The sequence below is a fragment of the Hakea prostrata genome, chromosome 8 (assembly GCF_041222555.1).
Source record: "Hakea prostrata isolate BN-2017 chromosome 8, UWA_Hpros_2, whole genome shotgun sequence".
Classification (NCBI taxonomy): Eukaryota; Viridiplantae; Streptophyta; class Magnoliopsida; order Proteales; family Proteaceae; genus Hakea; species Hakea prostrata.
The window spans coordinates 281,723-425,901 of record NC_142607.1 but is presented as its reverse complement, the minus strand read 5'-3'; the positions used below and the strand labels follow the sequence as shown (position 1 = coordinate 425,901).

At 40.5% G+C, this 144,179-nt stretch overlaps 1 protein-coding gene across 2 annotated transcripts; it reads right to left on the bottom strand.

Annotated features, from left to right (window-relative positions):
- Positions 1-46,435: 46,435 nt before the first annotated feature.
- Positions 46,436-107,516, bottom strand: LOC149006151 (AP-1 complex subunit sigma-1-like). 2 transcript variants are annotated; one of them, XM_089165011.1, is made up of 7 exons: positions 107,242-107,516; positions 106,660-106,746; positions 61,991-62,082; positions 61,648-61,756; positions 61,027-61,062; positions 46,955-47,041; positions 46,436-46,881 (listed from the first exon to the last, which is right to left on the bottom strand). In XM_089165011.1, the coding sequence occupies exons 1-7, from the start codon at positions 107,242-107,244 to the stop codon at positions 46,810-46,812; spliced, it is 486 nt and encodes a 161-aa protein (XP_089021137.1). In that variant the 5' UTR covers positions 107,245-107,516; the 3' UTR covers positions 46,436-46,809. The 2 variants fall into 2 exon arrangements, with proteins under 2 accessions (XP_089021137.1, XP_089021138.1); XM_089165012.1 differs by lacking the exons at positions 46,436-46,881; positions 46,955-47,041 and adding an exon at positions 48,156-50,743.
- Positions 107,517-144,179: the final 36,663 nt, after the last annotated feature.

Genomic DNA, 144,179 nt, shown 5'->3' with positions numbered 1-144,179 from the left:
CAACCCAAACCAATCTTAGACGCATCAGTATAGACTGTCAGACCACCGAAATTATCGGGTATTGTCAAAACCGGGGCACTTGTCAATCTATCCTTCAATTCTTGAAAATTCTTCTCACATGCGTCAAACCAAACAAACTTCTCTTCTTTCCTAGTTAGTTTAGTCATAGTGTCACATCCTCCCCCTCCCTAATTGGCATACCAGTTGACCACCCAACGGTTCGATAATCAACCTCCCACTAACATCTATCTGACATATATCGTGTCTAAACCTAATCATGGATATCTTATTCGTCTTATTCGTTCTAATCGTGTGTGTCCCCTCTCCCGGTGTTTTCTTCTTCCTCTCGGTCTTTGTTCTCATCTTTGCTATCCCTTGTTGATCTTTCCCGCTTCCCTCTTTCTCTCGTCCTCCCTCGTCTTTTTTGTCTCCTCCCTTCTTGGGTTGCCTCTTCTCCTTGGCTTCTTCTCGGTCTGTTTCGCCGTTGTCTCCTTGTCGGGTTTCTCGGTTTCCATTACTTCGTTCCCTTGCTTGTTCGCTGTGTTATCTAACTCTATTTGCTGGTCTCTTTGGGCTGCTTTAGTCTGCCGTCTTCTTTGGGTCTCTTCACTCATCATCAGTTGGTTGGGTTTGGCTCCCTCGCATTCCTGGCTGGGGGTTGGTCCCACTCTCTCCTCCCTTGGTCTGTCCGGCGCATGTCGTGTTGCCTAGCCTGCGTCTTCTCTTGTTCATCACTCGGTCCGGATCGTCCATTCCTCGTCCCGCGATCCTTTCCGGTATCCTTCACCTAGAGTCCTCATGTCCCCGACTCGGACTCATCACCCTTTGGTTATCCCTATGGTCGGGGCTCTCCGTCCTCTCCGGGTTGGTTCCGGTCTTGGCGCCCTGGCCCGTCTATCCATATGCCCCTCCATTGGCCCCCCTGTGATCCCTGTCCTCTCCGGGTTGGTTCCGGTCTTGGCGCCCATGTCCCCTTGCTACCCGGGTTGTTCGGTCTCATACCCCTCCGATTGGTCCATACGGGACATCCTGCCACCTACTAGGCAGTCCTTTGTCATCCACGTTTGGGGTGTCCGAGGGCATCTCCGGACATCCCATTTTCCCCTGTGTCCGGCGGTTCGGACCCTCTCCTTTCCAACCATCTTGCTCCAGCATCTTCATAACATCACATATTGGTAACTTCTTTGGAGTCTTTACAATCCTTGTATATACGTGTGTTCTACTGAGTCTTTATTCGTTGCTCTTATCCGTCCCTGTTCTTATGTCTTTGTTTACGATTCATTGCTGTTGCTTTATGTTGTTGGTAACCATCCTTACCTTTTATAACTTGCGGAATCCTAGATCGTAGATCTTGACACTTGGGGTCCTAAACAGTGTTACACATATTAGGGATCCCTACGGATATCCCCCCGCCTCTGGTTGCTTACTCTTGGTCGATTGGTTGGTCTTCGCGTCCCTCTCCCAATGCTAGCCTACATCGGTTTTGTGATCCTTTGGTGGTTCGGGTACTCGGGGTCTACATTGGTGTATCCTAACTATGGGACCTCCCTAATCAATCAGTCTTCGATACATTAGGAACGTTCCTTTAGATCAATCATGGTTCTTGGTTCAAGATAGATCATAGCGACTAGGAGTGAATCATTGATTCGATGATATCATGGGGCATCTTAGATCTTCAAGATGATCTGCATTCTTGGCCCTCCGTGATGTCTATCATGATTCATGGGCATGGTATGGTGAGGCAACTAGATATTGATAGATCATGGATCATGTGCCCTTGACTACTAACATGATCATATGTAGATATGAGATCGATTTAATCGATGCGCGATCATGTTTGATCATGATTCCTTCGCTTGCAATGTCATGGTTGATCTTGCATTAGCCTTAATCCTTGGGATCTGAGAGCGTCCGAGTGTTTGCCAGAGTGGAACATCTCCTCTCTGTCTCAACTCGGGCGATGGAGGAGGAGGAGTGTGCTCCTTTGATGCGGGGAGTTTTGCGAGTCCGTCAGCACCGGATGCGGGAGTGCTTGCGGGTCTTTGGTTCATTCCAGGTTTGGAGGCAGAAAATACGGTAGACTCGAGATTGGACTTAAATAGAGCAAGCAAGACCTAATTACCAAAGACAAAACCCATTGGTCGAGTGGTTGGTCGGGTCCACGACCAATGAGTCGCCAATCGGTCAAACTCCTAAACAGGGAATTGAAGGCCCAGATCAAATCCAATCCTAAAGGGGTTTTGCACACATATCAAGTAACTTACCTAATAGGTAGAAATGCCTTCAAACCATGATAGAGAGCACTCCAAGTCCATCAACTAATCCGATCTTCATCAAGATTAAGTTTCCATAAATAGAACCTCATCATCAACTCTCATGGATTCAAAGCCGGACACCAAGTCCTCCACTGGGATGGCCCAAAGCTGACTTCTTACTTTACTTCGGGTCACTGGACCTACAAATAACAAGGTTTCCGGGTCAAGGTTAGGGCTGGGTTTCACACATAGGAGCAGCCAACTTAGAAAAGTTCTCAATAAATCTCCTATAATAACCAGCCAAACCTAAGAAACTTCTTATTTCAGACACCGTCTTTGGTCTTTCCCACTCGGCAACTATCTTAACCTTGTCAGGATCGACACGAATACCTTCGGCTGAAACAACATGACCAAGAAATACCACTCTTGGAAGCCAGAAATCACACTTACTAAACTTGGCATACAACTTCTTCTCTCTTAGTCTTTGCAAAGTAATACTAAGATGCTTCCGATGCTCTTCTTCGCTCTTTGAGTAAATCAAAATGTCATCGATAAAGACAACAACGAACTTATCTAACACATCATGAAATACTCGATTCATCAAGTCCATAAACACAGCAGAAGCATTAGTCAAATCGAAAGGCATAACTCTAAACTCAAAATGACCATATCTTGTCCTAAAAGCTGTCTTACAAATGTCACTAGCTTTTTCCTTCAACTGATGATATCCGGATCTCAAATCAATCTTCGAGAACACTGCTGCACCTCTTAACTAGTCGAAAAGATCATCAATCCGAGGCAGCGGATACCTATTCTTAATGGTCAATTTGTTCAACTCACGGTAATCAATGCACATACGCATACTACCATCCTTCTTCTTAACAAGCAAAACCGGGGCTCCCCAAGGCGATACACTAGGCTGTATATAACCTTTATCTGAGAGTTCATTCAGCTGGTCTTGTAGTTCTTTCAACTCGGTAGGCGCCATTCTATATGGAGCTTTAGATACCGGAGCGGCTCCTGGAATTAATTCAATCTAAAATTCCAACTCTCTATCCGGAGGTAATCCTGATAAATCATCCGGAAAGACATCCTTGAAATCACAAACAACTTCAACTTCTTCAAGCTTCTTTTTCACTTCCTTGACTTCACTTTCAGCTGCAGCACTTTCCACTAATGCACAGACTTGCATCAAAGCAGACAAAGTCTTCTTACTAGTTCTCCCTTTATCACCTTGAAATTCAAAGGCTGAATTTCTACTAATCTGAAATTGAATTTTCCTCGAAGAACAAACAATTACAGCCTTATGAGCTGTCAACCAATCAATTCCAAGAATCACATCAAAATCTTTCATGTCAAGAATCACTAAATTGGCTTTCAATTTCTTCTCACAAATCATAATGGGACAATCTTCTATCACTTTATCTAGTTTCACAACTAATCTAGTAGGAGTACTAATCATTAAACAACTAGACAAATTCTTAGGTATCAAGTCAGTCTTCCTAATGAATGCCGACGAAATGAACGAATGAGATGCACCCGTATCAAACAATACAAATGCAGGAATAGAAGCGATTAACAAAGTACCTATCACAACTTCATGACTTGCATCTTTTTCAGTACCAGATATACTAAACACTTTTCTAGGCACAGGGGCAGATACACTCTTTGTTACAGGAACATAGGGCTGATTAGGCTTCTTGGGACAAGTACGAGCAAAATGACCGGGCTGCTTACAAACAAAACAAACCAGCTGTCCAACTGAAGGTACTACTACTGGAGGCTTCGAACCCATAGGTCGAGGATTCACATTCACTGACTTAGCATTTGGAACATTCGCAATTGGTATGTTCCCACTGAATTGACGCTGCTGTCCAACTGGTGAAAAACTAGAATTTTGGCTCACACTTCTAGGCTGAAAACTAGGAGTAGGATACGGAGTAGGCCTAATGAATCTTCTTTCCAAACGGTCAACCAAACCATTATTCCTTGGCTGCCACGTCCTTTGCACACGTGCACTTTCTTTTTCAGTTTCTTCAATCTTCTTCGAAACTTGAACTACCTGAGCGTAGCTCTCAATCGGAATCACAGTCAAATAAGCCTTGATTGCAGGACGCAATCCCTTGAAAAACTTCTTTGCCTTGGCACGATCAGGTCTTACAGATTCAAGGGCAAAGTAAAATAATTCCTCAAACTTCTATCCTTAGTCTTAGCATATCCAAATAAGACTAAAAATCATCACTTTAATCATCATAAAGTCACCCAAGAATTATACATCAAAATCCCAAAATTTATCCAAATTTCCAAAATTTTACACCTTGGGTAAAGTGGCTGGGTCGAGTCTTCAATCCGACCCAAGCAGTCGACCCACGCAAATAGTGCGCGAAAAACACCTTAAAAAATCACAATTTTTTTTTCATTTCATTCTCACTTCAAAACACCAAGCTTCGTGGGAGAGCTCTAGGGCAAGGTTCTCTAAAGTCTTCAAGAGTCATTCTAGGCCATCTAACTTCAAGAACAAGTCTTCAACATTCTTGCAACATCATCTAAGGTAAAATCTCTCATTTCCTTACTTTTCAACTTCTAAACTGAGATGCATTCTTCCAAAAATCATGATTTACTTGTTAGGATTGCTGGGAAACATGTCTAGGAACATATAGGAATGTGTTCTAGGTGATCTTAATACAATGCCACGTCTTCACAATGCTTGCTATCGATCTCATGGTTTCTTGCTAACGATTTCTCAACCGAAAACCCTCTTTTGAAAATATTCTCTCATTTTCAAACCACAAAGTGTTTCGCCTTCAAATCAATTCCTACATTCTTGCAATGATATGAAGAACATGCGAATCTAAATCGGTTAAGCCAATTCCAAACTTCAAAAATCGCATTTTGACCTAATTTGAGACTTTTCCCCTTTTCTATACTTGCTGAATTTTGTCCTTTAGATAATCAAATTGATATGTTTTTCTCCAATAAAACATGCTAACACACTATTCTAAGTATCATGCACATGCTAGTATGCTCAAACTGAAATTTCGCCAAAATCGAAAATTTTTGAAAATTACGAAAATACCCTTCATGCTGAAATTTTGAAATTCTACTAATGCCAATTCTCTTCTTGTCTTCTTTACAACTATATTGACATCATGCCTCCTCGCGGACGACAGGGTGGGAGAAGAGGCAGAGCTAGAGGTCAAGTTCCACTTTTGGAGCCGAGAGACGAAGTTAACCGCAGAGATCTGTTCAGTACACCCCGAGCGGAGTACTTATATGAGGCCTTCTTCGAGCGTTGCCGCATTGAGTATGCAGATTACTCAGGCTACGACAGCTTACCACATTTTGGATCCGTCAGAGATTCGATACGATGGAGTGGACGCATCTTTTTACTGAGGATCTTCCAGTTTATCCGGATTTAGTGAAGTTGTTCTATAGCAACCTTACATCAGTCGAGGAGGGTCGGAGATGAGGTCCATTCGAGTTGATCTTAGAGAGTTAAGTTCGAGAGACACGGATTCGATTTTCTACTAGCACATTGGCCGAGATCTTCAGAGTACCACACTATCCTCATGAGTGTGTATGGATACCGGCAGGGGTAGAGATAGATGCTTTCTTACTACCACATGAGCTTCATGAGATTTGCATCACACTCTGGAGAGATGACAGATGCTATATGCCACGGACTAGTGCACAGATGATAGATTCGGCTAGAATCATCGGTCGCATTGTCGGCCGCAACATCATCCCAAAGGCGGGGCATCACGAGAGAGTATCAGTGATGGATGCTCTACTGATTTACCGCATATACCAGGGTTTCGAGATTGATCTTTCCTTCATCATCCAGAACGTCATGCTAGAGGTCGTGACGTCACCGGGCGTAAGGAACCTTTGCTTCGGTCGTCTACTCACACTTGTCTTCCGGCATTTCGGTGTGAGGCTGGAGGATACACCGATGCAGAGACGATTGCTTGGCTATGCCATCGAAACTAGGACTATTCGGCAAATGCAAATTACTCAGACCGAGAGGTCAGATGATGATGATGGTCTTGAGACAAATGAGGATGATGATGAGCCAGATGATGGTGATCAGGATGCAGGTCCAGATACAGATGACCAGGTAGGAGATGACATTGAGATGCGTGAGGCAAATCAGGGTCATCAAGATATTCCCACATCATCACACTTTGAGACCGGAGGCCCTTCACTAACAGTTCCAGAGACTGCGGAGCTGTGTGCACATATGCGCTCTATGACTTCCATGTTAGGGAGGATAGAGGCGAGACAGAGAGGATGGAGTCACAGTTGACTCAGGTTGTAGAGGATGTTAGAGCACTTAGAGAGAAGAGATAGTAGTCTTAGATAGATTGTACTAGGATTTCCTTTTATGTTTCTCAAATGTAACTTGTTGTAGAACTTTCCTAAAATTAATGAAGTTCACTTTTGTTTCACCATCTTATTGTACATTATGCATTTCTTTTGTTGTGTTAAGTGATGTTGTTAAATCAGAATTGTTGTGTATTACTCAGAGTATATTATGCTTCACTTTTAAGTTTCTAATTCAAGTGTTCTATTATTCACTTCTAAGAATACTTGAGTCACTTTTGGATTTATGACTCAGGAATGTTCTATCATTGTTTCTATGGTTAGGATTTCACTTGGAACTGTGGGCTCTGATACCACTCTATCACACCCACCCAGCCGGTACCCTATCTAGCATACCCGAGTGTGTGATCCACAGTCCACAAGATCCAGTAGTTAGAGAAATCAACCTCCCACATTCACAACAATATAATCAAGAACAAGACTAAATCAATGTTAACTATTATTCAAATGAATCAAGGTAAAGTAACGAGATATTCATCAGAGTGTGGAAAAGATACCAATAGATATATAAATCAAAAGTAGAGTGAGGTGGAATCTCACTCCACGAGTACAACGGAATGTAGTTCGATAATCAAATGGGATTACAACCATTTCTAAAGACAAGAAAGAAAGATATAATCTAACTAAACTAAAGTCTTTTCTACTTTATAAAGGATGTCCTCATAGACATAGACTTCATCGATGATGCTCAGACGCTCCCACTCCACAGTAGAGCTAATCCTGGTAACAAGTGTGACCACTCGAGGGATCCTCAAATTAATTTTCGTAGTCGCTAGCACTTTGCGTATGGTACGCTTCTTCATCTTGCGCTTCCTCATATTGCGCTTCATAGCCATCAAAACCTGTAGAATAGTCTAACAAAAGATGTTGTACAAAAAGGAGTGAGTTTCAAAGAAACTCAGCAAGGCAAGTTATTCCATAATAGCATAAATAACATAGTATCACAAACAAAGCATAAGATGATATGATATGAGGCAACAATGTATGTATGAGTCTAACTCTATATATGCTGTTCTCTATAGGCAGACATGCTTTAAGTCATAGCACCATACTTCTTTGGGTAGGTCAATCACTCCCCCTCAGCCATCTTGGCATCTTGGGTTTGCCAATGGTAGTTGGGTCTTGCATCCTTCCTGGACATTCCTTGGTTAGGGGTTAAGTCACCTCTCTCTCACATCACCGTTTGGTCTAAGTAGTGGCGCATGTCAGGGTAAAGCCTAGCCCAATGCAAGTCTTCTACTTGGTCATATCAACTCATATCCAGATACGTCCATTCCTCGCCCCCAGCGATCCTTTCTGGTATCCTGCACACTAGAGTCAGCATAGTCTCAGACTACGGATTCATCAACCCTATAGGTCATCCACATATAGTAAACGGGAAGCTCTCATGTCTTCTCACGGGTTGGTTACCGGTCTTGAAAACCCATGAGCCCAAGTCTATCCATATGCAACTCTACCCATAAATGGCCCCCACAATGTGATTTATGTCCCCTCACGGGTTGGTTACCGGTCTTGAGCGCCCATGAATCCCCATTGCTACCACGGGTCGTTCGGTCTCAATACCCTTCCGATTCAAGTCTGATATAACAGGGGTATAACCTAGCCAAACACTGCTAGACAAGTCCTAGGTATGACAACCAATAATCCGGGAAAGCGTCAAAGGGCAACATTGGAAATATCCCATACTACTCCCAATGAGGTCCAAGGACAGAAATGTCAAAAGGACATTCCCCAATCCCAAATCATACCTAAGCAATCACAATCATAATTCAGTCATATCATCCATAACAAATATCACATCATATGAAAGAGTATAATAAGACAAGATAAAATAGATAAGAAAACATACATGAGTAAGTATTCATACATAATCAAGTACATAAAGTAAATAAGGAAATAAGATTCTAATGTACTTGCAACATTCATATCATAATAGAAACTAACATAACAGTAGTAAATTTAAGTAGTTCCCAAATTAGAAACTAAATCTATGCAAATCTATGTTAATATGGTAATTAACAACTTTCCTTACCTTAAATAGATCCGAGAATATTCCGGACGGACAAGAGGATGAATCCAAAGTTAGCAAATAAACCCTAGAATAGCATCACACAATCATTAGGAAGTAGTCCTAAAAGAATAAGCATGAATCGAATCAAATCGGACGAAGAAAACAGATTCTGCTGTTGCGGGTTGATTGGCTGGGTAGCATTGGCTAGTCGACCCAGGCAGTCTGCCCAAGAGCAAATCCGAAAGTAAAAATAGAATCTTGATCCGAAACCTATGCTACACAAACTGGAATGCGACGAAACTTGGAGGGATTGTCTAACACAGTAGTCTAAGCCTAGAAAGCATAATTTAGACATCAAACCACCATTAAAACATTACTTCCTAATTTAGAACCATAGTTTCTATTTTGGTAAAAATCATAGTTTTCATTGGAAACATGCTATGAATGAAAGAGATGAACTAGAGATGATTAGATCTCATTCTAGTACAAGAACACAATAGATCAGAGGTATGAATAATCATAGAAAAGCATCTATAATGCTAGAATGAATCAAAATAGGAAATATTATCATAGTTTAAGAAGAAATCATAAGAATCATGTTAAGAATGAATGAGATGATCATAGTACAAGAGAATGAAAAGAGATTGTAAAGATATGACTACAAGGTTGCAGCATCTTCATCATAATCTCAGTTCAGAGATGAGAGTGATCATGGAAAGAATAAATCATTAACATAAAAGATAGATTACTAACCTTTAATTGAAGAACAAGAGAGAGAGTTTGCAAGATTGCAAGATTAGGTCTTCTTCTTCACTCTTGGAGGCTTGGAGATGGTTTCCCTTAGTTTTCTAAGTGTTATGGAGGCTAGGGATACTAAAATCATGAAGTCATGGGGTATATATAGCAAGATTCTTAAAACAGAAGATTCTGTTCGAGTTCAGCAACTCTGGGTCGATTGGCTGGGTAGCATTGGGCAGTCGACCCAACCACTCGACTCAGGCTGACAGCAAAGCCAAAAATAGGGATTTGAGGGTTTCCACTACTCGGAATCAAACGAAACTTTAAACACATATTCTATAACATACCTAGCATGAAAAAATGGCTTTTAATCATATCCCACCAAGCTCTAAGGTCATCAACTAATCTTCTCTTCATCAAGGTGCAGTCTCTTCTCTATATCCAACACTGACTTCAAGTATGGGGCATCATCTTCAATCTCCATAGGTTCGGAGTCGAACACTATATCATCTACCAATATGGCCAATAGTTGACTTTCACTTCTACTTCGGGTCTTCGGACCTACAATCAAAGAGTATCCGGGTTAAGGTTAGGGCCGGGTTTCACAGCTGAACCATTTGATGGCAGGTCCCTTGAGTGAAGCCGGGAACGTTCTGCAGAGCAATTCGTCCTCTCGACCAAGTACAGTCATTACTGACTTGAATTAGCTTATATGCTCCTTTGGATTTGTCTTTCCCTCGAATGGGGTGAATGTAGGCGTGATGAAATTCCGTGGAAGAGGCATGTTCATAATCTCATTCGAGAATGGCTCTCGGTCTACTACGTCCAGATCCTCGTCGTGATCCTGATCTTCCAACTTTTGCTTGACTGCTGCCACTCTCCTTTGGAGTTGATTTTGCCTTGCCCCATCCTTATCAGATTCAACGGGCTCCTCTCTCCGAGAATGCGTAGCTGCTTCCCCCCTTCACGAGTGTGTTCAGGTCACGGATACCCTCGAACGTGAAGGTTGAGGTTTGCTTTCTCCTTGATTCTCGATCTCTTCCCGACGACTCCTTTGGGGCAAGGATCCTATTTTAGATTGTACCGAAATACGATCCAAGGCGCTGATTATGGTCTCGTTGGGAGTCATTTGGCATTTGTCCCGATCTTGTTGAGCTTCCTTTGTTTCCTGAGTTTGCCTTCCTCTCAGGATACGCCTTGCTTGTCGGGAGTGTCGTACTGTCTGAAAGGCTTTCAACAACCTTCCCGCCTAAGTATTATGTCTTGGCCCTTGCTCGACTCCGATTTGGTGTACCAAGTTACGTAGCACTCCTTGCATCTCGAGCATGCCCTTTCTCAATTCGTCCACATTTGCCATAGTGGATTGGACATGGGGACCCTTTGACGTTCCTTCGTCGTTTGGGTCCTCCAGAACCAGGTTGTCCTGAAGAAGTTCTTCTTCTATTCGGGTTGAAGGATCAACCCCATCTTCTAAGATTGTTGGATCGTCCCCGGTATTTTCCTGCCGGGAACGTCCGTTTACTCGTCTTACCATGACTTCGGAACTTGTCTTTCCCATAGACGGCGCCAAACTGATGCGTATCAATTATCTTCTGGATCCGACTGAGCCTCCTCTCATATCCGGGACAATGAGTCATGCAAGAAAGGTTAGATGTGCGCCAGGTTGTATGCCGGGTAGCCGCCTCCGATGGCAAGGTCAGATGACGAATAGAGTGAGGTCTCGTGCAAAAGCTACACAAGATTAAACTCAGAGTGTATTGGATACCTACCGGAGAGGTGTGTCTCCTATCTTATATTGATCAACTTACCTTATATGTATATGGTAAGTCTATCCAACGGGGGCTGTCATATCTCCTAAGATCACGCCTTCTTGCTATTAGCCCCTTGTGATCATCGGTGGAGTTGATTTTCTTAAGAGAGAATGGTTGCCATATTAGTTGAGCGTTCATGGTGCTTTGGCCAACTCAGTCCGCTATATCCCGATAACTTGCGAAGTCCCATCCGGGTATAACTAGATGATAAAAGAGGCAAGTGCTAACCGGATATGGGAAAATGTTCGGGTCCTACCCGGTTAGGTATGAAACTTCCATATTAGTATTGAAGATATTATAGTAAATATACTTCCTTTTTATGAAAACCAAGGTAAGAAATATTGTTTCAATTCGGTAGTTCGTTGGGTGGCGAAACAAGCAAAACCCCGAAATGTCAGTGATATTTCCCTAACATTTCAGGGTATATCGGTCGGAATCAAGGTAGAAAAAATAGCCGAATTTCGCCGATGGAATATTATCCAAATTCACTTGAATATAATAGAATGCGAATATGGTATTACCACTATCGGATCCAGACTCAATCTTATTATACCCCTATAAGAGATAAGTCGTGTGTGATCTACTCCATATTTACCTAGACATATAGTCAATGGGTGATCTAAAACGTATTTTTATTTTGAACAAATTTATTGCGACTGTAAATCTGTGATACTATCTTCAACGTAAAAGAAAGTACTCTCTCTAGTGTTAGATCACGCCTGATGTGTAGAATCATATGAAATCAGTTGTACCGTTTCTTCCGGTGATTTGATTTTTATCCCCGGATAATTAAGAAAGTTGGAACAGGGGCGTAAGCAGTAATAGTAAAAAAAACATGATGAGATGTACTAAAACTGTACTTCGTTTGTGGCTCATCTGCACGACCTCTTGCTGATAGTACGTACTACTAACAATTATCAAGGATTCTCTGGAAAACTACTTATTTAATATCTTAATCCGACCCATCTTGAACATGGAGGTGTTCTGGGTTGAAGAAGATTGAAGAACAGGAGAACGTCTTATGAGTCGGTAGTGGACACAGAACTATTGCTTCTATCCCTCCCATGGTGCTGCCGCCACCAAATGGAACGCAAATCGATCGTTGCCATCAACAGGCTTGGACTATTTGGTGTCGTAGATCAACTGAGATGTGGGAGGATGGTTAGCTTAGTCTTGTGTCCAACACCGACGCAAAAGACTCTCTCTTTCCTACTCTCTCTATTCCTCCAATGGCGGTAGCATTTGTTACAAAATGTTAAACAAGGAGCCCAGATTCTGTCCACCTATCCACCCACACTCATATAAGTGCGAGACTCACATTGCAGTATGAGCGTGGCAGGCTGGGTGGAGAGGATCTCTCCTCTATGAACAAGGGATGGTTTGGGATCTCTCCACTATAAACAAGGCATGGTTTGTCAGTGTTTTCTCGTTTGTGTATGAAAATTTCTATTATTTGTTTGTTTTATTTTATTAAAGAGGAATGTCATGTGAAGTGGCACTGGGGGTTTTCTGGGGATGAGGATCATTTTCAACTCCTTGTCCATCCCAATTTCTTGTCCACAGATCCTCTCCACCGAACTGCCGATTCTTTCATCTACACCCCCTCCCTGCCCCTCACATCTTGGCATGCCCGTCTACCACACTCAGACTGAGTTGGGCCCTTTGTGAGGGTGAGGGCATGGAGGTACAATCCGCCTGGGAGAAGAGGATCTGGGTCCTAATTCCCTAATCTCACACAAGCAAGGCAAAATGATAGCATGTCTCTATGAGCCTAGAACAACTTTCTGTCAAGGAAGAACAATGTACTCTCTCTATGATTTTCAACCACATAATAGTGGTGGAGATTACCTGTAAGATTGTAAGTACTAATAAAAATAAAAGATGAAAACAGTGCCCCCAGTTCAAAAACTATCAAGGGAGCCGGGGTGAACAATCTGGACTGTTAACCCAATGGTTGTCAGGAAAAAATAAAGGAAGGTTGAGGGAGTTAGAGAGGATCAAATCGGTGTTGACGGGAGGAATCCATAAATTGAAAAATTAAATGCCATTACTAGGGTTATTATCACCTGCTCCACCTCACATGTCGACGCGGTGGAATGTGTAACCCACTTGACGCCATTTGGTTGTACGTGTCCATGTAATCCACAGCCTAACACTTTGTAACAATTTTCCCCCCTTTCTTTCCTTAACAGAAGTAATGCATTAAAATAAACCATCAGAGCTCGCCTGCCTGGAGGAATTAACAGTCTTATCTAGAAAGCAAGCAGGTGGGGTACATGCCACCACGTTCTATCAAAACCAAATCTTTTTGAGACTCTAGCTAGGTAGTCAGCCTGAAAATTAAACAACCTATTAACATACTGAAAATCTAGAAAAGCAAAACTGTAAGTTTTCTAATCTCATCAAGTCCATTGCATATCCAGTCAAGAGAATGTCCCTTTCCTTGTAAAGCTGGAACTAGAGCTCAGCAATATGTGGAAAGTATCGGTTTCTGCACCTGTAGAGACTTTGCTAACAACAATCCGTCTCTGGCTGCCTTTAACTCGATTGTTGCAGCTGATGCGCCTCTACAATGGTTCATCTGAGCTACAATAAAGCTTCCTGCTTGTTCCCATAAGACCACACCTCATCGCCCTTTGTTTCTATCCTTGTCCCATGCTCTGTCGACATAGATGTTGAAGGTGTCCTCCTCTCTTCATCAAATCTGGGAGCAGCAGTCGAGATCTGTGGGCTAGGCGAGTCATTGGCTTGGGAGCTAGGATCTGAAGTTGAAGTTCACATACCTGCATAGAAAAGTAGTTCATTATATCGCAAACTGAAGGTGTCAAACCTTTAAACAGAGTCATCGTCCTTGACTTGCATATACTCCAGCATAGAGTGATCCAAATGACCTCAACATCCTGCATATTAGGAGCATCCTTAAACTTTGAATGTATAAAGGGTACACCAATCAAAGATTGTAGTGTAGGTACATCAATGCGGAATGGAAATCTCCAACAATCTCTAATATGGATGCAGTGGAAAAGGGCAGGCACAATTGACTCCTTGCCTGAAGCACAAAGTAAACATAAGGGGGTGGGTCTGCCTTTCCTAAGAAATAAGGTATCTCCCACTGCAATTGCTTCATGAAGACCTTGCCAAATGAAGTGTTTTATCTTAGGCAAAGTTGGTATATGGCGCACATGTGTTTCCAGCAAGATGATGTTGGATGAAGTGAGGCTACATTACCATGAAAGTCAGAGATGGAGAGGCACAAGAAGTATGCTGACTTGATATTGAAGCTGCCTTGGTGTGATTTTCCCTATATCTATTTTAGGTTTCTTGGGACAAGATGGGGGTGGCAAGACTTGCTTCCATTTCCTAGCTTGTGAACAAAGTCTGAAGTAAAGGGAAGTTCCATTTGAATGCATGCCAATCTATGAGTTCACTAACCAGTGGTGGTCCATGTGATCTAGGTGAACTAGAGATGCCCTTGAAAGCTAATGAAGGTAACCATGTGTGAAATCCCCCAAAACCCTAACCCGAGAATCCTATTGTAGGTCTGAAAACCCGGAGCGCGGGTAGAAGGCAATTGTGAGCCATCCAGATTGAAACCATTGGATTAGTTTTTAAACCAATGGAAGTTCTATCAGAATTTGGAAGAAGATCTAATTCGGACGTTGACGAACTTGGAAGATGGATCAAGAAAACAGTGATGACATGCGTAGAAGGTTCCGAAAGATCAAGTAGGACTCTTCTATAGCATAGAAAAGGACCTAAGGTAGAGCAAGGGCATTCAGAGCCTTAACTTCACTCTTAGAACAAAAATACCGAGAGGGGGTTTCCTGCCCTGGTTGCTCCAAGTGACCCACCCAGTTTTGGAGAAAAAGGGCATTTTAGGAAAAAGTGGTTTTTGAAGCCTATTTAATGATTTTTCGTTCTAAAACGTGTCATTATATTCTAAAGCCACTAGAGAATGTTAGAGCTCCTCAAGAGAACCCTCCCCATGGTGAAGGAAAGTGCGAAGAGCATCCATCAAGGTTTCCAAACACCGATTTGCTTTTTTAAAGGTTAGTATTCATCTTCTTCATTCTAGTTCTCTTTTTTTGATTGATTCCTCCTATGGCCAAGACCTAGTTGAAGGCTTCTACTTGTAGTAACAACGTAATTCCTCTATCCTCTTTACTCTAGAGTGAATCCTCATTCACTCTGGCTCATCTGTGAATCTTGCGGTTAGATTTCGAAGAAAACCTAATATAGGATTTGTTAGGTTTTAATTTATTTTTTTTTTCCTTGATTGATCTCTAAACTATGATAGATCAAGTTCTAGTATGATTTTAAAATTTTCTAAGTATTTTCAGAGTAGTTTAGAATCCAAACAGGAAGCTTTCTGTCGATTTGAGCCAAATTTGTCTGTACATAAAAGGATGGTTGTGAAATCCAGCCCTAGCCTAACCTTGACCCTGACTCGGATTCCTTGATGTTTGTAGGTCCGAAGACCTGGAGTGGAGGAAGAAGACAGTTGTGGGCCCTCTCAGTAGAAGACATGGTGTTTGATTCCGAACCCATAGACATTGATGATGGTGCCCCTTACTTGGATGCACTGTCAGTGTTTGATAAGAAGCTGCACCTAGAAGAGGGGGAGATTAGTTGAATTACCTAATGCACTTTCGGACTTGATTCAAAGGTAGTTCTCTAACCTAGACTTGTTGATTGAGTTATAGGAGAAAACCCAAGTGAATTTGAGTTGATCTGGCCTTCCATTTCCTTGGTCTAAGTTATTGTCACTGCTTGGTCGACTGGGCCAATCGACCAGCCAGTCGACCAACCAGTCGACCAGCTGGTTATTAAATACGAAAATTGTGATTTTTGGATTATTTTATTGCCTACATAAGGGAACCTTGTAGTTAGAACCCTATTATATTCCTTTAGCCTCTTGAGAACGTAGAGAGAGCCTCCTAAGACCTCTCCTTGGTAGTGGTGAAGTATTCTATCAAAAATCATTGTCTCTCTTCTCAAATTTCTTCTACAAGTTATGTATTCTCTCATTCTCTCTCTAATCTACTCTCACCTCTTCTCTTTCTTGCTGTTGAGACCATGAAGATGGTGCTGCAACCTTGCAACCACCTCTTCATGTGTTTCCCCCTTTCATTTGGATGAACCCCTTTCACCCCATCAATGCTATGCTCTCTATATCGATTCTTATCATTGCATTATCATGATTCTCTTCATAGCAACATGATTTCATCTCCTAAACTGATTTCTATAGTATGCTAAGTCTGATTTCTTATTAGTATATGATTCTAATCTATTGCTTAGCATTCCCTTAATTGATTCCCTTATGTTCCTTGCATTTGCAATTGATTTCATTAAAGAACATGATGTTTAGCATATAGAAGCTAGGGTTTCAAATTGGGGATTCTTAATTAGACCATTGATTGATGTTAAATCTTTGCTAGATATTCTTCATTTATTGTTGCTAACATTCCTTTCAAATTTCGGAGTGATCCAAGCCCCGGAAGATAGGTTTCGGACCAAAAACCTCAATTCAGCCCTGACACTATTCACTTGGTCGACTAAGTCAGTCAACCAGCCAGTCGACCAACTGAACACATCATTGATGTATTTGCCCAATTTGATCCGTTTGACCTTCGATTTGCTTGATTCTTCTTCTGATATTGCACATATGATTGTCTAGGGTGCAAGTACTACACTTGGGACCATTCTAATTGATATTTGGATTATCTTCAATTCGATTTAAGATAAGGACGATTATTATCATAATTACACAGGTTATGTGAATCTTGCCTCTATATTGGAAACTTAGTAGATTCACCTTCCTTATTATATTCTTAACATCATATGACTATTGTATGTACTTCAAGACAGTAGTACCATGTTATATATATTCTTTTGATTATCATGATTGTTCATCCTTGTTAATTACATATGTGATTGATCATGTTACATTATATATCTTTTTATATGATGAAATATCATTTGTGTATGATATGATGGAATTGAGAATGTGACTGAATAAGTATGATTTAGAATTGGGGAATGTCCTTTCGACATTTATGTCCTGGGACATCAGAAGGAATAGTATGGGATGTTTCAGATGATGCCCATTGACGCTTTCCTGGATTATTGGATGCCATACATAGGACTTGTCTAGTGGTGTTGGCTAGGATGTCCTAGTTGTATTAGACCCGAATCGGAAGGGTATTGAGACCGAACGACCCGTGGTAGTAATTTGGATTTGTGGGCGCTCAAGACCTGTAACCAATCCATGAGAGGACATAGATCACATTGCGGATACTCGTTAGAGGCCATTTATTGGTAGGGTTGCAAATAGCTAGACTTGGGCTCACGGGCGCTCGAGAATGGTGAAATGATCCATGAGAGGACATGAGAGCTTCTCGTCTATTATTTGTGGATGACCAATAGGGTTGATGAGTCCGTATTCCGAGTTGGTTGTAGCCATAGGATATGTGACTCTAGTGTGAAGGATACCGGAAAGGATCACCCGGGGCGAAGAATGGAAGTATCTGGATCTGACTTGATACAACTGAGTAGATGACTTGCATTGGGCTAGGCTTTACCATGACATGCGCCAATACTTGTACCAAATGGTGATGTGAGAGAGCGGTGACTTAAACCCTAGCCATGGATTGTCCCGAGGGATGCAGGACCCATTGCCTACCGGATGCTTGGGGATCTTCCTTGGCTTCGAAGAGGAGGTTCTAAGGTCCTTCCCACGTTCTCCAGAGGCTTAGGAACATAATGGGGCTGATCATCACAAAATTCCAATAAATAGAGCTTCACAACCCTTAAAAAATAGAGTTTTACCAAACTGCCCCTGCCTGGGTAGCTTGCCCAAAAATAGGGATTTGTGGCTCCAAACCTCAAGATTTTCGATAGGGCTTCTCCCAACTCAACAAGCAACTTACCTAGCATAGAGGGACCTTCTAAAACATGTCCAACTAAGCCTCAAGTCCATCAACCAAGCTCTTCAACATCAAGATGTAGTTCAACTCCAAAACATATAAGGTTTCCAAAAGGGAACTCCGTCATCAATATCCATGGGTTTTGGGTCAAACACCATGTCTTCTACTAAGATGGCCAACAAAGACTTCTTCCTTCACTTCGGGACTTCGGATCTACACTAAGGGAGAGGTCTGGCTTGACTTCCTAGGACGTTCCAAGGATAACAACATTGTATTCAAGGTCCAACTTCAAGGTCAAACATCAAACAAGCCCTTCTTCACCCAAAACAAACAGGGTGTCCAGGTTAGGGTTTGGGCTGGATTTCACAGCATGCTTTCAACAATAATATAATAAATTATACAACTACAGCAAAGTACATGATCAATAAATAATGTAAGAAATAATTGATTCATCATATACATGTTATTGCATATAAACAAGAAAGTGTGTCCTTACTTGTAAATATGTAAAAGCTCAATAGAATGCAACCAAACCACAATTACAAGGCCTTTAATAGACTCAAAGAACACCTAAACATAGGGTTACAAGAATACACAAGAGTCATGAGTCAAATCAAAGCAAACACAAATCACACATAGCCACTGTGACCCAGCCGGTCGCTTGTGTGAAACCCAGCCCTAACCTTGACCCCAAAAAACCCTGTTGTTTGTAGGACCAACAACTCGAAGTAAAGCAAGAAGTTAGCTTTGGGCCATCCCAGTGGAGGACTTGGTGTCTGGCTTTGAATCCATGAGTGTTGATGACAATGTTCTATTTATGGAAACTGAATCTTGATGAAGATCGGATTAGTTGATGGACTTGGAGTGTTCTCTATCATGGTTTGAAGGCATTTCTACCTATTAGGTAAGTCATTTGGTGTGTATGCAAAACCCCTTTATGTTTGGTTTTGATTTGAGCCTTCAATTCCCTGTTTTGAACTTGCTGAACTAATTGGTCGACTCATTGGTCGACTGGACCAGTCGACCAATCCAATCGACCAATGGGTTCTGTCTTTGGTAATTAGGTCTTGCTTGCTCTATTTAAGTCCAATCTCGAGTCTACTTCGTATTTTCTGCCTCCAAACTCTTTGGAACGAACCAAAGACCTCTACAAGTCATCTCCCTTGCGCTTTTGGTGTTTATCTTGACGGATCTTTGTCAAAACTCGTGTTCTTATACAAAAAGGTAGTCAATCACTGTGTTTTCCTTACATGATACATGATCTATCAATCTCTAGTTGTTTCTCCTCTATCATACCATGCTTTTTTCAAGTATCATGACTGATACATCTATGGTAAGTTTTGTTTCCTTATTTAGATTCAGGTTCTTAGATCTATTTCTTGAAGATCTATGTATGCCTTCTATGATAGCTTTATCAAAATCAATGATTCATTCTCCTATTGTTCTTGTCTATGATTTGTATTTTTAATTCTTCAAGAACCATGATTAATCTAATTATGGTAACTTTTATTTCCTAATTTGTAACTCTAAAACTTTATTCGATTGATGTTTTGAAGTCCTCTTTATGTTAGGATACTACCAATGTAGTTTACCCCTTGTTTAGTAGCCTTTTGAACCACCAAATTCGATTCTTTATTCTTAAAACTCTGATTTTGTAGGCCACTGTCTCTGTTGGTCGACTGGGACAATAGACCAATCCAATCGACCAATGAGTACAGCAACTCCAGATTTGGTCTGTTTTGGATGTTTTGATATCTTTTCTTTTAGGGATCTTTCCTAATATGTTGTATACACTTGTCTAGGACCTTCTTCTCAAGTTTGTCAAGGTCTTACTTGAATTCTTAAGATTCCTTTGCAAGTTATAAAAGGTAAGGATGGTTACTTCCTTAACAACATAAATTGTATATCTTAGTTTCTATATTTGAATCTTGTTAGTTTATTTCCTTAATTAGATTCTTACAATGTTATACTACTGTTGTACTGTCTTGATATCAGTAGCATTACTTGTTTATATTAAATAGACTGATGTATGATTTACTTACCAGTTTTATACAAGTTGAATGTTAGTGTTGATTTCTTTCCATATATGAAGTTACCATATATGAGAGGTAATGGATTGATGCTTGTGTATGCTTAAGTATGGTTTGGAAAGGGGAGGTGTCCTCTTGACACTTCTGTCCTAGGACTACTACGGGAATATTATGGGATGTTTCCGGAGATGCCCTTTGGACACCTTCCTAAACTGTTGGATGACATATTTAGGACTGTCTAGTGGTGTTTGGTTAGGATGTCCCGTTATGTCAGACCCTAATCGGAGGGGTATTGAGACCGAACGACCCGTGGTAGCAATGGGGATTCATGGGCGCTCAAGACCGGTAACCAACCCGTGAGAGGACAGGAATCACATTGTGGGGGCCATTTATAGGTAGGATTGCATATGGATAGACTTGGGCTCACGGGCGCTTAAGACCGGTAACCAACCCGTGAGAGGACGTGAGAGCTTCCCGTTTACCATATGTGGATGACCTATAGGGTTGATGAGTCCGTAGTCAGGGACTATGAGGACTCTAGTGTGAAGGATACCGGAAAGGATCGCCAGGGGCGAGGAATGGACGTATCTGGATCTGACTTGATGTAATTGAGTAGGAGACTTGCATTTGGCTAGGCTTGACCCTGACATGCGCCAGTATTTAGACCAATGGTGATGTGAGAGAGCGGTGACTTAACCCCCAGCCATGGAATGTCCCGAGGGATGCCGGACCCACTACCAAAAGGCGTTGTGTGATGAGACCTTCCCAAAGAAGTATGGTGCTATGACTTAAAGCATGTCTGTCAATAGAGACCAGCATACATAGAGTTAGATTCATACATTCATTGTTTGTCTCATACCATATTGCATTTATATTTGTTTTGAAACCTGCCATTTATGTTATTACGGTTTAATTGCCTTACTGAGTTTCTTTGAAACTCATTCCTTTTGTACAATGTTTTGTTAGATTACTCTACAGGTTCTGAGTATCATGACTGCTCGTATGAAGAAGTGCAAGGAGAAGAGGCATATCTCCAGGAAGGTGATTGCGATTACGACAATTACACTGAAGATTCCGCGGGTGGTTATGCTCCGTACGATGCTTAGTCCGACCATAAAGTGGAAGCGCCCTTGTGCCATTTTTGAGATTTATACTTATAGAGACGTTGTCTATAAGATTGAGAACAATTTAGTTACCTATTGTACCTGCTATTGGGATTAGATTTTATCTTGTTCCTTTTCTTTTAGAACTACTATTCCGCTAGTTGTAGAGTGGGATTCCGCCTCACTTTACTTATTGATTTAGACATTCTGGTTGTCTTTCGTACTCTAATCATATACATGGTGTATTCTTTCCTTATTTGGATCTTTGGTTTATCTGTTGCACATCGATTATTATTGTTCATGATTATGTTATTGTTTATGTGGGAGGTTGATTACTTGATACCTGATCTTCGGGGCTATGGATCACACTCTCCGGTATGCCAGTTAGGGTACCGGCTGGGAGGATGTGACAGCTTGGGTCAAGCGACCGCATTAAGCAACCGCCCCAGTTACAAACAGTTTTCCAACCCCGAAACTAAAACTTTTGATCATCCAATTTCAATCCGGTTTTTGGATGATCTTATCCGAATTTCAAACTTAACAATTCTATAACAAAGGAGCAAAACAGAAACCTAAAATTAGCAAAGATCAAACACCCAAATCATCTCCCTTGATTAGATCCATCCTTTATTTGAATGCAAGGATTCATTTTTAGACAAGATCCTCTCAAGCACATTGATTAGGGTAAACGGCCAATCATAATTAGGTTACCCCAACATGAAGGAGATGGATCTACACCAATCAAAGTTGAAAGAAGAGAATTGAGTGAAGGGGATTCACTTACCTCAACCAGATTTGCAAATAGACTGAGGGAAACAGATCCAGATCCCGAACCACGCTTTCCTCACCTTTCAGCACGTGTCTTCTGCCTCCTAACTGTCCACAGCAGCAATCCCGAATATAATAATGAGTTAAAAACACGGGATTTTCTATTTATAGATGACAGGGGGCAAATTAGGGCAAATTCCTGCAAGCAAACCATGGCGATCGCTTGGGGCAGTTGATTGGGCCAGTCAACTGCCTTAAGCAACCGCCCCCTAGTACTTTGTAGTACTTGAGTGCTTTTGTCACATCCACCCAGCCAGTATCCTATCCGACATACCCGGGAATGTGATCCGCAGCCCGAGGATCAAGGATCGAGCGGCCATGCCTCCCACATACACGATAACATAATCACGAACAATATAATCAATGTTTTAAGCAAGAAATAATCAAATCAAAAGGATAAGAAAAGATAATCAATTAGAGTGCGAAAAATTATCAGGTATCAAGTACATATAAAGGAAATTTTCAAAAGACAGGGAGAGTGATCAACAGTCACTTTCTCTCAAAAGCAGTGAAAAAATGGTTGATCAATTCAGTTACAAATCCCAACATCAAAGAGTAAATCCAAAGGAGTTATTACAACATATCCAGGTTCCAAAATGACATAAAGGGGCCTAAGCTAGGGTCTCCTCCGTCTTGTATAAAGTGTCCTCATATGTGTACACAAAGGAGACCAAGCACGACCTCTCCCAAAACAAGGTCAGACTAACTCTAGTACGGAGGGTAATCACCCTCGGCACCTTCACCATAATCTTCGTAATAGCCAGGAACTTCATCGTAGTATGAGGGATCCTGCGCCGCCTCATAGTAGGAGCCATCAATGTCTTTGGTACCTGCAGATATGTCTAACAAAAACAATTGCAAAAGGGAAATGAGTTCAAAGAACTTAGCAAGGCGAGTCGTTCCACAATACACAAATCATACGATACAAGTCATGATATGATGCAAGATGATATGAGACAATAATGAAATATGATTCTGACTCTGAGTATGCTAGTCTCTAAGGTAGACATGCTTTAAGCCATAGCACCATACTTCTTTAGGTCATTTGTCGCTCCCCCTTAATCATACTTGATATCTTGGGTCTGCCGGGGTAATTGGGTAAAGTCCTCATCAGAAACCATGGTTGGGGATTAAGTCACCACTCTCTCACATCACCATTGGTATAAGTATTGGCGCATGTCATGGCAAAGCCTAGCCCAATGCAAGTCATCTACTCAGTCGTATCAAGTAAGATCCAGATACTTCCCCTATGGCACCAACCAATTCAGTTATGTATCCTTCACACTAGAGTCAGCGTATCCTATGGCTACAACCAACTCAGACTACGGACTCATCAACCCTATTGGTCATCCACAAATGGTAAACGGGAAGCTCTCACGTCCTCTCACAGATTGGTTACCGGTCTTGAGCGCCCGTGAGTCCAAGTCTATCCATTTGCAACCCTACCAATAAATGGCCCCTTCCGGGTATCCGCAGTATAATTTATGTCCTCTCACGGAGTGGTTACCGGTCTTGAGCACCCATCAACCATACTCTACCACGGGTCATTTGGTCTCAATACCCTTCCGATTCGGGTCTGATACAACAAGGATAGTCCTAGCCATACATCTAGACAATCCTATGTATGTCATCCAATAACCCGGGAAAGTGTCGATGGACAACTTCGGAGAACATCCCATACTATTCTCTCTGATATCCAAGGACAGAAGTGTCGATAGGACACTTCCCAATCCCAAGTCATATCATATCATACATGATCAATAATTCACCATATAAACAAAGGCATAATATAACATGATTAATCATATACGTAATCATAAAGAATAATTAAGCAAGATATTCCGAATGACATGTAACATGCTATTACTGATATAAAATGCATACAATAGTCATACATGGCTAAGGAGTACACATATGAAGTATATCTACTAAGTTTCCAAAGTAGAAGTAGATTTGCAAAATCAACGTACTTGAGGTAAAGACCGTCCTTACCTTAATCGAATCGGAAATAAAACCAAGAATTACCAAGAATAGCCCAAAAGTCAGTGTTTGTACCCTAGACAACATATAATCAACATTAGAGAAGAAAGCAATCAAATCGGAGGTCAAACGAAGCAATTCGGCCAAAGACAGAGTTGCTGTCATATCTTGGTCGACAGGCTGGTCGACTGTCAGTCGACCAAGCAGTCGACCAAAGCAAACAGTAACGGGCAGAATTGAGGATTTGGCCCCAAACTGATCTTCCGGTGCTCCGATTGACATGAAACTTGGAGGGCATGATTATGGCAATATGGGGACACTACACACCAAAAATTATCACAATCCAACGGTCCAATTGTGAATACCCAAATTGAAACCCTATGTTCTATATGTTAAACATCAAGGATTGAATTGGGATTGATTGCAATAGCAAGAATTGATGGACAATCAATTAAGGGGATGAAAAGAACTAAATTAGAATCATGAATCAATAGTAATTCAAACCTAGCATACATCTACACTTCAATTTGAATTAAAGAATAGGTTGAAATGAAGGAAATCATGGGATTGTAATGTAGGTGAACATAATCATAGCAAGAATGAATTGAGATTGATGAAAATGAAAGGGGAAGCTCATGGCCAAGTGTTTGCAAGGTTGCAGCACTTCAGCCATGGTCCAAAGATTATAAATTAATAATAGATTAAGTAGATTAGACGAAGAATAAGAGAATTCATACCTTGAAGTGATGATTGAGATGGAAAACCAATGATTGGAGTCAATGATCTTCACAAACACCAAGAGATGGCCTAGGGAATGTCACTCCTCGTTCTCTGGAGTGCCAATGATCAGGGTAGACCTTCATTCACGAGTTCCAGAAAGGTAGGGTCAAAATGGTAAGTATTTTTGTGATTTTTCGAATTTCATAACTGCTGGTCGACTGGCTAGTCGACTGGTCAGTCGACCAAGGCTGACAGCAACCTTAGAACATGGATTTGAAAGGCTAGACTGATCCGAATTGAGTTGGGTTTTCTCCTACAAGTCAATCAACAAGTCTAGTTTCAAGAAATACCTTCGGATTGAGCACAGGGGTTCAATAGGTGCTTCAACTAATTCAATCTTCTTTGATGCGCAGATTTTCACTAAACACTAACAATGTGCTCAAGTAAGGGGCATCACTAACAATGTCCATAGGCTCTGGATCAAGCATTGAATCTTCAACTATGAGGGCCCACAAGTCTCTTCTACCTCCGCTTTGGGTCTTCGGACCTACAACAGTACAAAATCCGGGCCGGGTCAGGGTTAGGATAAGGCCGGATTTTACAGCTTTGCTTAAGAGGTTGACTCCCAACCTCAACCTAACCCTAAACAACACATGGGGGAGGTCTTACCTTCAATCCAGACACCTTCAAACATCTCTTGACCCCATCTGGAAATCCACTTTCCCAGCAAAGCAGGTTCTTCATCAAGAGAATCCAAATCCATGGATTCAAGGTATGGATCAAGGACTTCAATCCGGATACTCCACAACTTAATCCGACTTGATCTTCGGGTTATCGGACCTCCCATACGAATCCGGGTTAGAATTACGGGGATTGTTACACTGATGGATTTCTTGGCATTTTCTTTCAACATTCTTGGGTGGATGTCTCAACTGAAATCTGCAATATGGTAAAAGATTTATTCTCTAAAACTCATTTACATTTTGAAGTGAACCATACTTTTCTAGCCCTGATACCAAAAGTTGATGTCCCAACTTCTGTGGGTGATTATCGTCGTATCAGTCTATGCAACATGACATACAAAATCATCTCAAAAATCTTGGTGAATAGATTGAAACAAATCATGTGGCAACTCATCTCTTTTCAATAGAATGGCTTTGTCAAAGGTCGACACATTCAAGATAATATTCTAATAGCCCATGAATTGATGCACAAAATTCACTCACATAGGAAATGGAAAAAAGGACTCATGGCAGTCAAGTTGGACATGAGCAAAGCCTATGATCACTTAGAATGGAGTTTCATTGAGTCAACCCTTGGTAGCTATGGGTTTCCGCCACAATGGATTGCTTGGATTATGCACTGCATTACTTCTACCCAACTATCAGTGCTAGTTAATGGGTCACCTGAGCCGCCCTTCATCCACTCACAAGAACGCATCTCACACCTAGCTTTTGCTGATGACTTGATCTTATTTGGTCAGGCAACTAACACAGAAGCAAGCACATTCCAATGCATTATTACAGAATATTGCTCTCATTTTGGGCAACAACTAAACATCCAAAAAACCCAGGCCCACTATAGTTCAAGCACGTCATCGGGGATGAAGCGTACTCTCTCAACTCATTTCCATATCACACCCACCACAGAACTTGACATTTAGCTCGGGATTCCCCTAATCCCTTGTAAGCTCAAAAAGAAGCATTGTGACACCCTCATCAATTGAGTAAATATTCGGCTTCAACACTGGAGGGCCAAATTCCTATCCTATGCAGGAAAAAAGGTACTCATTCAATCCACTCTTGCTGCCTTACCTACTCACTTCATGTCTTGCTTCCAATTACCAGTCTCGATCACAAACTTCCACAAGATTCCTTTTGGTCCAATGGAAATAATAGGCATTTCCACACAATGTCCTGAGACTTAATATGTAGCTCTACTAGAGCAGGCGGTCTCAACCTCAAAAAAACTGCCACCTTTAACCTCGCTCTTCTAGCTTGGAAGGCATGGGAACTCCTCAATCCAATGGACTCCTTATGGGGTCGCTTGATGAAACATAAGTATTTCAGGCATTGTGCCTTTTTAGAAGCTTCGGCATCCCCAGCGGCTTCGTGGGGCTGGAAGTCTTTGATTAAAGCAAGGAATCTTTTATGTCATGGCCTCTTCCTCCAATTAGGTGATGGACATCTAGCAAGCCCTTGAAACCTCAATTGGGTCCCTAACCACCCTCAGGACTTGGGATGTTATCTAGCAACTTCCTTGCCTCTCAAAGTGTCTGAATTTATTAACTCTGAGACAACATCATGGATCAGGGAAAAGGTGCTTGATTGGTGGCCTCCTGATGTGGTGACAAAGATCCTCAGTATTCCCCTTCCATTGATCCCAACAGTTGATCAGCTCTTTTGGAAGCTTCATTCGACTGGTATTTCACAGTTAGTTCAGCATATCGACTAGCATCAACTCCCCCTAATACCTCTACCCCACCATCAACTTTCAATTGGCTAAAGTTGTGGCCTCTCCCCCTCCCACATCGAATCCTCTTTTTCTTATGGAAGGCCATCCATGACAAACTACCCACAGCAGATCTTCTGATATCGTGAGGTTGCCAAGTACCTTCCCAGTGCCCACCTGTGGTCTCCACAATGCTTTCCCACAACATATGTTCATATCTTGTCCTTTTACCATGCACTTATGGCATACCCTACATCTTCATCAGGGAGACCCATCACAACCCTTCAATCCTCAACTTTAGGCCCTTGTCTCCAACACTAACCCATCATGTCCAAACAAAAAACAAGTCATTCACAATCTCATAGCATATTGGACTCTCTGACGTTACTACAACTTTGCCACTTACTCGCCTCAAACACCACAGTTACATGATGCACAATAGAGGCTCTGACAAGCCCTCATCGAATTCTCCCCATCCTTCTCTCAAAAACCACAGCGAGAAGTACAACGGCTCATATGATGAGAACCCCCGATGCCAAGTCAAATCAAACTCAATGTGGACAGATCCTCTTTCTCATAACCAATTCGATCAGGAATTGGCGGGATAGCACAGGACCATAACCAACAAGTGGTCTTTGCGTTTGGCCAAGGAACAGGCTGTCAAGACTCTCTCATCTCAAAAGCACAAGCCATTCGGCATGGACTCTACCTTGCACGGGATTTTCAACTCTCGAATGTCCATGTGGAGAGCGATAATCAGTCGCTCGTGCTCACTATACTCAATCCAACATCCCAACATAGCTGGAAAATCCACCACTTAATCATTGACATCATCAAGTTAGCTGAATTGCTCACTTCATGGACCTTCGCTCATGTTCCCCAAGAGGCAAATTTTGCCGCGGACGAGCTTGCAAAATCTGCAACATTACTCAAGACTGGTTTGTGTATTGACATTCCCCCCCCCCCCTTTCTTAACTTGAATCCAACTCTTTGATTCCCTTACGTGTAGGTTTCCTCGAGGCTTTCTTCTCACTCAATAAAGTACTTATTATTACAACAAAAAAAAAAAAAAAGTAATGAGGAGATTAGGGATTTGAGATGATATTGATCCGAACAAAAGCCATCATAACTAACAAGCTTATAGGGCAAATGGGGGCACTAGCAGTGGGTGTGCTTCAATGGTTTTTTTTTTTTAATCAAATAATGCTTCAAAGGGTAAATCGTCAGGAAGATGAATCTCTCCCTTTTTGGTCAAGAAGATGGTCCCAGTGTCAAGTTGAGCGTTCTTCTTAATCAATTGAATTCAATTATGTTGACCAAAGAAAAGAGGAAATTTTGAACTCAGTCATGGTTTCTCTTTAGTTTTGTTTGACCAGTGACAAATCTTCCCTTGGATCTCCTAATACCCTCCATGTGGTAACAAATTATGATCTTACTGCCTAATGTTAATTATGTATTCACTGTTCAACACCCATTTTATTAAAGGGTTGGTGATACAGAGGAAATATGATCGAACCTGGTTCATACTCGGTTTGATCCCCGACCCCGGTCGAGACGGAGGGAATAGACTCGCTTCCGAGCGAGCCGGGTCCAGAAGATAGCTTGCTGAAGAAGAAAACTAAATCAGCTACAAGCACGCCCTAATCCGACTTATGGATTAGGTGATTTACCTTAATGACGGCAGGCATAACTTGGCGGCTGTCACTTATCATCATTAAAGGGATAATCATCAAATAACCTTGAGGTTATCTCAGGAGTCCTCTACTAGTTCAAACTAGTAGAAGTCTATCGCTCAATAGATCTAACTGTTAAGATCCAACGACTACCCGAAGAAGGCTCGAGTGCATCCAACGAAGGAGATTCGAAGGTACACTCTATATAAACCTTACTTGCCTACGAGGTAAGGAGGACTCAAATCCACATACACACTGGTAGACGTAAAATATCAAAGGCTTACGATCTAGATCACTTTCCCCGTTTTCCTTAGCTCTGTGCTTCTAGCAGAGCCGTTTGTGATTAAGTTCATCAACTGACTTAGCCTTCAGAGGTGGACTCCCGACCCTAGCGGTCGGGCCACATCTGACGCTTTCGTTTTGCAGGTCATCACAAAGAGATCTAAGGGCTGAGCAGATTTTGGACGCATCATTTGGCGCCGTCTGTGGGAATCACTTGAAAAGCCATGGTGACTAGATCGGCAGCAGCCGCTGCACAACATGATACTGGTATTCAAATTCCTGGAGAGAATAACCCGGATATTCCCCAGAGAAGTCTACCACCTCTTGAGGTAGATGGTGGTCAAGGAGGACATGATCCTCCAGAGACATTCCAAGATCAACTGAATCAGGTAAAGATTCAACTCTTGGAGGTGAGTCAATCACTCCGTGTGCTAACCAGATGAGTGGTATTACCACAAGAACCTGATCATCGCTATTTAGGAAGGCGTGTACTGCCACGTGATCAAAGATTGACTGAAGATCGAAATATCGGTCAAAACTTTCGTGAAGGTGACCGAGGGCCTAGGAGAATTGACGATCAACCTAGGCGGGACGATCGGTTCGACAGACCACAGGAAAGTACGACCGATTCAAATACAAGGTTGGATACAGGAGTGAGAACTCACTCATCGTGTAACATCCAGCCCAAACCTAGCCCGGACACCCTATTTATTTTGGGATAAAGAAGACTAGTTCAATGTTAGACCTTAAAAGTTGGACTTTAATTTCAATATTATTATCTTTGAAAACCTTAGGAAGCCATGTCAGACCTTTCCCTTAGGGTAGACCTATACTGTCTGGCCTTATCCTAATCTTGACCCGGCCCGGGATCTGTTATGTTTATAGGTCCAAAGACCCAAAGTGGGGGAAATGAGACTTGTGGACCCTTTTGGTTGATGATTTGGTGTTGGAACCCAAGCCCGTGGACATTGACGATGATGCCCCTCACTTGAGAGCATTGTCAGTGTTAGTTTTGAATCTGCGCACCGAAGAGGGGTGAATTAGTTGAAATATCAAATGAACTCCTGTGCTCAATACGAATATATTTTCTGAAATTAGACTTCTTGATGGACTTGTAGGAGAAAACCCCACTCAATTTGACCCCATATAGCCCCCCAAATCCCTGTCCGAAGTTGCTGAACTGTGTCTGGCAAATCCTGCTTGCGCATCGAAGAAGGTGAGCTTAGTTGGTGGACCTAATTACCTCACATGCTTGATCCAAAGGTATTTCTGGAAACCATACTTCTTTATTGACTTGTAGGAGAAAACCTCACTCAATTTGACCTTGTATAGCCCTCCGAATCCCTGTTCGAAGTTGTTGAACTATTTCTGGATTTTCTACTGAAACCTGTTACCTGTTTTGGTCGATGCCATCAACCAAGGACCATCGACCAAAGTTGCCCAGAATCGAGAAAAAGATGCTTTTTGGATATTCCTTCATCTATTTAAGTGAAACCTCGAACCTAGAATGATATTTTACTCATTTCAACACCTGAGAACATGGGAAGGTTCCTCTTATGCTCCTCTTTGGCTTGGGTGATGATCTTCTACAAAAATCATTGTCTCTCTTCTCTAATCTCTTCTCCAAGGTATGTAATCTCTCACTCTCTCTCTAATCTACTTCTACCTCATCTTGTTCTTGCTACTGAGTTTGTGAAGAAGGTGCTGCAACCTTGCAACCACCTCTTCTACAAGCTCTTTTGCTTTGATTAAACCTCTCTTCACCCTTTCCATGCTATGATTCTCATACATGATGTTCTTGCTTTATTATTTTGATTTTTCTCTTCTTTACAACATGAATTCATCTCTTATTCTGATTTTCTCTTTCAATTAGGTCTGATTATATGTTAGTATGTATCTCTAATCTACTGCCCATCATTCCCTTAATTGAATTCCTAAGTTCTTTTGCAATTGCAATCGATTTCATTGATGAACATGATTCTTGCAAGTTTGAACCTAAGGCTTCAAATTGGGGGTTTTCAATTTGACCATTGGATCATGTTGATTCTTGCTACATAGTCTCCTGCTATTGTTCCTAACCTATTCCCCAACTAATTCTCTAGCTTCCCTTTCAATTCCATCAATTTCTCATGAATGCTAGGATTCTTGTCTTTAGAACATAGGACCTCAATTTGGGGGTTTTCATTTGGACCATTGGATTGTGATAATACTTGCTAGGTAGTGTTCTTACATTGTTATTAATCATCCCTCCAAGTTTCGGATCGATCCGAACCCCGGAAGACCCATTTCGGACCAAAATCCCCAAAATCCACTATTCTGTCCCGAAGACAATTTTGGTCAATCCTTTTGGTCGAGACCATCGACCAAGACCATCGACCAATGTTGTTGCTGACAGCAACCTTGGCTAGTTTTGATCCAATTGACATCCAATCTTCCCAATTCCTTCTCTAACTTATTATTGATGTTTGTTTAGGGCCTTAACAATTATTTTGGACTATTTCTTGGTACTCTCAATTCATCATCAATTCAACCCAAGGTAAGGATGGTTATCTCCATAAACATATAAGTCATCAAATATTGAATTGTGTTTTATTTAAAGAATGAAATCTCTTGATTTTCTTTCAATCATTATGAGACTGTTACATATGTGTTAGAACAGTAGCATTTAAATCTTTACACTCTTGTTGTGTTACTTTATCATTTTGATTTGCTTATGTTTATAATGATTCGTTTCAATATCATGATTTAATTACTATTATGGATATGCATTGGATGCATGAGAAATGATGAGATTGGATATGTGATTGCTTACGTATGACTTGGGATTGGGGGTTGTCCTACTGACACTTCTGTCCTTGGGCACCGGAGGGAATAGTATGGGATGTTCTCCGAAGGTGCCTATTGACTCTTTCCCGGGTTATTGGATGACATACATAGGACTGTCTAGTTGGGTGGCTAGGTTTATCCTTGTCGTGTCAGACCCGAATCGGAAGGGCATTGAAACCGAACAACCCATGGTAGTGTATGGTTGGATGGGCGCTCTAGGCCGGTAACCAATCCGGTAGGGGACATAAACCATGCTACGGATACCTGAAAGGGGCCATTTATTGGTAGAGTTGCATATGGATAGACTTGGGATCACGGGCGCTCAAGACCATTAACCAATCCGTGAGAGGACGTGAGAGCTTCCCGTTTACTATATGTGGATGACCAATAGGGTTGATGAGTCCGAAATCCGGGATTTCGCTGACTCTAGTGTGAAGGATACCGGAAAGGATCGCCGGGGGCGAGGAATGGACGTATCTGAATCTGACTTGACCGACTGGGTAGATGACTTGCATTGGGCTAGGCTTTACTGTGACATGCGCCAGTACTTGACCAAATGGTGATGTGATAGAGCGGTGACCGATCCTCTTACCACGGCTTTTTTTTTATGACTTTACCGATCTTCCCCGGGCATTCCCAAGATATGGAAATGGGAGAGTGACTGACGACCCAGAGAAGTACGGTGCTATGACTTAAAGCATGTCTACCTTAGAGACCAGCATTCATAGAGTTAGAACCATACTTGCATCATGTGTTCCATATCATATTGCATCATGTTATGGCTTGTATCATATGGTTTATATTTTATGGAATGACTACCTTGCTGAGTTCTTTCGAACTCACTCCTTTTTGCAACATATTTTGTTAGACTTTTCTACAGGTACTACCACTGTTGACTGTGGCAGTCAACCCTCTAGAGGCCGAGTTGAAGACTTGTATCATACTGGTGGCGATGAACCAGTTGATAAAGACGAGTAGACCGAGATCAGGACTTGTTTGTAGCAGTTCAGTTTTCTATTTGTGTATTAGGGATGGGATGTCGCCTCATTCCCTTTTTAACCTTTTTATTTGAATTGTCGGGACTATAGCTTAGTTGTTTCACTTGTTATTTGGTGAATCGGTTGTAACCTTTACTTTTAGTCGTTTCGGCTTTCGTTAATATCATAGGACGGGTTTCCTCCCTCCTTTTCACACTTGATTGTTTATTCTAATGAAATCCTTTCCGCACTCTGATGTTATTTGTGAATCCTTCTGAGGTACTTTCTCGACTTTTATTATTAAATTATTTGGAAACAAGGAATTGTTCTTGCTTTTGATTATATTATTGTGCTAAGTGACTATGATCGTTCCTAAACTTGATCGGCGGGACTGTAATTCACTCCCAGAGTAATCCAGATAGGGTATCCCCTTGGTGGATTTAGGGCGGGATGTGACACATCGACTGTTAGACGAACCATTCGTGATGATCAAGCAGTTCGCGATGAGCGGAATGTTCGTGACGGACGGGCCGTTCGTGATGATCGGATAGCTCGTGAAGATCGTGTTGTTCGAGGTCGTGATCGTAATGCAAAAGATCACTCGACTCATATTGGTCAGGAATTGGCCAATATCAATCAAAAACTAGGGCAGTTGGCTAGGGGATGGATAACCGAGGATATTTATTAAGTTATTCGGAAGACCCCCTTTGCCAAGCCAATTGCGGGATATCAGTTTCCCCACAACTTCCATTTGCCTACCTTTTCTACATTCAATGGCTCCGGAGATCCTACGGCCCACATTGGCTATTATCAACAGACCATGGCAGTTGCAGGTAATTCAGATGAAATTCTCTACAGGGTTTTTGGTTCATCTTTAACCAGAGCAGCACAAAAGTGGTTTTCGAACCTCCCATCTGGAAGGATCGTAAACTTTGATGAGTTGGCGCGCAAATTCATAGGGCGATTCCAGAGTGGAATCCAGGTCAAGAAAATGGAAGAAACCTTGTTTACCATCAGACAAGGAAAGAGCGAATCGATCTGAGAGTATCTGAAAAGATTCAACAGAGTAACGATGGAGATAGAGAATTTGGATGAGCAAGCAGCTAAAACTGCTCTATTCACTGGAGTCACTAACCGAAGACTCCTGGAGTTATTACTACAGGATATGCCTGCAACTTATGCTGAGTTGGTACAGAGATGCCAAAAGCAGGCTGAAGTCATGGAGATCTTAGATGCGTGCCAAGGAGACAACAAAGCCTCCACTAAGGAACAGAAGGCTCCTAAGAAAAAGCAGAAGCCAAAGAAGAATGTTCGCGATCAGGTTGGAAAACCTCAGGCCTGGCGGCAGAGATCTCCCGGTAAAAGTGAGTGTACTCCATTGAATGCTCCTCGGGCGGATATTCTAAATATCATCAAAAGGTGAAATATTTTGAAGTGGCCACCCAAAATTCCTTTGAAGCATGGAGAGCAGCAGAATCGAGAAAAATATTGCCGATTCCACAAGGATTATGGTCATTATACTAATGATTGTCATCATCTAAAAGCAGACATTGAGAGATTAATATCTCAGGGACATTTGTCCAATTTTGTTAGCAGAAGAAGGGAGGAGCCACGTGAGCCACGCGAGGCTGCCCCTAAAAGGGATCGTTCAGTTAGTTCAGAATGATCGAAGGAGGCTTCGAAGTCTAAGAAAGGCAAGGAGGTGATTGATGCTACTCGATCACCGATCCTTACAATTTTCGGAGGTCCAGAACCCGAATCACTACGGAGGTTAAAGACAAAATCTAAATTTGTCGGAACCGGAGAGACGCAGAAGCGGAAGAGGCCAAATGGTGAAGATTCTATCACCTTTGGCGAGGAGGATGAAAGAGGCGTTTGTCTACCTCATGATGATGCTATAGTCATCAAGGTAGAGATTGCGCGCCGAGAAGTGCATAGAGTTTTAGTTGATACAGGGTCTGCAGCTGACCTAATTTCTTATGAAGTGTATCAAAAGCTAAGGGTGGATGAGGACTTGATGGAGCCATCATCTACGCATTTGTATGGCTTTGCAGGATCATCTGCAGTAACGGAAGGATCTGTCCAGTTGGACTTATCTATTGGAAGTTTTCCCAAGGAGGCGACCGTCCGAATCAATTTTTTGGTGGTTCGGGAACTTCCAGCTTATAATGTTATCCTCAGACGACCATCTTTGTCCAAGATAGGTTCTATTGTTTCGATGAAACACCTAAAGATAAAATTCCCGACTGACATGGGAATTGGTCAAGTTTCCTCTGACCAGAGGATCTCTCGGCAATGTTACGTTGCCTATTTAAAAGACAAGGAAAGCCTGAGGAAGGTGACTGTCCTACCTATAGAAGTTCGAGATGATTGGGAAGAAGCAGAAATGCAAAGGCCCGAGCTAGTGGAAAAGCTGGAGCAAATCCAACTGTGTACCGAGGATGAGAAAAAGATTACTTATATCGGATCTGAGCAGCTGGAGGAATTCAAGGAGTTAAAGTTTTTTCTTCAACAAAATAGTGACGTATTCGCATGGTCTGCCAAAGACATGCCAGGAATTGATCGAGCCGTCGCAGAGCATAAGCTCTGGATAGACCCCAAGGTTAAACCAGTTATCCAAAAAAGGAGAAATTTCTCCATTGAAAAATATGAGGCCGTTCGGGGCGAAGTTGAAAAACTGAAGAATTCTGGTTTCATAGAACCAATTGAATGTCCAACTTGGTTAGCCAACGTGGTAATGGTCAAGAAGGCAAATGGGAAGTGGAGGATGTGTACAGACTACACAAACCTCAACAAGGCTTGCCCTAAAGATTGCTATCCGTTGCCTCGGATTGATCTCTTGATAGATGCAACTGCAGGTTATGAAACTCTAAGTTTCATGGATGCCTACTCAGGGTATAATAAGATCCTTATGAATAAGGAAGATGAGAAGTTCACGGCTTTCATGACTGATCGTGAAAGCTACTATTACAAAGTCATGCCATTTGGCTTGAAAAATGCAGGAGCTACATATCAGAGGGCCGTCAACAAGATTTTCAAGGATTTAATCAGGAAGAATGTTGAAGCTTATGTTGACGACATGCTAGTAAAGAGCTTTACAAGAGCAAATCATATTGCAGATTTAACTGAGGTATTTTCAGTACTACGAAAGTATCAAATGAAGCTGAATCCAGAAAAGTGCGCCTTTGGAGTTTCTTCAGGCAAATTTTTGGGCTTCATGGTGTCACAGAGGGGTATTGAGGCTAATCCTGCCAAAATACAAGCTCTAATTGACATGAAAGCTCCCAAAACTGTTCGGATGTGCAGTGTTTAACAGGGAGAATTGCCGCTTTGAATCGTTTCATCTCCAAGTCTGGAGAGAAATGTTTACCATTCTTCAAGGCACTCAAAGATTTGAGGGGCAGCAAGGAAGCAAAGTGGACTGAAGAGTGCCAGAAAGCTTTCGAGGAGTTAAAAGAGGCACTGGGACAACCACCACTTTTGTCCCAACCAGAGAAAGGGAAAATCTTACAGCTATATTTAGCGGCGTCCCTTTCAGCGGTCAGTGCAGTACTTGTTTGTGAGAAAGATAAGAAACAATGGCCAATTTACTATGTGAGTCACGTATTACTTGATGCGGAGACACGATATTTGCAGATTGAGAAGCAGGCTTTGGCTCTCATGATAGCCGCCAGGAAGCTAAGGCCATACTTTCAAGCTCATCCAATAGAGATATTTACGACTTTCCCTCTTAGTAAAGTTCTTAATAAACCTGATTTGTCTGGAAGGATGGTAGCCTGGTCGGTCGAACTCAGTGAGTTCCAAGTGAGCTTTAAGCCCAGAACGGCAATCAAAGCTCAAGCGTTAGCTGATTTTGTAGTAGAAACTACTGCACCAGTGGAGACCACTATTGAAGATCCCATTATACCAACCATTTGGGAAGTATATGTGGATGGCTCGAGTAATAAGGATGTAGCAGGAGCTGGAATTCTATTGAAAAGTCCAGCATGATTTATCATTCGATATGCTTTGAGATTTGCATTTGAAGCTAGTAATAACGAAGCAGAATATGAAGCCCTGATAGCTGGACTTCGGTTATCAAAAGCATTGTCCATTGCAGATGTTACTATTTATAGTGACTCTTAACTTATAGTCAACCAAGTCCAGGGGGAGTATGGTATTAAAGAACCTCGCTTGCAGAAATATCAAGAGATTGTGCAGGCATTTCAAAAGCAATTTCGGAATTTGAAGATATCTCAGATTCCGAGGACTGAAAATACAGTGGCAGATGAGCTATCCTGATTAGCCAATGCCAAAGAAAAAAATCTAGACCCTTCGGTCTACATTGAAAAGATAACATTTCCAAGTTATCATAAGAAAGAAATTTCCTATATTGAAGCAGAGCGTTGCTGGATGGATCCGATAGTCGAATATCTGAGAGATGACAAATTACCTGAGGATCTGAAAGAGGCAAGATTGATCAAGATACGATCAGCAAGATTTGTCATTTAGAATGGAAGACTATACAAAAGATCTTATTCTGGACCCCTTCTGAGATGTTTAGGTCCCGAAGGAGCGAACTCAGCTTTGGCTGAAGTTCATGAGGGAATTTGTGGAGCTCACATGGGTGGACGAGCCCTGGCACACAAAATTCTAAGACTTGGTTTATATTGGCCTAAGATCCAGGAGGCTGCTATGGAGTATGTTCGTCGATGTAGCAATTGTCAAATTCATGCTACAGTATCGAAGCGCCTAGCAGAAACCATGACTTCAATTATAGATCCCATCCCCTTTGCGATGTGGGGAATTGATATCATGGGCAAGTTCACCAAGGCATCAGGCGGACGGGAATATCTGATAGTAGCAATTGATTACTTCACAAAATGGGTTGAAGCCATTGCCCTAGCAAAAATTACTGAGAAAAAAGTGGAGAAATTTGTGCTTGAGTCAATCATATATTGCTTTGGGATTCCAAAGATTATCGTCACTAACCATGGCACTCAGTTCGACTGTCCACAATTTGAGCAATTTTGTGGAACTTACATGATTGAGCATCATATGTCCTCAGTGGCATACCCTCAGAGCAATGGACAGGTAGAAGTTACTAACCGAACGCTGCTTGAAGGGATAAAGAGAAGACTTGAAGCTGACAAGGCCTTATGGGTCAAAGAACTTCATAATGTACTTTGGGCTTATCGAACTACTGTTCAATCACCCACAAGAGAAACTCCATTCAGGTTAGCATATGCGTCCGAAGCGTTACGGGACAGAGAGTTCGAGGAAAAAGCGAATGAGCAAGGACTGCTTGATAGTCTTGATTTGTTGGACGAAGTTTGGGCAAAGGCAATAGCACAAACTCAACATTATCAAAGAAGGATAGCGTCACATTATAATACCCGAGTAAAGAATCGTCGATACTTAGCAGGAGATTTGGTGTTGAGAAACACCTTAGCTTCAGACCCACGCCACCAAAGAAAATTGGACCCTTCCTGGGAAGGACCTTATATGGTTGTAAAACCAGTCGGTTCAGGAGCTTACAGGCTGAAGAACATCAACACCCAGAAAGAGTTGGATCATTTGTGGAATTCCAGGCATCTCAAAATTTTTTATCCTTGATGATGATTTCAATTTTGTTCGTGATGTAAACATTTTCAACTCAATCAATGCAATTAATTGATTTTCAACAAATTATCTTTTGATTGGGGGGCATCATACACCACATTCAAGAACAAGATCCGACTATAAGGCATCGGATGAAAATCCGTGTAGGTCCTTCAACACTTATGGAATTTTTTCGGAATTTCTTAAGTCAAGGCATCGGATGAAAATCCGAGTGAGTTCCTTCCGCAAGGCGTCAGTTTGAAACCCGTGTAAGTTCCTTCAACACTTATTAAATTTTTGAAATATCCTTAAGTAAAGGCATCAGTTTAAAACCCGAGTGAGTTCCTTCTACAAGGCATCGGTTTAAAACCAGAGTGAGTTCCTTCTCAGACTTATTGTATTTCTTCGGAAATCCTTAAGTAAAGGCATCAGTTTAAAACCCGAGTGAGTTCCTTCTACAAGGCATCGGTTTAAAACCCGAGTGAGTTCCTTCAAAGACTTATTGAATTTCTCCGGAAATCTTTAAGTAAAGGCATTGTTCTAAACAACTAAGACCTAGTGCAATAGTGATTCAAGTGACTAGCAAAGTTCAGGATGAAGTTAATTTCTTATTTCTTCAAAAGACCGAAAGAGGCCAATCTTTACATCAAACATGAGATTACAAGAGTTGGATACAATCTTCGGTTAGAAAAGAAAGTCATCATCGGTGATCATTAAGAAGTCATACAAGATCAACACAGCTTTGCTAGAATAAACACATGAGTCAAGCAGCGGTATGGATTCAAGAAAAAGAAGAGGAGAAATGAGGATTACAAAAAGCATTTCAGTATGTATAAAATCCTCTGCAATTTCATACTCTTTGTCCAGCTTGTCCAGAAGAAGTATGGTCCTCGACCAAACTTGCATTCAAGGCGAGCTCTTCATAATTGAATCCTTCCAGGGGAGAATAAACAGGAGAATCTTCCAGGTAATGCATAATATCCGGATCATAAGGCGGAGGATCAGTCTTATTTTTGGTCCAGTCAGGAAAAGGAAGACCCAGGTTGGTAAACACTTCAGGATGGCAAACAGCACTGTAGGGAGTCGTATCAAAATGAGGATCTTTCCTTAGTATCGATTCCCATACTTCGTTCTCACCATCCCAGTACGCCTGCAAGTTATAAGCATTCAGCATATCAACAAAGGGCTTCTTGTGTAAATACTTGAAGACGCAGGCTCTGCGAACGTCAGCTGGAAGGGATTTGGGCAAAGGAATGACAGCTTGCCTTTGAGGTAACGCTTCAGATCCTTTGGCTCCTGACTTTCCAACTTCTCGCTCCAGTTGCCGGATCTTCTCCCTGGCATCATCCTTGTCTGACCGAAGACGCTCGATCACCGAATTCTTTTCTCCTGCAACCTCCCAAGCTAGCTTCCTAAGGCGAACAATTTCAGCATCTTTGGCTTTGGAGTCTTCTCAAAGCCTGGAAACCTCATTCCTCAGTCTACTGAGCCTAGAGGCTGCTTCCACTTGGTTGTGGAAGTTACCTGTAAGACTCCTGCAAAAAACTTCCGAGTTAAATAGGAGCAGAAGAGTAACCTTCAGAATCAAAAGATAATGAAGAAAGACTTACATCACCATTGACTTCATAAAGTCCTCGTCTGGAAGTTTGGAAAGAACTGCGCTCTCAGAAGTCATTCGAGCAGCAGTACATCATTCCAACCCTTTGTCAAACTCGTTTGACACTAATTCAGGCGAAGGATGAGAAGGATGAGCTACATCAAGAGAAGGATGAGTTGCATCACTTGCCAACCGATGACGCTTCCTAGTGGCAAAATCCTCCGGCTCCAAAGAAGGAGAGGCAGAGGATGCCAAACAAGCTCTAGAGTTGGAAATAGAAGCAGCACCTTCTGGGACCGCACCTTCATCAGACGCCAACATAGTTGCCTCAGATGGCCGAAGGGTCTCCTTCGGGGATGCATGAACGGTCTCTACAGCAGGGGCATCAACAACGGAGTGATCAAGATCTTCCTGGGAAGAACGAGCGATCACTTCAGGCAGAAGAGGCGTATGGGTGGCATCAGTAGAAACTGTGGGAATCTGACTTGAAGATTCACCAACAGCAGTCGCCTTACACTTAGAGGATTCACCAGATGAAGCCACCTCGCTGGCCCCAACCACCGCCGACACTGGAATGATTTTCTTACAGGATTTCGCCCTAATAAAGTTCGGATCGATTCTGGGAGCCACTGTGTACACAGAAAAAGCCGTATCAGTACAAAAAACAACACAAGAAACGAAGGAAAACCCTAGTTCTCTATCAGATATGAACTACTCAGAATACCCATTAAATAAACCCCAAGTATTACTACTGTGAAGTTTACTCAGGGGGAAGGAGAGGAGATTGGTGATAGCAAAAAGCTCACTTGTTCAGAGGCTGATAGAGTTATTGGTGGAGTCCCCCTCCTTCTCCTCCGCGCCCCCCGGCCCCCCCCCCCCCCCCCCCCCCCCGGGGGGGGCCCCCCGCCGCCCCCCCCCCCCCCCCCCCCCCCGGGGGGGCCCCCCCCCCCGGGCCCCCCTTTTTTTACGAGGAATACGGAAGCAGAGCAGGAGGACGGAATGTCGCTTTTGCAAATCTAACTTATAGATAGCAGAATAGATGGAGAGTACCCTCGAAGGCTTTAAATAGCCTCAAGTATTAAGACGACGGTTGAGAGCCAAAGGCAACCAATGGCCCAGATCAAAAAAATGCTTCGAAATCCTCAACAAGCAAGATCAATGGTCAAAAGGAGGCCACGTGGAAATAGGCACCTGATACGAGAATACCTCCAACCGTCGCACTACCATTTAGATAATGGATGTATTACCAATTCATTGAAAACAGTGAATGGTATACCAAGGCAAGAAAACGTTTGGACTTCACAGGTAGTAGAAGGGAAACGTGTGGACTTTGCAATAAATGAAGGAGTAAGGAAAAATAAAGGCTAAGGCATCTTTCCAAAACATCTCTTCATGATATCTTTACAAGATTATCATTCGTCGAGGAATGCGAAGTTAAGTGATAAGTTTTATCATTTATATTTTGATATTCAAGACAAGCTTTCGATAGGAGACGAGGAAATATTAAGGCAAACATGGAAGAAGTATCTATTCATTAACAAGGAGGATCAATCTTTACAAAAAAAAAATTAGGGTAACTCCCTAAGCCTCTTCCTCATTGTTGCCTGAGGAGTCCTGCACGGGAGAGCCTTTCTCAGGATCCTGAGAAGAGCCTTCCTCAGGATTGTCGTTGTCAGAGTCCTCTTCAGCAGCAGCCTGTGACTCAGCCTGTGACTTTTCCTCTTGGAGTGGCGGTTCATCAGCAAGATATTCCTAGTATTTTGGGTCAGCTGGAAAAGGATCATCCTCTTCCCGAGCCCAGTCAGGGAGATCCATGTTTAACTTCCCGAAGACCTCTCTGTGACACACCTCACGAAAGGGAGTTGTATCGAAGAAAGGGATGGATTCAAGAATTTTTTCCCAGACGTCATTTTGCCCCAAGCAGTAAGCTTGGATGTTGAAGGCACCCAGCAGTTTGGAGAAAGGTACGTTGTTCAGGTACTTCCGAACACAATCCTTTCGAAGCTCTGGCTTGATATGCTCGGGCATGCTAGGAATCGCCAGCTTCAAGTATTCTTCGTTCTCTGTGCACTTAAACTCAAGTCTGTCACCAAACAATGTGGCACCTGCTTTCTGCTTCTTAGCCTTGCGCTCGGCAGCAACAGCGCGAGCCGTTGAAGAGTCGAGGGCCTTCTTTAGGGAGTTAATCTCCTCATCATGCTTTCTCTGCAGCTCCTTAGCAGCTGCCGACAGCCGGTCTATCTCAGAATTGGCCTTAGCCAAATTCTCTTCACAGGTCTGCAATAAGGAGCCGTTGTGGCCAACCAGGCTCAATGCTTCCATGTGCTGATAAAAACTCAACACGGCATTCTTGGGGAAGAGGAGATTATTAGAAGAAGTCATAAGAAATTATAAAAAAAATGAACAATCAGGAAGACCGGTACCTTGTGGACTGCCTAACAAGGGCATCATCGTTCAGGGCTTCAAAATCCCGACGATTGGAGGGGCAAAGACTGAGGGAGCTCCATTCTGCAGCTTTCTTAGGGTCTTGTGTCACCCTATCAGTCTGCTTTAAGGTCCACTGAGGTGTGAAGACCTCCTCACAATCTTCGGAATTTTTGGATCTTTTTATGGGAGGAAGCATCAACTATATCGTGCTTCCTTTTGGTTCGAGGGAAGGAGGAGACATTTGACCTCTTCACCATCGGTTTTTTCCCTTTACCCAAAGCGTCAACCACGGGCCTAATGTTCCTGATACCCTTGTAAGAAGGGTCAGGAGAGGGAACAGAAGCTTCTTGATCAGCAGTTAAGGCTCTGGGTGACTGTTGCTCAGCTGTCACAACGGCCCTAGCGGCCTTTGCCCGCAGGTTCTCAGGGTTCATTCTTGGAGGCACTACAAAGAAGAACAAGAATCAGAATTATGAAAAGACATATCACTTTAGTAAATTTTGAAGGATGATGGTTAGAAGGTCACAATGAGCCAAGCCCCAATATTGAAGGATGGAGTTATACTCCACCTCAAGTCCATGTATCTCCTGATACCATGGAATTGATTTGATCTTCCTGACAGCCGCCTCGTCTTCTTTTGATAAGGGAAGGCCTCGGTTACTTTCAGAATAGGAAGTACATTGTTTCCAGACAGTCGGAAAGTTGAGATCTGACTGAGACGCTCGATAGAAAAAGTATCGTTTGCGCCATCCTTTGTGATTGGAAGGGCAAGTTCCTTTATCAAGTTCAGCCTTATTGCGTTTGGAGAGAAAAACCCAACCGGGAGAATGGGAGATAGAAAGAAGATGAAAGTGCACAAAAAGAGAAAGATTTGGCGTAACGCCAAGTTCAAAACACAAACTCAAGAAGCCGACGATGAGATGCCAGCTATTGGGAAGAAGCATTCCAGGGCAAATGTCCCAGTGATTCAGAATGGCTGAAAACAAAGGATTGAAAAAAGGAAAGCAAACCTCGCTTTCCAGTGCATCTATGTACAGGGAAAACTCGCCTGGAAGGGTCGAATCAACCCTCTCATCAGAATGGGGAGCCCTAATATGATAAGAAGGAGGAAAATCAAAACCCTGGATTGCCAAAAGGAGGGTTTCCTCCCTGTAAGCGGAGGGAATAGAGCCAGGTCCGCCATTAGACCTGGAAGTTTGTTTTGGCTGCCTAGAAGACTCGGCAGTCACCCTAGGAGTCTTGGAAGATCCAAACTCAGGAAGGGCAGAGGAAGTTTCGGCTTTTCTCCCTAAACTTTTTTGGGAAACTTCAACAAATTCGCGCCAGAGGACAGTTAGGGTTTTGTTATCACTATCCGACTGCTCAAAAGGAAGGGAGGCAAAAGCTTCGTTACCACTACTATTACGACCACTGGGTACCAGGGAAGAAGAAACCCTATTATCCTCCATTACTAGTTTCAGTAAGGTACAAAAAAAAAGACTGGAGACAGGAAGTTTAAACTTTGCAAAAGGATCAGTAAACTTACTGATTCAGTGAAGCAAAGGCTTGAGAGTGAGAAGGCGCGAAGCAGACGACGAAGGTTCAAATTCCAGACAAGAAGAATGAAACCTACGAAGACAACGAACCGCTTTTAAGCACCCGCACGAGTGTTTGGGGATCTGAACGATCGAGATTGATTCAGCATCAACGGTCGAGATTAGAGGACGTTTTGAAAGTTTGAACTCACGAATCCAAAACAGGCGTTCGGAAACCGTCGCTTGGGTTACGTGAGCCACGATAAATCGACTGCAAAGAGACGCGTGGCATTGCCCTCATAACGCTCGAGGAAAAGTGACCTCCGCATTAAATGTGATATGACATTTAGTGGGATACGCAGAGACTATTGCCTGACGAAGAACCCAGTTAAAAACCAAGCCCTCGGGATCGACCGAACGCTTGGTCTGGGGGGCTCGTGATACGGAGGAAATATGATCGAACCTGATTCATACTCGGTTTGATCCCCAACCCCGGTCAAGACGGAGGGAATCGACTCGCTTCCAAGCGAGCCGGGTCCAGAAGATAGCTTGCTGAGGAAGAAAACTAAATCAGCTACAGGCACGCCCTAATCCGACTTATGGATTAGGTGATTTACCCTAATGACGGCAGGCATAACTTGGCGGCTGTCACTTATCATCATTAAAGGGATAATCATCAAATAACCTTGAGGTTATCTCAGGAGTCCTCTACTAGTTCAAACTAGTAGAAGTCTATCGCTCAACGGATCTAACTGTTAAGATCCAACAACTACCCGAAGAAGGCTCGAGTGCATCCAACGAAGGAGATTCGAAGGTACACTCTATATAAACCTTACTTGCCTACGAGGTAAGGAGGACTCAGATCCACATACACACTGGTAGACGTAAAATATCAGAGGCTTACGATCTAGATCAATTTCCCCGTTTTTCCTTAGCTCTGTGCTTCTAGCAGAGCCGTTTGTGATTAAGTTCATCAACTGACTTAGCCTTCAGAGGTGGACTCCCGACCCCAGCGGTCGAGCCACATCTGACGTTTTCGTTTTGCAGGTCATCACAAAGAGATCTAAGGGCTGAGCAGATTTTGGACACATCAGTTTGTATGACTAATCTCAACTATTCGATAAAGAAACTACACATGCATTTGGTACCGTTTCCATTTTGAAAGATTAGCTCGTGTAAAATCGTTTTTATTTATTTGTGTTGAAAGATTGTTCTTTGTTTAGAATTAACATTTGGTAAACCTATTACGAAAATGAAAAGTTTTCAGCACTATCCCCTAAGACACATCTTAATATTAATATCACCCTCTGCTCCCATAATATTGATCAGACCCCTACCATCAATGCACCATTGGTAACTAGTGAAATCACCCAATTATATATTTTTTTCAAAGACAAAAATACTCCTTATCAAAAGATCATTATTTTTCCTTTAACCATAGGGGTGTAAACGGACTAGATAGTGGTAATACCATATCTGCATCCTATTATATTCGGACGAGTTTAGATAATATCCTATCAATTTTCGGACGGATTCAGTCGGATGGACGATAATCAAATGGTTATTTTCTTAAGTAGATTCTTCTAAATGGGCATGAATACAAATTGAATACAAGTTCTCAACTACTTGTTTACATCTTTATCATTTCATTTATGAGGGCTAAGTTTGAAATTTAAGAATTTAACAACTTTGATAGCTAATTTAGTAGAAAATCTGGAAACACATATCACTGGTAAAAAAATTCTAAAATAAGAAAAATAAATCTAAATAAGTAACTTAATCGGATAAATTTATCGGACGGATAAGAATCGTTAAGAAAGGGGTATACCATATCCGCATCCTATAAGTAATTGGACGGATTCAAATGCCCCTAAACGGATGCGGATACAAATTTAGAAGTAAATTTCGGTTATCTATTTACAACCCTACTTAACCATAACCACCAAATTGGACCCACTCACTCAAATTGTTTTTCATCAAGGACATTGTCTGACTCTTTAAAAAATTATAAACGTGCAACATCCCTAGTAACTAGCAAGGGGCTAAGAGTATGGAATTTAATTATCTAATGGATAATTTTCGGGGTGACATAAAAAACTCGGAGGGTAGAGTTGAAAATTGTGAAAATATTTATCAATTGCACCAACATTAATAGAGTTTTCGAGTAAGGACATAAGATGACAGAGCAATATAAAGAAAGTTTGCGAACAAGAAAATCCAGGTGGGGGTAGTGCCAAGAGACTTTTGCCATCAAAACCATTGTACCAAGTTTTTGTTCCGTTGACCCAAAAAGTCCTTCATATTTTACAAACCCATTCCTCAGACTACTTTTCTCACTATACATTCTTTAAGGATAAAAGAATGAATCGACTTAACAAACACATACCACAAATTCTTCTGTTCTTAATAACCCGAAAAAAAAAAACTATTCTTTGAGACCAACTCACCTGATAGATTGATTTTCAAGATTGGGCCAGCTTCTATTTGATAATTGCAAAGAAAAATCATATAAGTGAGTTAATAGGGGAGAAATACATGTTCCAACACTTCCTACTGTTCAAAAAAATTACTTGGCTGTCTTTCAATAAATGAGAAAAAATAGAACCATGTTTCCAAGTGCAAAATTAAATAAATAATTAGATAGATTGTCAATTATAGATAAGAAGAATGCCTCTTGCACTTGAGAAAAGCGATACTCTATTTGGTCACTTGTGCAATGATGTTGCTTATTGAACTGGCCTGTTCTTTGGCAATCTCCACAATAGAATCCTGTGCAAATCATTAACCAATTAGCCTAAAAAAGAACCGGACTTCTTTACAACCAGAGATTCATGGATCATACCTGTGCATCTATAAGCCTCGCAATTGTTCTCTTGCTTGATTCTTGAAGTTCACCGGCAATCAAAATTTCATCCAGTATGAAGTAGGCCTGTCAAGTTTCAATTTAGGCAAGGACAAAAGAATGAATATATAATCTCTATATCCTGAATGCCACTGCAGAAGTCGTCTGAAGTGTTATTAGCGTATGGTTCAGTCACAGTTATCAAGCCATCACCTTGGCGTCTAGGCAGAAAATTTTGAAAGTAAGAAATGTGACTTACCTTGTCACACTTCATTCCTAAGACAATCAACTATTTTTAACGTAAGCATCTAAGAGGCTTCCCACTTATTGGAATAGGTGTGGAGTTCCTCTCTAGTCAACCTGCATGTGCCCCCATCATCCCACACACATAATGCACCCAAGACAATCCACTATTTCTTATGTAAGCATCTAAGAGGCTTCCCACTTATTACTTTCTGTCTTTTATTATTTTTTGGTCATCATCAAACTAGTTAGAGACCAGGGGTGTAGAGGCCCATGGATTGTTGGGGGGGGGGGGGGGGGGGGAGGGGGAATGTGTGAAGGGGCGGAAGTTTGAAAGAAAGACCTCCATGGACTCACTAACTCTACATAGGAGACTACCACCAATGTACCAGAAGCACATCCAGTCTCAGCTCTAATTAACTAATTAGGTATCATTTAACATAGCTGCAACAACTAGATTTGTTCAATTTGGTCAAAGAATGTCTAAGATTGAAGACACCCCAGTGTTTTAAGTCAAGATCAAGCCTAGATCCTTACTATGGCTAAACTAATAAGGCTTCAAACTCCATTACCATTCAAGTCTAACCATCTAGAAGTTGCCCCATCTAATCTAGGAACCTAACTCACCCCCTTTCTCCTAATCACCTTTAATTTTTATTTTTAACCCCACTTCCCATATTCAATCTATTCTTTCTCTTCAAAATCAAAAACTCCCATATCTCCCAAACTATCTTTCAAGATTTGACCAAACAGCCATAAGACTGCCACCCCCACCTTCGATCCAACATGTAACCAAAACAGACCAACCATTTGTTGGTTTCCAAGAAATTACCAATACCAGTTGGGCCAGAGATGAACCCGGTTCAACATATTTGGATGAGGTTGAGAAGATAAATTTGAATAAATCAAAAGTACTTCAGCGCTCACCCAGAAAAAAACAAGTTTTCATCTAGGCAGGAGAAACAATTGTAGCAGTTGTCAGCGGTTTCTTGTTTGAATTTAAATTCCTATTCCTTCAAATTTTGGGGAGAATATCCTAAAGTCAGTTGAAGACAGTTATGAGGGAATAGTTATCGAAGAATGTAAGAACAATGGAACATCAATGAAATCATAATTCAACACTCTTTTTGAAGTTTTTATCCATTTCTTTTTAGTTTTTTTTTCCGTGCCTCATCCCTTTGGATGATGGAGACTTGTAGTTTCAATGCCTCTTTGGCCCGCGTTTCAAGGAGCACCTATGCCATATTTTGGCCCATGTTTTGAAGATAATTATCTTCACTATCAAGTTGCAGGCCCAGCAATTCATGATGGTTGCAACCATGAAAACTGCGGCAGATTCGGTCAGCCTACCATGCAGATTCGATCAGTAAAGACTTCAAAAGAATGGTGAATAAATTAGAGTAGATGGGTTCAAGTCTGCCCTCAAAGGACTCCATAAGTTTTTGTTGCTTTTTACCAAAAAACATAATTATTTTAGTTTAGAATGGGTTCAAGTCTGCCCTCAAAAGACTCTACAAGTTTTCAGTTGCCTTCTCCCAAAAGGCAGTAAGTCCTCGCACTGGGGCATGGGGTGAATCCAACATTCACCCTGAAGTTGGATGCACATGTTGTGCTTCCTTTGAGTCCTTGAAACTCTAGCACGCTCACGCACTTCAACTTACATCAGGCAAAAAATGGACCCATATCTTTATGGGGAACACCATTCCCGAGTTATCAATTCTTGATTGGAAACCTTATTTTGAAACCCCAAAATCAAGAAAGTTCATAGCTCTAATTTATCCGTCCACATGCATAATAAACTTCAGAGGATATTACCTATCTAATAAGCCCTGCACTTGCATTAGATACAACAAAGATTATTTTTCATCCTCATTTCTAGTTGTCTCTAATTTGAAATCTATTGATATAATCTCTTCCTTCCATTTTATTATTTTCCTAGTATGGTTTGATTAATTTCTCTATTATAATTCTTCCATATGTGGTACCTTTCTTTTATTGTTCATAGTTACCCTAGTAGAATGAGATGTATCCTCTCTATTTATTTGACAATTCTCATGTATGAAAATTAAATTATGCAACTATTTTTCCTATTAAGGTTTCCCTTTATTATTGTATCAGCCTAATAAACGATTCTGCACCTTAGCCATGACTTCTTGTTCATCATCTTCCTTAATTAATGCTACAACACTATGGCTGCCCCCTTGTTGCGCCATATTTCTCTTCAGATTGGTTTCACAAACTTCTCTCTTTGTTAGAAAATGGTAATTTCCCATCCTTGGCAGCATTGCACCTTAGCCATGACTTCTTGTTCATTATCTTCCTTAGTTAATGCTACAACACGATGGCTGCCCCCCTTGTTGCCCCATATTTCTCTTCAGATTGGTTTCACAAACTTCTCTTTGTTAGAACATGGTAATTTCCCATCCTTGGCAAATGCTGCAAGTAAAACATCTTCCCTATGGGTTATTTATTCTAGAACAAAATACATATAGGCCCCCTAGGTTGCAACCAATTTCATCTACTACCCCTAAAAAATAAATTAAAAATGCCCCCTTACTGTTCAGAATTGAAGTTAAATGACGATGTCATCACTAGACAAATATATGAAATCGGTTTTACCTTTCTTTATTCAAGTATTTTTTTTAAGTTCCAATTTTACCCTCATCAATTAGGGTTTTGAATACCAAGTGTAGTTTTGGAAAGATTGGCTTGGGCGTCAGCTTCATTGGAAATATCACATTGGATGCAATGGACAGGGTTGTTGGCATTCCAGGAGGGGTGATTCCAAAGAGCAATGCTGTAGACCTTCCAAGGACCACCTAGGGTGGGTGGAAAGGGGAAGTACCTAGGCAAGGCTGATGCGCACGGTTGCAGTGACGCTGATGACCTAACCCATATGCTTTTGTACTTGCCTTTTGCAGTATGAAACTCATCTGTCTTCTATTCGAATAACAAATTTGATTCAGATCAGTAAGCAAACAAAGAAACAAACAGGCTTGCACGACGAATGAAATCAAGTAGGAACAAATTCTGACAACAATTTCCAAGAAAACAAGAGAAAACTAATTCCCCAAAAAAGAAGAAGAAATAAATTACCTTGCTAGACCCAACTGATCTCGTTCCCCACCAACTCATCTCTCACTATTAGAGACTACCAGTTTAGATACGAAAAAGGATGGATTTTGGTCAGTAGCTCTTCTCCTTCTGCACCTCTTTAAGTTGTTCACTCCTCCTTTCTTCTACATTGGGTCTTTCCTTTATGTCTTTTGAATCTTTGGAGCATTTATTGTTTCTGCTCCATTTGGGTTGGCTGTAAGTAGAGCATTTATGGAAAAACAGAAATGGAGTATGCTCTCTGGTATTCTAGAGTGACAGACAGACACAGGCAAGTTAAAAAAGTTGAGATTCCCATCATTTTTTGCGTCAGCGCTGTACTTGGCCATAGCAATGTCATGGTCACCACTTCCTTCCCTCATTACCCTGGCCTTGAAACTGCAAGGTCAGAGAAGCATGTGGTGGCAGATGGTGAGGCCGGTGTTGTTGAAGCTGAGGAACAAGAGTCAAGAGAGGAGAGAGAATAAAATAAGGGATTAAGAATGGTAAAATCGATAAAGAGGGTAAAATTGGAACTTTAAAAATACTTTGATTAAGAAGGGTAAAATCGATATTTCATATATTTGTCTAGTGATGACATCATCATCTAACTTCAATTCTTAACAGTGAGGGGTACTTGTAATTGATTTTTTTTTCTAGGGTAGTAGATGTAGTTGATTGCAAACCCAGGGGTTTTGATATAATTTGCTCTTGATTCTACTGTCAGTCTTCATATGGTTTTTTATCTGTCCTTATTTCATGTGGTTCTCTTGAAACCTAATCTATTTGTCTTCCTAATGGTGGTTTTCTCCTATTACTCATATTGGAAATTGCAGCTCCTCACCCACTTTACCTGTCACGCATGTACAGGTTCTTTCTTTTCGGTTTAATTTGCTATTTGTAATACAACTTACTCAACAAATTCATTGTTTCCTAATTTTCTATCCACATCATAGTGTGATATAGGACCTATGCATGAAGGAGAGGATTGGGTTGGGTCATGCATTCAATTGTCTTTATTATTTGGTGTTGGAACTCCCTATTGTTGTTGATGCTTCTCCCGCATAAACCTTTGGCATCCTCATTTAGGCCAACCCTCTTTAAAAACTTCTACTTGGATTGAACATATGTGACTTGAATATTTATTTTCATAAAAATTGTATTTGTTCTATTTGTCCTTTAGCTAACCAAACTCAATGTCCTTTCACTTCTAGTACAATGTCTACCACTTCTTGCTTTGAATTGATACACTGTTACATATGGGAGCGTACTTTATAACCTCAATATATGGTGTGAAATATATTTTAACTACAGTGGATAATTTTTCATGTTGCACCTAGGTGTTTTTGTTAAATCATAAATCTGATACTTGGTCCCATCTAAGGGAATGTTTTGTTATCATAAAAAAACAATATACACCAAATTAAACAACTCCAAATTAACAATGCATGTGAGTTTTTAAATTACTCTTTTGATAACCATTTTATTGCCCATGTCATTATTCATCAATATAGTTGTGTTGGTACACCCAAACAAAATGGAGTTGTTGAATACAAACACCGCCACCTTCTCAACGTGGCCCTTGCTCTATTCTTTTAAGCAAGCATACTTCATAAGTTTTGGAGCCCCTATACTTTGACAGCCATTTACCCAATTAACCATTTACATACCCTGCTGCTACATGGAAAGTCACCGCTTCAAGTCCTCTTTCATGAAATCCCCTCATACTCTCTCATCTTCAGCCTTTTTTATGGCCATAACCATTCATCCACTAGTCATCTACATGATCTTAGAGCATCTCTAGGTGTTTTCATTTGGTATCCATACGCACAGAAAGGGTGTACGATTTATGATTTACAAATACATAAGGTTTAAACCAGTCATGATGTCACACTTGTTGAAGATTTTTTTTCCATTTTTTAAATTGCCATCCCCATCATTGCATTTTTATCTATCGTAGCTCCAGATATTGTTAGTTTCCCCATCTCGTTAGACCCGCCTTTATTAAACCACATCCCCTCCCAACTAGTTAGGAACCTTCTTCTTCATCCAACCTCCCATCCACTACCATCTCACAGCCGCCTCGGGTTCATCGACCACCACCCTATCTTAAAGATTATCATTGTTAAGCCATGGATGCCCAGGGTTCCCTCTCCATACTCAATTACTCTCACCCTCTCTCTCTCTCTCTCTCTCTCTCTCTCTCTCTCTCTCTCTCTCTCTCTCTCTCTCTCTCTCTCTCTCTCTCTCTCTCTCTCTTGTTAACTGTATTTTTTATCATACCATTACCATAGCTTATCCTCACCCTCTCTCTCTCTCTTGTTAACTGTATTTTTTATCATACCATTACCATAGCTTATCCTCACCCCATTTCAGGTATCCCAAACTAGGAAAGTAATAAAATGGAAGGATTTATATGGAAAGATTTCAATTTAAGGACAACTAGACATAAGGATGAAAAATCATCTTTATCATAACTAATACTCCCCCTCAAGTTGAGTGAGTATAAAAACCGCCAACTTGCCTATATGATTGAGAAACAAATGCTTTCCAAGTGCCTTGGTGAAGATATCAATAACTTGGGTAGCACTAATGATGGAGGTGGGTTGATTAAGACCACATTGAACCTAATCGCGACCACATGACAATGCTCTCTATGTGCTTAGTGCACTCATAAAAGATTGGGTTTGTAGCAATATCCAAAGTAGCTTGAGTGTCACAAAAAGGTATTGAGTGAGGTACCATTACACCAAGATCACCGAGCAACATGACTAGCCACATACATGATAACCCCTAGGATCCTAACCTAAAACCTTACTTATAGGCCCAAGAACACGAGGATCCAATAGGAAGAAGTTGTGGGCCATCCGAGTAGAGACTGTTGGTTAGCATATGAACCCATGGATTTGGATGGTGAAGATTGTGGCCCTGCTATTTTGTTGGTAACCAAAGGAGATCTGGCACAAACCCAAATGGTTTGGGTAAGTGGATTTCCAGCTCATGTGTGATGAGGCTGGGTGAACTCAAGTTCAGGTAAAAGCCTTTAGATTCATCCCCAAGCTTGTGCATGCATCTGGGTCAAACCAAACTGATACGCCACCTAACAACTGAAAATTACTAGGGGTGGTTGGTCAGGGCAATCGATTGACCAACCTACCGCCCCCTAGGTTGTTGGTCGGACTGAATAGGCAATTTTGGGATTACTCATCTGACACCTCTATTTAAGGCCTCTGAACCTTGACTCTGTTAATATTTTATTCATAATTAGCTGTAAGACTTGGTAAGTCAGAAGACACGTGTTAAAGCAAGGTAAGGCGATTCTCATGGCAAAAATCTACATATCTCTAGGGTTTGTTTGCTTTTGTTGTTTGGGAGTTTAGAATGGTGATTCAGAGACAAAGTCCATACCTAATATCAACTTAAAACTTATTGAGGATCATGGATCGAAGGAGTGAAATTGGTATCTGGGTACTGTCAAGCACACCAGGTAGTCACTTAGAATGGTCAACAGCCTACTGGTGGGTCTGATCGACCGCCCCCTTTGTTGTCTTGGCTATGAGTGTCTGGATTGGATAGTTGACTCTAAATCCTAATCTTATATGTATTAACATGTTTCCAGGGCTTACTGTGATTTGGTAGCGATCTTGGTTGGGTGATTTTAGGATCTTTAAAGAGTTTGGAACACTACTTAAGTGAGGGGAACAATCCACTTATGCTTGGATGCTCTTAATGTTATTTCGATGTTATATTCAATAGGCTCGCAATCTACTGTTATGCTTTGATTATACTGTTTAGAGCATTTAACATGAAGGGTGCATCATGGGGATTAAATACATATTGTTGTTATTTAATTACTTTATTATTATGATAAGATGGAATGTATGTTTGGCTTGGGGAACTCATATGCATCATATGCTTCCCATCATACATCAGGGGTTGTGGTTTAGGCCATTAACCTTGGTGCCTCTGGTATTGCATGTAGTGCTATACTTGCATTTTATTGATGTCCATATGCATGGTTAAGAATCTCACATGCATGCTACTACCGGTTCGGCGTGGGTATTGAAGCCAAGTGACCTATGACAGTAATAGGGGGTTGGTGAGCGTCCAATAGTAGTAACCATCCCGTGAGGAGGACCTGTTCTACTAGCATATCATTTATGGTAGGGTTGCGTATGTTGAGAGAGGGTTCGTGGGCATCCAACAGTCGATTGGGATTCCGTGAGGAGGATTAGTATTCCTCGGTGGATAAGGGTACTAGACCAAAAGGGCACTAGGCATAAAGAAGGCATCTAAACCACATGTAGCATGATACTTGGAAGACTTTGCATTACTCTAGGAATATCCTTATACACTTGCCAACACTCACACTAATGGTAATGGTGAGAAAGTGTGGCCTTATACCCCATAACATGGTTATGATGTGGACCTATTCCCTATACCTCAGTCATAACACCCAGAAGTCGTTTGGAGGCCGTGAGGGATTTGTGTGAGACTTCCCAGAGGAGGCTAGTGTACTACTTAATGTGAGTTGCCATTGTATATGGATAGCGTCCTAGCTACATACTTAGGTCACCATTGCATTCTACATTATAATACCTCGTATATGTGGATTTGTTTAGCCTCATATGGTTCCTTGGAACTCACTCCCGTTGGGAATATGTTTTCTTTAGATTTGTATCCAGGATTTGATGGTACACTTACCTAGGAGTACTATACCTCAGCAGAAGCATACAAGACAGCTACAGTTGATGACTACAAGGCATATGATAGCATGTGTGTCTGCTTAGAGTGTGCCTATGGTGTTATGCAGTAGACATAGGGCCTATCTCGTTCGGTTTTAGGACATAAAGACTGAACTTAGTATAGCTGATTACTACTTGAATTATTATTGGGAACAGTTGTAATTTCTTTTACACAATTGGACATGTTGGCGCTCTTACTTCCTTTTTATTTCATTTGACACTTGGTTATTCCTTTCCACCTTTATTAAATTATACTTGGCACTTACTTCTCGCTCTTGATTATGATATTGTGTTTGGTATTTATGTATGTGACACATAACCTGATCTTGTGACTGTGGATAACATCCATCCGTCAAATGGGGTGTGAAAGAGGCAGTATTAGAACTAAGGTTAGGTCACCTCAATCTAACTACTATGCACAATGTTTAAGCAATCTCATGTCACAAATCCAAAAGTGACCCACAATATTAGAAGTGAATATTGGGTACAACAGTCCAAATAGAATGAAGAGAATAATGAAACATAATGAACCCTGAGTTAGCATAATACACTATAAACAAAGTATAATAAATATAATAATAATGAATAGCAAAGATAAAAAGCATAAAAGACAATAAAGAAAGTAGAACAACCATAATTGTGGTTTCATAAATTTAACTATGTTCATACAAATAAGTTGGAGCGTGCTAAACATATGCTTTACAAAAGTCACAAACAGCTAAACTGCAACTTAAAGTAAAAGCTACAAGATTCACAAGTTGCTATAGTCAACAAGCCTAAGTAGAGGCATATAACTAAGCCTGCTTCTGCGGTGGTGGTGGTAGTTGCCTCTGGTGATGAAGAACATTGACACACTCCGCCAGCTACTCACTCATCTCCATCTGTCGACGCTCCATCCGACCGACATAAGCTAGCAGTACACCTAGCAGAGAGCCATTTTAGTGTGAAGGTGCAGGTGAGGCCAATGATTGTTGGAATGCCACTAAGCCAGTTTTGGCAACTCTTCATCCAATCATGACTTGGAACATTTTCAAGGAAGCATTCTATAAGAACTATTTTCCAAAATCGAAGAAGAACACGAAGGAAGTTGAATCGCACTATGTTAGAGATCCATAACTATGCTAGAATATCAACAAAAGTTTGAGGAACTATTCTTCTTCACTCGAGTCGATGAAAGCAAATCTAGAGAAGGCGAAGAAGTTCTTGAAAGGGTTTTGGCCACTATTTGTGCATGCCTAGATGCCAAATAGTGGAGAGCCATGCATAGGTTGTTCACACGTTTAAGAAGATTGAGGAAGTTGAATGCAAAAATTATCAAGCAAAGTGAGCTGCAACCAATCGGGCTATTCTATGCAGATCAAGGGAATAAGAGGTTGAGTAGACCTACTCCTTACCCCACTCCCACTAGCAACCTAGAGATGTGGACTATGGAGCAAGGAATGGAGCAACATGTCCAACTAGCAATACCCAGACGATAGGACCAACATATGTGAATCCTCACCCTGCATTTGTTAATCAGAGGCCTTTAGTTCCAGGACAACAACAACTCAAAAAGATATTGTTTGTTATACTTGTGGACAAATTGGCCATGTTTCTCACCTCTGTCCTCAGAAGCCGAATCAACAGACAGCATCAACAGCAAAGCTAGCACAGGCTCCTACCACATGGATGGTGTACAGTGTCATTGGGAATAAGCCAGATCCTAATCATAATATTGTTACAGGTTCGGTTCCAATACTATGCATTTGTGTTATTAGGTACTAGTGCATCTCATTCACTCATAGCATCTTTATTTGTGAGGCACATCATGGTATCACCTAGGAGGTTAGAATCGGGTCTTCTTATTAGCACTCCTACCAAATCAATAGTTAAGCTACTCTTTACCAAATCGGATGTGTTGTAATCTTGACCAGTATCCATCACCGGTAGAGAACTGAATGTGCGTTTGGTGAGGTTGGACATGGAAGACTTTAATGTCATACTTGGTATCGATTGGTTAACCAAGCATCAAACGGTTATTCCGTGTTCTGAAAGAAAGGTGCAATTCCACCCTAAGGTTGCCCCTTCTTTCGAATTCAAGGGAATCAAGGGAAGCTTAATGGGAAGACTATAACTGCGGGCTTGCGGCTTTGAGTTCCAAAGCTTTAGTTGGTGATGTTGGACTAATTGCCTCCTAGGCAGATGTATCAAGTGATGAGAAGCCGATCGACAACATTAAGGAGGTCAAAGAGTTTGTTAATGTGTTTCGGGAAGACTTGTAAGGTTTACCTCCTGAGAGGAAGTTAGAGTTCACCATTGACTTGATTCCAGGAGCAACTCCCATGTCAAAAGCTTCGTATAGAATGACACTGACAGAACTGAAGGAACTACAAACCAAGTTGAAATAATTGCTTGATTAAGGGATTTATACAGCCTAGTGTATCACCTTGAGGTGCCCTAGTCTTGTCTGTGAATAAAAAAGACGGTAGCATGTGGGAATGCATAGACTACAGTGAGCTGAACAAGTTAACCATCAAGAAAAACTATCCTCTTCCTCGAATAGGTGATTTGTTCAATCAACTAAAGGGTGCAATAGTGTTTTCCAAGATTGATTTGAGGTTTGGTATCACCAGTTGAGAGTGAAGACCAGCAATACTTGCAAGATTGCATTTAGGACCAGATATGAGCATTTCTAATTTAGAGTGATGTCGTTCAGTCTTACCAATGCGCCTGCAGCCTTTATGGATCTAATGAACTGGGTATTTCAAGATGTGCTGGATAAGTTTGTCACCATGTTCATTGATGACATTATGTGAGTGAGGTTCAAGTTGAACAGAGTGAACTGGGATCAAGGAAGGTCTTTAGTTTTATTCTAAGTGTAGTGTATGAGGATTAGGAGAAAATGTGTTCTTCCTGTAGGCGACTCGGTCACTTGGCAGCCCAGTTTACCTTCAAAAAATCTTGACCTTCTGTGGTGGTGGAGGGGCTGCCGGTGATGGGGAAGAAGACCGTTGACGGAGCTCTAGTGGAGCAAGATGCATTGGCTGGCGTGGATAGGGAGGAGTCCACTTCAAATAGAACTCTAACAAATTCAACTGAAAATTTGGTGGAAACCCCTATTTTTTTTCTCAGTCCTTTAATGCTCGAAAGTCGTCAGTTGTATCTGGGTCCCATGAGGAAGAGACAGATGATGAAGTGGATTCTAAAGTTCTAAATTTTGAAAATTCAGAAAATTTTGAAAAGGATAGAGTGGTAGCCATGTTGCCAATACAGGAGGCCCACACAAAGCAATTTGCACAGGAGGGGGATTCTCAAAATTTGGTTTCTAATGAGAACTTGGAATCTACCACTAATCAAATTGAGGGGGCCCACGAGGAAGAGATGGATAATGAAGTGGTTTGCGAAGTTTTAAATTTTGAAAATGATAAAGTGGTGGGCATTTTGCCAACAGAAGGAGCCTACACAAAGCAATTTGCATAGGAAGGGGATTCTCAAATTTTGGCTTCTAGGAAGAACTAGGAGTCTACCACTAATTTAATTAAGGGGCCCCACATGGAGGGTGAGTTGGCCATTGATAAAGTGTCTTATGATTAGGGTTGATCCAACAATTCGGTTAGGTGTTGCAGTGAGGCCAAGACGTTCTGGTAAGAATTATGGGATTAACCATTGAGGCAAAAGGAGATAACCTCGTTCAGTGTTTGCCAGCCTAGATAAAAGAAGGGAGATCTCAAAGAGTAGACAAAGGGAGATTAAGTTTGAAGAAATTGCAAGAATTGATCAATTCTTGGTGCAAAAGGAGTTAGCCTCATTATAAAGGAAGGGAGATCTCAAAGACTAGGCGATGGGAGACAACTTTTTGAAGAAATTGCAAGAATGATCAATTCTTGTTGGAGAAAGAAAATAGTGGAATGGACAATCAAAGTTATACTATTGGCTCTTCTGATAGGGAAATTCTCTATTATTATTATTATTATTATTATTATTATTATTATTATTATTATTATGAAGATGTTCTTTTAGAATATCAGGGGTGAGAGGAAGAAGGTAGGGATCAATGCTCTGCAAATGTAATTTTTTCTTTTTTCTTTTTTCTTTTCTTTAATACAATTGACCTTTAAGCCGCCCCCCCCCCCCCAAATAAAAAATTAAAAAATAAAATAAAATAATAAAATAATAAAAAACCTCCTTTTTCCTCTCTTCTGGTTTTTGACCCAATCTTGGCACAACTAATTGAATAATTTTCCTCTGAGTTTGTCAAACTAGACATAGCAGTTCGACCGATTGAACAATAAGTACTTCTACAAGAAGGCTCAAGGAAGTGAAGAAGAATCTGAGGTTCACTATTATTGGTTAGATTCGTGATGGAATAATGGTGAAGGCTTATGACTACAAGGAATGTTCATGAAAGCTTGGCAACCTAAATTTGTGAAGTTTGAAGAATTGCATTTGGCAGAGGGAGCTACAGATCAGTTCATAATCAAATTCTCTTGTGCAAGAGATATGAACATTGTTCTTTTTTTCCCAACCATGGATATACAAAAACTGCATTACCTTCATGCAGCAGTGGAATCAATCAATCCCTACACACCTAGCTCTATTCCCAGTTGGTATTATATGGGCACAGTTAAGTATCCTGCAATGGATGTATTATCAGAAAGACATCATTCAAGAAATCTTTTCCAAAGCTGGTGCTGTCATTGAAGTGGAATGTCCCTTCAGGAACAATAACTGCAAACTGTGCACCTGCTGCGAGAATAGTTCCTCCCCTTACTCAGGACATTGTTACTAATGTCAAAGTAGAAGTTGGTCCACATAAATCTGCAATTGTCTCTGTTGGGTATGAACATCTTTCTACCATCATCTGTTCAACTTGCATTCATATTGGCCACAAGAACATTGACTGTCCACATAAGCCAATCACTGGCCTTATGAGGCCTACAACTACCAATGTAGAACCAGCTAATCTGGATCTTCTTTTACCTAAATCTGGCCTTCTGAGGATTAGAGGCAGTCTGCTTGTCGAACTTGAAATGATCTATAAGGATCTGTTCCTTGGAAATGTTATGTCTGATCCATCTAATCCTCAATCTGCCCCCAATCCGCCAACAAATGCGTCATACATCAGGTCGAGACAGCTTGAAATGCTGAAAAGCTTTGTCATAACCAAAGTTTATGGTATTGAGCTGCCTCGCATTCAAGCTAACCAACCTGCTCATCCCATGGAAGTGACTAGAAGCTTCTTGTGAGAGGAACAGGAAGACCAAGTGGTTCCTTGTTTTAACAAAATGGAACATGCAGCTCAGCCACATCACTCCTCTGTTATGGCCACCAACTTAGACCTCTCCACTCCCAATCCGAGTGTCATTTATTTCAAGAAACCCCACTCTATGCCCTGTAACATCAATGCAAATCAGCCTTATCACTCACAGGGGCATTCATCATTCAATACTTTAAACCCTCATGGTCAGTTCCTTTTTAGTCAGCAAGGAGGATTTGTAGGAGGTTCAAATATTCGACAGCAGCAATTAGTTCATTTTCCTAAAGAAACCAGATCTTCGAAAGGAAAAGAGGTCATGCATGAGATTTTTTCCCCCCCTCAAAGGCATATTTTGAATTTGAATTTGAATTCATCAAGATTTCTACATCAAGAAAACTCAAGACAGGAAAAGGATAAGGATAAGAATTGTTTCGAATTTCAAATATAGAAGCAGGTTTTGCTCACTGTTGTACTTCTGAATCAGACAAAATACAATATGAAGAAGTCAATCTTCAAGGGCTGCTTCTACCTCTGCCTGCAACAGCTGAATCTGAAAATAACTTTTCTGAAACCCTGCTACTTCTTCAAGTCACATTTGGTACTGAGATCTGCTAAGTACCAAAGACTTGTTCTACTACTTGCTAGAAGACCCAAAGCCTAATTGAAATTGTGTCTCTTTTGTGGATTTTGGTCAAGAAGTACCCCGTATTATAGGTTATCCTTATAAACATTGGTAAGTGTATAATGGAACATACCTTGTGAAAATTAAAGATCAAGTCCAACTCGCAGACCTAACAAGGTTGCATAACAAAAATATATATATAAATTAGTAATAATCTAATTAAAACATCAAGTAATAGAGATTCACAGAAAATTTTATATATATCTTCTGCATTAGCAAACTATTATATTAACACCCTTGGAATTTATTCTATTATATTTACATCTCCTATGATTCAAATTATATATTAAACATATCCCTACTTTCAGGGTGACGGGGTTAATTAATTGCTCCGCATCTATTGTATTTTCAAAACTGCCCGCCCTTTCCCTCAATCCCGTGTTGACATTGAAGGAAAAATGGAAGAGTCCAAAAAAAAAAAAAGGGAAATAAGAGAGGAGAGTGAAGAGCAACCACAACTGCTTTTAAATTTATTTTTTTTCAAATTTCTTTTCTCACTTATAAGAAGATTCAGCAAGGGAAAATGTCTATTTTTGTTAGAATAAGGATGTTAGGCATAGGAGACATCTGTAATTTAATAAATTTCAGTGGTGTAAGCTTAATAGTTTGCAAACCTAGGAGGTGCATATGTGATTTGTTCCATTATTATTACAGCAAACATCTTTAAATGAAGGTTCCTATTAAATTCACTTACATTGCCAAAATAGCGATCCAGTATTTCCACAAAGTGGTGAATTATTTGAAGAACCTCCAATTCATTGTCGTCCTCATCAATACACATACAGAAATAGAGGCTTGCATATCTGCACATAATTGTAAACAACTATATCAGCCATCATTGCCTAAGGAATCCACAAAAGAAAGTCTCTCCAAGAGGAATTGAATTGAACAAATGCCCCTGTACCACAAATTTAGGAGGGTACCCACCTCTGAATACTGCTAAGATAGACCTCCACTAATGTATGATAAAGAGACATTGAGATAGATAACAATCACAAGCAGCGAAAATAAAGATGACATCTTGAGGTTGATTTTACCTTTTATACACAACTTTGAATCCTCTCCACTCAACAAAGTTACAAAGCTTGGGGCCACGTGTGAGAATCTCTCCACTAAGCTCTCGGATTACCTTTGCATAATGGTGAACCAGATTCAATAACATCATAAATGCACCAGTTTTATATGCTCAGAAATGTTTAGAAACCTGTTAGACAAACCATATTTCTCTTGAACCTTTGCATTCCCTGAAACACTAAATCAGCACTAAATCAAGAATTTAGATTTAAGCCATGTTACCAATTGAAGCCTCACCAAACTTGAAGGATCATTTCCTTACAGTATTATCTACATTCCCTTCAACAGCATATCTTGGTTCTCCATTTGTAGAACCTTCAACCATATCCCTAAAATTCACCCAAGTGGTAAATTTTCCTTAATAGCTTGGGTTGATACCTGTTCACACAAATTTTGGCTAGGATGCGCTGGTGAGCCAGGGTCTGCAACCGACCCAAGGGAATATGACAATCAAGCTATATAGATTCTCTCTGCCGCCCCATATCGAGGACTTTTATGCCTATTGGGAGAAGGCAACTTGACATCCCTCACGGAACACCAATCTGGTTATGATTATAAGATCGGAGCGTAAGAGAGCTAGCACAGCTATGCTGTGAGCCTTGGGCATGGGTCCCACAGTTCAACCTGCAGACATAGAGTAGGATGAGCCAGATCATGCAGGCAAGCGGGAAGAAGACCGGAGAAGAAACATACACCACAATGGAATGGGGAGATGGATAGTTCAATTTCAGGAACTACAGATGTGAGAGGCATTGTCAGGTAAATCTCACCTTTGTATGGTGGTATTGACCTCTCGTACATACTCAGACCTATCATAAGAACCTTGATTTCAGCCTGTCTTTCCCAGTGGGCAATTACCAGGTTACCAGTCGATAGTTTTGGTCTATACTAACAACCGCCACCTATGTCCGGTCGATATTAATTAATGCGGGGTAGAATGGTAAATGGCTCCTAAAACCCTAAAGAAATATATCACGAGGATTAGAGGTTTTATTTCGTGAAAACAGTAAGAGGCTTGAGAGAGAGGAAGAGAGGGAGAAGAAGCTAGGAGAGGTGGCTTGGGTGCTAAACTTGGGGATTCAACGTGAGGAAATGGTAAGGAAGCATAGGGATAAGGTATATCTCACTGTCCAACCTTTTCACGTTGATTTCTTTGAATTTGGCGATTGAATGGATTCATGGGTGAAGCTATTTGTGTGGAATCGTGGGGAAAACAAAGGGGTTTTCTTCATAAATGGTTTCTTTATGTTTTAAGGCCTTAGTTTAGACTACTACAATAATTGGTATAATAGTTTAGTTGGGATGAAGGGGAATTGGGATTTGAAATCCAATCTTTGGGTAAAATGGAACCCAATCTAAGGTATAGAATACGGGATTAATTGACTAACTAATTAGGGTAGAAAATGGGTCTTTGAGTGAGGAACACTCATTGGGAGCCCACTAGAAATGAGGAAGAAGAAGCCCAAAATTTCGGGGTGGTCTTCTTCCCATAAGCATGCCAATCGATACAGCCAGTCGATGCTGTAATGACTCACTGGCACCTCTTGTACTGACCGGGTGTCTTACAGTGGGCCAGTTAAGTTTTGGTTTCGGGAATTTTTGAAGGGTTTCACACCTCCTATGTTACTAACATGTATATGTTAATCAAGGTAATTGGTTGGCATTGAGGCATAGCTTTCCATGATTGAAACACTAGTTGGATCGAAATGGACCTAACGACAAGGTGAGGAGGAATTGGAAGCTAGCCTTAGGATGTCATTTCTAGAATTGAACATGCTATGATTGATAAGTATGTTGTGATATGAATTTGTAAACATGTATGACATATAGCATGCATCAATAACTTAACATGTGGATCCCACACCTAACACACACCATATTTATATGCAAATGTTACTTATCTTTAAGCTTATCATGAATGTACATGAATCACAAGTGAATGGGAAATGCATCTTTATAATATGACAAGGGGTGGTGGCCACAGCCATTGCCTTCAAGCACACATGCATCTTACATGCTCATGCATACATCTACATGATCATATAGTTGCACTGGGTTAGGACTTATCTTGGCATGCAACCACCCTAACAATAGGGGCATTGAGTTTGGCCACCCGTGGTATGGAGTAGTGGTACCAAATACCAATCGGCACCTAGAAAATGGAATGGGAGCCATAAGGGGACACTGGGTACCCTAGTGTATCATTCATGTCACCACTGAGATAGCAAGGCTTGAGGTGGCGGAATAGGGTTGTTGGGGTGTACATCCAACATGGTAGGGCTTGAGGATGTACTCCTAGGATTGTGAGGGGAGCCACGCCAAGACAGCTGGTTGCTTGAGGGCCTATCCCAATCCACAAAGTGCACCCAAAGTAGAGACCATGCATATGGCTAGGTAAGTCCCCGACTTGTGCCAGTCAGTGCCAATAGTCATGATGAGTGAATGGTGAGGATGACAAGGGATTGCAAGCCTGGTGTGGACCTACTATCCTTTGACCTTAGTCGTGGCACAGAGTGTGGCCATACCCTTTAGCCCTTGTTAGGTACTTTCAATTGGTGAGACCATCCCTAAGGATTGGTTATTCATTAAAGTGTGTTACTTAGTTTAGAGACCTACATTATATATATGATGATTGGATGGCATGTAGGACAGCATTTCATGCATATGATTGTGCTAGTTTCCTCCTCACGAGTTCGGTGAAACTCACCCCTTGAGGATATCTTCTTTTAGGCGGAGCCACAAATTTTGAACAATGTCAGCTAGGAAACGGGGAGTAGATAGGGAGTTGAGTTTATTGATTTTGATCTCAGTAACGGAGACAGACAATTGTAATAAAATAAGTACCATAAGGATAAAAGAACTAATGTATCTTTTCTTTACCAACTTTATTATTTGTTACTTGTAAACTTTGTGTGGATGGTGTGGAAAATGCTACTTATGGAACTGCATTGGCAGATCAAAGAGGGGGCCTGTGCAGGAGTCCTATACCATTGAGCTAATCTGGATAGCCCTTGGGTCAGGATGTTAACAACTAAACTCATGGGGTTCCTTCAATGGCGAACCTATACCAGCCTACTACCATGACTGACGAAGAAGATCTACTCCTACCAATTAAAAAGATATAAGATAAAAGTGTAACATTGTCATGTTGATTGACAGTCGTACAGATGCACACCAGGAATTTATAAAGGAAAAGCATAACTACCTCCTCATAACTGACTAAAACTAACTTTAGAATAAACTCCCAAGAGTTTGAAGGAATAGAAAATTTGAATCAGAAGAGCATCTGCCTTTTAACTTCTGCAACTGCTTTGCCCCTTCTAGGTTTCAGCCTGCTAGATGAAACTGATTTAGTCTTGGGCTCAGCATTGATCTAAACCTTCACTCCATTTATTTAATCATTTATTTGACCCGATTCATTTTGAAACCCGATCTGCACTGGTTGGGTATATCTAGGAACCAACATTGCTTGATTGATAACACTAAGTGACTTGAAAACAAATGGTCATGCGATTATCCCCAAACAAATCCTGCTATAATCACTATTGACCAACCGAAACTACAAAGCAACCACTCTGATCACAACTAGCTCTCGCCAGCCAGTGTCGTTTTCAGTATGCATCCTTTTCCATTCCTTCATGTCCCATAGAAACATTGGTTGGTATTTGCAGATTTGGTGGCCGAAAATACCCAACCTTTGATCCTAAAGGCTCGCCTTGTGAAAACTAGGGAACCTTTACATGCATGTCATGTTACCACCACTACACGCATGTCATCTTACCACTAATACACTAACTCTTGCTGACTCCTTAGCAGTCTTAGGCACTCGCTACCTCCAACCTTCAAAATATATCCACCTCTCCTCTCCATGAAGATGAAAGTGCCTTGGCCACTAAATATCTCCCAAAGCATTATGGGATCAAGAAGCCTTCCAATCCTTTTAAGCCACAATGCTTATTGCTTCAAACCGATGGATTAGTCGGATTTGCAATAGTACCTAAGGACCTCATATATCAAACTAGGCATTCACCAGGCACTTATGTTATCCTCCTCTGTCTCCCTTGAGCTTTTGGTCCGGCTCTACCAATACCTTCCACTTTAGATTCGGATGCTTACTACCCACCCTTATGCACGTAGGCGCCCTTGCTAAGCCTTCGTCTAAATGGGGAGGAGATCAACAGAGCTTCCTTCTGCTCTGACGATGACTGCAATCTCAATTTCTCCAAGCAATCGAGCTATACCTTTTATTTTAACTAGTACAGGAAGAGTTTTGGCCAAGTTTCTCGATATGAGTTTATTGCCTTCTTATTGGTTTGGATTTGTGGGTCACTAAGGGCCAACAAGGTCACCAAGGCTTGTCTAAGACTTGCCAACAGCCTAGTTGACGGTGGCAATTTGATATGGCTTCCTTCTTCCTCTTAGCTCTATACAGAGGATGCAATAAAGTGGTCAAATATGGTTTTCACCCATTTGGTTACCCTTTCTAGCTCCTGCAACTCTGGCTCTAGGCTCATTTCCTATAATTCTATCCTATATGATCCTCCATCCCTTGTGTGGTCTTTGGTTTCCTACATACCAAGGATTACGAGCCACTACTATCCCCCAATTCTATCTATAGGACCATGCATTGTGTCTTGCATTTTGCCATACTGGACGAGGCTTTTACTCTTTATAGGCATGACCAAATTCCCACTTGGTTGAGTCAAGCCATAACTCACCCCTAGGGACACTATGATGTATGGGCGTTCTATTTAATGTGTCGAGACTCTATGAGCAGGGAATTCCTTCATCGCATTTATCCAAGAAAAAAACACTACCGATGTTTCATTCTTAGGAGGATTGGCCTCAGAAAAAAGGACGGACATGATGCTCTAAACATGACCAAAAACCAAACGTGAAGGCTGTGAGTGAGAACAAAGGCTTCTCTGCACAACACCATATTAGGAACATAGTGAAAGGAAATAAAGAAAGGCCAAACTTTTAAGATCCTCCCAGCTGGCTTTCTAACTTGAAAATTCTTTTGGGGGTAACCATAATGAGTAAGGACTAGCAGGATGCCTTAAACATCATCCTTAATGCATGCATAGTCTCTATTCAAGAAGGACTCCAAAGTCCTGAGACTCCAAATGCTATAGAAGCTACAAAACTCTTATTTGCTTCATCACAGACCCCAAGGGACTTACGCTCACGTCTGTTTTTTAAGCAAGGAGCCCTAACCACCCTCCTTTGAAGGACCAAGAAGGCTTCTTGCCCAGACCAAAGAGGATAAGTACATACTCTAGGATGTAACAACTAGGTAGCTTGAAGCAAAAAACAAGCTTTAGAACATGGCCATACAAGACACACTAGCATTAAAGAAGATCATGACTCTCAAAGCCCAGATTGTGAATTGGAACTCGCCAGAACAAACTAAAGGTCAAAAGCCCAGGCCATCCAAGAGGAGGCTCAAGGTTTAAAGAAGATCTGCGAAGAATTAGACTCCAAAATACCCCTAGATCGCCTATTGATGCCTCTGACCAACTAGCAGGCTAGCAGCACTCAACACAAGGATCGTTAATGCATTACCCACCTGCGTCCTTTCACCAACTTTCTAGAGCCCAAGTAGTCATTGTTGCAGGTCACTTGGTTGGAGGTCAACAAAGGCGCATCTTTTGTAAACTGAGACAACCTCTACTGAGTGTTTGCTTCTTTATTAGTTTGATAACTACTAGACTAGACATCCCATACGCTAGGAACAAAGGCCTTAAGAAGCTTTCCACTAATCAGCCTTAAGTGAACCGACCATCTAAATTTTGAAGCCTATAAGTACCCCCTTTTCTGACTTGGGAAATCATAAAAGGACCCTCCAAATTGGGTGTTCATTTGCTAGCTTTGGATCTTTAATCCCTACAGAGAGTACTAACTTGAGGACCAAGTCCCCTTCCTCAAACATTCAGGCCTCACCATTTAATTATAAACCTGGGCAACTTTGTGCTTTTGGCTTGCATGTTATTGAAGGCACACAACCTAAATTCATCCAAAGTTATCCAATTCGGTCACCATAGCACATGAATACTCACCAAAAGTCTAGCTATGCTGTTGTGCAACCCTTAAAGACCTCACAGTCAACTCCATAAGTAGAACTACATCATGTCCAAACACTAAGAAGTACAGTGTGGTGAGATTGTTTATAGGTTTGGTATGCCCATAACACTTAGGATAATAAATCCCCCCCATCTCTAGGGTTATCATCTATTACTTTGGCCAAGATATTCCTAATTACTTTGTTACTGGCCTCGACTTGACCATTCCCTTGAGCTTTGTCTGGCAATTCTGGGGATATATTCGACCCCAAATGTCTGCAAATTCAGCCAGGATATCCTTTGCCAGTTCATGGACCTTAATTAAAGAGACACTCGCATTTGTATTCCCCTGCCAACTGTCGGATATCTAACTATGAGTCTCCCTCAATTCTCACTACCTTAGGGCCAAATCTAAATGAAAGCTTCATTCTAGTGATCAAGGCTTTGTACTCAACCTGGTTATTGGAACATGGGAAGCACAGCTTAAAAGACAACTGGGTGCAGAACCCTTGAGGTGAAACCATAACAATTCTCACTCCTGCTAACCGATTGGTCTTCGACCTATAGAAAATAAGCCTCCATGGGACCAAGGATTTGAGCATCACATCCTCACTCCCTTCTACAACAAGCAAAGGGTGATCAGCTAGAAAATCAGCCAATGCTTACCCCTTTACTGCCCTCTGAGGCACATATGCTAAATAAAACTCAATTAAGGCCAAGTTCCATGCCAATTTAGCCTTTGATAATAGGCTTAGTCAACCTGTGTCTAATTACATTTGTTTGACATATAACTTGAGTGGTGGTTGGCAGCATATAGTTTTGTAGTTTTAAAGAATAATGATATAGAGCAAGACACATCTTTTTGATAGGAAGATATCTCCTCTCTGTATCTGTTAGCGTCCAACTCAGATAATACAAGGCTTGTTCCAAGCCTGACTTATTGTTTTGAGCCAAAAAGTTGCTGGTGGAATCCATTATGGCCAAAATGTACAACTTCAGTGGTATTCCTTTTCTCCGCAGCATCATAACTGGTGGGTGGGTCAGGTATATCTTAGTTGCATCAAAAGCCAATTGATGCTCCTTAGTCAACTGGAATCATCTCCCTCTTTTATCTTCAGCAAAGGAGAGAAAACCCCAATTTGTCCAGCCAAAATGAAAATGAATTGCCGCAAGAAGTTCACCTGACCCAAAAATCTCTTCAACTTCTTTCTTGTTCTAAGGGGCCTTAGCTTGCTGGATGGCTTTGGCCTTGTTCCAATCCACCTCAATTCCCTTTTGGTACACTAGGTACCCATGAAAATTCCCCACTAATACTCCAAAAGCACATTTCAGGGGGTTCACTTTTAGCCCATGTACCCTATTTCTTGCAAATGCTTGCTCCAAATGAGCTAGATGCTAGTCATCTGACTCGGACTTGATAACCACATCAATCAATGTACACACTAAGGAAGTCCTAATCATATTATGGAAGATCAAGTTCATGGCCCTTTGATATGTCGCCCCTGCATTCTTAAGACCAAAGGGCATTACAACCCATTTGTAAGTCCCTATCGCTCCTAGGCAACAAAGATCTATCTAGGCACATCATCCACAGCTATAAAGATTTGGTTATAGCCTGGATGCCCATCCATGAAAGATGACATATGATGCTTTGTTGTTGCATCGACCAACATATCTGCTATGGGCATTAGGTATTCATCCTTAGGGGTTGCCTAATTTAAACCCCTAAAGTCAATAACACCCTTAGAATTCGATGCTTCTTCAGTACTAGGATGACGTTAGATAGCCACTCTGAATATCGTGAAGTCCGAATAAAACGAGCATTCAACAAACACTTAATGTCATCCTTGACCTTCAAAACTATATTAGTGGACATGTGCCATGGCAATTGCTTGTAGGGTCAAAACCCCTCCTGAATGGGCAAGCGGTGTTCCATTATGGCCCTACTTAGGCCAGTTATCTCAGAATAGTCCTAAGCAAAGCAATCTTTATTTCGTTCAAGAACAGATACAAGCTTAGATCTAAATACACCATTCAAGAGACTATTGATGTGCACAGGGCTCTGCTATTCTTGAATTCCTAGGTTTACCTTGACCAAAGGGTCTTAAACCTCATTTATATCCTTCATCTGGATTTCAGCCTGAATTTCCTCCACTACATCCTTTGTTTGGTCTATAATTATAATGCAGACTCTTGTGACTCTTCGTTGGACACATCCATATTAATAGGTTTAGTTGAAGTATGGCTAGGTTTTCAGCCAGTACAGTTGCTTCAGTTGTCATAGTTGTAGGCCGTCCAAGAAAGTCTAGGTCTCCAAACCAAATTGGCCCCACATCTCTATCATACAGACAATCATCTATACGTCTTGCATGACCAAGAAAGGACATGAACTGCCTTAACTTCTTCAATTGCTCCATCATCCTTCCAATAATCAATATTTGGCGAAGGGGGTTGGGACACACTTGTTAGCATGGATCTAACCTCTCCCCAATAAAGCGTAGTATGTGTTGTTGGCATTCATTACAAGGAACATTGTCATATTCATTCGGCCTTCAACGCTTACGTCAATAGGAAGAGCTCTCCTTGGGGTGGACGAACTTCTCAAGAAGTTTGTAACCTCCACATTATAAGCACCAAATCTCCAGTGTTTTTGCCTAACTTTGGCAACATACAAGCTAGTACGATGTTAACTATTGTACCATTGTCAAACAAGACTCTTGCAACAGGCTTCCCATTAAATCAGCCTTTATGTATAAAGGTCGTAGGTGCCTGGTCATCTCCTTAGAAGGAACAAGGAAGGCTAAAGCCACTTAATTAACTATGGCAATAGACAACACTTCCTTACCCTTCAATTGTTCCTTTGGAGGTGAATGTCCCAAAATAATAGGTTCTTAAAACTCTTCATCCTCATCACTTATCTCTATTTTCAATAAAATTGAGACTGGAAGGCCCCCCAGGGGGTAAACATACACCATATTAACTACAAGGGCTTCCTTTGGCCCAAGCACTTCCTACTAGAATTCATAAAAACCGCTACCATACTCAATGTTGGACAACCCAACACCTTGGAACCTTCTGATGACACTAAACCCTCCTTCTTATCAAAATTTAGGACCATATGTTAAACTCTAGATTCCCTATCCCTAAATGCCTCATATAAATGCTCGTGCATTGTATTGCGTTTTGTTGCTAAAATTAGGCTGTAACTATTGTTTCTTTGAACCATCATAGCTTCCATGATGGTCTGTCCTAGTCTTGGGACCTTGCTTAGGCTGACCACTACTAAACTTAGACTGAGAAACCTTAAGTTCCTTTCTAAGAACCAACATCTGTCCTCCTGTCTTATGGAGATCCTGAATAGTTATTCTGGAGGAGTTCTTGCTACCTCTACATAGGTCAACGGCATGCGCCTATCACTATCCTCTATGGACTGAGACAATTATGCCCATCTTTCAGCCTAAAGATAAGCCATCCTCTTCTTATTGCACAACCTATGCTTCTTGGGTTTGGACGTCTTCTCACTGTCATAGGGGAACTTGTTATGACACAGATGGTGCCAATCTTCATCATGCCCTTCCTTAGGCCTAACCATGCATCTCCTTCAGTCTCCTTCTTAAGTCTCAATTTGTTCAACATCAAATGTTGGGGGCTTCTCCCTATGAGCATGAAACTCCATTCTTCACTTACAAGCTTACGAGAAATAGGATTCTCTTCAATGAGTGCCACTTTTGTCTTAGATTCATCCGCTTTTTGGGATAGGGACTTCTATTCTTTATTGCCCCTAACGCGGTTTGTCAAACCCTATTTGTCTTTCAGTCTTTGTTGCTCATAAACCTTAGACAACAGTAGAGGAAGTTCCTTGTTTAACAAATGCTCACAACTTGAACAAAATCCCCAATGGGATCTTCAGTTTGCGGAGAACCTCCTTCTACAAATTTCACAAGTTTTGCCCGACTCCCAACCATCTATTATAAGACTAGAATCCCAAAAGTCTTCTCTTCGGGTTCCCTTCAGGTCTCTATACTCATGCTACTTCTTCTTTGTTCGTCCTGCTAGGTTGGACACCATCACCCTCATCTGAGTCTGGGGTCTCATGCTTCACTTAAAACAGGCAGCCACCATATTAACTGCAGGAATGGATCTTCATCCACCAGCATAACTCCTTTCCCTTTGTCAGGGAACTTTAACTTGCCATCCTTGATTTGTCAACTTTAACTCCTTTCCCCTCGCTCAACTTGATTTGTCCTTCTTTTAACAGGTGATCAAAGACCGACTCTGTTTTCGATGTATCGAGAGAAAACTTCTAGTATGGGACTTGTTTGCATCAGCGTCCTTCCCTTTTATGGCAAGGGGATAAGTATTTGCAAGTGAAGGGTGCTTCATTCACAATGCTTGCTAGACTAACTTCAGAATCATAACAATCAACATAATACAAAGGATTTTGAGTCTGGGTACCTAACAAGCCATTCGGTCTCTGACTACGATAATAAGTACCCGTGGAAGAAGCCTTTCTCTGCTCCTCCCTTATTAGGTACTTATAACTCTTGGCCTAGGGCAATAACTACCCCAAGTCAGTAAATAGTTGGCATGCAAACAATTTACCAAGGTCCAGAGTCAAAACCCATCCAAAGTGATTGCCACGAACTCACTTTCAGGCAACGCCAAGGTGCATCTACACCTCAAAGCTTTGAAGCAGGAGATGAACCTCTCTACGGGATCATCAGGCACTTGTGGAGGTGTGGTAAGTTACTTATGTGAACCATTGGTTCAGCCAGATAGAACTGTGAATGGAACTTGTCCTCCATATCCTGCCAATTAAAAACAGAGTTGGTCGGATGCTTACAATACCATGTAAAGGCTGCTCCAGTTGAGGAGAGGAAACAACTGTAACTTCATTATGTCATCACCACCAGTGAGGCCACATTGCACCAAAAAGCATGCAACATATTCTACTGTAGACATATTGTCCTTCCCCAGAAAATTTGGTAAACTCAAGGACATTAAAGTTTCGTCCTAGGTAAATCAGATCATAATATTCTAGGTATGGTATCTTAGTAGACCAGCAGCCTCATCATTGGTCAATATGTAGGGCTTATCTGGTCCCTTATTAACCTAATTACACCCTTTTGGTCAGTAGGTCCAGCAAACTTCCTCTGTTGAAGCTGTAAGTCTAGTCAGTCTCCTTACCCCTCCACTAGGAATCCTCCTTATACAAAAGGATCCCCATTGGGTGGCAATGGGCCTCTATCAAGAACTTTTGGTGGGGTTTGCCATCAGTTTTGAAAGGGATTAAAATGGAGGATATTGTTATAACGGCCTCCTACACTCTGCAAATTAGGAAACTGAGTTACCCATAGAGGGATGGCATTTTCCCTTATTGCCACACCTGGTGGATAAGATGTGTATGATACTTATTGTGGTAGCCTTGAAGATTGCCACACTGGGTAATCAAACGCAAATGGATACTTCGGCCTAGGTAAACTTCCTATGCCTGAAGCCTCCCGGTTGTTTGATGCCTACCATTGTCTTTGCTTGACAGGATTGAGTTAGGGACTCCTCTATCATTGGAGTCTAGTCTCAAACATTTGTAGTGCCCATTGGCTATTACCTCATGATTCTGCTAAACCTTGGCAATATGTTTTGAACATTTCTTCTATAGAAATGCCATTTGCTATGGGGGCTTAACGATTCATCTCATCATTACTCACCCTGTCTATTATGTCTTTAAGAGGAGAAGAATTATGTTGTTCTTCTTCAATGCTTACCATACACTGAGTGACCATTATGGCCGATGTCCCACCAGGTGTGCCAAGAAGATGTTTACACAAATTTTGGGTAGGAGGTGCTGGCGTGCCAAGGTCTACAACTGACCTAAAGGAATCTAACAATTGGGCTATATGGATTCTCTCTACCTCGTCATATCCAGCCCTTTGATGCCTCTAGGAGAAGGCAACTAAACTTGTGGGGTTACTTCAATGGCGAACCTGTACCATCCTACTACTATGATTAAGAAAGAAGAAGAACTACTCCTACTAATAAAAAATAAATAAATAAATAAAAGTATAATGCTGTCATGTTGATTGAATATCGTACAAATGCATTACACCATGTATTTGTAGAGGAAAAACGTAACTACCTCTTCATAACTGAGTAAAACTAACTTCAGAATAAACTCCAAAGAGTTTGGAGGAATAGAAATCTGAATTCAAATGAGAATTTCCATCTAGCTTCTACAACTACTTCGTCCCTTCTACATTTTGGTCTACCTAAACAAATTTAATCATTTTTTTGACTTAGTTCGTTTCTAAACCCAGTCTGAGCTGGTTGGGGTACTTTTCGGAACCATCAATACCTGTTGATTCCCAAAAAATGACCAGCCATTGTGAATCGGGTTCAAAGATAACCCGGGTCAATTAAATAAATGGAACAAGGAATTAGACCAATGTAAGCCAGAACAAACCAATTTCATCTAAGTTGTTCAAAATCTAGAAAGGACAAAAAGCAATTGCTGAAGTTAAAAGGGGGTTACTCTTCTTGTATTCAAATTCCTTTTCTTCAAACTATTGACAATTTATCCAAAAGTTAGTTTTAGTTATGGGAAGATAGTTACATTTTCCTCTATAAATACTTGGTGTGATGGATTTGTAAGGCACACTCAAAAATCAAAATGACAACATTACACTAATCTTTTATCTTTTATCTTTTATTGTAGGATAACAGTAGTGTAGATGGTACAGGTTTGCTATTGAAGGAACCCCACGAGTTTTGTTGCTTCCTCCTAAAAAGCATCTAAGTCCTCGATACACCGAGGCAAAGAGAACTCATATAGCCTAATCGTTAGATTTCTCCTAGGTCAGTTGCAGACCTTGGCACATCAGGGCATCCTAGTCAAAATTTATGCAAACATCATTTTGGCACACTCAGTGGGACATCAGCCAAATGGTCACAAGACTTATGGCAAGGATTGAAGAATAAAAAAATTCTTCTCCTCTTAAAGGTGTATCAGAAATGGTGAGCAACAATGAGATAATTTGTGAAGCTTCCATTGCAAAGAACCAGGTACCACGGCTTGGTAGAATCATGACATGACAGCCAGTGAGCACTGCAAATGTCTGAGACCAAACTCAAATGCATAGAGAAGACCCTACCTAAGTCTCACCAAGTAGAGATAGTGGTAACATCAAATAGACTTAAGATTTTAGGTGCAGGGAATCTATCTAGGCCAGAGTATCGGGGTGCGTATGATCATGGTTGGAGACTTTGCGAGATCTCGCCAAGATCTCGCGAGATATCTCGTTTTTTTTTATAGGCGAGACAAGATGGAGGGCGAGAGCAGTGAGTTGGGATATCCTGCTCGAGATCTCCCCATATTTCGCCATATCTCGTCATATCTCGCCCTGAATCTCGCTGAAACTCTCAAATTTTGCCTTTTTTGTGGATATCGGCTGGATTTTCACTCGCAACTACTCTTAGCATATCTACAACATCGAAGGAAGATCAATCATTCTCTTATTCTCTTATGAACTTATGATTTAATGACTTAAATAGAACTTCTAATGGTTGTATAATTTTATTATTCTATTCTTGAAAATTGAGATTTTGATACTCATATGGATGGAATTTAAATAACATTTAGGTTATTTGATGCATTTGATACACTTGCTCTTCATTTATATGCCTTAAAGGTTCTATATTACATGTTGTATAACCTTGCATTCCCTAATCCTACAACATTTCCGTTTCACACTATGGGTAGACTTAGAAATCACACATAAGGTTGTTTTCTGTTAAATCCAAGGGCACCAATGTATTCAAGGCCTTAAACAGGCTATATACCAAGTTTCAACCCAATTGGGACCCTAAAACCCACCAAGATGGGTCACCGAGTTGACGCCAAAAAAATTTATATCTCGACCGAGATCTCACCGAGATGGTCGAGATCTCTCTTTTTCAAGGTGGCGAGATCTCGCTCGAGAGCGAGATCTTCTACCATGCGTATGATAACCCGATGTCATAGTCTCAAGGCCGCTACAATAGGTAAATCATCCACATTATCCACCATAAGTGGCAACACGGGAAAATGCCATCCCCTTAGGGGCATGGTGGGAGATCTCGCGAGATATCTCGCCTTCTTAGAGAGGCGAGACGAGATCTCTGATGAGATCTGCGAGATTGCAGATCTCGCTCAAGATCTCGCCCATCTCGCGAGATCTTGCCAATATCTCGGCGAGATCTCGCTAATGGTAGGATTTTCCACACTTTAAGGGCTTTTTAAAGCCCCTGTCTCGCTCGAGAGAGGCATATCTCGCCTCTCTCGAGCCTCTCTCTCTCCTCTATCTCGCTGGAAGCTCATATTTGGCCGGAAAACTTCATTTTTGGCCGGAATTTGGCCGGAATTTGTTGGGGATTCAACATAGCAACATCATCAACTCATCTACAACAACAAATTGAAGCATATTTGTAGTGATTCAAGCATATTTCAAGGGATCTTCAAGAAATGTAAGATTTTCCCCCAAATTTGATTTTTTTCAAATACAAGGTTCTACAATAATTGTATGAGTGTGATATAAATATATGTTGATGTTCAAGCTTAGATCTACACTTTCATGGAAAAAAATTTTAATTTTCTGTTATTATTTTTTTTTTTTTGAATTTTCGTATTTAAAAAATATATTATCTAAAAAATTAAAATTAAAGATTATAAATAAATACTTATGATATGAATGTGATTATTATTTATGTTAAACTACATTTAGAGGGCTACAATCTCATGTATTAATATTTTGATTATCATGCTTGCTGTATTTTTTTTTTTATTTAAATAATTAAATAAAATAATTATGAAAAATAATATTTTATTAAAAAATTATCTGTTTTTTTTTTTAAATGATGCTTATATTATGCAGTTTATTTTAAAAATACAAACATGTCTTATTGAGCATTGTATATATGTTATCTTAGAACAAAGTGTGTGTTTTGTTGTTTTATAAATTATTTTTACATAAAATAATTATAAAAAATAATATGTTATTAAAAATTTATCTGTTTTTTTTTTTTTAAATGATGCTCATATTATGCAGTTATTTTAAAAATACTAACATGTTTGTTTGAGCAGTGTATATATGTTATCTTAGAACAAAGTGTGTGTTTTGTTGTTTTATAAATTGTTTTTACATGTTTTTATGTATCTAAAAATTATTCTAATGATTATTTGAGAATATTCATGATTCATGTATGTATTTCAGACTTTCAGTGCTGGACATTTGAATCTTAAATGGCAACTAATGGGAGTGGCGGCACTGGTAGTGGGACTCAGGACATTGCTTAGCAACATGGGGATCCACTGACTGCTGACAAGAAGAAATCCCGATGCAAGTATTGCCTCAAGACTTTGAATTCTGGTGGTTCAACCAGATTAAAGCAACATTTGGCTGGTGGTTATAAAGATGTTGCCAAGTGTCCCAGGGTTCCTTATGAAGTCCAAAAAGCAATTGCAACAACTTTAAGGGGAGGGAAACAAAAAAAGGAAGAGATGGCACAAAAGCAAAGGGAATTTGAGGATACAGTGCTATCTAGACCTACTCTTGATGTTGATGAGGAGTCAAGCAATGATGAAGAGAGGAGGAGGGTTATGGGTGTTGAGTCACGAGCCGAATGGAGACAGATGAAGGCTGCAATGGAAGCTAGCAGACAGTCCTTACATGCTGATAGTGTGAGGCAATATGAACAAACAAGGGGAGCAGGTGGTTCGGGGTCAGGGGCATCCATGCCACCTAGACATAGTTTTCAGGGAACTGAGACTGAGAGGACCGAAAGGAGGAGGAGGAAGACTACACATTATGATTCCACATTTGACTAAGACCCCTCCCTCTTCAACCAACAAGATATCTATCAAAGAAGCATTCCTTATATGTTTGCTGGAGGTAGAGAAGGCAGTAGGGAGGAGGAAGCTAGGTTATCAATCAGCAAATTCATGCCCTATAACAACATTGCACCCAATGTAGCCAAAACACCATACTATCAGGGGATGATCAATGCAGTTGCTAGGGCAGGTGTAGGGGTTAAAGGCCCAACAGCTTGGGAAGTAATGCAAAATATTTACCCAAGGTAAAGCAGGAGGTGGATGAATACATTGAATCATTAAAAGAAAAATGGAGTACATATGGTGTTACTGTGATGGTTGATGGATGGACCGGTCCTACTAGACAGTCCATCATTAATTTCATGGTGAGCTGCAATGGAAAGACATCCTTCCTCAAGTCAGTGGATGCCTCAGATAAGATCAAAGATGCTGACTACCTTTACAAGCTTCTTAGGGAGGTGGTCCTCGAGGTAGGGCCAAAGAATGTTGTCCAAATTGTCACAGATAATGGTGCAAACTTCAAAAAAGCTGGTGAAATGTTGATGAGGAAGAAGAGCAGCAGGATCCACCTCTTTTGGACACCATGTGCTGCTCATTCGATTGATCTTATGTTGAAGGACTTGGGGAAAAGAAAGTCAATCAGTACTGTGGTTGAGAGGGCTAGAAGGGTAAGTAATTTTATTTATAACCATGGTTATGTGCTGAAGATGATGAGGAACCACTGTAAGGGTGATCTAGTCAGACCTGGATTGACTAGATTCGCCACCAACTATGTAGCTCTGAAAAGCTTCCGAAGAAAGTGGTGGGTCTTCGGCACATGTTTGCAAGTGAGGAGTGGTTTGGTTGGCGTGGATCTAGCCATCCTGATGCAGTACTAGCCCAACAAACCATTGCTGATGATTCCTTTTGGAGGCAGCTGAATAGGACATGGGCATTATATAGCCTATTGTGTTTGTTTTAAGGATGGTGGGTTCGGAGAAGAAGCCCAGAATGCCCCACATATATGCTGCCCTCCAGCAAAATGAAAGAGTTGGTTAGAGCTGCTGCCCCTAGCACCTTCAAATCCTACGAGAGGATCATCGATAATAGATGGGAGATGCACTTGATGCATCCTTTGCACTTGGCTAGTGAGTCACTTTTAAGTCTTTAAGTTTTTGTTGTATACTTTAATTTAAATTCTTTATTTGTTATAATAACTTATAATTTATAAACAAGTAAGTTAGTAAACAACCAAATCACTAAGTCACTAACCAAATTTTGTATTTCTACAATGCAAGCTTACTACCTCAACCCAAAGTACCATTACAAGAATGATCTAGGGCTTGATGTAAAGTTGATGACTGCGGTGCAAGCGGTGGTGGAGAAGCTTGTGTCAAATCCCGTCATACAAGGGACAATTAATAGAGAGGTGAGAACTTATTCAATTGTTTCTTCAACTTCTTGCATTAGTGCATTAAGCATATACATAATACAATAATTGAAGAATTGGTGTACAGATCAGGGAGTTCAGGGATGCCTCTGGGAGTTTTGGAAAGCCTTCTGCAGTTGCAACTAGGAAAAAAACTGATCCTGGTAAATAGTTCACTACTCTATGTCTATAAGTCTATAAGTCTATAACTCTATAACTCTATAAATGATAACTGATAAGTTATATAAATATAAAGATTTGCTTGCCTAATGCATTCTTATTTTTGGTTATGCAACTGACTGGTGGTTTCTATATGGAACTAGTGCACCAAATCTCAGGGACATAGCAATTAAAGTACTCTCACAGACTTGCTCATCCTCTGGTTGCGAGAGGAACTGGAGCACCTTCTCGCTCATCCATAGTAAGGTACGGAACAGATTGGGGAGTAAGAGGCTCGAGAACTTGGTGTATGTGCATTACAACATGAGATTGAGAGTAGGGCACATACAAAATAATATAGATGACGACAATCGTGAACCGATTGAGTTGACTGATATATTCCACGAGCCCCCTGCAGAAGATGAGGAAGATGATGTCATATATCAATGGGTTAGGGATCGAGGTGGCCCAGTGCTGGATGGGCCAGAAGGGCAGCCTGATCCTACCATTGCTGCTGCTATGGGCCCAGATGCTGTGGCTGAGCACCTATCTTCTGATGAGGGTCAGGCTGCTGTAGCGGCATCAGAAGGATCAGCTGTACCATTTGTGGAGCCACCTGGTCGACTTCAAACAACTGAGGTGACAACTAGTAGTGGGGATTCAGATGATGATGCCGATGATACCAGACGGCCAAGTGGCCCAAATCAGACATCGAGTTCGAGTCATGGAGGCAGTCAGGCTGGTCGTGTTTCTGGTGGAAGTCAGCGTCAACAAAGGGAGTCACCTGACTCACCTCCACCAGGTCCGAGTCATCCGACACATGTGAGCCACAGTTCCCCTATCTCTTGGACTTATAGTAGGAGTAGGAAGAGCAGATCAAAGCAAGGGCAGGGGCAACCGAATGATGATGCGAGCATGCATGATCTTGAATTGAACATGGGAAGCATGAGCCTAGATCGAGTGATTCACAACAGCAGAGCTGCATCGTGGTACCAATACGGGGATCACAAGACCGGGTCGATTACGGTGGGTATTCTTCTTATGGAGGTCATACTATTCCTCAAGACCCTTCACCTGGAGAGTATGCATATGGGAGTGAAGGTGGGTTGTTAAATGAGTGGTTTAGAAACCCGTACCCAAATACTCAACAATTATAAGAACAACAACAACAACAATGGCTCTTTCACCCACCCACGATTGACAGTTATCCCAGACTGCTATTCCTCCAGTATTCTGACATGCAAACATATAATGATCATATAAACCGATATGTGACATACTTCAGTGATCAATTGACTTGGGAGTCATATGTGGTCACCGTTCAGAATCAATTGATGCGGAATGTTGAGTGATACTCTTAGTCTTGTAACTTGTAAGTTGTAAGTTGTAATCTTCTTAATTCTTATGGAGTTATGGTTGTAAAATTTTGAAGACATTTAAGTGTTTAACAATTTATTACTTTGAATCTTTGATAGTTTGAACTTTGAACTTTGATCACTTGTTGACTTGAATACTTGATGTGTAATGTTATTTGTATAATTGTATTTGATACTTGATGGTTGATAAATGATAACTCATTAACTTGAAGTCTTGAATTACTTGATATCTTTACATAATTACATTACATGTTGTCTCTAACTCTCTAAGACTCTAACTCTATATCTATAATCTCTATTCTCTAAGACTCTAACTTTGCATTTCAAATTTTCACAGAATTTCGGTTTTACACATAGGGTCGACGTAGGAGACATAGTTAGGGTTATTTTCTCACAAATCTAAGGCCATCAATGTGTTCAAAAGGCCTTAAATAGGCTAAATACCAAGTTTCAGCCCAACCAGAGCCCTAAAACTCACCGAGATGGGCTACCAAGACTACCGCCAATTTTTTGGCATATCTCGACCGAGATCTCGCCATCTCGGTCGAGATCTCGGTATTTCTGAGTGGCGAGATCTCGCTCTCGAGCGAGATCTCCCACCATGCTTAGGGGTAGGTCAATTTCCTAACTTGCAAAGACCTAGGGGAAAGTGCCATCCCCTTAGGGGCCGTCATAATGCCTTGCCTCCATTCAATCCCTTTCAAAACTGGATGCAGATCCCATCAAAAGATCCTAATCAAGGCCCACAACTGCCCAATGGGGATCCTTTAGCACATAAAGGAGTCCTAGTTGAGGGGCAAGGAGACCGACCAGACTTTTGGCCTCAACAAGGGCAGTTTGCTCGGTCTATTGATAAAGGAGGAGTAATCAAATTAATAAAAAACCAGATAAACCCTGCATATCGACCAATGATGAGGCCTATCTATAGGACAAACTTCAAAGTCCTTGAGTTTACTAAATTTCTAGGGAAGACAATATGTCCTTGGTGGAACATATTGCACATTTCTTGCTACAATGTAGCCTCGCTAGCGGAGATGGGCATAATGAAGTTGTAGTTGTACCCTAATTCCCTAACTGTAACAACCTTTACATGGCACTGCAACCTTCTAACCAACTCTCTATTCAATTGGTAGAACATGGAAAACAAATTCCATGCACTATTATATGTGGTCGAACCACCGATTCACATAAGTAACTTGATACATCTCCAAGAACCTAATAAGCTTGTAGAGATGTTCATCTCATGCATTAAAGCCTTGAGATGTAGTTGCACCTTGGTATTGCCCAAAAGTGAGTTTGTGGCAATTGCTTTGGACTGATTGATTCTAGACCTCAAAAAATAGTTTGCATGCTAGCAATTTACTGACTTGGGGCAGTTATTGTCCCAAGCCATGAGTTATAAGTACTTGCTAAGAGAAGAGGATCAGAGGAAAGCTTCTTTCATGGGTACTTATTACCACAGCCAGAAACTGAATGACTTGTTAGGGTCTTAGACTCAATTCTTTGTATTATACTGATTGCCATGACTATGAATTAATCAGGCCAGCATTGTGAGAAAAGCTCCCTTCACTTTCAAATACTCGTCACCCCCTATGGAAAAGGGGGAGCATGTTGATGCAAACAAACCCATAAACCAAAAGTTTTCCTTTGACACTTCCAAAACAGAGATGATCTTTGGATCGTCTATTGAAAGAAGGGCAAATCAAACTGAGCAAGGGGCACAAGATCCCTCCGGCTTTAGAGTTAAAGGGAAAACGCTATTGTATTTGGCATAATTCATATACACACACGCACCACTAATCAGTGTTCTATGTTGCTATGCCTTGTAGAAAGCAGTCAAGGATGGCAATTTGACGTTCCCTAACAAACAAAATGAAGTTATGCTGGTAGATGATCCTTTCCCTATTATAAATGTAGTGAGTGCCATTTTAAGAGAAGCAACATGATTATACAATCGGAGGGAACTCAGAAGAAAGAAGTCCTAGGAGGCTAGTCTCATAACGGATGGACACGAGTTAGCCAAAACTTGTGAAATTTGTGAAAGGAGGTTGTCTACAAATTGAAGATCCCATTGGGGAGTCTATTAGAGTTGTGAGCATGTGTTAAACAAGGAGCTTCCTTTTCTTTTGACTAAGGTTTGTGCATAATAGAGACAAATAGGGTTCAGCAAATCCTGTTAGAGGCAATAAAGATTAAAACTCTTCAGACCGAAAGCAAATCAGTCATGAATCCATGGCTAAGGAGTCACTCTCTAAAGAGAGACTTTTGCCTCATAAACTTGTGAGTGAAAGGACGGAGGTTCCCTCTCTTAGAGAAGAGCCCCTAGTATTTGATGGTAAGCGAAACAGGACCCAAGAAGGAAATTGAAAGAGGTGTATGGTGAGTCCCAAGGAAGTACATGATGAAGACTGGCACCATTTGCGTCATGACAGGTTGCCTTATGATGGTGAGAAGTTCTTAAAGCCATGAAGCGTAGGTTGCGCAAGAAGAGAAGATTGGCTTATCTTCAAGCCAAACAAGGGGCAGAACCATCTCAGTTCACAATGGATAGTCATAGGCGCAAGCCCCTAATCTATGCAAATGTAGTAACGACACCCCCAAGAATAACTATTCAGGATCTCTAAAAGACACTAAATGGTTAAGAGAGTAAAGGCTCGAAGAATCCCTAATTCGTCAATGATGGATTTCCAAAAGCCATTGTGAATTCGATCAACCTGCTCATTCCAAAGGTCATTGGTTAAGGGCCAGAAACAGTTCAAAGGCCATTTAGCCTTGTAATACTCTGGGTGATTCTAGGATGTAAGGAGTTCCTCTTTGTGAAGAAGGAGATTTGACATGGTATGGGTTGACAATAAAAAAACCTAAGGGAACCGTAGGTTTAGTTGAGGCGAGTACCTCAATAGTTACGTATAACACATGTAGCTTTTCTCTTGTTGAGGAAAGATAGACTTCTAAGCCTGGGTAATGGTGATTCTTAGCTATAGTTTGCACGTAGAAGTTGCAAATTGTCATGTGGAGGTTGTAGGGGATGAAGTTATAAGAAGAAGGTGAGGCGATAAACAAAAGGGAGTAAAAAGTGAAACTGCAAAGTCGAATGTGACTAGGGGGTATTTATTGTAGTGAAGCACGTAACCTAATCATGGAGGACCTGCATCTCCCTAGAGGGTTTATTTAAATTTTAAACAAAGATAATTTATAGAATTGAAGAGGTTTTTTGAACAGCTAGTGTTACCAATCAAACAGTCATAAGGGATAGTGTTAGTTCTCGAAAAAACCAACCATTGATAATGAACCAGGGTAAATCAGTACCTGGTTCTCTCACAATCAAACGGGAATTCGTCATGATGTAAGAGAGGCCATTCTCCATCATTAACCTCTTTTGGCTTCACCATACACCATTTTTGTTGTCCATTAGGCTAATGTTTATCACCTCACCCAACCTCTACCATTAAAACCTTTTCCCTTAGTGCAAGGAACTCCCTATACTCAAGTACAAACTTGTGTGGAAGGAGTATCTCATTAGGTAATGCTTCCTTCGCCTTAGATTCATAAACTAGTCAGTTCCTGGTCTAGGGGTTTATCTTTACCTTATCCCTTACTAGGTCTCCTGACCCTCGCTTATCTTTCAACTTCGGTTCTGCATAAATCCTTGTTAAGAACAAGAAAGTTCTTAGTCTAGTAAGTATTCATAACTTGCACATACTCCCCATCTGAATCTACAACTTGTTGAGAACCTTCTTTCACAGATATCACAAGTCCTCGCTAATCATGACCATCTATAGAGATACCAAAGACATCACTTCTGCAAAGTTCTTTTTGGTCTCTATGATTGTATTTCTTCTAATTCACTCTTTTTGCTGGCTTGGACACCATCACCCTTTCGAATGTTTCTAGCCTTGCACCTTTTTTGAATCGAGCACTAACCATATCAAGAGTAGGGAATGGGGCTTCATCAACCAACAGTACTCCTTTCCCTTTGTCAGGGAACTTAAATTTTCCTTCCTTGATCGCTTTCCACAAGGCATTAAGTAACACAAAACACTGTAGTGGTATGCATTTAAGAATTATAGCACTTACAGTAGTGTTTTCCTTTCAATTCTAAGACCGAGGGAATTTGATGCCTCTCACTTAGCTTGATTTGTCCTTACTTCAACAAATGAGCAAAGAGCAATTTAGTCTTGAAAGTATCAAAAGAAAACTTATGGCCTGTGGGTTTATTTGCATTGGCATCGATGCCTTTATACACTGGTGACAAATACATGCAAGTAAAGGGTGTCTCCCCCCAATGCTTGCCGGACGCACTTCACATTATCGTAGTCAACATAATAAAGTGGGTTTCGATTCTGAGACCCTAATAGATTACTCTGCCTTTGGTTACAGTAATAAGTCCCCATGGAAGAGGCCTTCCTTTTTTTCTCTTCCCTCAATAGATATTTATGACTCATGGCTTGGGATAACAACTGTCCTAAGTCAGTAAACCGTTCAACGGCAAACTGCTTTCTGAAGTCCAAATTTAATCTGTCAATGGCAATTGCCATAAATTCACTTTCGGGCAATGCCAAGGTGCACCTACACCTTAGGGCCTTAAATCATGAAATGAACTTCTCCACAAGCTCATATAAGGCCTGTTGAAGGTGGATCAAATCACTTAAGTGAATCAAGGGTTCAGCCACATAAAATTGCGAAAGGAATTTATCTTCCATGTCCTGCCAACTAGACATAGAGTTGGCTGGTAGATTGCAGTTCCAAGTAAATGTTGTCCCTGTTAAGGAATTAGGGAACAAACAGAGTTTTATGACATCATCTCCTCCAGTAGGACCATATGCACTGTTAAGCGTGCAACATATTCCACTTTGGACATGTTATCTTCCTCAAAAACTTGGTAAACTCAAGGATCTTAAAGTTTCAACCCAAGTCAATTTGGTCAAAGTACTTTGAATCGGGTTTCTACACACCAGCCTCATCATTTGCTGATACACAGTATATTCGGTTTTGAATCAACCGAATAATTCCTTCTCAACAATTTGGCATGGCAAATTACCGCTTTTGTGGCCAAGATTCTGGTTGATCATCCTACCCCTCAAGAGGGACACCCCTTTGTAAAAAAGGATCCCTATTGAAAGGTACTAGACCTCGGTTAGGGTTTTCTAGTGGATTTTATCACCAGTTATGAAATGGTTCATTGGAGGCATATTATGACTGTTATAATGGCCTCTTACACTTTGCAAGTTAGGAAACTGATTTGGCCCAATTGGAACTGTCTACCCTTGTTGCCACTCATGGTGGATATGGTTGATGATTAACTTGGTTTGGCGGTCTAGATGACTGTGCCATACATGCAAATACTCCAGCTTGGGAAAACTCGTGGTTCTCAAGGCTTCCGGCCTGTTTGATGCTGCCATCGTTTCCACTTGCTGGGATTGTTACAGCAACTCACTCTATGTGTTGGAGTCTTGTCTCAAACATCTACAATGCTTGTTGGTTGTCAAGTTGTGATTCCACAAAGCCTTGACACATTGTTTTGAACATCTCCTCTATGGAAATTCCATTTGTAGTGGGGGCCTAAAGATTTATTTCGTCATGGCTCGCCCTCTCCGACCAATTTGGAGGAGGAGAATAATTTCGCTCTTCTTCTATCCTAGCCATTCTCCTGTGACCATTTTGGCTGAGGTCCCATCAAGTGTGCCAAAAATGATTCTCTGAGAAAACACAATGAGTTGCGCAAGCATGCCAAGGCCTAAGAATGACCCAAAGGAATTTGAATCAGACTACTGTAGGGTTCTCTCTACCTCGCCATCTCCAGGACTTTGATGCCTACTGGAGAAGGCAACAAAAACTCAGGGGTTCCTGAATGGCGAACTGATACCATTGTTCCACATTATAAGCTATGACTAGGAAAGAAGAAGAAAGATAAAAGTAACGTGTTTGTCATTGAGTCGTGTTGTGTTTACAGATACAATCAATCAGGTATTTATAGATTTAAGAAAGTAATTACCTACTAGTAACTGCCTAAAACTAATCTAGATAAAACCCCAAACAATTTGGAAAAAAGAAACTAGAAATGAAGAAGATAACCGCCACCAACTACTTCAACTGCAATCTCATCCCTTAGTTTTCGTCAGCTGGTAGCACTTAGTTCGTCCAGGTTTAACACTGAACTAGTTCCTTAATCCAAGCACTTATTTAACCTAGTTAATTATTGAAACAGTTTATTATTGGTTGGGTTTTTTAGGAACTATCTTCGAATGAAGCTTTCATAAGCAACTATTGAATCATAAAACATACCTTTTGACTGGGTTGATGAAGCTTTCCTAGGCTTCGCTTTCTGCATGGACAAAGACTTTGTGTTAGTTCCCTTGCTTGAAGAATTACGGTTAGAAAGTGCAATAGATTTGTAGTATCCCAACCACCAAACCTGGCAAGGAGTGGTATTTGGACACATGAAGAATTCTAGTTTTGGAAACTCTAAGTAACCATGGTTTTCAATTCTATTATTTTGGCTATCTCTGAGTTTTTCAGCTAGTCCCATTCAACTTGACAGTAAGAATGAGTATAATAGTAGGGAAGAGGAATTTGTTGACAAAGGCCAAATTGTCTTGCAAACAATTGGGGGTTGTACACTTTGGTGCTGCACATGTTGTTCTTCGATCCCTCTAGAACAACCAAAAAATGGAGAGCCCATAGGTCTTGGTCACTCTGTGGATCCATCATGGCTGCAGACAGCCAACTAGGGCCTGATCCTATCTGTAATGAGTTAAAAGCTTCATTCAATCTCTCAGGTTGGTGAAAGAAGCAGAAGAGCCTGTATCTTCCATCGGTGGAGAGAGAAGAGGCGAGCTGTCTAGTATATAACGTCCTAGAGATTTCACATGGTTCGTCAAATCAAATGGGGTGGAATTTCAAGAGACGGGCTCTCAATCAAAGCTGTAAAAGCCAAAAAGGGGCTCCATTCTAGTGGAATTTGGTTCCTACGGTCTTGTTACACCCTCTGCACAAAGCCAAGAGGATGAATGCTGCCATATCAATGGTGCATCCATCGGCCAAGGCGTTGACAAGACTTAAATAGATAGACCTTTGTTAGTTTGCCACTGCGGGTGCAAATAAGGGAACTACACATCTAAACTAGAAGGAAGGACAACAATTCTGATCCAGTAACAGTACCAGAAGATTTCTTGTATCTATCAAAATACATGGGATAACTAGACTTCTTGGTAAAATCGAGATCATGGTCAGACCCTTTGGAGGCACCGTTGAATTCTTCACCATGGAACAGAGACTCAAGAGTGCCCCATGTCTAGAAGGGTAGGAGTTGACAATTCAAACCGGAAGTGGAAAGTATTGGTCAAATATGACCAAAAGATTAAGGCAACTACAAGGAGGAGTCCCTCAAGGGGAATGGAAACTGTGAAATGACAATAGCTTGGAGTACCCCTATCTTGACTAAGAGCACTGGCAGGAACTTCCACATATGCTAGCTAACCAATTGTCCCAATGTTTGCTGGGGGTAGCCTAGAAATATCAAACTGGCTTTTTGGGTTCGTACTTCATAGTATTCTGGGTGGTCTACTAACACCAAAGGTTTTCCTCCTCATGACAGGGAAATCAGACAAATGAGGAATAGAATGGGAAAAGAGGCCCATAGTGATTAAGAAGTTAGTTGTGGACAATACCTCCATGTTCACAAAGGAGGAGAGAAGAATTTCCCTTGTTTTCTTGAGATACACCTCTATGCTTGAAGCTTGGATTTCTTAGCCATTGATCATTGTGAGGTTTCTAGAAGGTTAGAAGCTAGGAGGACAATGAGGGACTAAAAGCAGAGTAGAACAAGTGAACTGTAAAGGTGAAAGACTGATGGGATTGAGGTATCTATTCAAGATGATATGTATTCTGATCGTAGGATACGTGGTTCCTTCCGGTGAAATTAATTTTGAATTTAAGGCAAAAATGGTTAGAAGTGGAAGAGATTTTTTTTGGGAATAGGCGCATGACCATTTGATTTTCAGTTAGCGAGTGATCATAGTTGTCAAGGCGTCGCCTAAGCGTCGCCTAGGCGTCCGGGCACCTTCGGAGCACCTCAAATCAGTGTTAAAAATGGTTTGAACCTATATGCACATTTATAATGACGCTACATTTGATCAGATGTTAAAAAAAGAAAAAAATAAACAAACTCGGAAGAGAATAAGCTCTTGGATCAAGTCTCACACTCTCACTCTCACTCTAATCCCTAATCTCTTTCTCTCTTCCTCTCTTCTTCTCTTCCATTCCTACGACGACACTCTGGAAAGCAGCGGCCAGCGACAGATGACTTCTTCTCTTCCTTTCTTCCTGCGACTTTTTATTTAGGACCTACTATGTGTGGTTTGTAGTATGTTGGATGACTTGAGGTAGGCTAATATTAGTTTTTTTATTATATAAGATATGATAGATTTATAATGAATTGGAGTGAATGAAATGTACACTAAAAATTTCACTTAAAACACCTCAAAAGCGCCTCGGAGGGCGCCTCATCGACTCATTGCCTCAACTAGACTAAACCGCCTCGCATCGCCTCATCACCGTGACAACTATGCGAGTGATATCAATCAATTGATCAAGAGAGGCAATGTTTGTTCCAAAAAATCAACCAATTCGTAGCCCGATCAGGTAGTGGACCTAATCAAATAAGTAATAAGAGTGCAAACTGGTTAGAGTTGGCCCAGGCCCTAACCAATTTATGACGGTTTTTCTTCCCAAATCCCCAGACTCTTATCCTTGTGGTAGTTGCAGATGGTTTCCTTCAAGTGGCTACATTGTATTATGCATAAATAGCGATCTCATTATAATCAAAACACACAATCCAATCAATACAACTATGAGTTTCTTCTTTCTTTTAGTATGTAGCCTACAGTCTTAGTTTTAAGTAGTGTAAAACTGGTTCAAGTCCACCATTAAAGGACCCCACGAGTTTGTTGTCTTCTCCAAGAAGACTTTGAAAGTCCTCGATATGCCAAGGCAAGAGAGAACCCAACATAAAACCTGATACAGATACTTGAAGACTATGGCATGCTTGCACATTTGCTGAACACGCTTTTGAAGAAACACAAATATATAATGTGAAATAACAAGACCCCAAATAAGAATATGAAACTAAAAACAACTTATAATTCTCATCCTATCTCTAACTCTCCCTTACCTTTGTACCCAAAAAAAGAATAAAATACTAAATAATTTCGTTAGCACAAGAAATTTCAATGCATGCGCTAGTGTGCCATGGCTAATAGACGTCCAAAATGAATCTGACAATCAAGCTATGCAGGTTCTCTCTGCCTCGGCATATCGAGGACTTTGATGTTGTTTGGGAGAAAGCAACTAAAACTCGTGGAGCTCTTTGATGGCTAACCTGTACCATCTCTACTCTACGACTATGACTAAGGAAGAAGAAGAAAACCTACAACCTAAGATAAAAAAGATATGTGTAATCTTGTCATTTGGATTGAGTGTTTTCTTCAAGTACATTACATCAAGTATTTATAGAGAACAAGGATAACTACCCATCCACAACTGCCTATAACTATTTATAGATAAATTACAAACAATTTGGAGAAAAGAATTTTGGAAAAGAGAAGAGAAACTACCACAAACTCCTGTAAGTCCTCCTTTGGTTTCAGTCAGCTTGGTCAATACTAAGTTTGCCTAGGGCTAACACTGAAGCAATTTCTTAAATCCAAGCATTTATTCAACCTGGTTCATTATTAAATCAGTTTAGAACGGTTGAGTTTTTTGGGGAACTAACATTGCCCCTGATGACTGTTTGATTGAAAACAGTAGCTGTGTTGAAATAAAGTGGCCATGCATCCATAAGTTGCTGCAAGTAGTTTGACCAAGCTGCTGCTTTGCAACAAACACCCTTGATCACAACTAACTCTCATTGATCTGCTCCGATCCTTTCTTGCTCACTTCCGCATCTTGTTTTGGTTGTACTTTGTGCACTCTTCAAGTGTTAACTTGACTTTTTGCCTAGAAATGATGGCCGCGATCACCCTACTTTAGACTTGAAGGATCGTCTTATGAAAACAAGGGAAATGCTGCTCGCTTACCAGTTACCACGTCTCCACTAATGTACTGACTCCTACCAGATCTATGGTGGTTCTAGGTCCTTTCTATCATCAGCCCTCAGAAATATTGAATTTCCCTCCTCACGAGAATAAAATCTCATAGCAACCCAGAATTTTCAGAGTGCTATAAAACCAAAAGACCTTTTAACTGCTTTTGGGCCAGACAATATAATGCATGGAATCAATGGATTGGCCAACTCAGGGGACTACTTGGAGGTCTCTCATACAGGAATTAGGCATTCTGCAAGCACTTACCTTTTCAACTTGCTCCATTTCTCTCGAACAACCCATGCTTACAGCTGCATTAGGTTTCTAGTCCTGTTCAAACAATGCTTTCCACTTCAGATTTGAAATGCTTACCCTCTACTTTTCTGGAAACAGGAGCCCTATTAGACTTTCATCCTGACGACATAGAGCTTAATGGTGCTTCCACCTGTTCCAACAAGGAATATGGACTTAACTTCTCTATGTAATCCAGCTACACCCTTTACTTCAACCAATATAAGCAAAGTTTTGGTCCATTTTCCCAATAGGAATTCATTGCTTTCTATTAGCTTGGATTTGCAGGTCATTGATTTGTACTAGAGCCAATAAAGTCACCAAAGCCTACTTGAGGCTTGCCAAGGCCTTGGCTGACAGATGGCGGTTTGACATGGCCTCATTCTTCCTTTCAACACTGTATAGAGGGTGCAATAAGGCCGTAAGGTCTGAGTTACACCCATCTGGCAGCCCCAATTGGCTACTACAACTTTGGCTTAGAGGTCATTTTATGGAATTTTACCCCATACAGTGTGTCATTCCTTGCGTTGATTCTGGTTTCGTATATACTAGAGAGTACAAACTGCGAATTTCTCCGCACGCCATTTACAGTTCTATGCGTGCACACCTGATAGGCCAGCTGAATCTTTTTTCCGTATAGACATGAGCAAGTCTCTACCTGGTTGAGCAAGGCCATCACTCACCCCAGGGTAACCAGGACATGTAGGCAAGTTACCTGACATGCTGAGAACTTCACTTCAAGGTTTTCTTGGAAAAATCCATGGATAATATATGTAGCACTGAGTGTACAATCCTAATATGTTTGCACTGCAATTCGGTCTAAATCAGCAAATATCCCTCCCATTTTATTACTATTACTCCTATGGTTAATTAGGATGGGGAAGTGTGCAAAAGAAGCTGAATGAGATTTCCCAAATCATGGCTTTAAACACTTAGTAATCCTGGAGTTCCCAACATTAGAATTCTCCAGGAAACTTCACACCTCTCCTTCCTCCCCTGGTGGACGAGATATTTTGAGACTATCAAATTCCCAGATCAATATTTGTATCCAGAAATATGAGCTCAGCCTCTGTGCGGATAGAGAACCAAAGCCAGGCCAGTCCCTTTGAATATGCTGAAAGGTACTTCCATCAACTCCAACTACTGTGTACAGATACACCCTCTATTTTTATGTCTTACTTTCTACGTCCTCTTCATCCTTTTCCAACCCCCTTCACAGTTTTATCTCACTCTAGCAGAAGACGGAAAGGAGCAATCAAAGAGGAACAAGTCAGCCAAAGAAAAGACAAAAAACTCCTGATGGGAAAGTGTTCACCATATTCTCATCTTCTGCCAAATCTTCCATGATTGTTGCATCCAGATACCACCGAGCTCCCTGTTTCTTCACAAAGTGCCTGATAGGGCGCCACTTAAGAAGAAACTTGAGCCACCTATGGCTTCCTCCTCACAGAATCCCTGAAGAATTTTTTATTCCGTCTAGAACCTTACTTTCCTCAACTCCAATACACATTTCAACAAAGGCCACTGGCAAGACCACTCCCTCAACATCATCAATCCAAGAAAAGAGCACAATTGATGCTCCATCTACCCAGGAACTAAAATCAAAGGATGCTATTGTCCAAAGAGTTCCAGCTTGAGTGATATCAATCCTAGAGGAAGGTGAGGATAAGAACAAGAAGACAATGAGCAATGATGAAGAAGTAGTGACACTAAGAAGAACTGAAGATCCAGATAGGAACGATGAAGAAGAGATGAGCGCAGCGGAATCTGACCCTCTAGGTTCTCTAGGATGGCTTGCTGGTCTAAAATCATTTCCAGAAGAACCTAAGATTAAAAAACACTGGCAGGATGCCATAAAGACCATTCTTGACACATGCGTAACCTCTGCCCAAGAAGGTTTTCCATGTCCTGAGACTCCAAAGGCTACAGAGGCCAGAAAATTCTTTGGGTCTCATCACAGACCGCAGGAGCTCTACATCCACGTCTAACTTCAATGCAAGAAGCATTAGAAACATTTCTTGGAAAAGCTGGGGAACGAAGAAAACTTCTTGAATACACTGAGGAGGACTAGTCTAAACTACAGGCCGTAATAGCCAAACTACTCGATACAAAAACCAAGCTTCAGTGTCTGACTGAACAAGACAGACTGATACTAATGGAGGTCATGACTCTCAAAGCTCAGATCGCTGAATTGGAGCTTGTCAAAACGACCATAAAGCAGAAGCCCAGGCCATCCATAAGGAAGCTCAGAGGCTAAAGGTAAATCGTGAATACTTGCATTCAAAGATGTCCACAGGACAGTTGGCAGCCATGAACGATGCCTTAGATCGATTGGCAGCAATTACCGCAGGAGTTGTCGGTGCACTGGTAGCATTGCATCCCTTTGCTAATCTTTTGGAACCCAATTAATAACTTTGTGGATTCTTCAGACAATAAACAACAAAGGCCCCCTCCTCTTTTGTAAGCCGAAACCAACTTTATTTCATACTTATCCCCTTACTTGTTGATAACCACAAATACCCCATAAACTGGGTACGTAGACTTTAAAGAACTTCCCATTGATTGGCCTTACATGAATTCAGCCATTTAATTCCTGAAGCCTATAGGTACCACCCTTCTTAACTTGAGATATTCTGAAAGGACCCTACCAGCTAGATGACCACTTGCCCAATTTCAGGTCTTTAATCCCCACTGGTAGCACTAACTTGAGGATTAAGTACTTTTCCACAAAACATTTAAGCCTTACCATCCGATCATAAAGCTAGGCAACTTTACACTTTTCAGCTTGTAAATTATCCAAGGCGTATAACCTAAATTCGTCCAAATCATCCAACTCAGTCAACATTTCACATGAATAGTCTTCAGGAGTTAGATTATGTTGTTGTGACACCCTTAGAGACTTCACGATCAATTTCATGGGCAGAACTGCATCATGTCCATATACCATAAGGTGTCACCAGTATGCTAGACTGTTTCGAGGTTCTGTAAGCCCACAATACTTCAGACAACAAATCCCCCATTCCCTGGGATTATCATCATAACTTTGGTCAGAATATTCTTTATTACTTTATTGCTTGCCTTAGCCTAACCATTCCCTTTCCCTTAAGCACAATAAGGAGTAGAGTTTGTAATCTGTATCTTGTATTGTTGAACATATTCCATCGCTTGAGTGCCTATAAACACAGCTCCACTTTCATAAGTGATGGTCTCAAGTAGACCAAACCTATGAATGATGTGCTCCTTTATGAAAATAATCACGTAATTTTAGCTGAACAATTTCAATGGATCACCTCAAAACTGATGATAGATCTTTCCAATCAGATCCATTGCCCCCTCGAAACAGCCAAGGTTTGACTACAAGGTGCATCTTAATCCAAGAGAGTGTTGGATGGGTCCATGAACTTGGCAAGCCCTAAATCCTTTAGTGTATGTGATACAATCAGAAAGGATGGTTGGCCAGTATTATCCCTGCCTCCTAATTAGCCATTGTATTTTTAACCCTAATTGGTGTGAACCACATATCCCCTCATGTGCCTCAGCCATGACTAATAACAAATCTGACTCATCACTCATGGAGAATACCATCAACTCCCCTTTTACATAGTTCATCCCCTATTATAGTAAACCTGAGAGACCGCAGCTTAGTCTTTCGGCCAACAGGAATAGAGGGATCCTTCAAGTAACAAAAAATGGGTGTACACTAATCTGGGCCTACTTCTTCAACCAAGCAAACCTCAAGCCTATTTTCCACGATAAAGGATGATCTCTTCTTCTAGATCCTAATATTCTTTCCCTTTCATTCTCGGGAATCACACATCTAGAAGCGACCTGAGCCAAGTTATCAGCCTCTTGGCTAGCAATCCGAGGTATATACTTGACCAAAACATCTACAAACTCGGTCAGGATCCTCTTTGCCAACTCCTGGTACTTGATCAAAGAAGCACTTTCACACTTGTATTCTCTTGCCAATTGACAGATAACCAACCGTGAATCTCCCTCTATACTTATTACCTTAGCACCAAGCCCAAGTAGAAGTTTCATGCCAATAAGCAGGGCTTGATACTCAACTTGATTATTAGAGCATGGGAAGTAGGGCTTAAGGAAAACTAAGTGTGGATCCCTTGAGGTGAACCAAGAATAATCCTTACTCCAGCTGAGCGGTCAATTTTAGACTCATCAAAGGTCAGCCTTCAAGGGGTTAAGGATATAAGTAACACTTCCTCATTCCCCTCTAGGATAGGTAGAGGATGATTGCCCAACATTGCCCCTTCACTGCCTTTTGAGGAACAGATGCCAAGGAAAACTCAATTAATTCCAAGGCCCATTTGCCAATTCGGCCTTTAATTTTGGTCTTAATTAGCATGTGTTTAATGACATCCGTTTGACATATCACTTGAGTAGTGGTTGGCAGCATGTAATATATCAGTTTTGAACAAGAATGATGCAAAGCCAGACATATCTTCTCTATAGGGAGATAGCTTTGTTTGAGATAGCTTTGGTCTGCCTCAATTAATATTCTACTGAGATAATATACAGTCTGCTTCAAACCTGACTCAGTGTCTAGAGCGAATAGACTTCCAAAGGAATCCACTGAGGCTGAAATATACAACTTCAACAGAACCCCTTCTCTTAGAGGCATCATTTCTGGATGGTTGGTCAGGTATGCCTCTATAGCATCATAGGCCAACTGATGTTCTTCGGTCCACCGAAATTCATCCCCTTCTTTTATTTTTAATAAAGGGGAGAAAACCCAGTTCGTCCAGCCAAATTGGAGATGAATCGTCTTAGGAAGTTCACCTTACCCAAGAACCTTTGTATTCCTTCTTGTTTGAAGGGGCCCTAGCGTGTTGAATAGCATTGGCCTTGTTTCAGTCAATCTCAATTCCCTTTTGATGTACCAAAAACCCAAGGAAATTCCCTGCTGCTCACCTCAATGGCACATTTCAAGGGATTCATTTTTAATCCATGGGTTCTCATCCTTGCGAACATTTGCTCTAACTGAGCCAAGTGTTGGTCATCAGATTCTGAATTGATAACAACATCATCAATATGTACTTCAAGGAAATGACCGATCATGAAATGGAAAATTAGATTCATAGCCCTTTGATATTTTGCCCCTGCATTCTTGAGACAGAAAGGCATCACTGCCCATTCAAAAGTCCATTTGCCCCTTGGCAAAGAGCTGCCTTGGGGACTATTACTTCTTGAAAAAACCCAACCGCTGAGAACTAGTTCAAGGGGCAAACCAGGCTAAATAAATTACTGGATTAAAAAAGTTGGTTAGAGTTAGCCCTGGACCAACCTGGTGTTGACCAGGCTGGCCAAAACGAAGAGACGACGAGGCAGTTGCTCACTTCTTTCTCAAATCCCTTTTCTCCAAACTACTTGGAATTTATCTGAAGTTAATTTTAGGAAGTTTTGGCTAAGTACTCATCCTAGTTTTCTAAGAAAACCTGATGTAATGTATTTGCAAATCAACCAGCATGACACATTACACTTATCTTTTTATCTTTAGTTTACTTTAGTTTTTCTTCTTCCCAAGTCATAGCCATAAAGTAGGAATGGTTGAGGTTCACCATTGAAGAACCCCACGAGATTTTGTTGCTTTCTCCCAAAAAACATCAAAGTCCTCAATACGCCAAGGCAGAGAGATTCTGCATTTCCTGATTGTTAGATCCTTTTGGGTTTGTGGACCCTGGCATGCCAGTGCATTCCAATGTCATTTATGGGCAAACAGCAACATCATCGTTTACTATAAATATTTGATTATAGCTAGTGTGTTCATCCATAAAAGACAACATATGATGCTTTGCTGCCGCATTAGCCAGCATATCTGCTATGGGCATAGGGTATTCGTCCTTAAGGATTGCTTTATTGAAGTCCCTAAAATCGATACAAACCCTTAACTTTTTCCTTCTTTTTCATTACGGGGACCACATTAGATAACCATTCAGAATATCTTGAAGTACAAATGAAACCAGCATCAAGTACACGCTTAATCTCATCCTTGATTTTTAGGATTATATCTCTGGACATATGCTGTGGTAACTGCTTATAGGGCTGCAGGCCTTCTTTAATGGGTAAGAGGTGTTCCTTTATATCCATACTTAAACTAGGCATCTTAGAATAGTCCCAAGCAAACAATCTTTTTTTCGTGAAAGTACATATATAAGTTTGCATTTTAATACTTTGTTTCAGAGACTGCTTATTTATACAGGCCTTTTTGTTCTTGACTACCTAAATTTATTTCAACCAAAGGGTTTTGTACTTCAGCTGGACTATCCTCCGGTTTGGGATGACCCATGGCCAATTCCTTCATTTGGATTTTGTCCTACACCTCCTTTACCTCACTAACCTATATCGTTTTGGTTTCAATCAGCTTCATCTCCAGACACGAGATAGAGAGCCTCCTAAAGATACTCTCTACTACCTCCTTTGCCTGCTATGCTGTCATGATGCAGACTCTTGAGACCCTTCAGTGCACACATCCATATCCATAGGTCCATTCGGAAGCACGGCCAGGCTTTCAGCCAACAACATTGCCTCAGTTGTCATGGTTGAAGGTCGTCCAAGAGAATCAAAATCCTCAAGCTGAATGGGACTAACATCTCTGTCATACAAGTGAGCATCCATGTGACTAGCATTCACCAAGAAGGGAAAGGATCTGGCTTAACTTCTTCAATCATTCCATCACTGCCCCACATGATCAATGTCTGGTGCAAGGTTGATGGAACACACCTATTCGCATGGTTCCAGTTTCTCTCCAACAATGCATTGTATGGGGCATTGGCATTCATCACAAAGAAAGTCATCATGCTCATTCGCCCGCCAATACTTACTCAATAGGAAGCACTCCCCTTACGGCGGACGAACTTCCTAGGAAATTTGTAACTTCTATGTTCACAAGCATAGATCTCCCATATCCTTTCCTAACTTTGATAGCATACAGGCCGGTAAAACCTTAACTATTGTACCATTGTCAATCGGGATCCTTGCAACGGGCTTGCCGTTGAGCCTTGCCTCAATATAAAATGGTCATAGATGGCTAGTCATCTCTTTGGATGGAGTTGTGAAGGCTGAGGCCACTTGGCTAATTGTGGCAATAGACAACACTTCCTTACCTTTTACTTGTTCCTTTGAAGGAAAATGCCCAAAGATCATAGGCTCTTGGAACTCTTCATCCTCATCACTCACTTTTGTTTCCCAGTCAAACTGAGACTGGAAACCAGATGGTAGAACATACACCAACTGCAAGGGCTTCTTTTGGTCTAAGAACCTCTTGTAAAAAATCATTAAAACTGCTACTAGACTTTGTATTCGACAACATAGCACCTTGGGAATTCCTTGATGACACTAAGTTCTCCTACTTCTACTTATGGTTTCGGATCACATGTCCAACTCTCAATTCCCTGTCTCTGACTACCTCATTATTTGCAGTACTGTGCATATTGTCCTTGTCTTTGCTATTAACATTGGGTTGTGACTTTTGTCTCTTAGGTTGGTCATTGCTTCTGATTCAATCTTCCTTAGGCCTTAAATTTTGCTTTGGATGACCGTTACTTGTCTTAGTATGAGAAACCTTAGGCTTCTTCCCATAAAACCACCATTCGTCCACCTATTTCCTAAAGATTTTGAATGGTTTTTGTTAGAAAACAAGCTTTAAACAATCAAAATAGCAGTTGAACTTGAACAAAGAAAAGAGAGAAGAAGAAGAAGAGAAAAGAGATGAAGAACTAGTAGAAAAGACCTGTGATTCTTAGCTAAAGAGTCTAGAATCACAGAGCACTTTTATTTATAGCTTCTAATAAATCTAATACAACTTGAGAGACAAGTAATTGTCCTCTAGAAGAAGGAAACAAAATATTACAGCTTTAGTAACTTCCTAACTCCTAAAATAGAAAGTTCTGAAAATAGAAACTACCACCAAAATAGAAACTATGCTTTCTAAAAACTCCAACAGAATAACAAATATCAGGACGAGTAACAGTAAGATAAATAAGTTTCCCAATAAGACTCCTGTAACGATGGACATCATCTAACAAGTCACCATCATCACGTCCTAACTTCAACTGAGGATCCATGGGAATGTCACTAGGTTTAGAAGCAAGCATGCCAGTCTCAGTCAAAAGATCTAACACATACTTTCTTTTAGACAAACTTACTCCTTTTTTTACTGCGGATCACTTCAATCCCCAAGAAATATTGTAGATCACCTAAATCTTTGGTTTGGAAAGATTTTTGTAAGTGTGTCTTAACTGTATGGATTGCATCAACATCATTGCCTGAAAGAACAATATCATCAACATAAACTGCCATAATGACAACACAATCACCCTGCCGTCTAACAAACATAGAGTGATCAAAATAACACTATACAAAACCAAAAGACTCCACAGTCTTGCTAAATTTCTCAAACCAAGCCCGTGGAGACTGTTTGAGTCCATAAATCGCTTTATGAATCCTGCAAACACGAACACTGTCCTCACCCTGAGCAACATACCTTGGAGGTTGCTCCATGTAAACTTCTTCATGAAGATCACCATATAAGAATGCATTTTTTATGTCAAGCTGAAAAAGAGTCCAATCATAATTCACAGCCAAAGATATCAAGACACGGACAGAATTAAGGATTGCCACAGGAGAAAAAGTCTCAAAATAATCTACACCATATGTTTGTGTATAGCCCTTAGCCACCAAGCGGGCCTTAAGCCTTTCAACCGTACCATCAGAATGGTACTTAATTGTATACACCCACCGACAGCGGACCACATCTTTCCTAGGAGGTAAGTTGACTAAAGACCATGTATAACAAGACTGTAAAGCATCCATTTCCACATCCAAAGCGGCTTTCCAGCCAAGAATTTTTAGAGCTTCAGTATGATGGGTTGGAATATGAACGGCAGACATAGACAAAGCAAGGCAACGAAAGCTAGGAGGGAGATGAGAGGTAGAAACAAAATTGGAAACAGGATAAACAATGTTAGAGTGTCAAGTGCAAGTACGAGTACCTTTCCTTAAAGCAATTGGTAAGTCATCTGAAGGCAGAGTGGGATCTCCACTAGAAGAATCCGCCGGTGGAGAGGATGAAGAAGGAACATCCGTAGGGCCAGCTTCAAGCTCCACTAAAGGAGAGCCGCTAATATTGTTAGGAGGAACTCTACTATCCACAATATGTTCTGGCAACTTATGTCTTCGCTGATAAACCTGTAGAGGAACATTGCTAGTGGAAGGAACTAAAGAGGGAATAGGAGGAGTATCATCCAAAACATTTTCAACAGACACAGATTGACTTAGATAATAAGGAGTGTCTTCAAAAAAGGTCACATTCGCACTTGTAAATTGTTTGCGAAGAACCGGATCATAACAACGAAAACCTTTTTGAGTGCGTGAGTACCCAAGAAAAATACACTTAATAGAACGGGGGGAAAGTTTATCCAAAGGATGTGGTATGTGAACAAAACACACAACCAAAAATTTTGGGTGGAACTGAAAACGGTTCTCTATTGGGAAAAACAATTGAAAAATGAGATTTTTCAAAAAGCAAAGGCATAGGCATGCGGTTAATTAAATGACCAGCAGTCAAAATTGCATCACACCAGTAACTCTTTGGAACATTCATCTGAATCAAAATAGCGCGTGCAACCTCCAAGAGGTGACGAATTTTGCGTTCAACCACTCCATTTTGTTGGGGAGTGAATGAACAACTGATTTGATGAATCATTCCAAGAGAATCACACAAGTTAGATATATCATGTTGCACATATTCTAAAGCATTATCAGGCCGAAAAATTTTAATAGGAAGAGAAAATTGAGTCCAAATTTCATGAATAAAACTTTTAAATGTAGTTAAGAACTCTGTCCAATCCTTTAAAAGATACAACCATGTAAGACGGGAGAAATCGTCCACAAAAGTAACAAAATATCGAAAACCATGCCTATTATTAATTCTACAAGGGCCCCAAATATCGGAATGAACAAGAGAAAATAAGGACTCACTACGAGAGATAGAGCGTGGAGGATAGGTGGCACGATGATGCTTCCCTAACTCACACGCTTCACAATTTAATCTAGACACTGATTTAAAAGAAGGAAATAAAATTTTTAATCTAGGTAAAGACAGATGACCTAAACGACAGTGCCACTGGAGAGCATCTACACAATCATCAGAAAGAGCCGCAATAGGGGTAGCATAGTCCAAATAGTAGAGTCCGTTCCTTTCACACCCTCCACCAATCGTCTTCCTAGTGTGAAGGTCCTAGAAAACACAATAAGTGGGAGTAAAAGTCACAGAGCAGTTTAGTGCTTTAGTTAATTGACTAACAGATAATAAGTTAAAAGGAAACTTAGCAACATGAAGTATGGATGATAAAGTAAGAGAAGTTGTAGGAGAAACACTTCCAAAGCCTAGAATAGGTGTGGAAGTCCCATTAGCTATGACAACAGAATTTTTAGTGGTAGATTTAGAAAAAGAGCTAAAAAGTGATGACTTACCAGTCATATGGGAAGAGGCCCCTGAATCGATGATCCAAGGGGTGGGAGTAGAAGTGAGAAGTGCTGTGTTACCTGCATGAGAAAGTGTGGCAGCAGAAGTACTAGTGGATGTGGAAGCGCCAGTTTCAATATTTTGCAATCGGCGAAGGATTTGGCTTACATCATCTCTTAGAGTCTTAGACAAGTCCCCTGAAGAAGATCCAGAACCACTATCGTTGTTTGCTACGATGATCAGCACCACCATCGAAACGGCATAATTGGCAAGGTGCTTGGCCCACTCTGGTTTTCCATGTTTGGCCCAACAAGCTTCCACTAAGTGCCCTGTTTTACCGCAATGAGTACAAAGTCGAGATGTCTTATCAGACAGTTGAACACCACGACCTCCAAAAGACCTACTAACTCCCCCTGAACGACGACCACGTCCCCTTCCATAAGAGGTAGTGAAGGCTGAATTTTCTCCTTTAGAACTTTTGTTTGGAGAACTCCCTTCAGGCAAGGCAATACGTTGAAGTCTAGAATATGCTTCACTAAGATTAGGGACATGCTCACCAGCAAGAAGATGTCCTTTGACAAATTTCAGTTCAGGGTTCAATCCTGCAAGAAACTTAGACACAAAAAATTCATTCCGTTGGGCCTTTAGCTTCTCTATATCAGTGGTGAGAGGTTGAAAGACATTCAACTCCTCCATCATGCCTTTAAAGGAGTTGTAATAATCCTGCAGAGACTTGTCAGTTTGCTGAAATTGAAATAGCTTTTCATAAATACTAAAAATCCGAGTCATATTTTTAGCTTGGGAATAAGTCTCTTGCAAATCATCCCATATTCCCTTTGCAGTCTTATGGAACATAACATTCACTGCAATATCAGGTGCTATACTATTCCACATCCAAATTTTGATGATTGCATCATCTTGGATCCAACTAAAATAGGATTTGTCAGTCTCAGCAGGAGGTTCATCCTCAATGAACTTAAGCTTACCTTTTGCAAGTATGTACACCCGAACTGCTTGTGACCACAACAAGTAATTAGAACTACCTTTGAACTTGATAGATGTAATTTGAACGTTTACATGATCTCCTTGAGATCCTTTTGATTCAGCCGTACTCATGATTGAGTAACGTGTAAGTGAAGACATTAAACTGAGGTAGATAGCACTCAAATCAGTTTTCCAAAACTTGAAGTAGAATGAGCAGAAAACAAAAAAATTGTGTAACCTTAGGACAAAATAGGAGAAAAAAAAAAAGAGGTAACAAAGGTATCCAAGTTTTGGAACGTGTAAGAGTAAGGTAATAGGTAGAGAAGATCAGTTCACATGAATATCTGATCTAACAGTCCATAATATACAGCATTAGGTGGCTGCACACCAAGGAAACAGGAAAAAAAAAAAAAAAAAAAAGAATTTCAGAAAAGAATATTGAGAACAACACTATTTTGATTCAAAAAAGCTCTGATACCATGTTAGAAAACAAGCTTTAAACAATCAAAATAGCAGTTGAACTTGAACAAAGAAAAGAGAGAAGAAGAAGAAGAGAAGAGAGATGAAGAACTAGTAAAAAAGACCTATGATTCTTAGCTAAAGAGTCTAGAATCACAGAGCACTTTTATTTATAGCTTCTAATGAATCTATTACAACTTGAGAGACAAGTAATTGTCCTCTAGAAGAAGGAAACAAAATATTACAGCTTTAGTAACTTCCTAACTCCTAAAATAGAAAGTTCTGAAAATAGAAACTATGATTTCTAAAAAACTCCCAAAACTTATGTAGCAAGATTCCCACATTAGAAATAGAAAATATCATCAAAACAACAGCAAAATACTGTTCACGTGAACAGTAAAAGCTGTTTTTACTGTTCACGTGAACAGTAAAAACATTGTTCACGTGAACAGTAACGTGAACAGTAAACTCCAAATTTATGTATACTTTAACAGTTTTCCTTGGAGGAGTTTTAGGATTTTATGCTTGAACTATCTACTGTAGACTAAGACCACTTTCCTCTTGTTCGACCTAGAGATAAGCCATTCTTTTCTTCTTATGCAATTAATTCCTCTTGTCTTGGATATTCTGATGAGGACATCAGTGAGCAATTCCGAGTTTACCGGCGATGCCGACGTAGAGATCATCCTACAACAGCATCTATGTGGATGGATGATGAGTTCGGAGGTTATCGGATTACTAGCATCCTATGATTTGATGAGAAACACTGCTTATAGGCAATTTGTCATGTTATTTTCCTTAGTCTTAGTGGGTTGGGTAGTAGTTTATTATTGAAATATTTTAATTTCATGTTTAAGTCTTTATGGGCTGGGCCTAGAGTCTATTTGGGCCCAATTTTGAATTATTTTGTGTTTGGGTTATATTTACAACTTAAGTTGGCTTTATTTTGGGAATTAAACATGTAGGGTTCGGAGGGATCAATTTTTTTTATTTAAACCTTGTATGGAATTCATTTTTTGAGAATGAATGAAAGAATTAGAAAAGAAACGCTGCTCTCTCTCTCTCTCTCTCTCTCTCTCTCTCTCTCTCTCTCTCTCTCTCTCTCTCTCTCTCTCTCTGGCGGAACTAGCTCTTCCCTCTCTCTCCAGGTAACCTCTCTTTCCTCCTTTCACTCTTGTTTCCCACTAGAAAAATCCCCTTTTCTCTCCTTTACAAAGATCTACTCTCTTTTTTCTCGAGAAAGACCTAATTTATTTCCTGGAAATCTTCTTCTTCTTCCCCAAACCCCATGGTTGCCCTGTTTTCTTGCAAAAAAATCTTTTCTATTTCTTTTTTTTCTCTCTCTCTTTTATCACCTCTAGTACAACAGTCTTGCTGTGGTTCTCCATTCTAACCCTACTCTCCTTCCTAGGATACACCCTTACTTCAAAATATTTTTTTCTCCTTTCCTAGGATTCAACACTACTTCAAAATATTTTTTTCTTTCTCTTATTTCTTTTCCTAAATGCTTTATAACCCCTGTTTTGCAGCCAGGATCAGCAGGTAACATTATCTCTCCCTAAATATTTCTCATTTATTCTTTGGCAGTAGTTTTGTTTGAAACAAAAACTTCCTAAGACTCCCTTTACATTGTCAATTGTTGAATTCCTTATTAGAAATCTGATATTGATTAGGACAGCTCTATTTTCTTTAAGTTTCTTAATACCCTTGCATTCAATTTAGTGTCATGGTGCCAAGATCCCCATCCCCTTATTTCCCTATTGACTCTTGTTTAGTTGTGCTTACCAATAGGACTTATTGTGTTTATTTCTCTACTTTAGCTGTCTTACATGCATGATTAATCAGAATTCATGCTGCAAATTCCTTTCTTTACTATCTGTCAAGAATAGGTGTTTAATTCTAAGAGTCTAGTAGCCCACTTTGTAGGTCCCCTAGTTTCTAGGGTTTCTCCTACATCATATTCTCTCACCATTAATAGGAACTTGTCATGACACAAGTGATGCGACTGCTCATCATGTACTTCCTCAGGCCTCACCATACTCCTTACAAGTTTCCTTCTTGATTCTCAATTCACCCAGCATCCTTTATTGGGAGTTTCTCTCAAAGAGCAAGAAACTTCATCCTCTCATTTATAGGTTTGTGAGGAAGAAGTCTCTCTTCAGAGAATGTCTCCTTAGCCTTGAACTTGTAACTGGTTTGGTTTCATTCAAGGGATTTTTGTTTATTTTTCACCCAACACAATCTATTATCCCATGTTTGTCCTTCAGCCTCTGCTGAGGATAGGTTCTGGTCAAGAACAAAGGAAGCTCTTGATCCAGCAAGTACTCACACCATGAACAAACTTCCCCTCGAAATCTGCGAATGGTGGACAGCCTCCTTTCATAAATGTCACCAGTTTTGGCCAACTATTGGCCATCAGTTATGATACCACAGAAATTCTTTATCCCAAGTTCTATTCAGTCTCTATGATCATATTGCTTCCTGTCCACTTTTCTCTCTGGTCTTGACGCCATAACCCTCTTCTAAGTTTGTGGTTGCATGCTCCTCTTGAAATGAGCACTTAGCATGTTTACAATGGGGAAAGGATCTTCATAGACCAGCATCACTCACTTCCCTTTATTAGGGAACTTCAACTTGCCATACTTAAATCGCTTTCTAAGAGGGATTATGCAAACACAAACTACTGGTTAGTACATGCGTGTATGAATTATGAAAAAGTACAGTCGTATTATCCTTTTAACTCTGAGGCTGAAGGAATCTTATGGCCGTCGCTCAGTCTAGTTTGTCTCTTTTATAAATGATCAATGATCATTTCTGTTTTAGAAGTGTCCAACAAGAACTTTTGGTCTGTGGGTTTGCTTGTGTCAAACACTTTGCCTTTATCCACAGGGGTGACAAGTATTTGCAAGTGAAGGGTGTTTTACCTACAAGGCTGGCCAGACTGACTTCACAATCATCACAATCAGCATAGTATAATGGTTTTCGATTATGAGTGCCTTACAAGTCACTTGGTCTCTGGCTATGAGTACCCATGGAAGAGGCTTTCCTTTGTTCATGTTCTTTCAACAAGTACTCAAAACTCATGGCTTGAGCCAATAACTATCCCAACACCGCTCATCGACAAACCGCTTTCTTATGTCTAGATTTAATACATCTAAGGCAATTGCCAGGAATTCACTTTTGGGCAAGGCCAAAATGCATCTGCATCTCAAGGTTTTGAAGCATGAGATGAACCTCTTTACTAGCTCATCAAGCGCTTATTGGAGATTTGACAAATAGCTTATGTGAATTGGAGGTTCGGCCACATCACACATTCAGAACTAGACAAACTATCATACCATAAACATGATTGGATGTTACCTTAGAAATTGGAATCTTTATAATATTTCCTAGGTCAGTGATCCAAACAGCACAGATTACATGGTTAAACGCATTTGCAACCACAACAAACGGAGAGAGCATTTACCTTGGATCTTTCCTTCTGGGAATAAGGAGAATACCATTTTGTCAACCTGACTTTTCCTTGTCTACTGATGAGAAGCACAAAGTGAATCTGGAACAACAACAAACGGAAATGACATTAGGACAGAGGGTACAGCTACACACATTCAAAAGAAATAGGTAACCAACTAGACCTAAGCTATGGTGGCCTCTGCTGTCATTCAATATGGGCCTTAAGGGACCATTAAGCTTCAGATGCCCGTTTCTTCTGAAAGGAGCTTACCACTTAGAAGCAGTGGCATTTGATGCTTCCTCCCTTTCAATTAGCAGATGCAGAAATGCAGCAACAGGAAACTAACATTTTACCTCAAAAAATGTATCAACAGATGAAGGGTTTTGAATGATATGGGATGCAATGCATACATGCCATTAACACTAACTAGACTAAATGCTTATAGGGTGACAAAAACCCAGTATGCACTTGAAGCATTTCCGCTTCACACAAATTGTAAATAATCAAGAAAAACACAATTGAAATTGTAACCAACTCTATAGAAAGAAACCATTTGAATTTTCTTAAAAAGAAAAAATGTGAACCGGATCAAACCATTTTAGCGATACAAAATTCCAAAGAGAATTTTCGTCAGAATGGAGTTCTTCTGTTGCCAACCTTAGTCTTGTTCTCTCTCGATCCTTGTTTCCTACTCACTCTTGAGGAGATGGCTTTCCAATTCTACCGGGAAAACGGTCTTTTATGAAATGACACTTGCCCTTTTCTTCCCTTCCCACTCCATAGGACACGTATACCATAACGTGTTTTGCGCACTTTCCTGGGAACGAGTCATCTTCCGAATTTTGCTGTTGAAATTTCGAAAGGGAAACATTTCTTTCACCTCTACTATAATTGAAAAAATAAAGAAAAAAAAATTTGGACTAAGGTTTTGTAAAACAGAAAAAAATAATAATAATAATAATTAATTAATTAGAAAAATGAGTCTCTCCCCCTTGTACTTATCTCTATTTATTTTTACTTCCCTCTTGAAATTTTGGCCTCTGATTTCTCCCAAACAAGTGAATTATACCTCTCATTCTCTCTTGATATTCCAAAATAGTAAAATTAGGTTTTGTCTTCAATGCAAGGTTGATAGAGTGGTAAGATCCATATTTCTCAGTCAAAAGGTCATTGATTCAATTCTTGTGGACGACAAAGCTCACTCTGAGGATATAATCGAGGTGCGCACAAGCTAATCGAAATGAACCTCATACACCAAAGAAAAAAAAATTAGCCTTTGTGTTTACCTCTTTTATTCAATATGTTATTTTTTTTTTTTTTCTCCGTATGTTTTTTTCTTCCTTTCTTCTAGAATCCACCATATGTAATGTATCTTTTTGTTTTTATTTTTTCTTACTTTGACCAAGTTTTTGCTATGCAAGATTAAGATTCAAGATTTGAAGTAATCTGTTTAGTCATCACTCTTATAACTCTTATTTTTAATATTTTATATTGTTTTCCTTCCCCATGGTTCATTGATTATATTCTAAATATGCCTAAACTCGTGCCTCTATCCAGTAAATGTACATTTTATTTATTGTTTTTTATTGTTATTTTCTTTTGGCAATTTTTATTCCATTGTTTTCCCTCCAATTAGTGGACTCTTAAACTACCGCAAAGGGTCCACGATCAAACTCCTCGTATTTACTTCCCTTCCTTTGATCCAAAGCTAAGCTAAAACTTTGGATCACTTCTATTTTTTTTCTTTTTTCTTTTTTTTTTTTCTTTTTTTTTTGGTTTGCCAACCCCGGTTTCCAAGGTTTTGCCCTGACTAATTCGGTGTTCGACTCGGGTTGCACACCTGGCTGTGGTGGGTGAGTCTCCCAGCGATGATTTTTTACATCCACAAGGTTTCGATATCGGAACCTTACTTAAGCGGACCGAGCTGCTTACCACTTGGACCAACCCCCGTTGGTTTTTCTTTTTAATTTTTAGTATTGTGATTATTTACTTGCTATTCCTTTTATTCACATGCACGTTATTTCTTTATTAGATGATGAATGGTTAGTGTTACTACTAAATTTGCCTATGTAATTGAATTGCCAGTCCAATCCTCGAGTGGATCATACTCCCTTGTTATGAGATTGGATGGTTGTCACACCCCACTCAGCCAAATCGGACTCACATGGATATGATCCACAGTCACAAAGATCAGGTCTACATTCAATCCACAACTAATCCCCATAATAATATAATTCAACAGCAATAATAAAATATAACTATCAAAAAATTAATTAAAGATATTAGCGAAAGTCTACAAAGTATAATGTATCAGAAGTGAAGGTGTAAAATCTCCTAAAATCCTAACCCGATAAACCATCATTGCAGGTACAAGGACTCAGAGTGCTAGTAAAAAGTAGCTATGGGACCATTACAGTTGAGACTGGGAGTTCGAAAATTGAACCTATGTATATTGATAAGATAAGAGATGACTCACCACCTTAAATGATTTTGAAAGGAGAGAGAAAGCCAACCCGGATGGATTAAAAAAGCGACTTTGGCATGCACGAAAATTATGGCTAGAAGATCCCAATGCCAAGGTAAAGTATACCATTAAGTCAAGCATGTTTAGAGGTATCTACTCTTCAAAGCCTAATGGAAGTTGCATTCAAATGAAGAAATTATAGGGGTAGTCTCCTGGGGGTGGTTAATCCAACTAACTAATCGCCCCTACCCATAAAGGGTAAATTATGGATTTTGGGTTTGGAAAACCTATTTTATTGTTCTTTTGCCTCTCAAACGAATATTTTATGTTCTCGAGTGCCTCAGTTATGGAAAGGAGAAAAACTTGAAAATTAGTGGGGTCTTAAGGATCCGAGTCCGGGGTCGGGTTAGGATAGGGCTGCATTTCACTTCATGACTAGGAAGTCTAGTTGAGTTTGGTTAGAAACCCCATTGTATCATCACCCTATTGGAGGGGTATTGATGTCGAGTGACACGTGGTAGCAATATTTGGTTGGTGGGCACCCAAGAATGCGACAAGCATGAGGGGACACGCATTGCTGTGGGGACCTTTCATTGGTAGGCTTCTCATGGGCACCCAAGAATGCGAGAAGCATGAGGGGACACGAGAGCTTCCCGCCCATTATACTTGAATGACCAATAGGTTTAATGGACGGGCATAGTTGGAGAAGGAGACATTGTGTGAAACCCAGCCCTAACCTTGACCCGGAAACCCTGTTGTTTGTAGGTCAGATGACCCAGAGTAAAGGAAGAAGTCAACTGTGGGCCATCTCAATGGAAGATATGAAGTCTGACTCTGAACCCATGGATGTTGATGTTGGTGTTCCAATCTTGGAAGTTTGTGCAGAACTAGAAAGGAAACTGCACCTGACTGAAGATGAGATTAGTTGAAAGACTTGGAGAATTATCTGACTTGGTTCGAAGGCATTTCTACACCCTAGGTATGTCACTTGATGTGTGTGTAAAAGCCCTTTAGGTTTGGTGTTCATTTGATCCTCCAATTCCCTGTTTGGACTTTGCTGACATAATTGGTCGACTAGGCCAGTCGACCAAGCACTCGACCAATAGTGTGTTAAATCCAATAAAATCCAATTTTAGGGTTTTTCACTCTCTATTTAAACACACTTCATGTTTCTTAGTGTTCTCTACCTCCAAAACACTCTGAGAACGTGGGAAGACTCGTTTGAAACTCTGTTTGTTGATTTCGAAGAATTCTCCGCAAGATCTAAAGTCTCTCATCTCCAATCTGTCAATTCAAGGTTAGTAATATTTTCGGTGTCATGATTTATTCTTTAATCTTGTTCTTGTTTGAGATTGGGAAGAAGATGTTGCATTCTTGCTACCATCTCTTCCATGATCTCATTCTTTTCTTTAGGGTTTATGATCAGCATAAAGATCTAAACACTAATCCTTGTAAGATCCTTTGAAACCCTAGTTCTTCTTATGGATCTAATTTCTTAGACGACTTAATCTAATTTTCATGATGTACTTGTATCTGATTCTGATTACCTTTTTCTTGGATGAGATCTAAAATCATCCCTAGTTTTTTCTGTGATTTTCATAGTATATTTTCATCGAATTCTAGGGTTTTCACCCAATTGGGGAAACCATGGTTTTAAATTAGAAGGTAATGTTTTTAATCATTATTAGTGCTCGATCTTTACTCCCTTAGTGTTAGAATACTATCCTAAAGTTTTCCTCCAAGTTTCGTGAAGTTCCAAACCTTGTAGATTGAGTTTTGGATCAATTTTCCCGTATTTGCTTCTTACTGAGTCTATTGGTCGATTGATTGGTCAGTAGACCAATCAATCGACCAATAGACTCAAGAAGCTCTATTTTTCGCTCTATTTGATTCGTTTTCTCTCCAATCTTTTAGGCTTCTTTCCTAATGTTGCATCTATGATTATTAGGGGTTTAATTGCTAAGTTTGGAACCTCTCTCTTTGATCTTTGGATTATCTTCGGCGATAATTAAGGTAAGGACAGTTATTTCATAATAACATAGATTGTGTATACTTTGGTTTCTAATTTAAGAAACTTTGAGTTCAACTACTGTTATTGTATTTTATACCTATGATGTACTACTGTAAGTTCACTAGCACTTTCCTTATGTTTTCTCTTTCATTATTCAAGTTTATATGAAATGCTTATTACTGCATATTGTTTAATGATTGGATCATGCTTTTACATCCTCTTTTGTATGATGAGGTGTTGATTGTGTATGTTATGACTGATCTGAGAATGTGATTGATTAGGTATGATTTGGGATTGGGAGGTGTCCTTTTGACACTTCTGTCCTTGGACATCAACGGAAATAGTATGGGATATTTCCTGGGTTGCCCATTGACACATTCCTGAATCATTGGTTGTCATACCTAGTGTCACATCCACCCAGCCGGTACCCCATTTGGAATACCTGGGATGTGATCCACAGTCCAAGGATCAATGATCTGAGGTCCATGCCTCCCACATACACGGTAACACAATCATGAACAGTAATAATCAATGGTAAAAACAGCTAATATCAAGTATCATGAATAAGACAAGATTAACTAAATCAGAGTGCGGAATATAGATAATAAATAAGGTATGATCAAAATCATAAAGGGTGAGAAGGTGTGCTAGTCACCCTCTCAAGAGCACGGAAAAGTATTAAATCAAGTTAGTTACATATCCAAGTACCACTGGAATAATTCAAAGACACGTTAATTACAAAATCCAAGGTTCCACAAATACGCCAGGGGAATGGGGCACTATGCTAGGGTTTCTTCTATACTAATGGTAGTCTCCTCAACAAGACGGATGAAGTAAACCCAGTGCGCTGCCGCTCCCGCACAACCGTGGGGCTAACCCCGGTGCGAATAATAATCCTCCTCGGCTCCAATATACGAATCCTCACCGACGCCACTACCCGGAGGGTAGTATGTGGAATCATAGTCCGCCTCATAGGAGGTGCCATTGTAATCTTCAGAACCTGGAATGTAATCTAAAACATTTGCACAAAAGGAATGAGTTCGAAGAACTCAGCAAGGAAGTTATTCCATAATTAGAAATCATACACATTCGAGCATATAATAATGCAATGTGATATGGAACATATGATGCGAGATATGAGCCTAACTCTATGAATGCTGGTCTCTAAGGTAGACATGCTTTAAGTCATAGCACCGTACTTCTCTGGTCGTCACCACTCTCCCATTTCCATATCTTGGGAATGCCCGGGGAAGATCGGTAAAGTCATCAAAAACCATGGTAAGGGGATCGGTCACCGCTCTCTCACATCACCATTTGGTCAAGTACTGGTGCACGTCACAGTAAAGCCTAGCCCAATGCAAGTCATCTACTCGTCGATCAAGTCGATTCAGATACGTCCATTCCTCGCCCCCGGCGATCCTTTCCGGTATCCTTCACACTAGAGTCAGCGAAATCCCGGATTTCGGACTCATCAACCCTATTGGTCATCCACATATAGTAAATGGGAAGCTCTCACGTCCTCTCACGGATTGGTTACCGGTCTTGAGCGCCCGTGAGCCCAAGTCTATCCATATGCAACTCTACCAATAAATGGCCCCTTTCGGGTATCCGTAGCATGGTTTATGTCCCCTACCGGATTGGCTACCGGCTTAGAGCGCCCATCCAACCATACACTACCACAGGTTGTTCGGTCTCAATGCCCTTCCGATTCGGGTCTGACACGACAAGGATGAACCTAGCCACACAACTAGACAATCCTATGTATGTCATCCAATAACTCGGGAGAGTGTCGATAGGCACCATCGGAGAACATCCCATATTATTCCCTCCGATGCCCAAGGACAGAAGTGTCAGTAGGACACCCTCCAATCCCAAGTCATACGTAAGCAATCACACATCAAATCTCATCATTCTCATGCATCCAATGCATATTCATAATAGTAATCAAATCATGATATTGAAACGAATCATTATAAACATAAGCAAATCAAAATGATAAAGTAACACAACCAATGTATAAAGATTTAAATGTTACTTGTTCTAACACATATGTAACAAAGATCATAATGATTGAAAGAAATCTAGGGATTTCATTCTTTGAATAAAGCACAGTTCAATACTTGATGACTTATATGTTTATGGATATAACCATCCTTACCTTGGATAGGTTGATGATGAATTGAGAATACCAAGAATAGTCCAATAGAATTGTTAAGGCCCTAAACAAACATCAATAATAAGTTAGAAAAGAAGTCGGGAAGATCGGATGTCATTTGAGTCAAAATCGACCAAGGTTGTTGTCAAGAACAACTTTGGTCGATGGTCTTGGTCGATGGTATCGACCAAAATGATCGACCAAAATAGTCCTCGGGCAGAATAGTGGATTTTGGGGATTTTGGTCCGAAATGAGTCTTCCGGTGTTCGGATCAATCTGAAACTTGGAGGCATACTTAACAACAGTAGTAGGACACTATAAACCAAGGAATTAACCCAATCCAATGGTCTAATTAAAAAGCCCCAATTTGAGCTATCAAGTTCAAGTGATAAACATCATGGCATGAGTTGGAATTGATTGCATTGATGAGGAATAGAATGCAATAGCTAGAGGAACTAATAGAAATTCGATTGGAATCATATGGCAATGTTAAACATAAACATAATACACTCTATAGCTCAGTTTGATATCAAATGGTATGATGTTAATAGGTAAATCATGGAATACATATGCTAGGCATGAGATATAAGCATTAGCATCAATGAATGGCTAAGGGGATCCTGGATTGAGCATGAGTAGGCACTTGGAGTGGTGGTTGCAAGGTTGCAGCACCATTCCAAATTTCCCATCAGCAAGATGACAATAGAAAAGACTAGAAAATGGTAGGGTAGAGAGTGGAATGAAGAGTCATACCTTAGTGTGGAAGATGAAGACAAGAATCAATGATAAACTAAGTGTCTTTGATGAGATACCCTTCACACTAACCAAGGAGCTGCTTTGGGAAGCTCTCCCCACGTTCCCAGGTGAGAAAAATGATTGCAAAAGGCTCAAGGCTCGAGGTCATATTAAATAGAAAAGGAATATTCCATGGAATCATTAACTTGGCAGACTGGGACATTTTGGTCGATGGTCCTTGGTCTATGGTATCGACCAAAATGTTTTCAGCAGAAAACTCAGGTTTAGAACAGCAACTTCAAGTAGGGATTTGAAAGGCTATACAAGGTCAAATTGAGAAAGATTTTCTTCCACAATTCAATCAAGAAGTCTAGTTTCGGGGAATACCTTCGGATTGTGCACAGGAGGTCATTTGGTACATCAACCATATTAATCTTCTCTGATGCGCAGACTTTCCTTAAACACTGACAATGCATTTAAGCAAGGGGTATCATTGTCAATGTCCATGGGCTCGGTCTCCGAATCATGATCATCAATCAAAATGGTCCATAAATCTCTTCTTCCACCGCTTCGGGTCCTCGGACCTGAATACAACAGTGGATCCGGGTCAGGGTCAAGGTTAGAATAGAGCTGGATATTACACCTAGGACTGTCTAGCAGTGTTTGGCTAGAATGTCCCCCTTATATCAGACCCGATTCGGAAGGGTATTGAGACCGAACAACCCGTGGTAGCAATGGGGATTCATGGGTGCTCAAAACCGGTAACCAGTCCGTGAGAGGACATGAATCACATTGTGGTTACCTGAAAGGAGCCATTTATTGGGAGGGTTGCATACAGATAGACTTGGGCCCATGGGCGTTCAAGACCGGTAACCAACCCGTGAGGGGACATAAGAGCTTCCTGTTTACCATATGTGGATAACCAATAGGGTTGATGAGTTCATAGTCTGGGACTATTAGGACTCTAGTGTGAAGGATACCAGAAAGGATCGCCCAGGGCGAGGAATGGATGTATCTTGAACTGAGTTGATGTGACTGAGTAGATGACTTGCATTTGGCTAGGCTTAACCCTGACATGCGCCAGTACTTAGACCAATGGTGATGTGAGAGAGCGGTGACCTAACCCCCAGCCATGGATTGTCCCGAGGGATGCTGGACCCATTACCAACCAGAACCTAGTGACTGAGACCTACCCAAAGAAGTACGGTGCTATGACTTAAAGCATGTCTGCCAATAGAGACCAGCATACATAGAGTTTAGATGCATACATACATTATCTGTTTCATATTGCATTGCATCTTGTTATGTTTTGCCGCATGTTATTTATGTTGTTATGAGTTAACTTGCCTTGCTGAGTTCATTCAAACTCACTCCTTTTTGTACAATTTTTGTTAGATTATTCTACAGGTATTGACTATTATGAAGGACAATACGATGAAGCGCAAGCCGATGAAGCGTACTACATGCAAGGTACTGGCAACAATGAAGATCACACTGATGATCCCACGAGCGATCAAGTTGCGTACTACGATTAGACCGTAGAATTGGAACATCTGTGTTGGATTGATGAAGTCCACTATTTTGAAGATGTTATCTATAGAATAGAAATATCATTCAGTTTGACTTTCTTTTCCTTACTTTCCTTTAGAAACAATTGTAATTCTTTTTAGACCTACGTGCTACATTCCGCTGTAATTGTGGAGTGAGATTCCACCTCACTCTATTTCTTTTTGATGTGCTTACATCTGGTATCATTTTCCGCACTCTGATTATACTAATATTCATTTCCTGATTTAGATCTTTTATTTATAATATTACACTTGATTTTATCTGTTCATGACTATGTTATTGCATATGTGGGAGGATGATTTCCTCAATACTTGATCTTCAGGGTTTGGATCACACAGCCGGGTATGCCAGTTAGGGTACTGGCTGAGGGGATGTGACACATTGACTTTAGATAGGAAAGGATACTGAACTAAGATGGTGAGAAGCATGAGGGGAGGTAGCTGGACCTAGTATGATGTGACTATGTATATGACTTGCATTGGTTAGGCTTATCCTTGACACACGCCAGTACTCATACCAATGGTGTGGTGAGAGAGTGGTGACCTAAACCTCAGCCATGGTGATAGTCCGAGAAGGATGCCTTGACCCTTTACCCAAGATCTCTAGACTAGTATCCAACCCATGAGAGATCAGAGTGACAATACCTTCCCAAAGGAGGCTGGTATTCCATCTTAGTGCGTGTCTACCATTAGAGACTAGCATCCACTAGAGTATAATTGCGTTCTTGCATATTGTCTCATATCATATTGCATCGTGCTATATTCTTGAATTGGATTGTAATTTGTTTTTTGTGTGTGAACTACTCGCTAAGTTCTTTTGAGCTCACTCCTCGGGGACAATGTTTGTTTAAATGACTTTGCTGGTGAAGAAGAGATCCTGAGCTCTAATTCGGAGATCCTTCCCATATATCATACAGCTGGGGAAGCAGTGGGAGTTGACGGTAGCTCGTGGTACGATCCGGGTATAGGAATGGAGCACTATTACTGCTTCGACTAATAATAATAAAAGAAGCCTCACATGCCAATGGGACTACGAGCTGAACATCTGTCACATCCTCCCATCTGGCCTCCCATCCGGTACCTTAACTGTAGTACCCAAAGGTGTGATCCACGACCTCAAAGATCAATTCTCATCAATCAACCTTCCATATAGCACAATAGTATATTTGAGAGCAAAGATAAATCAGCGTATAAATGTAATTAAAGAAACAATCAAGGATGGATGTCAGAAGGATCTCAAATCAATAATCAAAGTGTGGAAAAATGATACCAATATAGAATTAGAGTATAGAGTATAGCAGAAACAAACTCTAAAAACTATGCAAAAGGTAGATCAAAATCTAAAGTATTACAACTAAATGAACTAAAGAAGTCTAAGAACTAATCTAAGTACTATTCATATAACATCTCCAACTCAAAAAGAGTATGCCTAAACTTAAAAAACTTTCGTATCCAATACGGGGTACTCTAGCTCTAGAATAGGACTAATCTTGGTACGTGAAATCGTCACTTGCACATTCTTCACAGTGATGTTCATGATCGCCAATACTCTGTAGACTGTACAAATCACTTGACATGGTCTCATAGTCTTGGATTTCGACGTCATCAACACCTGCAGCAAAGTCTAAAACGTTGTCCCTGAAGGATGAGCTCAAAAGAACTCAGCAAGTAGTTCAAGTACAAATAAACCATTACAATCCAATTTCAAGTACAAAGCATGATGCAAGATGATATGACACAATGTGCAAATATGCATCTAACTCTAACATATGCTAGTCTCTAGTGGCGGACATGCATTAAGATAGAACACCATATTCATCTGGGAAGTCTCAGTCACTCTCCCTTACGGCTCTTAAGCACGCCTTTTGGGTTCTCTGCGGTAGTTGGGTTAGGGCATCCATCTCAGACATTCACCATGGCTGGGGTTTAGGTCACCACTCTCTCACTCTACCATTGGTATGAGTATTGGCACGTGTTAGGGTTATACCTAACCCAATGCACGTCATCTACTAAGTCATATCAATCTCAGAGTCAGATACTTCCCTTCCGTGCCCCTGGCAGTCCATTCCAGTATCTTTCTCCCTAGATTCATCATATCCTATGGCTCCAACCAACTCGAACTACGGATTCTTAACTCTATTTGTCAGCCACATATAATAAACGGGAAGCTCTCATGTCCTCTCACGGCGTTGTTTACTGGTCTTGAGCGCCCATGAGCCCAGGTTTATTATAATGCAACCCTACCAATGAATGGCCCCCACAATGTGATTATGTCTTCTCACGGATCGGAAACCGGTCTTGAGCGCCCATAATCCCCATTGCTGCAACGGGTCACTCGGCATCAATACCCATGCCGATAGGGTGAGATATGGTGGGGTTTCTAACCAAACACTTCTAGACAAGGCCTAGGTATGTCATCCAGTAATCATGGAAAGCATCAAGGAGCACCATAGAAAAATCGTCCCATACCACCTCCCCTAATGTCCCAAGACAAAAACACCAAAAGGGCATTCCTCATTCCACAACCACAACTTAAGCAGTCACAATACAATATGATTCCTTATATAACATCATATCATAATCCATTCATATTCCTGCATTCACATTCATAACAAATATGCAATCACATAATGAATAACATACTATAGTTATAGAGGCATAACTATCATGAACAAGTCCTAAAAATAGTATATAAGAACATGCTCTCAAAATAGAAGTAAATCATGCTATTTGTAAGTGAACGTTCTTACCTTATGTTCGATTCAAAATCTACGAAGAATAGATCAAAGATAGGTTCAAAGTTGCCAAAGAAACCCTAATCATACAAGGATTAAGCATTAGGAACAAACCCTAAAGGATCGAAGATGAAATGGGGTCAAAACAGGGCAACTTGCTGTCATTGTACCCTTTGGTCGCTTGGGGCGACCAAGCCTTCCCAGTATAGACAGTAAAACCTAGATTTGATCGAAAACTCATCGTTTGAGTTCTAGACACTCCGAAATTAGTAGGAAAACTTTGAAATAATAATAGGAGACTATCTAACATGATTTAGGCATCAAGTATGTTCAACAGAGTAAAAATCTAACGAATCACATAATAGGATCAATCCGCAGTTTTCACAGATAGACTAGAGTGAATGGGGATTCACTCTAGGACTTAGAAAACCATAGATCAAGGTTTAAAAATAACTTGGAAACATGTCTAGCAAGGATTAGAAATTAATAAAATCAAAAGAGAATACAATTGTGATGGTCATGCCAGGTTCTTACCGAAATCACACCGTGATGTTCACGGAAGGAATAGAGTGAATAAGGATTCACTCTAAGACTAAGAGGATTAAGGAGTAGGCCATTACAGTAGCATAAGACCTTCCTCACAATCACAACAATGGGTAGAATCAATAGAGAGAATAGAACTAGAAGGAATGAGAGTGTTTGCTAACCTTGAAGAAGAAGATTTGTCGAGTGAAAAATCTCACGGATGATTGGGGATCTTCCTTGGCCTTGGAGAGAGTGCTCTAGGGTTCTTTTGACGTTCTCCAACAGCTTAATGACAAAGTCGCTCGAATTAGATCGAAGTTTGAATATACAGGGCTTCAAAAACCTAATTTCCAAAAAGAACCAAATCTGTCCCGGGATTGGTTGGTGGCTTGGGGAGACCAAGGCAGTCTGCCAACCTGTACCTTTTGGCTAGAAATTGAAATTTGGTTCTGAAAGCCACAAACTTCTTTTGGGTCCTTTTCCAAGTTTTAAAAGGGTCTTACCTAGTTCTATAGGACCTTCCACTTGTGTCAACACTACACTCATGGTACATCTACCAAGTCCATCATCATTCAAGTTGCATCTTCTTCCAAAATCAAACAAGGTTTCTGATAAACATGCATTTATCATTATTTATTTGAACCTTCCAAGCTAGAATTGAAAGAGTTGCCTTCTAATGTGAAGTATGCTTTCTTGGGACAAGATAATTCTCTCCCTATCATTGTTGTCTCTACTTTAACTTCTGACAAAGCAAAAGAGTTGATCACACTGTTGAATGATAATAGAGAAGCATTGAGTTGGTCTATCACTATGTCAAAGGTCTAAGCTCTTCCATTGAACAACATCATATTCATCTTATGAAGGATGCTAAACCTTCTAGAGGGCCTCAATGGATGATGAGAATTTTCTCTTACATGGTAAAGGTTTTTCTTGAAGTCTTTAGGGATGACTTTTCTATTCATGGTTTTTCTTATTTAGAGTGTCTTCCCCATCATACATTGATATTGAAGACATGACTAAAGCTTCCCATGATAAGCATATCTTGACTGAAAGGTATACCCCTCATTTGTCTTCCATGTTTATCTTTTCATGCATGCATTGAGGACATTGCATTACTTAAGTGTGGGGGGAATACCTTCTTTGTAAAATTTTACTTTGGCTTTTGGTTAGTGTACATACCATTTCAATTGCTATGATGTGTGAAATGAGAGTGATTTTGGTACCCATCGTGAACACATAAAAACACTGTTGAGAGGAAGGTAACTTGTATGTATGTTGATGAGACTTTCCTTAGAAAAATAAAAGGCCCTTAACTTAAGGCATTGGACCATCTATGGGTTTTGTGGGTCCTTGTTTCTTTGGCTAGGAGTTGAGATCAATTTTGTGTATGGTATGACAAAATAAAAAAAAAAAATAAAAATAAAAAAAAAATAAAAAAAAATAAAAAAAAGAGAAAGAAAAGAAGAGTAGAAAGTAAAAGTTGAATTCCTTGGAACTAGACAGGGCACTCCGGCTCAGGAATCGAGGTGACTTGATTGAAACTCTTAGGAATGAGATTATTGAAAAGAACTCTCGCATCACTGTCTATGTGGGCATATGCAAAGCAAAGCTACAAAGTAACTTGGGTTTCTGGTGTTTGCTCCACCATGTCATTCAAGCCAACCGTAGTGGAGTAAAGTAGAGTTCACTACTCAAAAGGAAAGAGAGATAAATACAAGTGTCATCAATGCCTTGGTAAAATTGTTTGGTAACAAATACTTCAAAACCTTAGTCCTTGGTCCCCTTACTTTATGAGTGGTTTTGCTTAAAGAAGAGGTGTATTTGAAAGATATAAGGTGAGTCTTTGATTGAGATATATCCTAAGTCTCAAGAATCAATATGGGGTAATAAAGTTCAAGTGTGGGGGATCTTAAATCAATGGTGAGAAAAATTGTCATGGCTATTGATTCTGTATGAGTACTTACCAATTGTTAGAGTTGGAATTTATAATGTTTTATTTTGAGCTGTATTGGAATTTTGGACGTATATTCATTGCAAACATCCACGAGACAAAACTCGTCCTCTAGGGATAACCTAGTGGTTTAAAGGCTTGTTGCACATGCTAAGTGTAACCATGATTCCTACGAAAGTGAGTTAGGATTTATTTTGTTGGACTAGTTTCTTACTTGCATTTGTATTTTTCTTTAATTTTTGCTTGAGGACAAGCTTAGTCTAAGTGTGAGGGAATTTGATGAGCACATTTATTTGTGAAATCTTAGGGCATAAACCATGCATTTTATACACTTAGGGTGGAGCTACCTTGGGTTTTATGTTGTTTTTGCAGATTTGAGGACTTTTAAATATTTAAGCAAATATTTGGAGTTTTGGGTATGAATCATGCAATTTTACACGTCAAGAGGTCCATTCAAATTCTCAAATGCGAAAATGAGTCTCATTTGGTGCATGATGGGCTAGAGATGTGATTATGGGCCAACTCCAAAATATTTAAGAGATAAAGAAGGCAAATTTGATCTACGGCTGAGAGTATAAATTATCAATCAAATCTACAGAGATATTATTGAGAGAGTCCAAATGGAGAAAAGAGTCCTTGCATACCTCAATATCTTATTTCCTATTTGTGATTTGATTAAAGAAAGAAAAAGAGGGAAAAGAATTATATTCAGATAAGAAAGAAGAAAAAATCCCGTTTTTGAATGTCTCTGTTCAATTTCGATTAAGCCCTTCATTGAATGGTCATCCGGTGTCCGATCGAGCTGATTTTTGTAGGAGAGCTTCACGACTTCTTGATCCTCAAATCCAACAGTGGAATTATGCATTTGATCTCTCTAAGTCAGTCCGATTAGAACGTCAAAACCCTAATTGGTTGAGTCAGATAGGAACCCTGAGTTTGATTCAAATTCTGTCAAGATTCATATCCCATGTAAACTCTATAAAAGGAGAGCATACCATCAAGGGAGAACGTGTTTTATAGCTTAGTAGAAGCACCCTTTCTTCTCTCTTCAGTTTATTTAGGCTTTCTCTAGTTTTCTTTGCTTGCATATGTGAGATTTAGATTTCTAGATTGAATGTTTAGGTTTAATTTTTCTATGTAATGCAATTCAAGTTAAGTTTCAAGTTTTAAGATTCGTTTTTCTCTAGGTCTAGCAATTGCAGATCTAGATCATTCTAGATCTAGATATGGTTGTTAGGGTTGGTTGAGATTCAAATCGTTTGTTCAATTCGCAAGTAAGTAACCTTCTTCAATAATCTTCTCTCCTCCCTCCATTCCCAGTCTATCTACCCCTCAATATATTCTTAATTTAGGATTTACTTTCTGCATATATTTATTGTTCTCCCTTCCCCTGGGTCCTTGATCAGAGATGCCTACAGTCGTGCCTCTCTTTGGTTAAGGTTTCCCTTTCCTTTTATTACTTTGTTATTTACTTTCTGCAATTTACTTTCAGCATTTTATTTATTGTTCTCCCTTCCCCCGGGTCCTTGATCAGAGATGCCTACAGTCGTGCCTCTCTTTGGTTAAGGTTTTCCTTTCCTTCTATTGCTTTAATTATTTCTTTTCTGCAATTTCTTTTTCTTTATATGTTCACCCAATCAGTGGACTGTAAGCTACGACAAAGGGTCTACGGTCAAAGTCATTATAATTATACTCCCCTTCCCTAGATCCAGAGCTGACACTCGGATCACTTCCCTTTTATTTTTATTTATTATTCGCATTTTTTCTGCCTTTATTAATTATGCGTTGATTATGTTTGCTTTAATTTTTCGTCTCAATTCAATCGCATTAGATGTATGGATTAGGACCGTTCGTTTAGTTTAATTAAAATATTAACAAATTTTAAATCATTGCACTCTCACATTATCATTAAGAAGTTAATTCTAAAGTGGAATATCTCCTTGAGATCGACCCGTTAGCTACACGATACCGTGTGCTTGTGGTTATTTTTAATTTCACAAACACTTAGTTAATTAAAAGAGAGCTAATTAATTATTTTTGTGTATTTTTTAGGGATAAGGTGATTTTGGTTATTAGAGATAATATGGAATTGGCAAATATATTAGATATTGGTGGATTTTAAATCATGACATTCAATCTTGCTGCCCAAGAAATCATGAAAAGTGAGATCTTAGCCAAATTGGAAACAGGTGGAGGTCTTGGTAATAAATCTGAAAATCGGATAAACAGACCTACCTTCAGTATTTTGGGAATATCTCTCTCGTATAAGCTCATATTGTGGTGATTCAAGATGCTATGGAACGATATCAAAAATATCTATAACCTTCTTGTTTTGTGTTTTTCCAAAATATGAACGAATAAATGTCGAATCCATGGGTAAAGAGAAGGGATTCATTGTGTGCAGGAGACATAAAAGAGAAGTCAGCCACAGAGAAGAGGAGAAGACGGCGAACGCAGATCTTGCCTCTCATATCTCTCATTGCTGAAGAAGAATACCACATCTCTCTCTCTCTCTCTCTCTCTCTCTCTCTCTCTTTGTTTCATCTCTATTTTTCTTATGAACTTTGTGATAATGAGTAGCTAGTTCCTTTTCTTTGGGATGTAGATGAACCATGCTTATTTCATTAATTTGATTGTTCTATATCTTCTAGTTGATTGTGTTTGAGTTTGGCCAAAAGATGTTCTATAGCTCAGCAAACTAAGCGTGCCAATCTTTGGCGAAGGACGATAGTCTTGCAAAGATAGGGCATATCTAGGAAGACCATCCCTAATTTGCTTTGAAGTGTAGAGTTATATCGGTTAGGGAAAAGCATTGGGGATTCGAAATCCCAAAGATCTTCACATCTTCATAGTTAAAGTTTTTGCATTAATTAATAGATTTACTTTAAATTTAGTTTGTTGAATTAAATCTTAGTAATTTAGCCTTTTAGTTCCCCATAGTTTGACCCCCTATTTTCTGCTAGCTAGATTAATATAGGATTTTATTTTTGATTGGTTAGTGAAACGATCGGTTTCTAGCACAGGACCATCACCATCTAATTCCAATAGTTCAAAGCCAGATCCAATGGGTTCAAATGGGATGGCCCACAACTATCTTCTTCCTTCACTTTGGGTCTTTAGACCTACAATATAGATTTTCGGGTTAGGGTTATAAGGGATTTCAAAACATTGATCCTAAATTGCAAGAGTACAAGCCATAGGAAAAGAGGGTGAAATTAGAAGAAAATGAACCATTGGAATACTCAGAACAATTTTGATCGCTTCCTTTATTCTTCTCAGTTGTGTACATTAGGTTTACTTTTACTTACGCACTTTGTTACTCTTATTAATTGACATCACTTCCGCACTCTGATATTGGTTTTGAGATCCTTCTGAGGTCCTTAATCTTTTGATTTAATTGTTTAATTATATTAATACATTGATTTATTCTTGCTCATGATTGGACTATTGTGTGGAATGGTTGGATAATTGTTTGAGACTTGATCTTCTGGGCTGTGGATCACACCTCTGGGTATTAGGGTAATAGGATACCGGCTGGGGGGATGTGACAGTAAGTAAAAGAGCTATGTTAGTGTCAAGTAGAAGAAACTAGAATTTTAAGGTACAAGACATCGTTTGAGCCGAGGTCCTTCAAATGAAAGCTCGAGATTTGGTAAGAAAGGCAAGTTAAGTTCAAGGTATGTGTGGGTCCTTTTTAAATTCTTAGGGGAGTTGTTGATGTAGCATGATTGCCTTACCACCGGCATTAGTACCGATTCATGGGAGCGACAAGATGGGATATAGCTTGATTGAATGTGGGGAGATAGATGTTGAAGGAAACTATAAGGGCTTGCTTGGTTACATGAGTCTAGAGATTTCAGATATCTAGAGATTTCAAATCTATGGAGTCATAATTCATAAAATTAATTGTTTTGTTAACCTGAATTTGTGGAATGAAATCAGTGAATTCATCTTGAACTATTTGGTCGACGTGATTTTTGTGAATGCACAAATGTTTAGCGCTTTTATAGTAGGGGCCATACCCATAAATCTACATATTCACATTTTTAGTGTAAAAAGATGAATCCAAGGATTTTCACAACCAAATGGGTATAAATCTCGCATTCATGAATTCAGAGATTTGAAATCTCTGGATTCATGTAACCAAACAGGCCCTAAGGAGATTTGAAAATTCAGGTAGGGTATCCTGGGGAAATAAGAGATATACTTAGCATACTTGTGACTCTAGAACTTAGTGGTAAGGTTATTAGGGTTCATGTAATAAGGGGTTGTTAGGTACTCCCTCATTTTTGAAAATTTTGTTCTCCAACCTTTTGAAAATTTCCCTTGGGACCTTTCTTCAATGTTTTAAATATCAATACTTGCCCCCCCCCCCCTCACTTTTTTGAAATTCCCCCCATCCACTTCCTATTTTCTTGAATTTTCCCCTCTAGCGCTCTTTCCATTTGTGAAATATTAGTACTTGGTGTAATATCCCAACGCGGGGGCTATCTTGATTAGCTTGACAAAACGGGGTTCCAACATAAGCCCCTCCTTAGATCAGCCAATGCAGTACCATAAGTAACATAGGTCCACAACATTCACAATAGAAATAACTAAATATCTTACAATGATTCAAAAGAGAAAGTATCAATAGTTTCCTTTACTTATGAGGTTCTATATATTCTATTCAAATTTTAGGATAATAAATGAAAGTAAAATCCAGTTGCGTTCTAATCTATCTACGCCTTGCCTTCCTCACTAGAGTAGGCCCACATCTGTGACTTCATGTGAAAAGGAAAGATTCCTCAAGGGGTGAGTTCCACTGAACTCATGAGGAGGAAAGCAAGCACAATCATATGCATGTGATGCTGCCATACATGCCATCCAACTAATATACAAAACGCATGTCTTTTAAGTACGGTAATATACCTTAACAGTAACCAGTCCTCAAGGGTGATCTCTCAATCCATGTAAAGAAAGTGCACGACTGGGGTTATAGGGTAAGGGCCACACTCCATACCATGACTAGGGTCAAGGGATAGTATGCCCACACTAGGCTCCCAGTCCCTCATCATCCTCACCATTCACTCATCACGAACATTGGCATGAACTTGTGCATGTTGAGACTTACCTAGTCAAATGCAGGGTCTCTACTCTGGGTGCACTCCACGTGTGATGCCCCACATCTTTTTATATTATTAATTTTACATTATGTTGGAATGTTTCTATACTTAAGACTATTAAAGGATCACGGTTGTTGGACCATGTGTCCGGATGGTTTGTTTGGTGGTTTAACCAAATCACTCAAATGTAATTAAATGATACTTTAGATATGATTGGACTCCAATTAGTATTTTGGTTGAAACTCAATATTGCTTGTAGGCCCCACAAAGGATGGAATTAGATAGAACTGAAAGCAGAAAAATGATCAGCATAATTTTTTGAACCCAAAGGTACCCACAATAGATGGTTAAGTGGGTCCTACATAAGATATCGAAGTGGGCCCACAAAGGAAGGCCCATAAGTAAAACCCACTCAGTGAGGTAAAAAAAGCATGTGGTTATTATATGTGATATTTGTAATATATACATATATAGTGGGGTAGAGGAAGAGCAAAGGGGAACCTCTCACCTTCCCAACTGCCCCAGTCACCTTCCACCTCCATGTAGAGGAAGAGGTGGAGGGTGGGTTTGTGATGTTAATGCAAGCTATGTTATTGTATGTTTAAGAATATCATGATACATATATATTAATAAAAAAATATTATTGGTATAAAATGCAAAAAGGAGAATAAGAAGAGATTTTGATAGTAAAAGTTAAGGGGGAGAGAGAGAGAGAGAGAGAGAGAGAGAGAGAGGAGCTGCAAATCTATCTTCTAAGGTAAGACCGAAAGCTTCACCACCCTAATTTGAGTAGAAATTTTTTATCTATATTCTAGTTGGAGGAATTATAAATAAAATTGATTATCATGGTGTTAGAATTATAAATAAAATTGATTATCATGGTGTTAGAATTATAAATAAAATTGATAATCATGGTGTTAGAATTATAAATAAAATTGATAATCATGGTGTTAGATTCTTAGAAATTTGATGATACATATATTGGAACCATGTGCAATTCAACATAGATCATAAAGGTTATGAGAAAGTGAGACTGTAGAACCAGAAGCCCCAAAGTTTGGATTGAAAATGGGGCAAAATATGACTCTAGTTAATGTGTGTAGGACACAAGTGAAGCGTTCGAAACAAGTATACTGATGCTACACTCCTGTCAAGTGAAGCATTAAGACTCTACTGGATTATGAAAATTCATATGGAGCCTAGAAAAAGGAGTTAAACTAGATTAATGAAGTTTTGGAGCCATGCTTTGATTTGTAAGGGAAGAGTGTATGATAGAAGAGAGGAGGAATGAACCTGAGTGTAGGATTATCACTAATGTAAGACTACATTGACAATATTCACTCAGCGGTTTAGGTGTTGATATGATCGTGAACGATTCCAAGGAAAAGACATTCGTATAAAATCATCTTGACCTTGAAGAAAGGATATTTGGACTGAAAAGACAAGTGAGTATTGTAACTCAACTTGTGTTGCATGATTGTAGTGTATGATGTGAGTATTATAACCCAACTTATGTTGTATGATTGTAGTTTGTGGTGTGAGTACTATAACTCCACTAATAGATATATGTATGACTGTAGTGTATGATTGTGGAGTGTGACATGTATGCATGACTAAAAGGTACTAGGTGATACTCAATAAATTATATAGTGTTACTATATCTTATAGATGAATGAATCGTCAATTATAAAAAGAATGAGATGAGGGTACTGAATGACTATAAGAACTCTGTATTTAACTTATGACTATATGATGAGTGATAAACTACATTAATTTGTTTACACATGATTGTATTTTGGTTTGAAATATATACTTGTTTCAAACATAATGATAAGTGATTGTTCATGTAAAGAATTTTACAAACGCAAGACTGAAATGGATTAAAGGACATCGTTCTGACGAGCACAACCCTCGCGGCAAGACTGTAAATTGGAAAAATTGAGTCTAAGCAAATGATAATAGTCTATGAGTTGTACATGGCCTTGTGCCTTGAGTCTGAAGCCACTTCAATGGTAAGACTGAAGCCACGAAAGTGGTAGACTGAAGCCACTAAAGTGATAGACTGAAGCTATGAAACCCAGCCCTATCCTAACCCTGACCCAGAACCTTTGATGTTTGCAGGTCCAAAGACCCGGAGTGGTGGAAGAAGAGACTTGTGGGCCCTCGAAGTTGAAGACTTGGTGTATGATTCGGAGCCCATGCCTTACTTGGATACACTGTCAGTGTTCAGTGAGAAACTGCACCTAGAAGAGGGGACGCTTAGTTGAAGTACTTGATGTGCTTCCAGTCTTGTTTCGAAGGTATTTCTCTACTCTAGACTTGTTAATTGACTTGTAGAAGAAAAACCAACTCAATTCGGATCAATCTAGCCTTTCAATTCCCTGGATCAAGCAAGCTGTCCATGCTTGGTCGACTGGCCTGGTCGACTGGGCCACTCGACCAAGCTAGTCGACCAAAGGATGCCCAAATCAAAGAAAAAGAAGCTTTTTGGATTTTCTCTTCTCTACTAAGTGTTTCTTGAGTCTTGAACCCTATTTTACATTTTAAGCTTGTTGAGAACGTGGGGAGAGTCTCCCAAAGCACCTCCTTGGTAGTGGCAAAGATTATTCCATTCAAATCATTGCCAATCATTGCATCTTGTCTCCATTTGCACCTACAAGGTATGATTCCTCATTCTCACTCTCTATCCTACTCTTTTCTTTTCTTTTCTTGCTGTTGTAACCTTGGAGTTGATGCTGCAACCTTGCAACCATCACTTCAAGTGTTCACTCTTGCTTAATCCATGATCTTATTCCATTTCTACCTATGCTATGCTATCATTGTGATTCTTGCATATGCATTGCTATGATTCTCTTCTTAACTTCTTGCATTCTTGTCCTAAATTGAGGTATGTAGTATGCTAAGTCTATGTTCTATGCCAACATATGATCCTAATCCATTTCTTATCAATTCCCCTAGCTAATTCCTTCTACAATTTTATTTGATTTCAATTGATGCTATGATTCTTGTCTTTAGAACTTAGGGTTTCAATTTGGGGATTCCTAATTAGACCATTAGATTATGCTAATTACATGTTAGATAGTGTTCTTATACTGTTACAATGAATCCCTCCAAGTTTCAGATCGATCCGAGCCCCAGAAGATCGATTTCAGGCAAAAAATCACTATTCAGCCCTGACACTGTTCACTTGGTCGACTGGGTCAGTCGACCAAGTTAGTCAACCAATCAGTTGCTGAATTGTTTACTTCACCGATTTGATCCGTTCGACCTCCGATTTTCCCAATTTCTTTTCTAATCTTTCATTTATGTTTGTCTAGGGTCTTAATACCATCTTTGGATAATTCTTTTGTGACCTTTGGATTATCATCATCGCAACTTAAGGTAAGGATGGTTATACCCATATGACATAGACTATGTGATTATTACACTGATGTTGACAACTTAGTAGGCTTAGCTTATTGGTTGTATTTGGACATCATATGACTACTGTAGGTACCTTGTGACAGTAGCATCATGTTTATTTACTTTTGTTTATCATGTCTATTCATTCTTGTTATTTACATATACACTTGATCACGTGATGTTATGACGTATCTTTCAATATGATGATGTATCATGTATGTATGATATGATGAAACTGAGAATGTGATTGGATAAGTATGATTTGGGATTGGGGAATGTCCTTTTGACATTTCTGTCCTTGGACATCGGAGGGAATAGTATGGGATGTTTTCCAAAGATGCCCATCGACACTTTCCCGGATTATTGGGTGACATACATAGGACTTGTCTAGATGTGTTGGCTAGGACATCCCTGTTGTATTAGACCCGAATCGGAAGGGCATTGAGACCGAATGACCCGTGGTAGTAGTGTGGTTTGATGGGCACTCAAGACCGGTAACCGACCCGTGAGAGGACATAAATCACATTGCGGATACTCGAAAGGGGCCATTCATTGGTAGGGTTGCAAATAGCTAGACTTGGGCTAACGGGCGCTCGAGACCTGTGGGTTATATCCGTGAGAGGACGTGAGAGCTTCCCGTCTACTATTTGTGGATGACCAATAGGGTTGGTGAGTCCAGTGAGTAATATCTGTTGACTCTAGTGTGAAGGATACCGGAAAGGATCCCGGGATGGGAGGAATGGACGTATCTGGATCTGACATGATATGACTAAGTAGATGACTTGCATTGGGCTAGGCTTTACCTTGACATGCGCCACTACTTATACCAAATGGTGATGTGAGAAAGCAATGACCGAAACCCCAGCCATGGATTGTCCGAGAGGGATGCAGGACCCAATTCCCACCGGTGCTGAGTGATTGAGATTTACCTGAAGAAGTATGGTGCTATGACTTAAAGCATGTCTACCATAGAGACTAGCATATGTAGAGTTAGAATCATATTTACATCATGTGTTTCATATCATCTTGCATCATGTTATGATTTGTATCATATGGTTTATGGTTTATGGATTATGGAATAACTGCTTTGCTAAGTTCTCTCGAACTCATTCCTTTTTGTGCAATTGTTTTGTTAGATTTCGCTACAGATGTCGAAGAAGCTGATGGCTCCTTTCTCAAGATGGACCCGGATTCCTCATACTACTCTGAAGGTCCTAGCTACTATGAAGGTCATGGTGAAGATACCGAGGGTTGTTACCCTCCATACCAAGATTAGCCCGACCTTAGTGTGGGAAAGGCCATGTTTGGTTTCCTATGTTTATACCTATGAGGATATCTTGTATAAGACTGAGGAGACCGTAGCTTAAACTTTGATACAATTATACTCTTTTAAATTTTGGATCTGTAAACCTTAACTTTCATTGATCTACTTTCCGCTGTGTACTGAGGGAGTGAATCCGCTCACTTCCTTCCTTTTGATTATATATTTGGTATCATTTTATTCTACACTCTAATTATTTGTTCTTATCTTATTCATGATTTCATTTATTATATGCTTTACCTTGATTATTATTGTTCATGATTGTGTTATCGTGTTTGTGGGAGGCATGGTTGCTTGATACTTGATCCTTGGGACTGTGGATCACATACCCGGGTATGCCTGGTAGGGTACCAGCTGGGTGGATGTGACAGAGTGGTATCAAAGCACAACTTCAAGTGAAACCCCAACCACAAAAACGATAACGGAACATTCCTAAGTCATAGATCCAGAAGTGACTCTTGTATTCTTAGAGTGAGTAATAGATAACTCGGACTAGAAACTTAATTAATGAAGCATAAGTGATTTGTTGAATAATATACCATAATTATGCACAATAATAGAATGAAACAAAGTGAATTTCATTAACTTAAGAAAGTTTTACATCAAGTTACATATAGAAAGCATAAACTGAAATCCTAGTACAATATGTCTATCTAGGAGACCGCCTCTGATCTCGAAGTACCCTGACATCGTCCGAAATCTGTGTGAGCTAAGACTGCATATACTCCTGTTTGGACTCTATCTGTGTTTGTCTCAACTCCATCCTCTAATACATCTGCTCCTGCTTGACCTCCATCCTCTCTAGCATGGAAGTCATGGAAAGCATCTGTGCATATAGATCAGGTGTCTTTGGAGCGGCATGTGATGGGCCCTTACCTCAAAGTGTGATGCAGGAATCCCCTAATCATCCTGACCAGCATCAGGCATCTCTGCATCCTCTCCATCCTGTCCCTTAACTGGTGCCACCTCATCCTCATACTCGGACTCAGACTCATCCTCCGGACCCGGTGACCTCTTAGCACCATCTAGCTGCATGAGTCCAATGGTCCTCGTGCTGATCAGATATTCCATGTCCCTGTTTGTCCTCTCCTCGTCCTCAAGTCTCACCTCGAAATGTCTGAATATGCGTGTCAATAGTCGTCCAAAACAGAGATTCCTCATACTCGGGCACTCTACTATATCGATCATGACATTCTGGACGATATATGTCAGATCTATCTCAAACCCCAGATAAATTGAATATATGACCAAGGCATCCATCACGAACACCTTATGGTGATGTCCTGCCTTAGGCATGATGTTCCTACCCACAATCTGACAGATCACCCTCGCTGCTGGAGTCATCTCTCCACTGATCAGTGGATGGTGGCATCGATCGTCATCCCATAGAGTAGCACATATCTCATGTAACTCATATGGAAGGATATGTCTATCAATCCTGGCACTAGCTGGAATCCATACACAAGCATGTGGGTAGAAGGGTACCCCGAAGATCTCTGCAAGTGTACGAGTAGTGAAGCGGATCCATGTCCCTCTGACCTGATTAGCTAGTACCAGCTATAGTGAATCTGGCCCCAAGCCCTCCTCAAATGAAGTCAAGTTGCTATAGAACAACCGAACAAACTTTGGATACACCGATAGATCCTCTGTAAACAGGTGTGTCCATCTCATCATGTCGAACCGTCATCTGATCCTAAATGTGCTCAACTCTCGCAACTGTAGTACTCGACCATGCTCGATGTGGTAGTGTCCGAAGTATGTCTCATAGAGGAACTCTGCCTGTGGTGTCGTGAATCTATGTTTGTCTATGACCTCCTCTCGTGGCTGAGGCAGAGCCTGTCCTCTACCTCTCCTGGCTCCTACTAGCCTACCTCTACCATGGCCTCCTCCTCGTCCCTGTCGCTGCATGATGTCTGTACCTATAGAAAAAGATTAAACAAGTCAATGTTAGGGAATTACCAAAGAAGTTTAGACAAGGAGGGCATTTTCATAATTTTTCAGAAATTTTTTATTTTGGGGAAAATTCAAATTGAACAAACTAGCATGTGCGTAATACCTTGAATTGCATGCTTATGATGTTTAATTGAAGGAAACCCATCGAAATCGCGGCCTAAAGCGAAAAATTCAGCAAGCTAGAAAAGGGGATTTTTGGCTTCTTAGGTCAAAATTGGGGATTTTTAAAGACATCGAAATTGGTTGAAATGAATTGCATGAGTACCTCTAGCATATCATTTCTAGCATGTGACAACTGATTTGATGTTCAAATTCCTAGCGGTTTGGGAGTAATCGAAATTTTTATAAATTTGGGGATTTCGGTTGCGTCAGCGAAAGCAGGTTGGTGTTTTTGTGTTTGCTTGATGTTTAAGGCTTGTTTTTGCATGGAAACTATGGGATTATGTTACTAAGCATACATGAACATGTTTCTAACCTAGAACAAGTTAAACATGGTATTTCAAGAAATCTAAGCAAAGAAACCAACTTGAGAAGATGATGAATAGTGCTTACCTTGTTTTGATTTTCTAAGTGTGTTGTGTTGATGTTGTTAAAGCTTCTAAACACTTTGAATCTCTTTGGAAACCTTGGCAAGATGGTTCTCCAGAGCCCCTCTTTGAGAAAATTGAGTTTGAAGTGAGAAATGAAGTGAAAATGGGGTTTAAAACCCAAAATTCGTGTGCTGAATTTGCTTGGTCAACTGAGCCGGTCGACCAAAGGAGGACAGAATGCCCTGTTTTGGATTTTGCTTGGATTTTCAGCTTGATTTTTGGATTTTTGACCTATGTTTGATTGTTTGCTTGCTATGTTGATGATTCTAAGTATGATTTGAGCATTCTAATCACTTGGTCTTGAAGTTGTTGATGAATCTTCGATGTTGGTGTTGTCATCTTTGTTTTTGCATAATGGTTGTCTTGAGAAACCGACTTGTGGGTTCCGGTAGCACCGGGAATGGTGAGATGTCTACTAGTACTTCAGACCAACAGACCGCAAGAGAACAGTCACACCACAACTGACCTTTCGGGTGCTCCTGAAATCGGAAGCTTTCGGGATATTGCTAATGTTATGAATAACATGATGCAGCAACAGGCAGCTCAGTTTACTCAGATGATGACTAGTTTCATGGCAATTCATGGCGAAGCTCATGCTGGCGGGCAAAGGAACCCAAATGTTGTAGCCCCGTATGTGGAGAGGTTCACTGGGACCCTGCATGCTAGGTTGATGGAAAGTTTTCTGAAACTGCAGGTGCCGTCGTTCACCAGTGTAACCAAAGATGCTCTATTTCCTAACAAATGGCTCAGGGAATTAGAGAAGGCCTTCCAGAATTTGCAGTGTTTAGATACCCAAAAAGTTCTTTTCGCCGAGCAAAAGCTTCAGCATGAGGCAGATGCATGGTGGACTTCGACTCGCCCCATTCTTGAAGACCTCCATGCAGGTGTTGTTTCATGGGAAGTGTTTAAAGAAGCATTCTGTAAGAATTACTTTCCTGAAGTGGAGAAGGATGCCAAGGAGGCAGAATTCATGGCATTGGTTCAAGGTTCTTTGTCTGTGCTGGACTACTAATAGAAATTTGAAGAGCTATTCTTTTTTGCCCCTGATTCGATCAAGCCTGACAATGCGAAGGTGAAGAAGTTTTTCAAAGGACTGCAGCCATCGATAAAGGCATAACTCACCGTTCTCCCTCTCGAGAACTATGCCTAGGTAGTACAGAATTCTAAGAAGTTGGAAGAGACAGAAAGAGAAAATGTTCGCGTCTAGAGGCCTTGGCAGCTGAGGAACCCTGGTTATGTTGACCACCCTGATCATCGATTCATGAGACCTGCACCATATCCCACTCCTACCTTTCAGCCAAGGAGTGTTGGACAGAGTTCAGGTGTCACTCATGCGGGCCAGCATAGTCAACCTAGTGGAGTTAGACCTGCAGGAGTTGTTTATCCTTCTCGGCCTGGGATTGCTAATCTTAGACCTGCATTTCAGAGACCTCCTGCTGTAGCGACTCCTATTGGACAGAAGGATTCTAGTTGTTTCTTTTGCAAGCAAACTGGTCATTATGCTCGTTTTTGTCCGGAGAAGCCTGCTCAGCCTATTGCCCTTATTGTGAGAAGTGCTTCTACTCCTGCCCCTGCTCCTCCCTCTGGTAGAGTGTTCAGCATGTCTAGTGTTGAACAGGATCCATGTCATGATGTTGTCACATGTACATTGTTAGTTGCTTCTATGCATGCATTTGTTCTATTTGGTATGGGTGCATCTCATTCGTTCATTTCATCTACATTTGCTATGAAGATTAACCTAACACCTAGAACACCCAGAAGCTTATCTAGCTGTTTGATGATTAGTACTCCTGTTGGGTCTATTGTGAAACTAGATAGAGTGTTAGAAGATTGTCCTGTGTAGGTTTGTGGAAATAATTTGAAGGCGAATTTAGTGTTGTTTGATATGAAGGACTTTGATGTAATTTTGGGAATTGATTGGCTGACATCCCACAATGCTGTAATCTTGTGTTCTTCAAAGAGAATTCAGTTTCAGCTGAGTGAGAATTCAGTTTTTGAGTTCCAAGGTGAAAAAGAAGGATTAATAAGAAGACTTTGACCGCATTGATGCAAGTCTACGCATTAGTGGAAAGTGCTTCACCTGGAAGCAAGGTCAAGGAAGGGAAGAGGCTTGAAGAAGTCAAGGTTGTTTGTGATTTTTCTGATGTGTTTCCAGATGATTTGTCAGGACTGCCCCCTGATAGAGAAGTTGAGTTTTCCATTGACTTAACTCCTAAAGCTGCTCCGGTATCTAAAGCTCCGTATAGAATGGCACCTACCAAGTTAGAAGAGTTGCAAACACAAAGGAATGAGCTCTTAGTGAGAGGTTTTATACAGCCTAGTGTATCACCTTGGGGAGCTCCAGTCTTGTTTGTGAAGAAGAAGGACGATAGCATGCGTCTATGCATTGATTACCAGGAGTTGAATAAGTCGACCGTCACGAATAGATATCCGCTGCCCCAGATTGATGATCTTTTCGATCAGTTGAAAGGTGCAGTTGTGATCTCAAAGATTGATTTGAGGTCTAGATATCATCAATTGAAAGTGAAGTCTAGTGATATCTTCGAGACAGCGTTTAGAACAAGATGTGGACATTATGAGTTTAGAGTTATGCCTTTTGGTTTAACTAATGCTCCTGCTGTGTTCATGGATCTCATGAACCGAGTATTTCATGATGTGCTTGATAAGTTTGTGATCGTTTTCATTGATGACATCTTGATCTATTCGAAGGACAAAAAAGAGCATGTAAAACACCTAAATTTCACGTTGCAAAGGTTGAGAGAAAAGAAGCTCTATGCTAAGTTTAGCAAGTGTGACTTTTGGCTCTCAAGGGTAGTATTTCTCGGCCATGTAGTTTCAGCCAAAGGTATTCGTGTTGATCTTGAGAAGGTGCAAGCAGTTGCCGACTAGGAAAGACTGAAGACTGTGACTGAGATAAGAAGTTTCCTTGGATTGGCGGGATACTATAGAAGGTTTATTCAGAACTTTTCTAGGTTGGCTGCTCCTATGACTAAGCTAACTAGAAAGGAAGAGAAGTTTGTGTGGACCGAAGCTTGTGAGAAGAATTTCGAAGAGATGAAAGTTAGATTGACAAATGCTCTAGTTTTGACTATACTTGATAGTTCCGGTGGTTTGACAGTCTACACTAATGCTTCTAAGATTGGTTTGGGTTGCGTGCTGATGCAACATGGTAAAGTAGTGGCCTGTGCCTCTTGGCAATTGAAGAATTATGAGCAGAACTACCCCACTCATGATTTAGAGCTTGCCACTATTGTCTTTGCTTTGAAGATTTGGAGACATTACCTGTATGGTGAGAAGATCGCTATTTTCACAGATCATAAGAGTTTGAAGTATTTCTTTACCCAGAAGGAATTGAACATGGGACAAAGAAGATGGTTAGAATTGGTCTCTAATTATGACTATGACTTCAGTATCACCCTGGTAAGGCTAATGTTGTTGCTGATGCACTTAGCAGGAAAAGTCAGAAGAAAGTGTTGGACTTGAATGCTTTGAGTCAACCTTTGTTGTCTTTGATTGCGGGTTTTGATTTGGAAGTTGTTTCTGAAGGTTCGGATTATGTTGTTTCTGCCATGACAGCAAGATCCACCCTTAGAGACATAATTGTTTCTCTGCAAGGTTCTGATCAAGAGTTGAAAGAGAAAATTGAGAAGATTGCTTTGAATCTCGAAATGGACCCTGATTCTAGTATGTCTATGGATGGTACCTTATTGTTTAGAGGTAGACTTTGTGTGTTGGCTGTTGAAGAAATCAAGAAGGAAATATTGAAGGAAGCACACCAGTCAATCTTTACAGTACACTCTGGAAGTACCAAGATGTACAAGGACTTAAGGGAACATTTTTGGTGGATTGGTTTGAAAGCTGATGTTGAAGATTTTGTTGGCAAGTGTGAGACTTGTCAGCATGTGAAAGCCGTTCGTCAACCCTCGTCTGGATTACTTCAGCCCCTTCATATTCCTAGTTGGAAGTGGGAAGATATTTCTATGGACTTCGTGACTAGCTTGACTCGGACAAGTAAAGGTAATGACACTGTGTGGGTGATTGTTGATAGGTTGACCAAATCAGCCCATTTTATTCCTATGAAGATCACTCATACTTGGATAAGCTAGCTAGGCTTTATGTAGACAATGTGGCTTGTCTGCACAAAGCGCTAGTGAGTATTGTTTCTGATCGTGATCCTAGGTTCACCTCAAGGTTTTGGAATAGTTTGCAGAAAGTCTTGGGAACCCAATTGAATCTGAGCACAACTCATCATCCACAGTCTGATGGACAATTTGAGCGGACAATTCAAATCTTGGAGATATGCTTAGATCTTGTGTAGTGGATGAACACTTAGCTTTGGTTGAGTTTGCCTATAACAACAATTATCAAGCAATAATAGGCATGGCTCCATTCAAGGCTTTGTATGGTAATACTTGTAGGACGCCTTTGTATTGGACCGAGACCAGTGAAAGAAGAGTCTTGGGTCCAAAAATGATTGAAGCTACAAGTGCAATGGTTGATATGATTAGAGAAAAGATCAAGTCTGCCCAGTCTAGATAGAAATCTTATGCCGACAAGAGAAGAACCGATTTAGAATTTCAGATTGGAGAGAAAGTTTTCCTTAAAGTATCACCTATGAAGGGGGTGATGAGATTCAATGTGAAAGGAAAGCTTAGCCCTCATTTCATTGGACCTTCAAGATTCTGGAGAAGGTTGGACCTGTTGCATACCGTTTGGCCTTGCCCCATCTCTTGTCGGAGTTCATAATGTATTTCATGTTTCAATCGGAAGTACATAGAGAACCCAAAACACATACTACAACAAGCACCCGAAGGACTCAGTGCTGATCTTTCCTACGATGAAGAGCCAGCCGAGATCCTAGACAAAAAGGACAAATAGTTGGGGAATCGCACCATCCCTTTGGTGAAGATTCGGTGGAAGAACCATACCCTTGAAGAAGCTTCATGAGAGAAAGAAGAAGACATGAAGGAGAAGTTTCCTCATCTTTTTGGAAGCACAGGTACTCTTTCAATTTCGAGGACGAAATTTCTTTTAAGGGGGGGGGGGGAGAATGTGAAACCCAGCCCTATCCTAACACTGACCCTGACCTGGAAACTTTGATGTTTGTAGGTCCGAAGACCCAGAGTGGTGGAAGTAAAGACTTGTGGGCCCTCGTGGTTGAAGACTTGGTGTATGATTCGGAGCCCATGGACATTGACAGTGATGCCCCTTACTTGGATACACTGTCAGTGTTTAGTGAGAAACTGCACCTAGAAGAGGAGAAGCTTAGTTGAAGTACTTGATGCGCTTCTGGTCTTGTTTTGAAGCTATTTCTCTACTCTAGACTTGTTAATTGACTTGTAGGAGACAACCCAACTCAATTAGGATCAATCTAGCCTTTCATTTCCTTGGATCAAGCATGATGTCCATGCTTGGTCGACTGGGCAGGTCAACCAAGCCAGTCGACCAAAGGATGCCCAAATCTGAGAAAAAGATGCTTTTTGGATTTTCTCTTCTCTACTAAGTGTTTCTTGAGTCTTGAACCCTATTTTACATTTTAAGCTTGTTGAGAACGTGGGGAGAGTCTCCCAAAGCACCTCCTTGGTAGTGGCAAAGATTATTCCATTCAAATCATTGCCAATCATTGCATCTTGTCTCCATTTGCACCTACAAGGTATGATTCCTCATTCTCACTCTCTATCCTACTCTTTTCTTTTCTTTTCTTGCTGTTGTAACCTTGGAGTTGATGCTGCAACCTTGCAACCATCACTTCAAGTGTTCACTCTTGCTTAATCCATGATCTTATTCCATTTCTACCTATGCTATGCTATCATTGTGATTCTTGCATATGCATTGCTATGATTCTCTTCTTAACTTCTTGCATTCTTGTCCTAAATTGAGGTATGTAGTATGCTAAGTCTATGTTCTATGCCAGCATATGATCCTAATCCATTTCTTATCAATTCCCCTAGCTAATTCCTTCTACAATTTTATTTGATTTCAATTGATGCTATGATTCTTGTCTTTAGAACTTAGGGTTTCAATTTGGGGATTCCTAATTAGACCATTAGATTATGCTAATTACATGTTAGATAGTGTTCTTATACTGTTACAATGAATCCCTTCAAGTTTTGGATTGATTCGAGCCCCGGAAGATCGATTTCGGGCAAAAAATCACTATTCAGCCCTGACACTATTCACTTGGTCGACCAAGTCAGTCAATCAATCAGTTTCTGAATTGTGTACTTCGCTGGTTTGATCCGTTCGACCTCCGATTTTCTCGATTTCTTTTCTAATCTTTTATTTATGTTTGTCTAGGGTCTTAATACTATCTTTGGATCATTCTTTTGTGACCTTTGGATTATCATCATCGTGACTTAAGGTAAGGACGGTTATACCCATATGACATAGACTATGTGATTATTACACTAATGTTGTCAACTTAGTAGGCTTAGTTTATTGGTTGTATTTGGACATCATATGACTACTGTAGGTACCTTGCTACAGTAGCATCATGTTTATTTACTTTTGTTTATCATGTCTATTCATTCTTGTTATTTACTTATGCACTTGATCAGGTGATGTTATGATGTATCTTTCAATATGATGATGTATCATGTATGTATGATATGATGAAACTGAGAATGTGATTGGATAAGTATGATTTGGGATTGGAGAATGTCCTTTTGACATTTCTATTCTTGGACATCGGAGGGAATAGTATGGGATGTTTTCTGAAGATGCCCATCGATGCTTTTCCGGATTATTGGGTGACATACATAGGACTTGTCTAGATGTGTTGGCTAGGACATCCCTGTTGTATCAAACCCAAATCGGAAGGGCATTGACACCGAACGACCCGTGGTAGTAGTGTGGTTTGATGGGTGCTCAAGACCGGTAACCAACCCGTGAGAGGACACAAATCAAATTGCGGATACCTGAAAAGGGCCATTCATTGGTAGGCTTGGAAATAGCTAGACTTGGGCTCACCGGGCGCTCGAGACCGGTGGGTTATATCCGTGAGAGGACGTGATAGCTTCCCGTCTACTGTTTGCGGATGACCAATAGGGTTGGTGAGTCCGGTGAGTAATATCTGTTGACTCTAGTGTGAAGGATACTGGAAAGAATCCTGGGATGGAAGGAATGGACGTATCTGGATTTGACATGATATGACTAAGTAGATGACTTGCATTGGGCTAGGCATTACCTTGACATGCGCCACTACTTAGACCAAATGGTGATGTGAGAGAGCGATGACCGAAACCCCAGCCATGGATATTTCTAGAGGGATGCAAGACCCAATTCCCACCGGTGCTGAGTGATTGAGACTTACCTAAAGAAGTATGGTGCTATGACTTAAAGCATGTCTACCATAGAGACTAGCATATGTAGAGTTAGAATCATATTTACATCATGTGTTTCATATCATCTTGAATCATGTTATGACTTGTATCATATGGTTTATGTATTATGGAATAACTGCCTTGCTGAGTTCTCTCGAACTCATTCCTTTTTGTGCAATTGTTTTGTTAGATTTCTCTGCAGGTGTCGAAGATGTTAATGGCTCCTTTCTCGTGACGGACCCGGATTCCTCATACTATTTTGAAGGTCCTAGCTACTATGAAGGTCAAGGTGAAGATACCGAGGGTGGTTACCCTCCGTACCAAGATTAGCCCGACCTTAGTGTGGGAAAGGCCATGTTTGGTTTCCTATGTTTATATCTATGAGGATATCTTGTATAAGACCGAGGAGACCGTAGCTTAAACTTTGATACAATTATACTCTTTTAAATTTTGGATCTGTAAACCTTAACTTAACTTTCATTGATCTACTTTTCGCTGTGTACTGAGGGAGTGAATTCTGCTCACTTCCTTCCTTTTTATTATATATTTGGTATCATTTTATTCCGCACTATGATTATTTGTTCTTATCTTATTCATGATTTCATTTATTATATGCTTTACCATGATTATTATTGTTCATGATTGTGTTATATGTGGGAGGCATGGTTGCTCGATACTTGATCCTTGGGACTGTGGATCACATACTTGGGTATGCCTGGTAGGTTACTGACTGAGTGGATGTGACAGAAGCCACTACAGTGGTAAGCCTGAAGCTGTCACATCCACCTAGCCGGTACCCTATTTGGATTACCTGGAGGTGTGATCCACAGCCCCGAAGATCAAGTTTAGGAACGATCATATTCACTTAGCACAATAATATAATCAAAAGCAAGAACAAATCATTGTATTCAAGTAATTTAATAATAAAAGTCGAGAAAGGATCTCAAAAGGATCACTAAACAATATCAGAGTGCAGAAATAATAAGATACCAATCAAAAGAAACTGTAGAGTATAGCGGAAATATACCCCATAGACAAATGCAGAAGGTAGATCAAAAACTAAAGCCAGATCTATGCTATTACAAATAAAAGTAAAAGTCTAGGAGAATAAAGTAAACTAATAAAATCTTCTGTTGGCTCCCCTTCTTCTTCAGTCTTCATCTTCTTCACTGTAGGGTTGTGCTCTTGTAACTTCGGGTCATCATCTAGCTCATGATCCCATCAGCGAACAAGATGATGCCAGCGGCTGTCATTAGGAGTCGTCAACGTAGTCCAAACCTGTGGGTTGGTTGGCCCACTGGTCATAACTTCTCTAGAGACTTCCAGAGCTGCATCATATGAGGAAGGGTCCTCCGTACCATAGCACGGGTTCTCTTCCGAACCTGCAAGGTCACCTAAAAACAAGTCCCCCGAAGGCTAAGCTCAAAAAGAACTTAGCAAGTAGTCTAATAACAATAAACATCTTCGCACACAATCCAAGGCAATCATAAATGCAATGATATGAAACAATAAATGCAAGTATGCTTCTAACTCTATATATATGTATGCTGGTCTCTATTGGCAGACACGCTTTAAGTCATAGCACCATACTCCTTTGGGTGGGTCTCAAATCACTCTCCCTCAGCCTTCCCGACATCTTGGGTTCTCCGTTTGGTAAATGGGTCCTGAAACCTTCCTGGACATACCTTGGCTAGGGTTTAGGTCAACACTCTCTCACATCACCAATTGGTCTGAGTACTGACGCGTGTATAGGGTTAATCTTAGCCCAATGCAAGTCATCAACTAAGTCACATCTACTTAGGGTTAGATACGTCCATTCCTTGCTTCTCGCGATTCTTTCCGGTACCTTTCCCCCTAGAGTCACTGTCTCCTTCCCGGCTATGTAGACTCTTAACCCTATTGGTCATTACACATAGTAAACAGGAAGCTCTCGTGTCCTCTAATACTTGCCGCAATCTTGAGTGCCCACGAGCCCAAGTCTATCACATGCAACCCTACCAATGAATGGTCCCCACAGTGTGATTCATGTCCTCTCATGGGTTGGTTACTGGTCTTGAGCACCCACAAATCCCCATTGCTGCCACGGGTCACTTGGTCTCAATTCCCCTTCCGATGGGGTTAGATATGGCTAGGGTTTCCTAACCAAACACTTCTAGACATGCCCTAGGTATGTCAACCAATAATCAGGGAAAGAGTCAAGGGGCACCACAGGAAACCGTCCCATACCATCTCCACTAGAGTCCAAAGACAAAAATGCCAAAAGGGCATTCCCCATTCCACAACTACAACCTAGGCATTCACATCATATCATGATTCCATACATATCACATTCACATCATAGTCCAAATCAAATTCACATTTCTCAATAATCAATTCTAATATGTAAATCTCAATATGAATATGCTACTGTAGTTACAAAAGTAATATCATGTAAAGAAAGTAAAACAACAGTAGCTAACTCATGCATTCGAATCTCATCATAACAAGGTATGTGAATATGCAAATTGTGAGTGGAATACTCACCTCGTATTCCTAAATTATAATCTTCAAGTAAGAGATCAGAGGACAATCCCAAAATCACCTAAACAAGCTTGAGAAAACATGTATAGACTATAAGAAGTAATTCCAAAAGATCAGAGTCGAAACGGAGACAAAACAGAGAAAATCTGCTGTCAGCAACCCTTTGGTTGATCCCTTTGGTCGATGGTCCTTGGTTGATGGGATCGACCAAAGCATCGACCAAGCGATTCAAGGATGGACATAATACACTAAATTGGTCATAACTTCTTCGTTTGAAGTCCAATAATTCCGAAATTTGAAGGGAAGTTCCACAACAACATACTAAGACTATCTATGAAGGTTTAAACATCTAATAAGGGCAATAGAATAGAATTCTAACAAAATCCCTATTAGGCTAAAACCATGGATCAACACGGAAAGGCTAGAATGAATGGGGATTCATTCAAAGAGATAGAAGATAGTAAATTAGTAATAGAAAACTAAAGAGAAACAAGTCTAACACTAATTAGAATAGAAACTACAGTAAGAAGAGATCATGCTATCAAAACTAACTTAATGAAAAGGAAAATCACCATATGGCTTCGAGGAAAGTGTAGAGTGAATGGGGATTCACTCTAAGACAAAGGAGATTAGAGGTTGGGTAATACCTTCCTCATAATCAAAACAATAAGAAATAACAGTAAGGAGAAGAGATTAGAGAAGAAAGAGGTAGAATACCAACCTTGAATGAGAAAAAAAATCAAAATTGAAACTTGGTGGAATGCTTGGGGATCTTCCTTGGCTTGAGGAGGAGGCTCTAGGGTTCTTCTCACGTTCTCCAGTAGTTGAGAGGCCAAACAATTAAGAACGAGGTTGCAATATATAAAGGATCCAAAATCCAAAACTTCCAAAAATAAAAATTCTGTTTTCGGAGTTGCTTTGGTCAATGCTACTTGTTCAATGGGATCGACAAAAGGGTCTCCCTTCTTCAACTTGTTGAATTTTGGATCTCCAAGGTCAAATCTGACACTAAGGCCTTCAACCAACTTAGGGAAAGGTCTGAACTGACTTCCTAGGGCCTTCTAAAGCTATCCATACTAAACTCAAGGTTCACCTTCAAGGTCAAACATCATTCAAGTCACTTCTTCATCCAAAACAAATAGGGTGTCCAGGCTAGGGTTTGTGCTGGGATTTCA

Bases quoted from the DNA above. Each gene is read 5' to 3' on its own strand.
- LOC149006151 (XM_089165011.1), bottom strand. The intron at 62,083-106,659 runs GTAAATGCTCTC...CATTATGCAAAG, and splicing joins CCCAGAAGGAAAGATCCAAG to GTAATCCGAGAGCTTAGTGG. The intron at 47,042-61,026 runs GTATGTTCCATT...GAAACTTGACAG, and splicing joins TGATCTTTAATTTTCACAAG to GCCTACTTCATACTGGATGA.